Source organism: Trachypithecus francoisi, unplaced genomic scaffold (assembly GCF_009764315.1).
Source record: "Trachypithecus francoisi isolate TF-2019V2 unplaced genomic scaffold, Tfra_2.0 Lachesis_group9, whole genome shotgun sequence".
NCBI classification, from domain to species: Eukaryota; Metazoa; Chordata; class Mammalia; order Primates; family Cercopithecidae; genus Trachypithecus; species Trachypithecus francoisi.
In genome coordinates, this window is record NW_022681474.1 from 4,200,149 (window position 1) to 4,344,327 (window position 144,179).

The 144,179-nt window shown below is 44.8% G+C and overlaps 1 protein-coding gene across 1 annotated transcript; it reads left to right on the plus strand.

Annotated features, from left to right (window-relative positions):
• Positions 1 to 5,885: 5,885 nt before the first annotated feature.
• On the plus strand, positions 5,886 to 109,421 carry CCDC3 (coiled-coil domain containing 3). The gene is made up of 3 exons (XM_033208978.1): positions 5,886 to 6,449; positions 9,125 to 9,299; positions 107,403 to 109,421. Exons 1-3 carry the CDS (start codon positions 6,076 to 6,078, stop codon positions 107,664 to 107,666), a joined length of 813 nt encoding a protein of 270 aa, XP_033064869.1. The 5' UTR covers positions 5,886 to 6,075; the 3' UTR covers positions 107,667 to 109,421.
• Positions 109,422 to 144,179: the final 34,758 nt, after the last annotated feature.

Here is a 144,179-nt window from a genome sequence, read left to right on the forward strand (position 1 = left end):
AAGAAATTTCAAGACTACCTAAATATATTTATCAGCAGACTCCAGGCAGAATCGAAGTGGGCAGAATACAATACTAGTTTTGACAAAATGTATTGTTTTGATGCATTTGAGAGTACAAATTTAATATACTTCTAGAGGTGACTCTAACAGCTTACTTGATTGGTTGACTAAAATTTGAAGGAATTCAGTGGTGGCCTCTATTCAGTGAGGTTGAGATGCCAGGGCTTTCCTGAAACAATGTAGAGGAGGGAACCCAAAGGCTTAGGGAATTAGGAAGGTTGAACTGAATGCTCGATGTGTGACCTGCACAGCCACCTGCCAACTACATTCCGCAAGATGACCCAGAGGTATCTCCTTCATGATGGTAATGAGAAATATTAATTATCATTACTTATTTAATTAATTATTAATAATTATAATTATTATTAATAATCCATTATTATTAATGAAGGGAGTATTGCATCCTTGAACATCTCTGCGTTTCTCCTCTCTCTAGAAAAGTTATTACTCTAGTACAGAATGATGGCATTAGGAAAGATTCCCAGATTTCAAAGGAATGATGGAATTCTGAAGTAGCAGGGATCAAGCGGCAGCACTTAGCTGCCAAAGGGAAGGTAAGTACCTCTACCATAAAGGTTAGGAGGGGCATACAAATAATCAGAAAGTTTTGATTGGCAGAGATCTTTGACAGTGGATAGTTGATCATGATGTCTCTTGAAAGTAAATATGTGGGCAGCCTGCTAGTGCAGTGCTTGATCTATGTAACGGCAAAAACTCTGGGAGCTGAAAACCTGACTTGAATTCCCACCGAGAGGAACTGAAGCCCCTTACCCAGCTTTTAGACATAAATAAATGTATAGACACAGAGCCTTTTGACTGAAAGGTAAGCCAGGTGCCCTTGAGGAAGGACCCTGCACAACTGCCACATGCACACACCATAAATCCTCCTCTAAGACTTCTCCAAAGGGACCAAAGTTAACAACTGACAAGTCCCCACATTTTCTGACCCATGAGTGATGGCTTTTATTGTTGGAAGAGCTAAACAGAAGCTCCTAGAACTTTCATTTCTACCAAGAGAATAAATCAGAAGCAATATTGCATCCCCAAGGGGATTGCAAAAATCCATGCTGTCATCAAAGACTTGAAAGAAGTGGCGATAGTTATCACATCTCCACTGAATTCATCAGCTGGTCTGTGCAAAACTCACATGGGTCTTCAAGAATGAGTGAGGACTACTATGAACCTATTGAGGTGGTAACTAAAATTCCAGCTGCTGTCCTAGATGTAGTATCTTTCCTGGGGCAAATTGATATGTCTTCCGGCATTTACTTTGTAGCTGCTGACCTGCCTTTTTCTCCTCACTGATTTGCAAGGATTGCTAGCAACAGTTTGCATTTACCTGTCCGGGCTAACAGTATACTTTCAGTTTTGCCTCAGGCTGTGTCAGTTCTCCTGCTCTCTATCACATTTATTCTGCAGAGATTTTGATTGTCTTGACATTCCACAAAACATCACATTGGATTACCTCATGGATGACATTATGATGAATGGATCTGATGTTCACAAAACACCATATACTTTAGAGGCCTTGGTAAGATATAAGGTGGGAGATAGGCCCCACAAAAATTCAGGGGCCTGCCACCTCAGCGTAGTTTCTGGGGGCTCAATTGTCACTCCTCCAAGGCAAAAGGAAAGTTGCTGGTCCTTGGATGACCTACAATGGGAAAAGAGGAAAAATGTTTGTTCAGCCTTTTTGTATTTAGGAGGGAACATATGCCACATTTAAATGTGCTTTTTAGATTCATCTATAGAGTTATCTGTAAGGCTGTCAGTTTCAAGTGGTATTGAGCAAGTTCTGAGAAGTCTCTGCAGCAAGTTCAGGTTGTGTACAAGCCATTGTATCACTTGAGCCTTATTATCTTGAAGGTCCAATGATAAAGTATTTATGAGAAATGGAAATGTTGTATGGAGTCTTTAGCAAGCACCAAAAGGAAAATTACAGCACCAAACTCTAGGGTTTTAGTGCACATCTATGCCTTATTCTGGATATGGCTGTTTGCCTTTTGAAAAATAGCATCTCCCTTGCTATTAGGCCTTGGAAGAGATTGAATGCTTAACCATGGTATGCTGGGTGATTATGTAATATGAACTTCTCATCATGAACTGGGTGTTGCATGACCTTCCTAGACATGAGGCCATGTGTGCACAGCAGCAATCTACCATCAAATGGAAATGGTATCCAAGAGAGTGGGGTTGGGCAGGTCCAGATGGTACAAGCAAGTTGCATGGGCAAGTGGCTTAGATTCCTTTGACTCTGAAGGTATGTTGCCTCTTCCATTCATATGGTTTATAGCCTCTTGAAGATACTCCAGTTGAATGAGGAAGAAATAACAAGACTGGTTTACAGCTTTTTCTGTATTATACACAAATATTACTCAGTTTCACTCAGGGGTGATCCTGAAGGACACTGGTGAAGAAAATTTCTCCCAGTGGATATAACTTTGAGCAGCAGATTTCATTGTATGCTATGTCTAGACTGAGAGATGGCTGGTAGTACACATGGACACTGATTCGTGGGCAATTGCTAGTGGTTTGGTGGGTGGTTAGGGACTTGAAAGAAATAGGATCAGAAGATTGATGACAAGGACATCTTGGGAAGAGGTGAATGAATGGACATCTCATAATGGTTACCCACTGTGAAGGTATTTATGACCCATGTGAATGACAACCAACGTGCATTCACCGGAGGGGAAGTTCTTAGTGATTAGGTGGGAAATTGACGTACTCAGTGGATGTCTGTCAGTCTCTTTTCTTGCCCACTCTAGTGCTTACTCAATGAGCCCATAAACAGAGTGGCCATAGTGGTAGAAACAGAGGGTATTCATTGCCTCAACAATGTGGACTTCCTCTTACCACAGCTGGCCTGGCTGACACTACTGCTGAGAGCCTAATATGTCAACAATAGAGGCCAGCATGGATCCCCAATATGGACCATTCACCTGGGGAACTAGTCAGCCACCTGGTGGCAGGTTGATTCCATTGGACCTTTTCCATCTTGGGGTGGGGGGTGGGGGTCAGAGATTTGTCCTCACTGAAATAGACACATTCTGGACATGGATATGCCTTCCTTGCAATAATGCTTCTGCCAGTAGCACCATCTATGGACTCACTGGGCACCTTATCCACTATCATGGAATTTCCCATAATGATGTTTCTGATCAATGATTCCCATAGCATTGCTTCTTTCACAGTAGTGAAGTGCAGCAGTGGTCTCAAGGCCATAGAATTAACTGGTTTTACCACATGTCCCATCACCTGGAAGAAATTGGACAAATTCTGAAAGGTGTAACAGCTTAGTGAAGACTTAATTATAGCGTCAGTTGGGAGTCACCACACTGAAATGATGGAGTCCATCTCAAAGTATACTTACTGTGAGTGCTTTGAAACAGAACATATGTGGTACTATCCACTCCACAGCCAGGACACACGGGTCTTAGAATCAAGAGATGGAAGTGGCTCATGTCACTATTAAACCCAATAATTCACTCATAGAAGGTTTGTTTCCCCTCCTGGCTACCTTGAGCTCAGCTTGTTTGGAAGTCTTAGTCCCCAGAGGGGAACTGCTCACTAGGGTATGCTGCAGTGGCTCGATCAGGAAGAGAAACCCAATCAGCGAGGCACTCTGCCAGATCTTACAGAGGAGAAAAGCATGACCCATGTGTCTGCTGAATCCATGAGGACGATTTCTTGCAGGTACTCACTTCTGCAAAATACATTCTGGGAAGTACTGGAAGAGTTTTGATTCTGTCAAGTTTATACAAGAAGAGAAAAAACAGCCATGTTTGCTGATTTTTATTTATTTGCTCACCTATGTGGAAAGAAAAGACAGGGCCTTACAGTCTTTTAGGGGTAGACAAATCTTTTCCAGGTCTTCAAGGCACTTGAAGATGCAATTAATAATAAAAACTTTCTTACTATCTTATCTACATAAGTTACAGTATAGGACTAAAATAGAGCAGGGATTCTGGGTGATACAAAATTAATGTTAGGTCAGTTGCACACTCTTTGAGCCATGGTTGGTGATTCTGCTAAGGTTTTTATCTTGATTTGCTCTGTGTATATTCTGGTTAAAGGGCCAACCTGTGTCTTTAGAGCATTTGCTATATTTGGCCCTATTCTAGTGTTAAGTACATGGACTCTGGAGTCCAAATGCTGGGGGCTTAATCCTGGCTTGGTCATCTTGTAGCTTTGTGATCTTTGGTGTCAATTAACCTCCCTGTGCCTGTTTCTTTATCTGTAAAATGAGGATAATAGTTATATCTACTTCAGAATGTTGTTTGGATAATTAATTAAAATGACATATGTACAGTCCTTACAACGGTACTTGGCCCATGGTCAACAATGACTAAAGTTTAGCAATTCTTATTATAACTTGGCAATGTGTGCTGTGAGTCTGCCTGTCCAGAATATAAACCATTTGGGATCCCTGCTCTCTTTCTCTAGCAAACCTGCAGAACACCTGCTAAACAGCTCATATAGACTGAACAGTGTCTCCCCTCCCACCTCCAAATTCATATGTTGAAGTGCTAACTCCCTAATGTGACTGTATTTGGAAATAGGGTCTTCAGGCAGGTAATTAAATGAGGACATAAGGGTAGGGTGATAACCCGATAGGACTGGTGACCTTGTTAGAAGAGGAGACCAGGGCTCACTCTTTCTCCATCACACACAGAGAGAAGGCCACGTGAGGACACAGTGAGAAGGTGGCCGTCTGTAAGCCAGGAAGAGAGGCCTCACCAGTAACCAACCCTGGCACTTTAATCTTGGACTTCCTGCCTCCAGAACTCTGAGAAATTAAGGTCTGTTATTTAAGCCACCAGTCTAGAGTATTTTATTATGGCAGCCCTGGGAGACTAATAGCATTATGAAATTGCATAATTTAAATATTCAGGCTGGATGTGGTGGCTCACGCCTGAAATCTCAGCACTTTGGCAGGATCGATTGAGCCCAGAAGTTTTGAGACCAGCCTGAGCAACATAGCCTGTCTCTACTGAAGAAAAAAAAAAATCATCTGGGGTGGTAGTGTGCCTGTATTCCCTGCTACTTGGGAGACTGACCTGGGAGGATCCCCTGAGCCGAGGGGAGGTCTAGGCTGCAGTGAGCCCTGATCAAGTCACTACTCCAGCCTGGGTGACAGACGGAGACTTTGTCTCAAGAAAAAACAACAAAACAAAACAAGAAACCTGTTGCATTTAGGGATAAAGATGCAACTGTGGAGTTTAAGTATCCTCAAAATCACTCACTGATGTGAAAAGGTGTTTGAAATTTACTTCTGAATGTATTTCTCGGGTGTACAGTGTTGAGAAAATGGAAGCAGGGATTATGGAAACCATCTAGTTTTAAGAAAATCAGGGCCAAATGATTGCTTTTTGGAATCTTTTATCAAAGCTTTTCTAAGATGCTTCTAATAAGCAAATCTGAGAGAGCACGAGATCTAAAAAAGCTTTAAAGCCCACACTGAATTTCCTAGTTAATCTCTGGGTAGATAAAGTCAGATTTGGTTTCTATGTATTTTCACTCTGAAATGCAGAGAAAATGTAAAAACTTAGTCAGTAATCGCGCAAATTAAGAGTCATTCTTTTATGAATGCCTTGCGTTTACAAACAGGCTTTACGCCTGGCAAACTCGGACCCCTTCCATAGTGGGGCGCCAGGAGAGGGGTGGGCCGCTGTCCCCAAGCCAGGGCTAGCTGGATCCCGGCGTCCCCGCTTTCTCCGAGTCCCTGGTCCCCGCCCCAGCCAGTGCCGGGACCCGCCCGAGTCCCCGCCCCTCCCCCGCCCACGCCCCAGCTGCAGGGGGCCGGGCGGGAGGCGGGCGCCCGGCGCGTCCTGTCCCCGGGACCCTTTTAAAGCGTGGCGCGCCGGGGCCGGGCATGCGGAGCCTCGCGGCGGAGACAGCGGCGCGCCCAGCTCCCGGGAGCGGCCCGAGCAGCCGAGCGCCTAGGGCTGCCCTTCCCGGGCCGGCGGGCTCCCCGGGCTCCCCGCCGCCGCCCCGTGCGCCCCGTGCGGGCCCGGCATGCTGCGCCAGCTGCTGCTCGCCGCGCTCTGCCTGGCGGGTCCCCCAGCGCCCGCGCGCGCCTGCCAGCTGCCCTCCGAGTGGAGGCCCCTGAGCGAGGGCTGCCGCGCCGAGCTGGCCGAGACCATTGTGTACGCCAGGGTGCTGGCGCTGCACCCCGAGGCGCCCGGCCTCTACAACCACCTGCCCTGGCAGTACCACGCCGGCCAGGGGGGCCTCTTCTACTCGGCCGAGGTCGAGATGCTGTGCGACCAGGCGTGGGGCAGCATGCTGGAGGTGCCCGCCGGCTCCAGGCTCAACCTCACCGGCCTGGGCTACTTCTCGTGCCACTCCCACACCGTGGTCCAGGACTACTCCTATTTCTTCTTCCTCAGGTGAGCCCGGCGGCGCCGCCACCTCTCTCTCTCTTTGCGCCACCTCCCGAGGTCGCTGTGACCTGGAGCCAGGCCGGTAACTCCCAGGGCAACCTATCGGTGCCAAATGAGAATGCCCCTGGGGCGCTTACCCCTTGCCTCCTTGGATCTCTCTTGCTCCGTCTGACGTCTCTACAGACACCCTGGCTACCCCTGGTAAAGGCGGTTTAAAAGACAGGGAGGCTTTCTGTGCCTTGTACACAGAAGAGCATTGCGGGCAAAAGCTCAAAGCGCTCTCCAACAGTCCCTTTGACTCGGGTCTTTAAACTGGCCTCAATGGGAGTAGATTGGGACGGTGAGAAGAACAATCTTTGAAATCAGTCTGTGGCTGGCATTTTGGCTCTGCCTTTCCTAATCGTGATTCTGAGCCCATTTCTTGACAGCTTCTCAAGAACTTCCAGAGCCTCACCTGTGTAAAGTGAGCGGCAGGGCTGGTTGAGCGAAAAACGTAACTCATGCAAAGCACCTGGTACAGGTTAGAGGTTGACCAGCTGTCCACGCTCCCCTCTTCCCCACTTGCTCAAATGCCAAGATGTAAATGATGGGGAATGTAGCCCAGGACTGCTTCATTATCTCACATCAGCTGCCAGGTTATTTGACATAGCAAAGGTTTATTGGGGGTAGGGGGTTCTGCTGCAGGTAAAATCCTGGGTAGCAATGCTTTGAGAGGTGGAGAGGTCAACCAGGCAGGAGATCCTCTCTGATTCTAGACCACTGGAATCCTCTGAAGTTCCGTGAACACTGGCCTGTGGTCAAGATGGAATGCATCTGCCTAAGAACTCAGTCAATTCTCATTGACTAGTGAATTCTTCTGAAATTTGAATAGCGAGCACCAGGTAGAACCCTAAATTCTTTGATTGGCTTCAATTGGATTTGGAGAGTGATATAAAACACCTGAGAAAAACATCAAAATGGAATCTAACCTATCAATCAAGATAGAGAATTAATCCACTGTTGTGGTGATCAATAGTAGTTCCAGTCTGGGAAGTAGCACTAAGGATATTTGGAATGAGGCTTATGTGGATCTGCGGATTCACTTTTAGCTCGCATTTCTCTGAGAAAGAAAACAGGTCTACAAAGTGGTGTTTGTAAGTGCATAGCAACACATGTTTTCCATATTGAAGCCAGAATATCTAAGTTTAAAAAACATGTCTTGCTTTGTGTTGGCTTGAGTGGGTTCAGCTAGATTAAGTTTTTTTTCTCTCTCTATATGTTTCCAGAGAAGTGTAGTTTCTAAATAAAGCTAGTGGGGCTGAGAGAGTGCCCTTCTCGATACAGAGAAACTTAGGGTTTCATGTTTTTAATTAGGAAAAATACTGAGATACCATCTATAAAACTATTCAAAACCAGAACTTTTTTCTCCAAAGAAAAAGGAGCCCAAGTATTTGAGCAGGCTTTTTAAAGAAATTTTTATCATGAAATACAGTTCGTCCAGTGGTTCCGTGGTGCTCAGCCAATTCTCATCTCTTTTACTCTACCATGTTTACAAAAGTTAGGAAAGAAATACAAAGTCAGACAGTAGTCTGACATTCTCATTTCACAGGGCTGTCTTGCCTTGGAGTGTGTTAACAACTACATACAAATCATTCCTCCTCTGTTATTCTGGGCCCTACTGAGATGAGACTGGATCTCTGGTCACTGTCAGGGGTGAGGGTGGCAGTGGAGACTTGCTGGTGAGCCATACATGTTGTTTTTTTTTAGACTGGAGTGTAACTTTCATCTCTTTCTTTTTGTGACTTTTTAAAGAATCATTCTAATTGATTTATGCTAGGCCTTTAAATATGTTCACTAATATGTATACTGCATTTACTTTGTACCAAGTGCTTCGTTTACTTAGTTTTTGGTGCAATGCTTATGACATCACCAAAAAAGTAGATACTATATATATATATATATTCCTTTTTTTTTTTGAGATGGCATCTCACTCTTGTCGCCCAGGCTGGAGTGCAATGGTGCAATCTCTGCTCACTGCAACCTCCGCCTCCCAGGTTCAAGTGATTCTCCTGCCTCAGCCTCCTGAGTAACTGGGATTACAACAGTGTGCGACCATGCCCAGCTAATTTTTGTATTTTTAGTAGAGACGGGGTTTCACCATGTTGGCCAGGCTTGTCTCGAACTCCTGACCTCAGGTGATCCACCCGCCTTGGCCTCCCAAAGTGCTGGGGTTACAGGCGTGAGCCACCGCACCCAGCCAGTACTATATTCTTTTTGCAGATTAGAATACTGAGGCTTAGAGGAGTTAAGACATTTGTTTCATGTCATATAGAAGATAAATAGCAAAGACAGAACATAGGTCATTACAGCTGGCCTTTTTTTCACCAGGAAATAAGGAACCCTCTTTGAGAAGGAAGACCCCTTGGGGGACTTGGAAGACAACACAAATAGACAAACAGGCACCACACACATACTTTTCTCCATACTTTGCTCACACTCATCTTTTTGAAAACCTTAAGGATAGACTGATGTAGTGTGAGACAAAGAAATAATTAGAAGTAGTAACTCCTCTAATGAGAGCCACGCCAGACATTGATGTGAAACTGACAAGCCCATCACAGTTGTCTGTGACTCTTGATTGAAGTTGGTACACCCTTGACTGTCGAGTCTACGTCTGCCTTTTTTTCTCTCTTCTCCATTAGGATGGATGAAAATTATAACCTCTTGCCTCACGGAGTCAATTTCCAAGATGCCATCTTCCCGGACACTCAAGAGAACAGAAGGATGTTTTCTAGCCTTTTCCAGTTTTCAAACTGTTCCCAAGGGCAGCAGCTGGCGACTTTCTCCAGTGACTGGGAAATCCAGGAAGACAATAGGGTAAGAATCAGCTAAATCCTGTGCCACAGCAAAACAATAGTGTAGCTACACCTTGTGTGAATTTTGTGACCAAAGGAGTCAAGAATACTCTTCCAAAAGCCCAGACCGGAAAGCATTATTGCATACCCTCTCTCTCTCCTACTATCCCTCCTTGCCTCCCAGCTGTTAAAAAAGACCATTCATAAACTTTGGATCCCTGAAGCTTTACTGTTGGATGAGGAGTTCTTCCCAAAGTATGAGAACAGGATGAGATGAAGATTGGCATGCTGAGCCTTAGTCTCCTCTTCTGCAGACCAGGGACAATCGTAGCGTCTATATCAGGCTTGTCCAACCTGCAGGCCAGGACAGTTTGAATGTGATTGGAACATTACGAGATTTTTTTGCAATTTTGTTTTTGCTTATCAGCTATCGTTAGTGTTAGTGTATTCTGTGTGTGACCCAAGACAATTCTTCCAATGGGACCCAGGGAAGCCAAAAGATTGGACACCCCGATCTATGTCAGAGGGGCTAATGCAATATAGTTTAAATGTGTAAAAACTATAATTATGTAAATCCGTTAGCGTAATGCTCCAAAGAGTAAGTGCTCAGTGCATGTGAGCTGTTACGACTGTTCCTGACTGTATGATTGTTATTGACAGCGTAGGGCTCTAAGGAATTGTCTTAGAGGAAAGGAAAAGTGCTGAGGGAAATGAAATGAAATTGCTACCACTCCTGTGATTCTTAACTGTAGTTGGTAAGACATAGAGGTGCAGGATGGCCAAGGTGGTTGCAAAATGCAAGGGTCGGGATCTTAAGGGTTGGAATCATTTTGGGAATGAAAATATAAGAGAGTCTTCTGATCTGGGCCAAATGCCAGGGTTGGAGGAAAATTTTGATGATCATCACTCTTCCAAAGCAATGGCATTGCCACAACCAAGTTGGGGTGATAGTGGGGGGCAGGCCAGTCTAGGCCTCTGGGACAGTGACCCATCTCTTCCAGTCCTCCCGATGGAAGACATTTTTAGGGCAATGTGACACACTGCTGGAGAGAGTTCTGATGTGGGTATCACATGGAATAAGGACTTTTTTTTTTTTTTTGCATTAATGAACCCATTTGCACATGTTAAGAAACTCCCTTCTTTCTACGCATCAAGAAAAGTTTGAGGGAAGCATCTTTCTCTTGTCTGATGGGATGGCTTAGCGTAGCTGCCTTGCTCTTCCCAATCCCTAGTGTCCTTTTTATTTTGTTTTCCTTCCAACTTTTATTTTAGGTTCAGGGGCTATGTGTGTAGGTTTGTGATGTGGGTAAATCACGTGCCGCTGGGATTTGAGATACCAATCGTTTCATCACTCAGGTAGTGAGCACAGTACCTGAGAGGTCGTTTTCCATCCTCACCCTCCTGCCACCCTCCACCCTGCCTTCTTTGTGTCCATGTGTGCTCAATGTTTAGCTCCCGTTGTAAGTGAGAACATGCAGTATTTGGGTTTCTGTTCCTGCATTAATTTGCTTCGGATAATGGCCTCCAGCTGCATCCATGTCTACAAAGGACAGGACTGAAACTCCCCTTCAAAGGGAGATTCAAAGGGAGCTTTGCCCAGGGCTCCCTGGACCCTGGAGGCCTTCTTCATGCTCGTGCACAGAAGCTGTTCCTGTGAAGGGAAGGTACGTCCAACTACGGGAAATGATTTATTCTTCTTTGACATATGCCTGTAATCCCAGCACTTTGGGAGGCCGAGGTAGGGGGATCACCTGAGGTTAGGAGTTCGAGCCCAGCCTGGCCAATATGACAAAACCTCGTCTCTACTAAAAATACAAAAATGAGCCAGGTAAGGTGGTGCGTGCCTCTAATCCCAGCTACTCGGGATGCTGAGGCAGAAAAATTGCTTGAACCCGGGATGCGGAGGTTGCAGTGAGCCAAGATCACACCATTGCGCTCCAGCCTGGGTGACAGAGCGAGACTCCGTCTCAAGCAAACAAACAAACATTCCTCAGCTCTACAGTAGTCTAGACTTTTCTAACCCCTCCCTGATAGTTTGCCAGAACTTTCTGAACACTTGTCAAGTATTTCGCCCCCAGTGTGGCTCCAAGCACCTGTTTTTATTCTTCCTTTTCCCCTTCTTAATCTTTACTGTTGTCTACTCCATATTGAGTTGGACCCAGCAAGTCTAAGCCTGAGTATCCCAAGCCTGAGTCATACTTAATTTTTTCCAAGTGAAGGCTTTTTAGGCTTGGCCCTTTTGTTCTCCATCTTGTGGGAGCTTTGCTTATATGACTGTATAATAGATTGATGTCAACAGATTAGATATTATTCTGAAAATACTCGAATAGGTTAGCCCTTAAAATCTTAAGCTACATAACTTTTTAGCACTATGGTCACATAATCTAGCTACTAACATTTTTCTGGAATCAGATTTTTCCATCCTTTGGGAAAAACAAAGAACAATAGGACCGTGGAGAATTGTTTCAGTGTGAAGGCAGATCCATTTCTGTTGATCAGATGTAGATCTTGGGGGAGAATTCCTTTCCCCTTTCCCTTGAATCACCCTGGCCTCTTAGATAACAAAGTGTGGGAGCGTTCCAGGCTGGGAGGAAAAGTGGAAACTTGAGGCGAGGAAGATAATTATTTCACTTTGCTGAACGCTGTGGAGCAGAATTTAGTTCAACCTGGGGGACCCTGCACGTTTCCAGACCTTTGCTTGTGCCATTTTTATTCCCTATCCACTTTGAAAGGGATCACATCAAAGCTACATAAAATTAGCCTATTATGGGCTGATTGCAGTGGCTCACGCCTGTGATCCCAGCACATTGGGAGACTGAGGCGAGCCCATCACCTGAGGTCAGGAGTTCGAGACCAGCCTGGCTGACATGGTGAAACTCCGTCTCTACTAAAAATACAAAAATTAGCTGAGGATGGTGGTACGTGCCTGTAATCCCAGCTACTTGGGATGCTGAGGCAGGAGAATCGTTTGATCTTGGGAGGCAGAAGTTGCAGTGAGCCAAGATCGTGCCAGTACACTCCAGTCTGGGCAGCAGACCAAGACTGTCTCAAAACAAAGCAAAACAAGAAAAATTAACCCGTTAGTTTAAAATTTGAAATTAAAATTAAATTGACTTTTTAAAGTTTTGTGATGCTCCCTAAAATATTTTTACATACCCTGGAGTAATTAAAATAGTTGTGAGTTACTGACTACTACTTGCGCCTTCCTCTTTTTTTTTTCTTTTGAGATGAAGTCTCACTCTGTAGCCCAGGCTGGAGTGCAGTGGTGTGATCTTGGCTCACAGCAACCCCCATCTCCCGGGTTCAAGCGATTCTCCTGCCTCAGCCTCCTAGGTAGCTGGGATTATAGGTGTGTGCCATCACGCCCAGCTAATTTTTGTATTTTTAGCAGAGAGGGGTTTTCCCCATGTTGGCCAGGCTGGTCTTGAACTCCTGACTTCAGGTGATGCACCTGCCTTGGCCTCCCACAGTGCTGGGGTTACAGGTGTGAGCCACTGGGCCCGGCCCACTTGCTTCTTTTTTCTTTAAAAAAAAAAAAAAAAAAGAAAAGCTTTAAGTGTTTCTTTTTCTGTGGGAAGGTAAGCATCAAATTATCCTACCCAGGATATGTCAGAGGCAATCAACATTGTTTCTTAACCTTAGGAGGGGTCAGAATTGCTGTTATGATCACCCTTTTATTCCAGTAAGAATAGATGTTAGACTTTTGTTAATCAGAACACACTAACGTTCTGCATATTCTAAGAGCGGTTATGAAGGGCCTGGGACTTTGCTTAGGAGACTTTCTTTTTTTTTTTTTTTTTTGAGACAGAGTCTCGCTCTGTCGCCCAGGCTGGAGTGCAGTGGCTGGGTCTCAGCTCACTGCAAGCTCCGCCTCCCGGGTTTACGCCATTCTCCTGCCTCAGCCTCCCAAGTAGCTGGGACTACAGGTACCCGCCACCTCGCCTGGCTAGTTTTTTTGTATTTTTTAGTAGAGATGGGGTTTCACCATGTTAGCCAGGATGGTCTTGATCTCCTGACCTCGTGATCCGCCCGTCTCGGCCTCCCAAAGTGCTGGGATTACAGGCTTGAGCCACCACGCCCGGCCTGAGACTTTCTTGTATTATGTGCTGAGTCTTCCATTACAGATCCTGTAGGCATCCCATGTTCTCCTGGACTTTCTAGGTGCTGGTTTTTTGTTTGGTTTTTGTTTTTGTTTTGTTTTTTGAGACGGAGTCTCCCTCTGTTGCCCAGGTTGGAGTGCAGTGGTGCAGTCTCAGCTCCCTGCAACCTCTGTCTCCCGGGTTCAAGCGATTCTCCTACCTCAGCCTCCCAAGTAGCTGGGATTACAGGCACCCACCACTGTGCCCAGCTAATTTTTATATTTTTTGTAGAGATGGGGTTTCACCATGTTGGCCAGGCTGGTCTCGATCTCCCAGCCTCAGGTGATCCTCCTGCCTTGGCCTCCTAAAGTTCTGGGATTACAGGCATGAGCCACCACACCCCGCCTCTAGATGCTGTTGATACTGCTGTTCTTTAAGCTTCCGTTCAGCTTGGACAGTGGATCCGGACTGTAGTTATGAAGGGCACGTTTCATTCTCTTCCCTGATAGTTCTCGCTTTCTCTCTGTTGGAGGATCTGGGACTCTAGAGTCCATTTGGAGAGTAGGAGATGGAAGGGGAGGAAAAGCTTATGGAGGGAAACTTTTGCAAAGCGTGTGCAGAGAGACATTCAACTCAGTCCTTGGGAGCAAAGTCCTCCCACACTCTGGTTCCTTTCCAGCACCTCTCCATCTTCAAATATCCCACCCACGCATTAGTAAATAGCAACAGGATCTTTCTTTCAAAAGCTGCCAAGATGTCAGCAGTGTTAGTACGTGTTCACCGCCTCTGGTTCAGTGTCATGGTGTTAATGGGACTTGGGGGGATATCTTTGGCACATTGGAACATCCGCCAGATTTACTGGCAGAGTTCTCTCCACACCAGCCAAGGACATTTCTCCTTCCTCATTTCTCTCTTGCTGGACAAGTGCAACAGTCAAAACAGAATTTGGATATTTTTCCCTCTCTGCTGGTATTGTCCCCTAGGACCAAGACCCAGACTGACCCATACTTATATCAATCTGTCATAAAATGTCATGGGATTGAAAGAAAATCTGCGGAGGTCTTGCTATCATTTTCTTCTTTCTTCTTTTGGAGTTGGGAAGGATGATAGGGGTGTTACCCTTCTCTAAGCTGCCTTAGAAGGACTGTCAACTTGTAATCAGAAGATCTCAATCGGCTCTGCCATTTCTGGAGGAATGACCATGGGCAGATCCCCTAACTTCCCACAACTTCAGTTTTCCCTTCTATAAGATAGAGCCTGGAACAGATAAACTGTCTCAGGGTGTTCTAAGGACCTAATTCGAACATACTTTTGAAAACACTTTTCTAGGCCGGGCGCGGTGGCTCAAGCCTGTAATCCCAGCACTTTGGGAGGCCGAGACGGGCGGATCACGAGGTCAGGAGATCGAGACCATCCTGGCTAACACAGTGAAACCCTGTCTCTACTAAAAAATACAAAAAACTAGCCGGGCGTGGTGGTGGGCGCCTGTAGTCCCAGCTACTCGGGAGGCTGAGGCAGGAGAATGGCGTGAACCCGGGAGGCGGAGCTTGCAGTGAGCTGAGATCCGGCCACTGCACTCCAGCCTGGGCGACAGAGCGAGACTCCGTCTCAAAAAAAAAAAAAAAAAAAAAAAAAAGAAAACACTTTTCTAGAGTGATGCAAGGGCTTGTTACTGGAAGTTGATTATTCTCAAGTATTGCTTTAAAAACCACATTAAAAAAAATTTTGAAGAGCTGCCTGCTCCTGTCCAGGGGGTCCTGAAACATCCCATGGAGGAGTGGCAACATCAGTAGTGACGGGTCTGTGCTGGATATGGGAACAGATGGGAGGGAAGCTATCTTGCGTACTTTTTTCATTCAACAGAATTGATTGGGTTCTGCGCAAGGATGACATTTAAAAATATAGTGTATTGAATTGTTAACAGATAACACACTCATGTGGGTTCTCTACTACCTCTGACACCCATCCACACAGTCCCCACACACCCTCCAAATAAGTAGCCACTGTTATTAGTTTCTTGTATAAACAGTCAGTGGTGTTTTCAAAATTATTATTTCGGCTGGGCGCGGTGGCTCAAGCCTGTAATCCCAGCACTTTGGGAGGCCGAGATGGGCCTCACGAGGTTAGGAGATCGAGACCATCCTGGCTAACCTGGTGAAACCCCGTCTCTACTAAAAAATACAAAAAAACTCCAGCTACTGGGGAGGCTGAGGCAGGAGAATGGCATAAACCCGGGAGGCGGAGCTTGCAGTGAGCCAAGATCTGGCCACTGCACTCCAGCCTGGGCGACGAGTGAGACTCCGTCTCGAAAAACAAAAATTAAAATTAAAAAAAATAAAAAAAATAAAAATTATTATTTCAATCAGTCCTAGGGAACAGGTGGTGTTTGGTTGCATGAATACATTCTTTAGTGGTGATTTCTGAGATTTTGGTGCACCCATCACCTGAGCAGTGTACACTGTACCCAGTGTGTGGTCTTTTATCCCTCACCCTCTCCTACCCTTTCCACTGAGTCCCCAGAGTCCTTTCTTATTCTCATGCCTTTGCGTCCCCATAGCTTAGATCCCATTTATGAGTGAGGATATAAAATGTTTGATTTTCCATTCCTGAGTTACTTCACTTAGAATAATGGTCTCCAATTCCATCCAGATCTCCACAAATGCCATTATTTCATTCCTTTTTATGGCTGAGTAGTATTCCATGACATATATAAACTACATTTTCTTTATCTCAATGGAGTTGTTTGCTTGTTTTGTTTTTTCTTTTGAGACAGAGTTTGGTCTGCTGCCCAGGCTGCAGTGCAGTGGCACAATCTCAGCTCACCGCAACCTCTGCCTCCCTGGTTCAAGCGATTCTCGTGCCTCAGCCCCCTGAGTAGCTGGGACTACAGGCGCCCGCCACCACGGCCAGCTGATTTTTGTATTTTTAGTAGAGATGGAGTTTCACGTGTTGGCCAGGCTGGTCTCAAACTCCTGACCTCAAGTCATCTACCCACCTCAGCCTCCCAAATTGCTGGGATTATAGGTGTGAGCCACGGCACCTGGTCCTTAATGGAGGTTTGTTTTTTTTTTTAAATCCAAATATGTGTTATTACCATCGTCTGTGACACAGATGGTAGCACACTGTGTACACTTCACTACACCTTACTTCATTCGTGAGTAGATCTGGGAGATCTTTCCATATGCATGGCCTGAGGGCTAGACTGGGTGAGAAAAAAAGATAAGAAAGAGACAGAAACCAAGGCCTTTGTAATAAGGGATTTCTCCTGGAGTTTTTCCTGTACAGCTCCCTGATTCAGCCCCCTTTGGGTCAGATCCCCCATTGCTTCTAATTGTGTAGTGTTCAGAGTTCAGGCAGGTAGGGTTTTGGGTTTTTTTTTTTTTAACTATATGCAGAGATTTCAGTTAAAATCAGTGGGAATCATAGAGTATGGTCGGCTTGCTTCATCTTGACTGGCGCTGGAGTTGACATTTCTGTCTATCTGACTGGCTCCATTAAGAATGTGTGTTCAAAGCCAGGACTGGTGGCTCAAGCCTGTAATCTCAGCAGTTTTGGAGGGTGAGGCGGGCAGATCACTTGGGGTCAGGAGTTTGAGACCAGGCTGGCCAACATGGTGATACAACATAGTGAAACCCCGTCTCTACTAAACATACAAAAATTAGCCAGGCATGGTGGCATGTGCTTGTAATCCCAGCTACTTGGGAGGCTGAGACAGGAGGATCGCTTGAACCTGGGAGGCAGAGGTTGCAGTGATTTGAGATCATACCACTGCTCTCCAGTCTGGGCAACAGAGCAAGACTGCCTCTCAAAGAAAAAAAAAAAGAAAAGAAAACACAACAAAAAAACATATGTTCAAGCTTTGATGGAATATATAGCATGGAGGGAAAAAAATGAACAGTATTTATTTTTTGGTGATCAAAAGCAAATAGGAATGGGACAGGATCTATAGTTTCTAAAGCGAGATTTGAACCCCAAATAGACTAAAAAAAGAATCAGATAGAACTCATTTCATTCACATTTTTCAGAAAGGGTTCTAAAACAATTTAAAGGTATCCCCACAAGTGTGCTGAGATCCTCAAGTTTAACAGATCATTTGGTCAAAAACAAAGATACTCTTTCCTTAGAGATCTCTGTTTCTTGATTCTTCTTTGATACTGCACCCAAACTCAAAAGTGGTGGTATCTTAAAAATTTGTTATGATATAGAATCTGAAACCTTATCAATGAACTTTCTGTATTCCTACCTGAAAATACTTTGGCTTATCTTGTACTTTGAATGGATTTCTTACTCATGCGTGATTTCATAACATGATGCACTGACCGTTTGGAAAATAGTAGTTTTACTGCATATGCAGACCTTCCAAATGTGGTGAGATTTAATTATACAATATAAAAATCATATTTGTTAATATCACTATTGATCTGATGGGGGAAAGACTAAGTATTGGGAAACTGTCAAACTCATAGTGGCAACTTTCCTAAAATTCTAATTTTTGCTTGAGAGCTCACACTCAGTCACTGGCAACCAATACTCTCTGCTGTTTTCTTTCAAGTGACAAGCTTACTTTATTCACCTTCAAGAAAATGTCTATCAAATACCCAAATCTGAATAAATATGGTTGGCCCTTTATTTCATTGTTTCAAGTAAAAATAGTGTTTCATGAAGAAAGCCACTAGATCAGCTCAGAACTCGAAACAACCGTCATACTTTGCTATGTGGAGGGTCTTTGTGTGTATACTTCATTTCTTCACACTTGTGTGTATTAACAATGTGTACGCAAGGGTCAGGATTTAATAATTTTTACTGCTTCAGTGAAGACATTGTTAAACTGGCATTTTTTTTTTTTTTTTCTGCTTGCACATGGCACTGAAGAATACAATGACTACTAGAATCATCTGATCCCACTGTCTTGATTTGCGCTACGAGGCCGGCAGTTTAACTTACCTTGCTGTTGCACCAGCAGTGCAAATGACAAACAGTGAAAAAGACAAATAACATCTTGGTAGTATTCTGAAAATAGTTTTAATCTGATGGACTGCCTAAAAGGGTGCTGGGGCCAGGTGCAGTGGCTCATGCCTGTAATCCCAACAGTTAGGGAGACCGAGGTGGGCCGATCACTTGAGATCAGGAGTTTGAGAGCAGCCTGGCCAACATGGTGAAACACTGTCTCTACCTAAAATGCAAAAATTAGCCAGGTGTGGTGGCACGTGCCTGTAATCCCAGCTACTCGGGAGGCTGAGGCAGGAGAGTCGCTTGAACCCAGGAGGCAGAGGTTGCAGTGAGCTGAGATCGTGCCATTGCACTCCAGCCTGGGTAGCAGAGTGAGACTTTGTCTAAATAAGTAAGTAAAATGAATGAATGAATGGGTCCTGGGGCCCCTTAGGATTCTGCAGACTTTGGGAACTGCTGCTCTGGACTAAGTCAGTGATGGACAATGGTAGAAGAAAGGTATTGACTGAGCCGAGGGCTTAAGGAATGGGGGATTTAATGGTCTGAGTGCAGGGAGGTATGTGACCTCAGTAGTATGCAGCCCAGAATTTCAGGAGACCTTGAGTGAACATTGAGCTTGGAATGATTTCAGGAGCTTGGCTTCTAGCCCTGCTGAATAATGGGCAGCTGCATGGGCAGGGTTCGGCCAGATTGTAGGTGGCTGTGAGAACCTTTGTAAAGATTCCAGGGCTGAGACTCAGGAGACCCTGGATCGAGTGGGCTTTGGAGGGTGACTAAGCATATACTGTTTTCAGAAAGCTTTTGAGTTACTCAGAATCGCGCTCTTCCCTGCTTTCTACGTGAAGGGTGTTAATGTACTCTGATTGTCATTACTCGGCCACTTGATTGGCCAAATAGAGCCAAAGCTGTGAAGTAGGTAGGATAGTGGTCTTTTTAATTTATTCATTTGTATCTTCATTCTACATATATTTACTAAACACCTATGGTGTGTCACTGGGAATACAAAAGGGAACAGGAGAAAAGAGCTCCAGGCCCTCCTTGAACCTACATGGTAGTGGGATGAGGGAGAGACAGTCACTACATCAGTGAATGTATCAGTCCATAGGAAAAATATCAGATAATGATAGGTGTTTGACCAATAATTAAAAGAGGGTAGGCCGGCGTGGTGGCTCACGCCTGTAATTATGGCACTTTGGGAGGCTGAGGTGGGCAGCTCACTTGAGGTCAGGAGTTCAAGTCCAGCCTGGCCAACATGGTGAAACTTGGTCTCTACCAAAAATACGAAAGTTAGCCAGGAGTAGTGGCACATACCTATAATCCCAGCTACTCAGGAGGTGGAGACAGGAGAACTGGGTAAACCTGGGAGGCAGGCAGAGATTGTAGTGAGCTGAGATTGCACCACTGCACTCCAGCCTGGGTGACAAGAGTGAGACTCTGTCTCAAAAAAAAAAAAAAAAAAAAAAAAAAGGTAATATGATAGGAACTGGAAGCCACTTTAGGTTGAAGAGATGACTTTTAAACTGAAATCTGAAGGACACAGAACCAGCCATACAAAGATCAGGCAGAAAAGCATGCCAAGCAGACCAAGAAGCCATTGCAGCTGGACCCAAGGTGAAAACAGTTTGGCCTTCTTGAGGGGTGGAAAAATAGGAATGAGCACTGGTGGTTGGGAGAGAATGCGACAAGCTGGGTTTGGAGAGGTGAGTGTGGGCTGGATCATGTGGACATTTCTAAGCAAGTGGGGGAAGATGAGATTGTTGTGCTTTGGGGAGCCATTGAACGGAGTAGTGAGATCTGATGAGCCTTTCAGAAAAGGAACACTCTGGCAGCTGAATGAACCACAGATTGCTGAGGGGCAAAGGCGGAAGCAGGCAGAGCAATTGGGGAAATGACTGGAACTGTCTAGGCAAGACCAGAGGCTGGGACTAGTGGGTAGCAGTGGCTCTGGGAAGAAATGGCTGGATCTGGGATATGTCTGGAAGGGGTGCTCTCCTGTGTTCTTCCAATTCGTCCTTGATCACAGACCACTGCTGTCCCTACTTTTAAAGACATTTGCTCTGTGTCATCTTCCTCCAGCACGTCGACCACCCCCAGGTATTGGCCAATGTCATGCTTTGTGCTGCAAAATATTACACTTCCTTTGGGCATATTTGTACCTGAATTAATTAATAACATACCTAGTTGAAAATAGTTTTAAGGCAGAAATTTGCATCTTGATAGATGCAAGAAAGGTCCTTGATAGGTTTTAAAATAGAGTTCTGGGTTCTAACTGGGTGTCACTTGACTATTCTGAACTTAGTTTATCTGTAAAATTGGTCCTAATATACCTACTCTGGTTTATCCATAGCCCTGTAATAATAAAAAAACAAGGTAACGTACTAATAAGGACAGAGTATTGGTTATGTGTGAGGCGTTATGTTACAGCTCTCATATCCCCGCATATCCCATAAGATCTCGAGGCAGACAGGCGTTTATTCCATCCACAAGGAAAATCCTTCCTACATGCTTAGCACTGTGTCATGGGTTATGGAGAATGTTGTGGAAGAATTAGACCTGGTCTCTGAAGTCCAGTGACAAGATACAATTAACCCACATGAAAGATGGGTACTCCTGCTGGGCCACAGGAAATGCGAGGAGTTGGTGGAGGGGAGAGATGATGAATTTAGACAGGGGAGGGATGTGTGCAGGCGCTGGGGTGAGCCAGCACACAGCAGAGGACAGAGCTGCATACCAGGGAATGGAGGGCAGATGAGGGTGCACAGGTCAGTGGATCCACACTGGGAGTTCCTGCCTTGTTTTTGAGTGTAGGCAGCTCATACTCGAAGAGATTGCCCTCCAGCAAGGAGGGGTCAGGATTTGTAACTATACTGTGTACGGTATTTCTTTCTCTTTTTTTTTTTTTTTTTGCCATCAAATGAAAGTTTTGTTGAAACACAGTTATTACTCTTAAACAGGGACAGATGCTATATTATTGTTACATTTTTAGTTTCCTGTGGTACAGGGATTACTTTTTTAAAAAATTCTTTTTATTTTGTAATAATCTCAAATTCACAGGCAGTTGCAAAGAAATGTACAGACAGATCCCAGGCACCCCTCACCCCTTGTCCCCTACTGTTAATATGTTGTTTAACTGTAGTGCAGTATCAAAACCAGACAATGACATTGATGAAATCTGCAGAGTTTATTCAGATGTTAGTATTAAATCGCTACACAGACACTCATTTGTGTACATGTGTAAAACTCTGTGCAAGTTTATTATGTGTATCTTACTGTAAAATGTACAAAAGTAATTACTTTTAATGGCAAAAGCCACAATTACCTTTTGCACCAACCGAATAGTTACACAGGCAGTCATTTATGTATATGTGTAAAACTCAATGCGATTTTATCACGTGTATCTTCCTGTAATCCCCACCACAATTAAAATGCAGAACTGTCCCATCACCAAGTGGCTTCTTCCTGCTACCCCTTTTCAGCCACCCTTCCCCTCACCCATCCCTAAACTCTGGCAACCCTTTATCTTTTCTCCATATCTATAATTTTATTTTGGGTGTTATGTACACACAGTCATACTATATGTGCCTTTGGAGATTGTCTTTTTTCAATCAACATAATTTCCTTGAGGTTAATCCAAGTTACTGGATTCCCTTTCATTGCTGGGTCATATTCCATGGTGTAGATGCACCGCTGATTGCTTTATGAGTCACTCACTGAAAGACATTACGGTAACTTCCAGTTTTTAGCTATTATGAATAAAGTTGTGGTGAACATTGACATACAGATTGTTGTGTGGGCATGAGTTTTCACTTGTTTGTGATAAATGCCCAAGAGTCCCATTGCTGGGTTGCATGGTAAGTCCATTTTTAGTTTTCAAAGAAACTCCGAAATTTATTTTCCAAAGGTCCTGTACCATTTACATTTCTACCAGCCGTGGATAAAGGATCCAGTTCCCTGCCTCATTGCCAGCATTCGGTGTAATTACTATTTCTTATTCTAGCTGTTTTGATAGGTGCATAGTGCTATCTCATTCTGGTTTTAAGGTTTTGCTTTTGAAAAAATTCAGGTATGATTTATATGCCACAAACTCACCTTGGATGAGAGTAGATTTCATATTATTTGTTCTTTACCATAATTTAAAAAAAAACTATAGCTCTGAAAATTTTGGGGTAGAGTAAAAAAACTGTAGCCACAAATAGCTTAAACAGTTGAGTCTCTAACTGTACAATTAACTGGTTTTCAGTATATCCACATAGATGTGTAACCGTCACCACTTTTAATTTCAGAACATTTTATAACCCCCGAAAGAAACCCCAGATCCATTTTACTGATCAATCTCAATTCTTTGCTTCTTCCAACCGTCCGCAATTGCTAGTCTCTTTCTGTCTCTATGACTTTGCCTACTCTGGACATCTCATATACATAAAATCTTACACTATTGTGTAAGATTTGTCTGTCTCAGGCTAGTCTCACTTAGCATAATGTTTTCAAGCGTCATTCATACTGTAGTATGAATCAGTACTTTGTTCTTTTTATGGCTGAATAATATTGCATGGTATGGTGCGACCACATTTTGTTTATTCATTCAGCAGCTGGGCATTTGGTTTGTTTCCACTCTTGCCTGTTATAAATAATGCTGGTATGAACAGGTTTTTGTATGGATGTAAGCTTTCATTTTTCATGGGTGTATAACTAGGAGTGGAATTGCTGGGTCAGATGGTAACTATGTTTAGCCTTTGCAGGAGCAGCCAGATTGTTTTCCAAAGCAGCTGCACCATTTTACATGCCCACCAGCAGTGTATGAGGGTTGCAATTTCTTCACTAGTAGTTGTTACTGTCTACATTAATGATTTTAGTCATCCTAGTGGAGTCAAGTAGTATCACATTGTGGTTTTGATTGGCATTTCCCTGACAACTAATGATGTTGAGCGTCTTTACGGTGCTTATTGGGCATTTGTATAGTGTCCTCTTGAGAGAAATGTCTATTTAAGTCCTTTGCCCATTTTTTAACGAGGTTATCTTTTTATTGTTGAGTTGTAATAGTTCCCTATTTATTATAGATACTAAACCCTTATCACATGTATGATTTGTACACATTTTCTCCCATTCTTTGTGCTGTATTTTCACTGTGGGTTTGTGAGTTTTTTTTTTTTTTTTTTTTTTTTTTGTGACAGAGTCTCGCTCTGTCACCGAGGCTAGAGTGCAGTGGTGCGATCTTGGCTCACTGCAGCCTCCGCCTCCCGGGGTCAAGTGATTCTCCCACCTCAGTCTCCCAAGTAGCTGAGATTACAGGCATGCACCACCATGCCCAGCTAATTTTTGTGTTTTTAGTAGAGACAAGGTTTCACCGTGTTGGCCAGGCTGGTCTCCAACTCCTGACCTCAAGTGATCTGCCCACCTCAGCCTCCCAAAGTGCTGGGATTACAGCATGAGCCACTGCACCCAGCCTCAGTGTGGTTTTAATTTGCATTTCCCACATGGCTAAAATGATGTCAATCATCTTTTCATCTGCACATTTACCATCTCTCTGGCCTCTTTGGTAAAATGTTCATATCTTTTGCCCAATTTTTTTTTTGTCATTTCTTTTTATTAGAGTTATGACTATAAACATTCCCTTTATAGTATGTTAAATGTTTTCAAAGTCTTTTTTTTTTTTTTTTTTTTTTTTTTGAGACAGGGTTTCACACCCAAAAGCCAGGTGGGAGTGCAGTGGTGCACTCTTGGCTCACTACAACCTCTACTTCTCAGGCTCAAATGATCCTGCCTCAGCCTCCTGAGTAACTAGGGCTACAGATGCACGTCACCACCCTGCTAACTTTTGTATGTTTAGTAGAGATGAGGTTTCACCATGTTGTCCAGGCTGTTCTCGAACTTCTAACCTCAAGTGATCTGCTTGCCTCAGCTTCCCAAAAGTTTTAGGATTACAGGCATGAGCCACCACTCCCTGCCATTTTCAAGCTCTTCTTTGCATCAGTGTTAAGATGGATTAGAGACACAACTGTTAAGCAACTCATGGCTATACATTCTTTTTAATTCTACCCCAAAACTTTTAGAGCGATATATATGTATATTAGTGTGATATTATTATATATTAATATATATATTAGTGTGAGAGAGAGATATATATATCACACTAATTTATTTATTTATTTTTTGAGACAGCAGTCACCGAGGGTGGAGTGCAGTGGCACAATCTTGGCTCACTGAAACCTCCACCTTCTGGGTTCAAGCAATTCTTGTGCCTCAGCCTGCTGAGTAGCTGGGATTACAGGCACCCACCACCATGCCCAGCTAACTTTTGTATTTTTAGTGGAGACGGGTTTCATGATGTTGGCCAGGCTGGTCTCAAACTCCTGACCTCAAGTGATCCACCCACCTCGGCCACCCAAAGTATGGTGATTACAGGTGTGAGCCATTGTGCCCCACCTAGAGGTATAGAATTTTTTTTTTTTTGAGATAGAAATCTCGCTCTGTCACCCACGCTGGAGTGCAATGGCGTGATCTTGGCTTACTGCAACCTCCGCCTCCTGGGTTCAAGCGATTCTCCTGCCTCAGCCTCCTAAGTAGCTGGGATTACAGGCTCATGCCGCCACGTCCAGCTAATTTTTGTATTTTTAGTAGAGATGGGATTTCAACATGTTGATCAGGCTGGTCTCGAACTCCTGATCTCGTGATCCACTCGCCTTGGCCTCCCAAAGTGTTGGGATTACTGGCATGAGCCACTGCACCTGACCGATTTTTTTTTTTTTAATTATGGTTAAAAACACGTAATATGAAACCTACTCTTAACAAAATCTACAGTATTGTTAACTGTGTGTACACTGTGGTATTGAGATTTCTAGAACTTTTTCATCTTGCATGACTGAAACTCTATTCTGTTTCCCTTTCCCCAACTGAGTCCTCACCTCTCCAGCCCCTGGCAAGCACCATTCTGTCTGTTTCTGCGAGTTTCACTGCTTGAGATCCCTTATGTAAGTGGAATCATGCAGTATGTGTCTATGACTGGCTCATTTCACTTAGCTTAATGTCTTCAGGGGTCCTCCATGTTGTAGCATGTGACCATGGCTGTCAATTTTGATTGGTGGTAGCTCACTTCTTCTTTTTTGTTTGTTTTTTTGTTTTTTTATTTAGATGGAGTCTCGCTCTGTTGCTAGGCTGGAGTGCAGTGGCACGATCTCGGCTCACTGCAACCTCCACCTCCTGAGTTCTCCTGCCTCAGCCTCCTGTGTAACTGGGACAACAGGCACGTGCTATACCACGCCCGGCTAATTTTTGTATTTTTAGTAGAGACAGGGTTTCACCATGTTGGCCAAGATGGTCTTGATCTCTTGACCTTGTGATCTGCCTACCTCAGCCTCCCAAAATGCTGGGATTACAGGCGTGAGCCACCATGCCTGGCCACTCACTTCTCATTTTTAACTCATGGATAATCATGTGATATCACCACAACTCATTTTCTCCATCATAAGTCATAGGGGATGGAATTTGGCAGTAACTAAAGTCAGAGCTCTGTAAATAACTGGGACTCTTCCCATGGACTGCTTCATAGATGCCCTCAGTAATAGCATCTGTGCCGATAAGTCAGAAGTCAGCAGGAGAAAGTTCTTACCCTGCCTGGTTGAAGAGGCTTCACTGGCCTCATTTCTTCCTGAATTTTATCACTTTTCTTGTATAATTAAGTTTATTCTTCAATCCCCCAAGCCTTTCCAGAGAGCCTCAGTACATGATATGCTCAGGTGGATCCGAAAGGATCCTGGACTGAGCACCGTGGCTCGTGCCTGTAATCTCAGCACTTTCGGAGGCTGAGGCAGGCAGATCCCCTGAGGTCAGGAGTTCTGAGACCAGCCTGGCCAACGTGGTGAAACCCTGTCTCTACTGAAAATACAAAAATTAGCTGGGTGTGGTGGCACGTGCCTGTAATTCCACCTACTTGGGAGGCTGAGGCAGGAGAATCACCTGAACCTGGGAGGCGGCAGTTGCCGTGAACCAAGATCCCGCCACCGCACTGCAGTCTGGCCAACTGTGAGAATACATTTAAAAAAAAAAAAAAATCCTGGGCCAGATGCAGTGGCTCACACTTGTAATCCTGGCACTTTGGGAGGCCGAAGCAGGAGGATGGCTTGAGGCCAGGAGGTCAAGACCAGCCTGGGCAACATAGCAAAGCCCTATCTTTTTTTTTTTTTTTTTAAGTCTGATCTTCCATAAAGGGTCTCCTCTCCTGCAAAGAGAGACTCCTCAAGCCAGCCTTCCTCTGGCCTCATGAGGTAGCCGATGCTAGGGTCGTTATTATAGAAATATGCCACGGTACTAGAAGCAAAGCTTGAGAGACAGCATTCTAGAGTCTTGCAGTCTCGGAGATGGAAGATTCTGAGTTCTGTTCCCAAAGTCCCCTGCAGCTGTTTGCTCCGTTGAACCTCTCTCAGTGTCTTGTCCCCATGCAGACGTGGGGTCTGAATATGTCGACTGTCTTTATAGGGTCTATGCACAGAAGAATGACAGGCTCATAGGTATCTGGCCATAAAGCTGTGGTTTTAAGTATGAAATGATCATTTATCTCCCCTCTGTCTTGGAAGCAGAAAGATTGCTACTATCTGAGCTCCCTGGGTGGACATCTTAGCTCATGCAGACTTCTCCGGGGAAGAGGACAGTATCTTTGCTTACCTCCTTTCTTCCCCCACCCCCTCCTCCCTGTCTGCCCTGTGTTTCTGCCTCGTCCCATCCATCACTGACACCAGCAGATTCAGCTTTCCCCTTTCTCAGCTTGCACGGAGGTTTTATAGATCCGTGGGGACATTTCTGGGGACTGATGGCTGCAGTTAGAATAAGCGCAGCCTGTGAATCTTGGGCTGGAGAAGATTTCCTCCTGTCTTCCCCATGCTGTTTTGGCTCTCACTGGACAGACCCTCAGGGACGCTGTCAAGCTTCAGTTCCCCTGGCTGGTTCTCATCTTTCTTGTAGTTAAATCAGCTGTGACACCTGGCAGAGCCATGCTTCCCCCAGGGGTCTAAGCAAACCCAGATGCTTTTGGCAGTTTCCAGGGACTCGGGGCCCCAGAGATCACCCGATGCACTTGAGGCCAGTCTGTTTGCTTTGCAGATACATAGGATGAAGAATGTCAGGACTGAAAGGGACCCGGGAGGTTGTCTAGTCCAACCCCTTCATGTAACATCACAAAAGAATCAAGGAAAATTAGGACATACCCATAGCTACAACTATTGGCACATAGCCTAGTGATGCTGTTTTGACCTTAAATTCAATAATCATCATTTCAATGATTAAACTATTAAGGCTATCAGTAGAAACTAGCATAGGGCTTCAAAAATGCACAGCCCTGTGCACTTTGCCACAGATTTGTAGTAAAGCAAAACTGTCCTACTGAAGGTCAGCTGAAGTGAAGAAATCGATCCATATCATTAACCAGAAAGCAACTGAGGCAGGTGTCTCAGTCAATAGCGGTTCACTTAGCCAAAGTTTGAGGATGCACCAGGGAAAACACAAGTCACCAGAGCATGTGTGTTTGACCTGTGCTTTTCCAAAGAGGGTTTTGGGGGCCAGGTGTGGTGACTCATGCTTGTAATTTTAGCACTTTGGGAAGCCAAGGTAGGAGGATCACTTGAGCCCAGGAGTTCGAGACCAGCATGGGAAACACAGCAAGACCCTGTGTCTACTAAAAATATAAAAATTAGCCAGGCCTGGTGGTGTGTGCCTGTGGTCCCAGACACTTTGGAGGCTGAGGCGGGAGGATCGCTTGAGCCAAGGAGGTCGAGGCTGCAGTATGCTGTGATCATGCCACTGTACTCCAGCCTGGGCAACAGAGTGACACATTGTCTCAAAAACAAAAAGAGAGGGTTTGGGGAACTTCTGTATTTGAAAGGGAAAGAACAAGCAGGAGGGGAAAAAAAGAAAGGATAGACAGCGAGCACTTACTGATTAACACTCAGTAAATCTACATCCTTCATGTGAAAAGTCAGTGATGCATTTGTCTGAGTGTAGGCGGAAGGATGATTTGCGGTCTTGCCCTTGTCCTGTTCCTGTGAAGATAAGTTGGTAATTGACATTGTCAGGGTGAGATTCAACAGAACTCAGTTTTAGGGCTAGTTTATAGAGAAGGATATGTATCTGGAAAGAGTTAGGGACTCACGAGGAATCTCTTTGTGAGCAATTTGTGAGGAGGCCATCGGGGGAGATATGTGACCTTCTGTCATTGTGGGAGCCTGGCTTATGGATGAGGCGATGACACAAGGTTGTGAAACGACAACTCTCATTTGGGAACAAAAGGAAGGCAGTGTTGCGTGACTCAGTTCCCAAGATGACCTTTCCCTTTGGCATAAGGAGTGTGGGGTCCGGAGATTCTATTTACTTTCACAAAACAGCATGCACATGAAAAAATGAAGGAAGAACGTTCTTACATGGTACCAGATAGTAACTTGTTAGGTCCTTTTAAATTACTTACCTGCTCTAAGGAAAGGGTCCTCTTTCCATTTCCTTATTCTGAGGCTGGAGGGAAGCGTGGACTCCCCAGTTTTCAGGGAGATGGTGGTCATCGTGTCTGGAGACTAGGCTGGCTCCCTGGGTGCGGTCCAACTTGCTTTCTGACTGCCGTCCTCTCTGGGTCTCCCTGCAGACCCCTGTTTGGCCTCCTGCCTTTCTGCTTTCTCTGGCCTTCTCTCTCTGTCTTTCTCTCTGGGTCCATTCTCCAGGCCCCACAGATTTCTTCTGCTTCCTGAATACTCCCCTGACCATGTCACGTAACCCCAAGGTTCTGCTAGACAGTCAAAGCTGATTCCATCGGATAATTCGAGTTAAAGTGTGAAAGGAGAGTAGTAGCATATTCATTCTCTCTCCATGAACATTGACATTTGAAAGCTTTCACCTCTTCACCTGAAAATGTGATTGGAACAGGCACTTCAAGAGTGTGGAAAATATGGCCAGGCATGGTGGCCCATGCCTGTAGTCCCAGCACTTTGGGAGGCCGAGGGGTGTGGATCACCTGAGGTTAGGAGTTTAAGACCAGCCTGACCAACATGGTGAAACCTCCTCTCTACTAAATGCAAAAAATTAGCCAGATGTGGTGGCATGTGCCTGTAGTCCCAGCTACTTGGGAGGCTGAGGCAGGAGAATCGCTTGAACCCAGGAGGTGGAGGTTGTGGTGAGCCAAGATTGTGCCACTGCACTCCAGCCTGGATGACAGAGCAAGATTCCGTCTCAAAAAAAAGAGTGTGGAAAATAGCGTTTCTTTCCCAAGTGATAAATTCCTTATTCTGAGGCTGGAGAGAAGGGTGGACTCCCCAGTTTTCAGGGAGATGGTGGTCATCGTGTCTGGAGACTCGGTTGGCTCCCTGGGTGTGGTCCAACTTTCTTTCTGACTGCCGTCCTCTCTCAGAACGTGGTCCCTTAAACCACGTCGTTGACACCATCTGTACGCCATCCATGCGCAAGCCCGGGCCTGAGTTCCGGTCCTTTCTCCTGTTGTTCTGGAGGAAGATTCGACCTATGCGGATCCCAGGGATGTCTTTTATGAGTATCTATCTGAAACCGCTAATGAACTTGAAATCTTACCTTTTAAATGCAATTCTTTTCACAAGCAAGAGGAACTTGATATGCATCTGTTAATGATAAAACATTAACATGGTTGATGAAGTTGGCAATAAATCTTTCCTATGGTTTGAAAAACTGCTTATAAAGTCTATTGGAAAGGTCCTGTGAGGCTTGGATTTTGTGTTATAAGAAGCAGTAATTGAAACACTCCGTGAGGTTATTTCTTTAGCCCCTCCCGACTCCACGTTGCAAATATGTTTCTCTCATGCCTGGGGTTTGTGCTTCTGGAGAGATCTGTCCAAGGAAATTGACTTTAGATGCCACAGTTGTTAACTTTGCAATCAGCTACTGTTAATAGCTTTATGGGGTCGGGGATTTGCTCTCTTCTTTTGAGAAGTTTATAGACAGTGGTGTCCACAGGCACTTAGGGACACCAAGAGAAAATTTAGAGGGCACTACTTACTATCTTAAAGACATGACACTTTCTTTTCTTTTCATTCATTGGTTTCTTTTCATTTGTTTCCTTCCTTCCTTTTCTTTTCTTTCCTTTATTTAGTTTCTTTCTTTCTAACAAGGTCTCGCTCTGTTGCCCAGGCTGGAATGCAGTGGCATGATTTCAGCTCACTGCAACCTCCGCCTACTAGGTTCAAGTGATTCTCCTGCCTCAGCCTCCCAAGTAGCTGGGGTTACAGGTGCTCGCCACCACGCCCAGCTTATTTTTCTGTTTTTTGGTAGAGATGGGGTTTCACCATGTTGGTGAGGTTGGTCTCAAACTCCTGACCTCAAGTGATCTGCCCACCTTGGCCTCCCAAAGTGCTGGGATTACAGGCATGAGCCACTGTACTTGGCCTGACAAACACTTTCGAGCCGGGGACACCATTCTGAGCTTTGGACTGGGGAGCCCACTGCTCCTGTCAATACCATAATCTAGTGCTATTGTTTGGTTTATAAAAGATAGATTTAAATTTACAATGACACACAAAACACCTGGAGTTCATAGTTTAGGGTTCACTCTTGGTGTTGTACATTCGATGGGTTTAGACAAATGTGTAATGACAGGTACCCACACTGGAGTATCAGACAGAGTCACATCACTGCCCCAAGAATCCCCTGTGCTTCGCGGATTTATTCCTCTCCCCAAGTCTTACTGGATTTTCAATGAGAATTAAATGATTCTGCATATTGGACAGGGCCTATTTAGAGGCCTGCACATCTGTTTTTATCCATTTGTGTCACGATTCCGTGTGTGAAAGTAGGTTCATGGATCAGATAAGTCAATTCTCTAAGCTACCTTCCCTTGCTGCTGTGGATTCTTACCTGGATGATTCAGCTTTGTGTGATGGAGGTCTCTGCTGGAGAACTCCTGGCCACCCAGCTCCTCAGCTCTCTGCCTACACCCCCAACACACACCTTTCTTCATTGTACCAGATGCTCTTAGAAATTAGGGACCGTTTCATCTTCATCTTTGTAGCCTGGGGCCTAAAGCACAGTCGTAATTGCTCAGTAGATGCTCTGAGTGTGAGTGAATGAATGAATGAATGAACACTCAACCACCAGGCCCTAAAATGCTTTTGTTTACTCAGCTACATGCTCATTTCCTGACCGCAGGTTGCCCTTCCTTGCTGCCCAAGCCCAGATCTCTGTCCACCCATCTTAGGGGAAAGAGGGCCAAGGCTGGGTCTCCAGAGACACACAGAGGTTGTGTCTCAGCCCCGCCTGGGCTTGTCATTCTGGGAAGAGCGAGCAGGGCTGTGAGCTGGTAGAGATGGCATCACTCCAATGTGTGGGTCTGATCTGGAGAGACACGGGGCTTAGAGGCAAATAGCAGAAAGCCCACCTCTGCAGGGATTTGCATCTCCTGCCTTTAAGAGAGTACAATGCAGTATAGAACAGTGTGTCTTGGAGCTAGGGTCTTGGCTGGGTTGTGTCCTGAATTGGCAGCCTGGCTCATTTCAACTCAATGAAACCAGGGGAGATGAAATTTTACACCTGCGATTTGGGATTGGGATCACTCTGTCACCCTTGCTGACATGGTTCAAGGACAGTCGGAGTGAGATGCTTTGAGACCTTTCTGTGAAAGTTGCCGATTATTTGAACACTCTGTGCCTCTGTCTGTCAAACGCCAGGGCTACCTCTTCGTGCGACACAGGGTGCTTGGCAACAGAAAAATGACTGTTAGCCCGACTGGCCCACCTAATTCTCAGCAGGTGGGCCACTTTCTGTCCAGAGTCCCTGCTGCAGCCTCGGCCACCTGCACAAAGGAAGGCTTGCAAGTCCTGGAAGCGGAGCAGGGGTGGTTCGGCATTGATCTGCCCATCCTTCCTCTCACTGATAAACAGCCAGGGGTAAGGTGAGTTGGTGGATTTGTTTCCTCTAAAGAGGCTGCTGAAACTTGTCATGTTCTGATTCCTTTCTAAGGTGGAATGAATGGCCACCAGGTGGAGTTAGGGCTGAGCAGAACTCTGGAAGGTTCCTGCCTATTCAAAACTCCAAATGAACCTTGGTTTGTTTCCATGGGAGGGCAGTGGGGATGCCTGGGTGGAGGGAGGAGTGAGCACCTTTCTCGCTAAGTGTTGTGAAATGGGCAGAGGCGTCGGAGCCCTACGCAGAGGGCATTTGTTAGAGCAAGGAGCCGGGTGAGGGGCTTGGGAAGAGGTTGTAAAGGAGGATCTGAGCCCACAACACTAATTTAAACCTAGGATGGAACGAGCCAGAAAACCCCACCTAGTGACCAGAGCAGCGTGAGTGAGGCATGGACGAGACTCCTGGCTTTGCCAGCTGTTTTGGCTCTGGAAGTTTCCTAACCTCAGTGCTTCCGAGTCTTCATTTGTCACGTGACATATGAGGTGGGCATAACCATACCTACCTCAAAGGAATTAGGAATGTGTATGTGTAGAAAACACCAGACACTGTTCAGTCTCTAATGCATAGTGGGTTCTCAAAAAATATTAGTACCTTTCAATGATGAAACGGGAGGAATATATCACTGGGGAGACTGTGCTGCCATGAAATCCAAAGGCGATCCCAATCTGGTGATGAAACCTTTGTCTGAGGCTGGGATTGAAGAATTTGGCAGTGCATGTGCTCTAAGAAGACCCAAGGAAGAATGAATGATCTGGGGGTGTCATGTGGGCCAGGGAGGCTACAGCCCAGCCTGGGTCTTCCTGGCTGTGGGCTCAGCCCTTGGCCCCATGGTGACTCAGAACTTGAACTCAATCAGTCCTGTGTCCCACACCTCCGCTTCCCAGCACCTCATATTCCACACTACCCCACACATCCCCTGCCTTCAGAAGGCTGTCAGAAGGCTGAGTTTAGGTGGACAGAATAGCCACATGTATGATTTCAAAACCCCATATAATTGAGATCACTTAAATATCACAATCAACCCGCAGTCAGCCCGTCTTCTGCTCATGGAGATAACAACTGTGAAAACAGCGTGAGAGCAAAACAGGACAGGGATAAGGTCAGCCCCTGCCAGCAGGACAGCGGAAACCTCTGGCCTGCACCGGGCTGCCCCGTGCCTATGCTCTGTTGATGATGACTTGGCCAGGTCAGAAAGCGGCCCCCTCCCAGATGGAAACTCCAGACAGGAAGTTCGCACATCTGGCTCTGTCTTCTGCCTGTGATGAGTTTTTCTCACTGTACCCAACAGGCCTTTCCTATCCAGAAAATTTCATTACGTTGCCTAGGTTATTGCAGATTTTGGAATGCTGGGTCCATCACCCCATATTTCCCACCATGAAAGGGGCTGTAGACTGTGACCTTTGACCTTTCTGGAACCTCTGGGCCTTTCTGGAACGCTACCTGGTTCTCGGAGTGCTTATACTTCTCTTGCTGTTGGATCTTCACAACCAGAGGTGCCATTCTCCCTATTTGATGGATGAGAATAGGGAAGTCAGTGACCCCGTCAAGGTCAGAGATTGTGATGAGAAAAAAATTCCAGGTTTCCTAATGCCTGCTCAAATGATTTTTTTTTTTTAAAAAACCACATCACACTACTTGTGTGGCAAGAAAATCCGGGGTCATGCAGGAGACCGTAGGGATATAAAACCTGGGTCAGGTTTACCTGGAAGCCCAAGTCCAGTAGAAGATGGGTAACAAGTGCAGTGAGTGAAAGGAAAACTTACACCTTATCACGGACAGGGTCGTGCGGGGAACCCACCCAGTAATCACTGCGTGTGATGTTTTGGGGGAGACTTCCACATTGGAAGAACATGGTTGACTTCCCTTACACTTTCCTGAACAGACAGGCAAGGATCAGTGGCATTCCCCAAAGGAGCTCCTTCAGGAATTCAGGGATGAGGTCATCTGTTGCCTGACTCTCGACCCGTTTCCGTTGCTCAGACCTTCCCCCATTGCTTAGCCTCCTCCCCTTCCATTCAGCTGTGATTTAACTGGTAGGCTCCCCTGCTGTCTTTGGGCCCAGAACCTGGGACACGTGGCTGGGTGCAGTGCCTTTTGCTATGCTGTAGTATTTCGTTCTTGCATCCTTTAGAGAACGTCTCATTGCGACTCCTTTCCCCTGTAATCCATGCCAGGCTGGAAACTGAGGCAGAAGCCCAAGGATGTGCCTGGGGCTATGGCAGGGATGAGGGACAGGCAGTTGTCTCCAGGTGGCTTTGGAAGTTGAGGGTGAGGGGAAGAGGAAGCTGGAGACTGCTTGGTTGTAAATGTTGTAGTGAAAACAAATGAAGAAACCCACAGGAACCAGTGAGGTTGGAGAGCGGGGTTGAGTTTGAGGTCGTGGGTGGCTGTGTGAGTTTGGTTGGATTATGTGTGGCGTGAGGTGGTGGTTTGATAGTGACTTACTGTCCTGCAGGCAGCGGCGTGCGAGGTGGAGAGAAGTCCAGGCTCCCAGCACGGGAGGTGATGGTTGAAGCATTGGGGGAGGCAGGAGATAGCATTGGGGAGCATTGGGGGAGGCAGGAGATAGCAGAGGGTAAAGACAAAAACTTCAGGCTGGGCACAATGGCTCACGCCTGTAATCACAGCACTTCGGGAGGCCGAGGCAGGCAGATCACGAGGTCAGGAGTTCGGGACCAGCCTGGCCAACATAGTGAAACCCTGTCTCTACTAAAAATACAGAAAAATTAGCCGGGCCTGGTGGCGGGCACCTGTAATTCCAGCTACTTGGGAGGCTGAGGCAAGGAGAATCACTTGAACGTGGGAGGCGGAGGTTGCAGTGAGCTGAGATGCACCACTGCGCTCCAGCCTGGGCAACAGCACGAGACTCTGCCTCGAAAACAAACAAAAAACTTTGGGGTTTGGGCACAGGTGGGAGCAGAAGAGGGAACACAGCCCAGCAGACAGCGAAGGCGCTGTCACAGCACAGGCGGGAGAACAGGGGTTGTGGCATGGCGGGTCCCAGGCACAGAGACTGCTGGGGACAACAGGGCAGCAGTGCCTGGAGCTGACATTCAGGATGCCAGGAGGACGCCGGATCTGGCAAGGAGGCCATTTAGGACCTAGAGCGCGGGTTCCTCCTTTTCCGCATCTCCATCTGCAGTAGGCTACAGTGAGAAGCTATGCTCTGAGTAGGAGATCTAAGGATCTCTTAGACCAACTTCTGGCCAATCTGCAGGACCTGTTAAGGCAAGCACATGTCCTCATTCCTTTCAGAAAGGATAGAAGCCACATGCATGTTCTGCCCAGGCATTGGTTCAGCTGCCCACGATGGCCCCTTTCCTGCTCACTCCAGCTACTCAGGGTTAATACTCGTGGTGTAAATGCAGCGCGTGAGTCCCTGGGGACAGGGAGGGAGGCAGCACTCTGTGGACACTGGGCAGCTTGGGGGTCTGATTCACATGAACAGTAAAAGGCTTTTCTTCCCTTCAAAGTTCTGTGACTCTGTAGACCTTTATAGTTAAGGCTTGACGTTTCATCTGTAAGTAGATAGATTCCAGATTTAAAAAACGAACGCTGAGAAGTGGAAGGGTTTAATGATAGGCTGGACTTTGCAAAGTGCTGTATAGTTGCTTAGTTATTCGTTTGCAGACTGACTATTATTTATTTTTTTTTTGAGACAGAGTCTTGCTCTGTTGCCCAGGCTGGAATGCAGTGATGCGATCTCAGCTCACTGCAAACTCCACCACCCAGGTTCAAGCGATTCTCCTGCCTCACTCAACCTCCTGAGTAGCTGGGATGACAGGCGTGTGCCACCATGCCCAGCTAATTTTTGTATTTTTGGTAAAGACGGGGTTTCACCATGTTGGCCAGGTTAGTCTTGAACTCCTGGCCTCAGGTGATCTCCTCGCCTCGGCCTCCCAAAGTGGTGGGATTATAGGTGTAAGCCACCACACCCGGCCCAGACTGACTTTGAATTTATTTAATTAAGTAGACATTGTATATGTTTACTGTGTACAGTATGATTTTTAATATATGTATATGTTGTAGAATGACTGCATCAAGCTAATTAACATATATACTACCTCACAAAGTTATTTTTTTGTGGTGAGAACCTTCAGATCTACTCTTTGCTGAAAATTCAGCAATTTTCAAATATATACTACAGATGTACCTTAACTTACCATGGGTCATATACCAATAAACCCACCAGAAGTTGAAAACGCATTTACTACCCCAGGGAACCCATTGTAAAGTTGAACTATTGTATACGGAACCACCATAATATTGTTATTAACTGTAGTTGCCATGATATGCAGTAGATTTTGTAAACTCGTTCCTCCGGTGTAACTGAAACTTTGTGTCTGTGACCAACATCTCCCCTAGCCCCTCATCCTTCAGCCTTTGTCAGGAAAAACTGTGATTCACCCCTTCCTGTAACTTTTACCACCTTGGAGACCACCATTGATGAAAAAACCCTAAAAACCTATACATTAGAAAAAATACTGCCAAAATATATCAAGAAACTAATTTAACTTGAGATAAAGCATTGCAGGCTATCCTGTTTTAAATTAAAATGACTTCATTAAATAGACATACATTGAGTCCTTTTGAAGTATTATATTTTATTTTTGTCTTATTCTTTGTTTCTATGAGTTTGACTTTTTTATATTCCACATACACTGAGATCATGTGGTAATTTGCTTTTCTGTGACTGATTTAGTTCACTTAACATAATTTCCTTCAGGTTCATCCATGTGGTCACAAATAACAGGATTTCCTCTTTTTTTTAAAGGCTGAATAGTATCCTACCATATATATTATATATAAAAACACTTTCTTTATCCATTCATTTGTCAATAAACACTTGGGTTGGCTTCTTTGACATACCATTATCATATCCTTTGGATATGTACCCAGGAGTGGGTTTACTACTGGGTACATAAGCTTCTAAATCTTATGTACTAAGTTACCTTGGGTAATTCTATTTTTAATTTGTGTGTGTGTGTTGTTTTATATTTACCATAATTGAACATACTTTCCAATCTATTTTTAATTTTCTGAGGAAACTCTATGCTGTTTTCTATAGTGGCTGTACTAATTTACATTCCCACCAACTGTACAAAGGTTCTGTTTTCTCCACATCCTCATCATCATTTATTGCTTGTCTCTTTTATAATAGCCATTCTAACAGGTATGAGGTGACAGTTCATTGTGGTTTTAATCTGCTTTTCCCTGATGATTCATAATGTTGAGCATTTTCTTATTTCCCTTTGGGCGATTTGTATGTAATCTTTAGATAAATGTCTATTCGGGTCCTTTGCCCATTTTTTAATTGACTTGTTTTCATGCTATTGAGTAGTTTGAGTTCCCTATATGTTTTGGATATTAACTTCTTATCAGATGTATAGTTAGTCTTTTATAGGAGATTTTAATCTGTTTACACTCAAGGTAATTACTGATAGGTAAGGATGTATTATTGCCATTTTGTTAATTGTTTTTTGGTTGTTCCTTTGTTCCTTTCTTCCTCTCTTGCTGTCTTTATAATTAGATGATTTTCTCTCATGGTTTGCTTTGATTCCTTACTTTCTATCTTTTGTGTATCTACCGTAGATTTTTGCTTTGTGATTACCTTGAGGCTTACATAAAAGATATTGTAATGGGCTATTTTAAACTGTAAATAACTTAACCTTGATTGCATGATAATATTCTATATACCTTTAATCCACCTCCCCATTTTGTGTTTTTGATGTCACAGTTTACATCTTGTATATCCCTTAAAAAATTATAGCTATTATTTTAAATAGTTTTGTCTTTTAACCTTCATACTAAAGATAAATGTTACTTACATACCACCATTATAATATTAGACTGTTCTGAATTTGACTACTTACTTTTACAAATGAGTTTTATACTCTCATATATTTTCCTGTTACCCATTAGCATCTTCTTTCAGCTTGAAGAACTCACTTTAACCTTTCTTGTAAGACAGGTCTGTTGGTGATGAACTTACTAAACTTTTGTTTGTTTGGAAAAGTCTTTCTCTCCATTTCTAAAGTACAGCCTTGTTAGGTACAGTGTTCTTGGCTGACATGTTTTTTCCTGCAATACTTTGAATATATCATCCCACTCTTTCACGGCTTAGAAGGTTTCTTTTTTTTTTTTTTTTTGAGGCGGAGTCTCGCTCTGTCGCCCGGACTGGAGTGCAGTGGCCGGATCTCAGCTCACTGCAAGCTCTGCCTCCCGGGTTTACGCCATTCTCCTGCCTCAGCCTCCCGAGTAGCTGGGACTACAGGCGCCCGCCACCTCGCCCGGCTAGTTTTTGTATTTTTAGTAGAGATGGGGTTTCACCGTGTTAGCCAGGATGGTCTCGATCTCCTGACCTCGTGATCCGCCCGTCTCGGCCTCCCAAAGTGCTGGGATTACAGGCTTGAGCCACCGCGCCCGGCAGAAGGTTTCTACTGAGAAATCTGCCACTAGCCTTGTTGGAAGTCCTTTGTATGTTGTTTTCCTGTTTTCTCTTGTTGCTTTTAGGATCCTGTGTGTGTGTGTGTGTGTGTGCGCGCGCATATATGTGTATGTGTGTGTGTGTGCGCGCGCATATATGTGTATATATGTATGTGTGTGTGTATATACATATATATACAAATATATGCTCTTTCACCCAGGCTGGAGTACAGTGGTATGATCTTGGCTCACTGCAACCTCTGCCTCCCAGGTTCAAGTGATTCTCCTACCTCAGTCTCTTGAGTATCCGGGATTACAGGCATGCACCACCACACCCAGCTAAGTTTTGTAATTTTAGTAGAGACAGGGTTTCACCATGTTGGTCAGGCTGGTCTTGAACTCCTGACCTTGTGATTCGCCTGCCTCAGCCTCCCAAAGTGCTGGGATTATAGGCGTGAGCCACCACAACCGGCCTATCTTTATATTTGACAGTGTGATTATAATATGTCTTGGGATAGTCTTGTTTGGATTGAATCTAATTGGAGAACTTTGATTTTCTTTTACATGGATATTGGTGTTTTTCCCTGGAATAGGCATGTTTTCTGCTATTGTTTAAGCTTGCCTACCCCTTCGCCCCCTCTTCTTTTTCCTTAATTCCTATAACTCAAATATTTTTGTTCTTTTGATGTTGTCCCATAAATCCTGAAGCTTTCTTCATCCCTTTTCACTTTTTTCCTTTCTTTGCTGGCTGCATATTTTCAAATAACCTGTCTTTCAGTTCACAGATTTTTTCTCCTTGATCAACTTTGCTGTTGACATTTTCTATCGAATTTTGTATTAATTGTATTTTTCAGCTCCAGAATTTGATTTTTAAAAAATGATCTTAATATCTATTACATTTCTAATTTTGATGATTTATTATTTTCCTGACTCATTGGGATATTTCTCTGTATTTTTTGAAGTTCATTGAATGTAAAATAATTATTTTGAATTCTTTGTCAGGCAGTTCACATATCTTGATTTCTTCGTGGTTAGTTACTGGGAGATTATACCACCACCCAAAGAATATGATATATTCTTTATTTCTTCGTTACTTTATGCTGATGTCTGTTCATTTAGTGCAGAAGTCGCCTCTTGGAGCTGCTGTAGGCTCATTTCACTATAGGAAGACCTCTGCTATTTAGTGAATGGCATAAAAGTCAACACATTGCGTATGGAAGCAGCCTTTAAAAAGGCAAAACTTCTTTGTGGGAGAAGGTGGAGAAGGGGCATGGTTTCACAGGTGCCTCACCCTGGGTAAATCACTTAGCTTGTTCCACTCCTTAGAAAGCTGGAGGAAGCCCAGAAGATGAAGGGACTCCAGCAAAAGAGATCCAGAAGATGATACAGGCTGTTACACTGGATAGTTCCTTTAAAATAGCTGGGTTTCCGTTTCCACACCCTGCCTTCCTCCCAGGTTCGTTGAGGAGACCCAAAGAGATAACATATGGGAAAGTGCTTTGAACGCTGTCAGGTGTTATACAAAGTAGGGTATGGTTAAATCTCTCTATTTTAGAACACGTTGGAATTTGAAGGAGCCTAGTAAATATTGGTTTTCTCACCCACTTTCTGACTTAACTGATTCAAAGATTTCCTTTCTTAACTGATGAAGATAATACAATGTGGCTTGCATCTGTGGGCAAGAGGGATGATTCCCAACCTCAGGGTTAGATGGACTTAGGAGGCACAGGTCACTTTGGAAAACCATAGCCCATGTCTGGAGGGTCTGATGCTCTAAAATTTTCTGCTTTGATAAGAAGCAGATGTGACCAGGAACTCCCTGTGGCCAGCTGGCTCCCAAGAGGAAAAGGGGAGAGCTAGGCATGCTTTGTTCCTGTTTGCAAATGCAGCAATCAGAATTCCTGCCTGTTCCCAGAGGGGTGTGAGGGTCTGGGGAGAAGCCAGGAGCATGCTTGTAATGCAAGACTCATTATACAAAAACTAGCAGGCTGCGGAAAGGAGATTCCTCCTATAGATAGTAGTGTAAATGGGCTCTGCTGAATTCAAAGCCCACAGTCCCTCAGTTTCTAGTTTCTCGACCTTACTCATATGGTAATATGAGTAAGGCTGGTAATTGAGTAAGGTCGAGAAACTAGAAACTGAGGCTGTGGGCTTTGACTTCAGCACAGCCTATTTACACTACTGCCAGGGGTTTATTGTCCACAGACGGTGATAGAGTGAGGCCCAGCCTTGGAAACATCTCGGGAAAGGCTTGCAAAGGGAAGCTAAGAAAATGCATGGGATGGAGGATTCACTCTGTGCTGGAGATACTTAATGATTTGTGGTCATCAAAAATGAACTTCTTATTCACTTTCCTAAGACTCAATGATTTATCATCTAATGTGAACTGTGTTCTGAATCTTATTCTCTGCATACTTTGGTGCAGATGCTTTCTCCACATGCCATTTACAATGTGTGTATGTCATGAAGCCTTCTCTTTAGGGCTGAGCCAAGTTGGCATTCTGTCTTGCATGATGTCTCCTTATAGAAAGAAAATTCCAAACTGCTGGCATCCTGAAGTTAATGGTTCATGATTACATGAGAAAAGAAGTGTTAAAAATTAATAACAAGTTGTTTATACTTTGAATGTCATGGCTAATCATTTGGTTTTTAAAGATGCACTATTATAGTCAAAAATTAGTGTGTAAGAAAAAAAGATATATTTGCCTTTCTGTGTGTCTCATGACACTGTGAGTGACATCTCTCTTACACTGAAAATCTAACGATCATCGGGAGTAGGAATCAGAAATTTATATTGAACTCTAGTTGGTGAACTGAACCATAATTTTAGTCACGGTGTATATATGTGACTATGACAGTATATGTACATATCATTTATAAAATGTGTTTGGAAGTCCTTTGGGAGGGAGGAGGGAGAAGACTTTCCCTCTGACTTCCAAGGTTTAGTAACTGGGTCTATGAAATAAACTGACAACAGGCAGATTAACAGGAGAAAAGGTACACAAATTTATTAAGTGCACAGGGACATCATAGGAAAAAAAGGAATACCGCTTAAAACAGTGAGATTTAGAAGGTTTATGTACCCTCTTTTTGGGGAAAGCAGGGGGGGGATGTAGGCAATTTAGGGGAAAGAAAATGATGTTGGGGAAAAGATGAACAGACCCTTAGAATAAGTGAGAGCTTGTGACAAACCTGGGGTGTGATGTCACCTCCAGTCTCCTCTCCTGTGATAAGAGTTAATTTTCCTTGGTTGATGAAACTCCCAGGGGTGGGGGTACTGATGACAACTGAGCTCCTTTTGGAGGTTCTGTCTTTAGGCAGATAAAGGGAATCCAGAGAAAGCCACTCTCTGCATGTGCTGTTTTTCAAGTTCCTCCAGCTCAAAGTAGTCTATATACCAAAGCAGTGTATTTTGGGGTGGCATGTCCTAAACTCCTATACACTCCTTTTAATTGTGTATAAACTTTAGTCCCTAATGTCTGCATGTTCTTAATACATTTACCAGTGGTGTGACTGTAGGTGTCATTTGCCCTCTTTGTCTCTTTCTTCATCTGCAAAGTAGTCTCACTTGTATTACTAAGGATGCCTTCCACGACAAGTAAGAGAAAACTGGACTCAACGAATTTCAAACAGTGAGGAAATGTATTATCACATGAGGCAAGAAAGCGGAGGTGATCGTAGCTCCAGGCACAGGATAATCAGGGATCTGGGTCCCCCCTTGGTGATTCTCTTGGCTCGGCATTCCATTTTTGTGATACCATGGCTCTAAGGCTAGATTCCTTCATGGTTGCAAAAAGGCTGCAGCAGTTCCAGGCATCAACTCCAGACCCAACAAGATCTGAAAGAGGGAGAGATTATTTTGGTGTGGTTTTTATAAACAACAGAAAACGTCATTCTCTCTTTTTGTTTTTTCACTCTTATTGTCCAGGCTGGAGTGCAATGGGCGATCTCAGCTCACTGCAACCTCTGCCTCCTGGGTTCAAGCGATTCTCCCACCTCAGCCTCCTGAGTAGCTTGGATTACAGGCATGCACCACCATGCCCCGCTAATTTTGTATTTTTAATAGAGACAGGGTTTCTCCATGTTGGTCAGGCTGGTCTCAAACTCCCAACCTCAAGTGATCTGCTTGCCTCGCCCTCCCAAAGTGTTGGAATTACAGGCATGAGCCCCTACGCCCGGCCAGAAAATGTCATTCTCATGAGCCAGCTTCTTCCTCTCCACAATCAGCAAGGTTTACCTCACATGTCATTGGCCAGAGTTGTATCACTGACTTGTACGTTATAGGCCTGCTTAATTAGCTTAGACCAATGACTCGCCTCCTGGGACATCCTGCCCTGAAGTAACAGCCACGTGAAAGATGGTGCAACTTGAAGAAAACTGGAGTTCAGGCCAGGCTTGGTGGCTCACGCCTGTAATCCCAGCACTCTGGGAGGCTGAGCTGGGTGGATCACTTTCAGATCAGGAGTTCAAGACCAGCCAGGACAACATGGTGAAACCCCATCTCTACTAAAAACACAAAAAGTTCTCTGGGCATGGGTGGTGCATGCCTGTATTCCCAGTTACGTCGGAGGCTGAGGCAGAGGATCAATTGAACCCAGGAGGCGGAGGTTGCAGTGAGCCGAGATCATGCCATTGCACTCCAGCCTGGGTGACAGAGTGAGGCCCTATCTCAAAAAAAAACAAAACAAAAAAAACAACTCAGAAAACAGAACTGGAGTTCAATAGGAAGGAAGGCAGGATTTAGGCACCCTACATACTAACCCTATATGATTATTGTGAGGAATAGATGATAGAACATATGATTTAATGAGTTAGTGTATATGAAACTCTTTAGAAAGTGCTTAAGACATGGGAATTGCTATGTATGTATTTGCTGTTGTTACTGGGATTAGCATGTGGATTTGATAAGTCTCAGTGCCATACCAATGAAAAGGATCACTATGAATGGCACTGTTTAATTAGAGAGAGAGGAAGAGAGATGGATCTTAAAGGTCAACAAGGTAGAGGTCTCAGAAGCAAAGAGGAGATGGAGTGAGTAGTTGGCCTATGTTTGGTCATAGTCTGTATTTTGAGAAGAGGTAAAGCAGCCTTCTAAATAAAGAAAAAATGCGATTGCCTAACGTGTTAATGAAACCCAGTCTCAATTGCCTCCTCTTTCCCACAGCTATTTTCTTTCGCTACTTGAAAGTGGTGTTTAACTGCAGACGTATTTTTAAAACAGCCAAGGTCTCTTAACCAAATAAAAAGCACAGATCTCATTACTTTTGATGAGGGAAGAATGGAGGTGGAAAATAGTGTATATAAGTATGTAAATTTAAATCTTTTTATGAAAACACACACATAAAGCTTGGAAGAAACCATATAAAAGCTCTATCAATCCTAGCCAAAAAGAAGGAAAAGAAGAAAATTGGCTTCCTAAGCTTTTAGCTATAACTAAAAATAACCTTCCTGGTCTATGTTTGATGCATTACTGGGGAAAAACTTTACTGTTGTGTATTCTGAATGATTTTTGAGTGTTTTTCACACTTAAAAATCCCTATAATATTTGATGTCATTTTATACCATTTAGGACTTAGCTTTTTGTTCTGACCCCTTGATGTGTCATTTTAAATGTAACAGTGTCAGTTGTAAGCAGCTCGAAATGTAAAAGCCTATTTTATTTTTTTTAATTTTTGCTTTTTGAGACAGAGTCTCACTCTGTCGCCAGGCTGGAGTGCAGTGGTGCGATCTTGGCTTACTGCAACCTCCAGCTTCAAGCGATTCTCCTGCCTCAGTCTCCTGAGTAGCTGGAAGCATAGGCGCCCGCTACCACGCCCGGCTGATTTTTGTATATTTAGTAGAGACGAGGTTTCACCATGTTGGCCAAGATGGTCTCGATCTCTTGACCTCGTGATCTGCCTGCCTCGGCCTCCCAAAGTGCTAGGATTACAGGCATGAGCCACTGTGCCTGGCCAGAAGTCCAATTTAAAATGGCACTTCATTAATGCATCAAGTTTTATTCTTGCAGCCTTGAGGAGACTTGGGAGGTTTACTGATCGTTACATATTTTTCTCGAATGCAAAGCAGATTACTTTCAGGGAGGGTGTCTATGTGACAGGAGAATTTGTCATATCAAATCCTTCAATTTCGGAGAAGCCGAAGAAGGCCTGGAGGAATTTGGGAGCTCTTATACTGCATGAAGATAGCAGTTTCTGTTTTCATTCTTCTTGGCCTTTTATCAAATTTATTTTCAATCTTCTCAGAGAGCAACGTTCCATTATTTACAATCAATCAGTCTCATAAAATGAAATGTTTGCCCATCTGTCTGGCTTGGCACTTAGCATATACGGGTCCAAGTAATCCTTTATTCCTTATCAGAGGTTTACATTTCCTCCTATACATGCCCTTCAGAAACAGGTCAGAGAGGGTATTTTCCATATTTATGGAATATTTTAAGTTCAGCCTGCAGCTGGCTACTTGGAAGCTTCATGAGGGGTTGATCAGCAGGAACCAAGGGCTGAAACGGAAATTGTGCTGATTTCATCTAATTACTTAGGGGTGGGAGACCCTCTCTGTTCCCACCATGAAATGCACTTGAGCTCCATTAACTTCTTCATGCAAAGCCTTCCTTTGAAAGTCAATTTAACAGACTGTACCAGCTGTGCTGATTTGCTTCAAGCTTAAGAGAAAAAACTTCCACAGGGAGCTAGGTGGCTTCATGCAGTGGTCCCAGAGCCTCCAGGAAAAGTTGTTTATGCCAAAGTCCTTTGCAAAGGCTCACAATGACCATGTCTATAAATAGATTTGCGACATAGACTGTGGCTAGGACAACTTAAGACCAATGGAAGCTTTCTCCCTCCACCCCACATGCTATTTGGATCCCATTATTATTTGGCTTTAAAGGAGATGTTGGTTTTCAGCAATGAGTTGACCCACCTGCCTTTTTCTTTCCTGTCACATTCTTGGCAAGAGTGGATTTAGTAGGTAGCGGCCACTTGGCAGGCTCTTGGGAAGCTAGATTTTCACAGTAATGCTGTGATGTGCATACTGTTCTGATTCTCATCTCACAGATGAGGAAACAGACTTGGTGGGCTGAAGTCACTTGCTCAAGCCACTGAACTTGGCAGAGTCTGGGCTGGGACTTAGGCCTGTGGAATTCCCAGCCCGTGCTCAGGCAGCACCGCACAGAGATGTTTCTGGAAGGTGGTGCTCCCTGACGACACCTCGGAGGCCATCCAAGTTGCAAAGGGAAAGGCGTATGTCTTGGTCTCTTCCCTGTTGTTGGTACTGGTCTTCTACCTCTTGCCCACTTTATCTCCCACGGAGAGACCCTATTCTAGGAATCCCAACCCAGACTGCAGAGAGGAAGAAAGCTTCAGGGTCACCACAACATCCCTATGTTTGTGCAGAATGCTTTATATTCTACGGGACACTTCCCCACATGTTACCCTGCTTGGTTCGGTCGGGATAATGCCCATTCTGGGTGTCAGAGCAGAATCCCCAGCATGTGACCTGGCAGGCGGAGCTCAGGCAGCCGAGCGATTCTGAAGCTGTGTTGACTTGTCCCAACCTTTGGCTCTAAGGGAGGGTCCTGCAGCCTTGAGCTCTCTGGCCATCTTCCACGTTTCTCGCCTCTCCCGACTGCACCCTGCCCCACCTCATGTTTTGTTTCTGCGTCATTTGTCACTGTGGTGGGAAAGCTTCTAGAGCCCAGTACAAAAGTACTGGAGGCACGTCCAGCATCGTGGGCTTCAGTCTGTTTACCCAACACTGCTCAGTGCTGGAATGTCACCTTATAAATCTCCCTGCCTGGCAGCTGCTTTCTGTGGCCAACAGGCAGATAAGCCTTGAACCCAGGGTTGGGGAATTTCCATCCTCGGGAGCACCAGGGCTCAGACCATCTCTCTCCCGCCTCTGTCTTTCCCTGTCCTGGCTTCTCTCCCAAACACACATGACACACTCAAAGACGATGGAATAATGACTCCAGAGTTTTGTAAAGCCGCAGGATAAAAACACAAAGGATACTCAAAAGTCTGTCTATGCTTTTCATTGCTTTTGCTTTCAAGGACAGTACAGTTATGCTGAGAAAACCTCTTTTTTTTTGTGTGTGTGAAATGGAGTCTCACTCTGTGGCCCAGGCTGGAGTGCAGTGGCGCGATCTTGGCTCACCGCGACCTCTGTCTCCCAAGTTCAGGTGATTCTCCTGCTTCGGCCTCCCAAGTAGCTGGGATTACAGGCACGCGGCACCACGCCTGGCCAATTTTCGTATTTTTAGTAGAGACGGGGTTTCACCATGTTGGCCAGGCTGGTCTTGAATTCTTGACCTCAAATTATCCGCCTGCTTCAGCCTCCCAAAGTGCTGGGATTACAGGTGTGAGCCACCGTGCCTGGCCAGGAAACCCTTTACAAAGGAGAGAAAATTGTTATTTTCCTTGGGCTTCACTTGTGAGTGTTCTGGGTGCCCTGGGACGCAATGGTAAGTGCTGGGCTGGGAAGAGGCCTCTGGCTTTGACCAGTCGTGAGATCCAGGCCCCACTACTTACCTTCCCTGGGCCTCTGATTGTTCGGCTGTACACGAAAGAATTTGGAGGGAATGGTTTGTAAGGCCCCTTCCAGCTCTGACGGTCCTGGCAGAGGAGATGCTGTGTCTGTAACTATGGTTTCCCACACTGCTCCTTAGCTCACCCTGACCCCGACTACACAAATAGAGGAGCATTTGGATAATTAGTGTTTGTTGGGTATCTATTAGCCAGGCACGGTGCTGAGGAATCATGAAGTATATTTCTAAACTTTTTAACTCGTAGGTTGGGCATGGCGCCTCATGCCTGTAATCTTAGCACTTTGGGAGGCCGAGGCAGGTGGATCACCTGAGGCCAGGAGTTCAGGACCAGCCTGGCCAACATGTTGAAATCTCATCTCTACTAAAAATACAAAAATTAGCTGGGCATGGTGGTGGGCCCCTATAATCCCAGCTACTTGGGAGGCTGAGGCAGGAGAATCACTTGAACCCAGGAGGCAGAGGTTGCAGTGAGCTGAGATCGCACCACTACACTCCCGCCTGGGGGACAGAGTGAGGCACCATCTCCAGAAAACAGAAAAAACACTGTAGCTTGTGAAATGATGAAGATGGGTGAGTTGGGAGTGGAGGCCATCACTGGTCTGCAGTGGACTGGGGCAGTGGTAGGAATCTGCTGACGTGGGCCCAGTATTTAATCCTTCATTCCCCCTATGTGGCGACACCTGCTATTTTTGTCAGTCTCTGGCTTTTGGCAATGGCGGACCTTGACTGTTCTTTGGTTACCCATTCCCACTAGGTTGAGCACATCCCCAGGACCTAGGACTGGCCAGTTAGAACTGCTCCTCTCCCCTGGCCACGGTGAGTGGTCAAGGAACAGGTGGGGACTTAAGCCAGGCAGTGAGACCTTTGCTGGAACTATAGGGAAAGAGGCGTGCTGTTCCTATGGGGGTTGGCAGGCTGGAGGGGTGCAGGATGAACCTGCCGAGGATGAGGCTGATGTCAGTTGGGGGAAGCAGAGATGAGAGGAGAGGAGAGGGGCTTCAGTGGCCACATGGTCTCTCCTGCCCCCCAGCTCTGGCAGAATTGGGTCTGGTCCTGTCAGCTATGTAGAACAATAGATCTCTTTTTATCTATGGAAGTTTTGAGCTGAGTTTCTGCCCGTACAATTGAGTCAAGACCAGTTCTGCTCTTCAGGCGCTACTGCTGTTTGCCACATCGTCTGGGCTGCTCTTAACCCTATGGGGTGAATCAGGGAGGATGTGTTTGGCTTCAAGATGGTACCCAAAGCAGCTTAAGCAGGAGGGGTTTTATCATCTGCTGTAATAGGAAGCCCAGGTGGCATGGGTCTGGGATTAGTCATTTGGTATTATCAGTGGCTCAGGTTGTGTGGTTTTTGACACCTGCAGCTGCTGGCTTGGCTTTTAGGTCTGTGCCCTCATGGTGTGAGGTTTAAGTTCTAGAAATTGCCACCTCGCGGCCGGGAACGGTGGCTCAAGCCTGTAATCCCAGCACTTTGGGAGGCCGAGACGGGCAGATCACGAGGTCAGGAGATGGAGACCATCCTGGCTAACACAGCAAAACCCAGTCTCTACTAAAAAATACAAAAAAACTAGCCGGGCGAGGTGGCGGGCGCCTGTAGTCCCAGCTACTCGGGAGGCTGAGGCAGGAGAATGGCATAAACCCGGGAGGCGGAGCTTGCAGTGAGCTGAGATCCGGCCACTGCACTCCAGCCTGGGCGACAGAGCGAGACTCTGTCAAAAAAAGAAATTGCCACCTCACTCAACTGCTTTATCCCAAATGGAAGTTTCTCCCTAAACTTCTTCGTCGTCTTGGGTTGTTGGGTTTCTTTTTTGTTTGTTTACTTTTATATTCGCTTCTTGCTAATTTGTAGCTTCTTGCGTTGCTATAAAGAAATACCTGAGACTGGGTAATTTATAAAGAAAAGAGGTTTAGGCCAGGCACAGTGGTTCAAGCCCATAATCCCAGCACTTTGGGAGGCTGAGGTAGGTGGATCACCTGAGGTCAGGAGTTGGAGATGAGCCTGGCCAACATGGTGAAACCCTGTCTCTACTAAAAATACAAAAATTAGCCAGACGTGGTGGTGTATGTCTGTAGTTCCAGCTACTTGGGAAGCTGAGGCAGGAAAATCACTTGAACCCAGGAGGCAGAGGTTACAGTGAGCCAAGATCATGCCACTGCACTCCAGCCTGGGCAACAGAGCGAGGCTCATTCTGAAAAAAAAAAAATTAACAAAAAAGAAAAGAAAAAGAGGTTTGTTTAATTGGCTCACAGTTCAACAAACTATTCAGTAAGTATGGTGCTGGCATCCGCTTGGCTTCTGGGGAGGTCTCAGGAAGCTTACAACCATGGCAGAAGGTAAAGGGGTGCAGGATCATCCTATGGCCAGAGCAGGAACGAGGGAGGTAGGAGGGAGGTGCCACACACTTAATCAGATCTCGAGAGAACTCTCTCACTATCATGAGGATGGCACCCAAGGGGATGGTGCTAAACCATTTGTGAAAAATCCAACCCCGTGATCCTATCACCTCCCATCCAGTCTCACCTCCAAAACTGGGGATTACAGTTGCACATGAGATGTGAGCAGGAACACAGATCCAAACTATATCATCCGCTTTCTTTGTTTCGTTTTGTTCTTTAGCAACCTTTAGCAGACTTTTCTGTTTCTGTTACAGAAAAACAGACATGAGTTACGGTTGGTCAAGACAGATTTCGTTCAGTATTACTGCAGGACGGGAGAGGCTTCAGGATAGAGCTAAGCTCAGCCCCGACCCCTGTACAGGTGACTGGGTGTCTTAAAAGGAGGAAGAGGGGGAACCTGCAGGGACCTGAGTTAGGAAGTGGAAATTTACAAAGTTACACAAAGTGGCCAGGGGGCTGGTCAGTGTGCTTAGGCCATCTGGGCCTGCTAACCGACCCTTCGGAGGTTAGGCTCCCACCCTTCCGTGGAGACTCAGAGACAGAGCCCTTGCTCTTTCTGATGATTAATTTCCAAGGAAGTTTTCAGGTCTTTGAAAAAGACACTCCTAAATGGTAAAAGATACATATACATCTCAAAGGGACAGAGAAAGGATTTATAGGAGCTTTGTTTAAAAAAAAATGCTCTGTGAAAAGGGAGGTCGGGTGCCTGTTGGGTTGTTGGTTAGAACAAATGGTAAATTCTGTTGGCAGCCTCAAGTTTTTTCAGACTGGAACTTAAGGGAGGTTGGATCATTCCAGGGACATGACCTGAGGCTGCAAGGAGAGTGTGTTCAAGTCTCTGTGTGTGAGTTTGGTGGGGGCAGGGTGGAGGCAGTAGGTGACATCCTTTGTGCTACAAGTTGTAGCTGTTCTAAGCCAAGGCTGAGACCTAGCTAAGAAGAGGGCTCAGGGGAGCTTGACTAAAGTTTGATCTAGAAGAACGTCTTTGTGATTCTCTTGGCCAGATTACATTACCTGCCTGGGATAAACTTAGCCAACAGAAGCTCCAGGCAAAAGAAACGCAATTTCCCTAATTATCATATAGTCTAGACTCATTAAGCTTCATCCCCTGGAGAAGGGGAAGGCCTCTTTTGGTACAATACCATGAGGCGGGTGAACAAAATCCAGGTTCCATGGGTAGGAGGAAGGGGGCAGGGAGTAGCCATTAGGTCTACGGCTGGGTCTCTGTGTCCGCAGCCATGATGGCGAGAGGACTCTGACCTTGGTCCCCACCATTTTTCCTACTCCATAGGAATGCTAGGTAGAGGAAGACTGTTCTGAAGAGTGTAATTAGCCTAGTTTCCTCAGGGACAGTCCAGCCTACTTTGAAAGGCATAGAATGGTGGGATAAGAAACTGCATTTCTTCTTGTGCTGGGGCAGGGTTGATGGTTTGGCAAGACTGCAACCCAGTGGTCACAAGTCACTGAAACAAGAATGAAGTGGGTGGGTGCAGTGACTCATGCCTGTAATCCCAGCATTTTGGGAGGCCGAGGTGGGAGGATCACCTGAGCCAGGAGTTCAAGACCAGCCTGGGCAACATAACAAGAGCTTATCTATTTAAAAAAAAAACAAAATTAGCTGGGGCTGGGCACTGTGGCTCACGTCTGTAATGCCAGCACTTTGGGAGGCTGAGGTGGGCAGGTCATTTGAGGTCAGGCGTTTGAGACCAGCCTGGCCAGCATAGTGAAACCCCGTCTCTACGAAAAATATAAAAATTAGCCAGGTGGGTGGCACACACTTGTAATCCCAGTTACTTCGGGGGCTGAGGTTGCAGTGAGCCGAGATTGCACCACTGCACTCCAGCTTGGGTGACAGAGTGAGACTTTGTCTCAAAATAAATAAATAAAAATTCAACAACAACAACAACAAAACACAAACATTAGCTGGGCATGGTGGCACACACCTGTAGTACCAGCCACTTGGGAGGTCGAGGTGGGAGGATCACTGGAGCACAGGAGGTTGAGGCTGCAGTGAGCTGTGATTTTGCCACTACACTTCAGCCTGAGTGACTCAGCAAGACCCTGTCTCTCAAAGAAAAAAAAAAGTATGATGAAGTTACTGATCCTGGGCTTGGCTACAAACTAGATGATCCCTGGGGCTCAGTTGGAATTTGCCTCCCTCTCCTCTATCCCAACACCCTGCCCTGTAATAACGGTGGGCAGGCCTGGAAATGAATTTGTCTAAGAAAGGTTGTATTTTCACACAGGAACGAGACTCTGAAGTGTTGGAGTAGGATCAGGAGTGGAATCCTAATTGGAGAGTGAGTAGAGTTTTCTTAAGCAAAAGACTACAGGTTGCCCAACTTAGATATGTCCTTGAAAAGTTAATTACACTATGTTTCATTTGCCTCAGGGGAGCTTGCTATTTAAAGGGATCTTTACTTCTTTAAGGAAAGGGAAGTAAACAATTTCGTGTGATTCATAACTTCATTGGGTATACCAAGGAATCGAAATGCCAGACACATCTGAACAATGAGATTGTTCTAAGCATTTTAAAAATAAATGATTATTCATCACAAAAAACTTGAACAGTTTGCTCTTGTGGGTGGTGTGTGATGATGGTGTGAAGTGCTAGGCTGTGAATGACAACTGGTAATGTCTAGGTGGGACAGTCCACATTCTAAAAATGGAGATGCAGATGGTGATGGGTATTTGCAAGGCTATTATGGCAGTCCTGTGGGTTTCACAACTATCGTGACTGTCTGAGTTCCTTATGTTTTCATGGAGAAGTCATTTTGAATGATTGGATTCTAACTGGGCTTATTTTATATAATATGTATTATATCCCATTTGCCATAGTTTGGTTTGTCCTCTCCAAATCACAGGTTGAAATTTGATCCCCAGTGTTGGAGGTGCAGCCTAATGGGAGGTGTTTGGGTCATGGGGGTGGATCCCTTGCGAATGGCTTGGTGCCATCTTCGTGGGAATGAATGAGTTCTCACTCTATCAGTGCTCATGAAAGCTGGTTATTAAAAAGAACCTGCTGCCTCCCTTCTCTCTTGCTTCCTCTCTCACCATGTGATGCCAGCTCCCCTTCACTTTCCACCATGAGTGGAAGCTTCCTGAGGCCCTACGAGAAGTAGATGCTGGTGCCATGCTTCTTGTACAGCCTGCAGAATTGTGAGCCAAATAAACCTCTTTTCTTTCTAAATCACCCAGCCTCAGATGTTCCTTTATAGTAACACAAATGGACAAAGACGCAATTTCATAATCCACATCATGGAAAGAAAATTCAGGATCATTCAAAGTCAAAACTGTTTGGAGTGAATGTCTTTTATGAACACTGTGTTGGGATTTAATATATCCAAACCAGTAATTTGGGCTAGGTCAGACAATGGGCATTCTGGGTAAACTACTAGAGTATTATTTTCTGAGCAACCTGTAGACATTGCATAGCATGACTCCTCCACACTAGATCAGAGGCCAGCAAACTAGAGCCCATGGCTACATCTGATCAGCTAGTTAAATCTGGCCTGGTACCTGTTTTCGTGTGGCCTCTGAGTTAAGTGGGCTTTCGTTTTAATAGTTACAATGAATATTTTGTGCATTAAAATGTATGAAATTCAAATTAGTGGCTTTAAATAAGGTGGTGTTGGATCACAGCCATGCTCAGTTGTTTAGCAATTGTCCTTGTCTGTGGCTGCCTTTTTGCTATAGAGTCATGGTTGAGTAGTTGCAACAGAGATGGGATGGCCCACAAAGCTGAAATATTTATTATCCGACCTTTACTGAAAAAGTTTGCCAGTGCCTGTTCTAGATACTTCCAAAGACTTATGTTGTTCTCTTCCTCTCCCTACACAGGTTTTTTTCTCTTGTGATCAAGGCTTTTGAGCATTCTCTGGGGCCGAGTGCCTCGAGGCGCCCTGTGGCTCTTCCGAAGTCACAGGTCCTCAGGGTACAGCTGAGCAAGCTGTCCTCCCAGCTGGTGGCCCCCTAGCAAGGCAGCAGTAAGACTCAGCAGAGTTTTCTCTGCCCATGTTTAAACAGTGTGTGCCTGAGTAGTAGGCTAATAACTTCTCCGTGGCATGCCTGTACAAACACAACAACGGATCTTCTGTTTTCCTTTTGCCTCTAATCATACTTGTATTCTGTGTATGTTTTAACCAATTTAATTTCCTCAGTATATCCCTACAGATGTAGTATTGGAGATATAAAGAGATGAGCTAATGGAGGGGGAGGGGGTCTAATAGGGTTTGGCTGTGTCCCTACTGAAATCTCATCTTGAATTCCCAGGTGTTGTGGGAGGGACCTGGTGGGAAGTGATTGAATCATGGGGGCAGGTCTTTCCTGTGCTGGTCTCATGATAGTGAATAAGTCTCATGAGATCTGATGGTTTTAAAAATGGGAGTTTCCCTGCACAAGCGCTCTTTGTCTGCTGCCATCCTTGTAAGACATGACTTGCTCCTCCCTTGCCTTCCACCATGATTGTGAGGCCTCCCCAGCTGTGTGGAACTGTAAGTCCATTAAATGTTTTTTTTTCTTTTTCTGTGTACATTACCCAGTCTCAGGTATGTCTTCATCAGCAGTGTGAAAACAGACTAATACAGGGTCCAACAGGACTGAGTGGATTACCCCTCCCTTCTTTCCTTCTTTCCTTCTTTTGATATTTTCTGAATACGATCAACTGTAGCCCTCAAGGAGCTCAAAATCTGAAGGAGGGTAGAGAGTAAAACATCTAACCAGATGAATTACAAGATGATGGTAGAAATAAAACCATGGATGTGCACATGGTACAGTGGTAATCTGGATGAGAACTTCATTTACTCAGCAGAGGTCGAGGTTAAGGGCATCTCGTGAGGGAAGGCTTGGAGGTCACACCTGGCCTGGGGCTTAAAGGAGGATGGTGACAAATTGCTGGGCTCCCAAAATGACTGGAATCTCAGGCAGAGAACACTGAATGTGCAGTATCACCACGTCATAAAATAGCCACATGCACCTGGAGAATTCGGATTCGTTCACTAATGCCAAAGGATGAAGTTCAAAATGGGGCAAGGAGGAGGAAGGTGCCACTGGAAAGTAAGAGGGGAACTCAGCTATGAAGAGACTTCAAGGGCTAGTCTGGGAGTTATTCTAGATGGGATGCCATCAAAACATTTCAAGCTGGAGAGAAATATATTCTGGGTGCTATTTGTAACAAGTTCTCTCAGTCTGAGTAGATTCATTTGTACCTCATTGAAACATGATTTCTTTGTTGGGTTCAATACAGGGTCCATGATTGTAAAATATTATTTTTGAGTTTGGGGATTGTCCTAATTCATTCTATCATCAACTTATAATGATTCATTGAGCTAATATTTATTGAGGGCCTACTTTGTACCGGGAACTATCCTAAGCACTGAGGGTGGAGCAGTGAACAAACAAAACCTTCTCCCTGCTGAGCTCGCATTCTGTCTGGTGCCTGCTAGATAATATGTTTGTGGTCTGGAGAGAACCATAGAACCTGTTTCCTGGTCTCACCTGATTTGGGCACAATCGGTTTGGCTGTGTTCTCTAGGTGGCTACAAGAAGTCATTTCTCTTCTGCACCTTCATTTCCTTATCTGTCCAAAAGGTATACTCGTGGCCATCTTTGATGAAGATACCAGAAGGTTGAACCAGACATGGTACAGATAGGGACTGAGTTTCTTGGAAGGTGAATGCACAAGAGACACAAAAAGAGGAGTTCTCACAAGAACACCAGCTATCCGTCTCCACTGTATATTAAATCAGTGACTTCCCGATGCTCTGGGCTGTAGCACACACAAAGAACAACTTTTTTTTTTTTTTAGATGAAGTCTCATTCTGTCGCCCAGGCTGGAGTATTGTGGTGTGATCTCAGCTCACTGCAATCCCTGCCTCCCGGGTTCAAGTGATTCTCCTGCCTCACCCTCCCGAGTAACTGGGACTACAGGCACGTGTCACCACATCCAGCTAATTTTTTGTATGTAAGTTAGAGACAGGGTTTCACCGTATTAGCCAGGATGGTCTCCATCTCCTGATCTCGTGATCCATCTGCCTCAGCCTCCCAAAGTGCTGGGATTACAGGCGTGAGCCGCAGAGTGTCACAAAATTGCATAAATGATGCCTGATATTTCCTATCCACCCTGCCTTATTTACAAATGCTGGTAGAGACCTCCTGGATGGATTTCACAGCCCACTGCTACTGGATCGTGCTCTGTAGATTAGGAGCCATTGCATTAGGTCAAACATTCCTTAAATGGGTTTTAAACTTTTTTTTTTGAGACGGTTTCACTTTGTCACCCAGGCTGGAGTGCGGTGGTGCAATCACAGCTCTCTCTAGCCTTGGCCTACTGCTTCAGCCTCCCGAGTAGCTGGGACTACAGGTACACACCACCACGCCTGGCTAACTGAAAAAAAATTATTTTTGTAGAGATGAGAGTCTCTCTCTGTTGCCCAAGTGTTCCTTCCAAAGTGCTTGAATGACATGAGCCACTGTGCCTGGCCTAACCTTTTTATTTCTCACAGTGCTCACTGAATACTTGCTGATTGATTGCCTCAGCTCCTGCTTGGCCTTTTCTAACTCAAGCTACCTTGCACAGAGTCAGCCAGAGATAGCTCAACCTTGGTTTTATCAAGGAAGACTAGTCAGACATACCCTACTGCAGACTCAGCCCCCTTCAAGGAGACCCAGGCTGATCTGTCATGATTACTCCAGTTGGGCATTAAATGGAGTCAGGTGTGGTGGGGGAGCAGCCATCCCTCAGGTCCCCCATACCTTCCTCACAGAGTCTGTCAGTGCTGAATATGTGATCGTGTCACGACCCCTTTCCCTAGAGAAGCCCACAGGTCTGAGCTTGTGTGGTATGTGGGTGCTTCTAAGGGTTTCTGACATGGGCAAGGAGGCAGCAACTTTAGAAATGTTTGCCTTTGCCCTCTCTGTTCTAATGGTATACAGGAGATTAAGTCAAAGTCCAGGATAAGGATAAAAAAATAACCAAGTGCAAGGTTTTTGGGGTCACCAACCCCAACATATGAAAGCATTTCGTGTTGTTTCAGTAGAGAACAATTTGCCTCGCTTTGCTGTTTGCATCTGAACTGATCTGTCTCACTGGCTAGAATCTGATGGGGCGGTGGATGAATTCTTTTCTTCAGATTCTTGCTTTTTTATCCCAACGGGGTGGTGCCTGTATTTTCAATTGAAACAAACCCCTGGGAAGAGCATCCTGGTGACCATTTAGGTTGAATCTCTTTCTCTTAAAACTGCTTTCCGGAGGGTGCTTTGGAGAGTTTTCTGTTAGCTTGAACTCTTATACCTGAGGCCTTATTGGTCTTATGTAGTTATTCATGCATTCAATAATTAAGCTCCAACTGGCAGAGGAAGGCCTTGGGTTAGTCAGGGCACAGATAACAGCTTCTATAGGAGATGGGACAAGAAAAGGACCCATGTGGTCTGGATTGGGCAAGGAAAGCTTTTAGAAGGAGATGGGGTTGGCCCCTTTGTCTTAGAGAAAGTATCAGAAAAGAGAACAGTAGATGTAGGAAAGGGAAGGGGAGGTTGGGGGCATGGCCAGAGTGAAGGCATGGAGAAGAGACAGCAGAGATGAGCACAGGAGGCAATGAGGGGCTTGGACGTGACAGGTGGCCCCAACTAGGAGAGAACACAGGTGTGTGTACTCAAGGAGCACACAGATATGAATACCACATAGCTCCTAATCTGTTCTCCCTGCTGCTTTGAGGTGTATATCTCTGGGTCTATACACGGTCACCAAATATACATTAGATGAGATGACCTCAGCCTAATTTCACCACCTAATTTCTTGACAGTCTCTGCACCCATTACCATTTGCTTCCTTAGAAGTCATGATTGCACTTTGCTCTGGGCAGACAACCCAGATATACTGGTATTAAGACTGGAATAGTCGTTTGCTTCAGGATCTGATAGGATCTCCTGAAAAGAGCCAGGCCAGGCTATTACTTACATTGATTTAGGCAAGTGAGGCTGTGATTATAAATGGTTTCTCGGTGAGCAAGCTAGGCAGTCATATATCTTGTTGGGGAAAGTAGTGTGTATTCTTTAGGATTCAGTTCAGCTTCAGTATTGGAAAACCCAAATAATACTGGCTCAGGTAGATGTTTATTTCTCTTGTGTGAAGTCCAGGCTGGAACAGAACTCCACAGTGTCGGATCCCTCCATCTGGTTGCTCCACTGAGCATAGCCTCCGTGGCTAAGTTCAATTCCTGGTCCAAGATGGCAGCTCCAGCCATCATGTCTGCATGCCAGCCAGCAGGAAGGAAAACAGAGTAAGAGAAGGACATGCCTTTTCCCTTTATGAAGCACTTCACTGAAGCTGTGCACACCACTTCTGCTTATATCCCATAGCCGAAACTTACCCATGTGGCCACACCTGGTTCAAGGCAGGCTGGGATATGTGGCCTTTATTCTGGGCAGCCATGTGCCCAGTTACAGAGTTCTCTTAGCAGCTGTTTACTAATGAGGAAACAAGGGGAACACTGGCAGTGGTGTCCGGCTCTTCTCCTATTTAGCTAACCAGCAGTCTTTGCTCCCTGGAGCCCCCAAAATGTTGATGTTGCAGTTCCTTCATGGCCCAGTTACTGAGGACATTATGTAGGTATCCCCATAATGTCATGAGATAAAAGAATTGCCTTAAAAATGAGGACTTAAATTTTGACCCCTTTTGGTCTTCAGTTGGTCACCAAATGTTGTGCTTTTAGTAATTTAAGGTGTTGGACCAGGGGTCTAAAGAAGGGCAAACCCTATTTGACAGTGACTCTCACATTAGAGTTGAAGAAAGAGATCAACTTTCTCAACTCTAGGAAAAGTCCCAAAGGTAGAGAAAACATATGGGGTTCTGGAGCTAAAGGTTGCCCCTCCCCTGTGTGTGTGCACATTGTCTGCCTGCGTTGAGCCACATCAAATTCTTCACCATGACATCACACATGCCTGAGAGAAAGGCCCTGGTCTCCTCCATATCCTAAGAGTCAGTTTAGTATATGGGCTGTATTAGTCTGTTCTCATGCTGCTAATAAAGACATACCTAAGACTGGGTCATTTATAAAGGAAAGAGGTTTAATGGACTCACAGTTCCACGTGCCTGGGGAGGCCTCACAATTATGGTGGAAGACAAAGGAAGAGCAAAGGCACGTCTTATGTGGCGGCAGGCAAGAGAGTGTGTGCAGGGGAACTGCCCTTTATAAAACCATCAGATCTCGTGGGACTTACTATAACAAGAACTGCATGGAAAAAACCTGACCCCATGATTCAATTAGCTCCCACAACACATGGGGATTATTACAATTCAAGGTAAGATTTGGGTGGGGACATAGAGTCAAACTGTATCACGGACCAAGAGCTGGGCTCTGGAGTCAGGCTGCATGTGTTCACAGATGGGATCTTCCAATTTCACTTTACAGGTGAGACATCTTGGGTCTGTCTTCTGAGCCTGTTTCCCCCATCTATGAGCTGGGGGACGATGCTAATAAGAGCAGGCACAGCACAGGATTGTCAGGAAGCTGTGCTTAGCACAATGCCTGACCCCTTGGTAGGGACTGTAAAGGAAGAAAATCCGTTAACTCATCTCTTGATACAAGAGGTACTTAATTATCAACGTATGAGCTACTGCTAAGCCCAACTCTTAGCAATGTATTCTACTCAGTCAGGTGCTGAGTATCTCCTGTTTGTCCAGCTCCTGCTGCCTGGCACAAAATAATTAGAAGATCTAGATTCCTGTCTACAGGGAGTATATAATCTACTTGAAAATACAAAACACCATGGGTAAGATAGGGTGGCCTGTAGCTGAGGTGATAAAGTCGTTATCAGTGCCTCATGTATTTTTAGCACCCAACACTCTGGCACATGGTGGAAGCTCATGAAATATTTGTTGTAGAGAAGTGAACAAGCCAGATGTGGTGACCCACGCCTGTAATCTCAGCACTTTGGGAGGCCAAGGCAGGCAGATCACTGGAGGTCAGGAGTTCAAGACCAGCCTGGCCAACATGGTGAAACCATGTCTCTACTGAAAATACAAAAATTAGCCAGGCGTGGTGCCAGGCACCTGTAATCTCAGCTACTCGGGAGGCTGAGGCAGGAGAATCACTTGAACCTGGGAGGCAGAGGTTGCAGTGAGCCAAGATCATGCTGCCACACTCCAGCCTGGGCTACCAAGCGAGACCCTGTCTCAAAAAGTGAGCAAAAGATGAGAATGGGAATGTTACATTGCTTTGAAGCTACATCAGGCACTCCAAAAAACTAAGGAGACAGAGCTGTGGGTGGCAGAATTTTTGGCTGACCGAAAATAAACTGTGGAGATAGAAAAAAAACAAAAAACCAGCAATAAGACAGCTTTTCTGTTTCTGCTTGGTTTTTTATTTCTTTTTGGCTTCCCTTATGCTAGTGGTGGAGGGGGGCTGAATGTAGTGACAGGATCTTTAGGAAAGTATAATTTTCCTAAATTATAGGATGAGATGGTACAAATTGATCCATCCCCAAATAAGACAATAATTCCCAAATAGGGGGGAAAATGCATGTTGATTAAAAAATGCATGTTGATTAAAGGAGGGAAAACGCAGAAGACAGAATGAAGAAAGAACACCTTTTCCTGGTACAATAGCAAATGGAGTTTTTGAGTCTTGGGGCATTGTGAAATATAATACCTGTGAAAAACTATAGAGAAATTAAATTTAACAGAATGTGAGCAAAGAACAATTCATGAATCGGGCACCACTCAGAAACAGAAGAGGTTCAGAGTACTCTGCTTAGTAGTGTGAACCATGAGCTGCTATAGGCTGAACAGGAAGCAAAGTAGAGAAATGACCTGATTAGCCACAGTTGGGCATGATTGGATCAGTTGGCTGGCTGTGATTTGCTGTGACCTGGCTATTTGTTACCAAAAAAAAAAAACTCCTAAGTTAGTTTTCAGTTTGTTTACATACTAAGTTAAGGTACCGTTTGTTACGTAGAAACTCACAGTACAGAGACAGCCTCAAGCGAATGGCCTCTGCTACTTGAACAATTTCCCCCTTTTGGTCAATGCTATTCCCTGTCACTATCATAGTGGACTTGTTTGGTTTCAGTATGGAATTCACGAGCCATGACATCAAGTGAGTTGAATGACTTGTTATGTTCCCTTTGTGGTTTTGCTGCTATAAATGGAGTGAGGCCATTTGAGGCAGAATGGGTGGCTGCATTTAAGACTCTTGAGAGAATACAGTGCCCTGGAGATACTACTATGATGACTTATCAGGAGGATAGTACTAACAGACCGAAATATGCTCCTTAACCAATGTACCCATGAACCAAACCAATTAGAACCAACCAAACCAAAGAATTAGCCAGAAGAATCTACTTGTTTAAACCAAGTTGCCTGTGTGTTATCTAAGTGCAGCAGAAGGCGACAGCTATCACACACACACTGCCCCCCATTCAGCCAACAGATAGTCAAAGGCAACCTTGTTAAATAACTTGAACATAGTTATAGAACAACCTTAGTTCTTTTTACTAGAAAGGATTCCATTTTCTTAATTGAAGGGCAAAGACAACATGAAGCACAGGAGATTATCTTGATAAAATAGTCTTTATTTCCTAAACCAATTACTTAAAAGATAAAGAAAAAACTTTTGCCCGATCTTATTAAGAGCAGAGCAGAACTCCAAGAAAACCTTGCTGTTTTAACACAGATTACCACATTCTAGTTTTGTATCAGCGTACTTTTGATATTCATGTTAGAATTTAAAAACAACTTAATTCCTTTCAAATATTAGGAACTTGATCACACATATAATTCCTTTCCCATGATTCTACTTTTACAAGCGTCTTATAATTTTCTTATATCCATTCATGGTTTTTTTCCCCGTATACTTTTTTCTCACTGTGGAACAATGTCAAAAATTACTCTCTTTTTGCCTTAACAAAACACATTCTCATACCTCATAGATTTTCTTTAAAAAAAAATGCATCTTACCCTTCTTTGTATGCTTGCATATACAGTTGTTTCCCTTATTATTTCTGGTAATTTTATATACTAATTAGAATTCTTACCCTAAGTCACCTTAATTTCCAGTGAAAGGAAGCAAGCAGTTGTGAACCCTGTTACACCAGCTGTCTGTAGATGGACAAATTGGTGAATCATAATTTCTAGAAGCATGCGCTTCCTCATAGAGTAATTTTTTTCATTGTGACACAGAACATGTTTACTAACAGATCCAGCTATCTTTAGTGTCTAATAAAAAGCTGTAGAGAAGGAAAACTTGTATCTCTATCCTTATTAGAATTTTTGGCTAGGCCTGAGAATGAAATAGTCGTTTGTACACATTTTCCTCAGCCTCAACGTCCATCCTTGGTAAGAATATTAAAACCTTCTAATATAAGGAAGACCCCTTTCATGTGGGAATATTTCTCCTACATCTATTTAATTCATTGTTTTTAACAATTATACTTGGATTGCTCATGAAAATGAGACATTAAATATGTCACCTTATTTTTCTTGCTAACAAATTTTGTACTACAGAGGTAATATGAGCTTATTTTACTAGTAAACATAAGTAGGAAAAGTTATGTGTCTGTATTATATTTCTAAACCAGAAAGTATCTGAGACAGATTTCAATCCAGTTAGAGGTTTATTTTGCCAAAGTTAAGAACCATGGCCCATGATATGGCCCCAGGAAGTCCTGAGAACATGTGCCCAAAGTGGGTGGTTTACAGTTTGGTTTATACATTTTAGGAGACAGACATTGCAGGCAAAGACATAAATCAATACATGAAGTGAAGACATTCATTCGGCCCAGGAAGGCAGGACATTTCAAAGCAGGGCCTTCCAGGTCAGAGGCAGATTCAAAAATTTCCTGATTGGCAGTTGGTTGAAAGAGTTAAGCTCTGCCTGAAGAATTGAATTCAGCATTAAAAAATGCTTGTGTTTAGAGAAGGGGGTTGTGGAAGCCAAGGTTCTTGTCATGTAGGTGAAGCCTCCAGGTAGCAGGCGTCAGAGAGAATAGATGGTGAATATCTTATTGGACCTTAAAGGTATCAGACTCTAGTAAGGGAAGGAGATTCTCTATAGAACACAAGTTTCCCCCATAAGAGAGCTTTGTAGGGCCATTTTGGAATATGTCAAATAAATATATTTTGGGGTAAAATAATTTCCTCCAGGGCCTGTTATCTGTCATGTGGTACTATACTGGAGTCACTTTGTTAGCAGTAAGATACCACTGCTTTGTCAGTCTTAAGATCCCTGTTTTAATGTTAACACTGGTCAGTTGTATGTAAACTCTTGAGGGAGGAGGGTAAAACCCCTCCATTCCCATTGAAGCAGCACCATTGTCTAGGGTAAATACCCAAGATTCGTCTTCTCATGCCAAGGAAATCAAGGATGTGGACACATAAGAAGTGAGCTTAAGAGTGGAGGTTTAATAGAGAGAAAGAGAAAAACTCTCTTCCTGCAGAGAGGGTCTTCTCGTCTGTGGCGAAATGCATAGGGTTTTATAGACAAGCTTCGGGAGGCAGTGTCTGATTTACACAGGGCCCAGAAGATTGGTTGAACCAGGTGTGCCATTTACATAGTACATGAAGAGGCTGGCCATCCCACGTGAATCTGTTATGCAGATGGGGTCTCTACCTGGCCGGCGCCATGTTGCCTGCTTCATTACTGTACATGTGGTTGACAGAATAAAAGGGAAGCTAGGGCATCCATGTTGAACATGCCTAACCCCCAGGTAGCCTCTTCCTATTGGCACAGCTGCTGGCATTTACCCGTGCAAGCTTCCAGCTTGCTTTTCTATGTCTGCAGCTTCATTTTTCAGGCTGCTCTTTGTTAGAAAATAAATGATTTGGGGGCTACTTTTTATTAAAAGGGAAACTTTGCGGAGGACTCTTACCCTCACCAACTGCCTCAATTTCTTTTTAGCTCCTGTATCGGTACCAGATACAAAACCCACAAAATTTACTACGTTACAGAATAGCTGAATTCTAATTATGTTTCTGGCAGATGGAAGAAGTTAAGATTACTTGCTCTGGTAGCAAAGCTTTTTACTAATATTTGTGGAAAAGACAAGAATTTTCATTTGCCCAAATGTCTTTCTTCTGATGAGTCATCTCCTTTAAATTTCCATTTCAAAGGGCTAGCTATAAGGTTCTAGAGAAAACAGGATAGAAAATGGACATCTCAAAGGCATAGAGCATAGACTTCTGGCTTAATTACTATCCTTTACCTAAACAAAGAAGGGTATAGGTAAAGGCCCATTTAAGAAGATGGTCAGGAAAACCACCTTCAACAAAAGTAAGGCTTTTGAAGTAGATGATTCAGTGCCGTCTCCATTCTTGAGTTACTTAGTCCTCCTTCTCTTCCTGGTGCAGAGAGGAAGGCACCCGTACAAATGGAGATCTCCTTCCTTAATAGATGGGATTTTCTGTTACAAAGGGGTCTGAAAATAACCAGCTAGAAATAACCCTTATGCCAAAGAGGCATATTTTGGAGACTAACTTGGCTAGATCAGTTGTTTCCCAACCCAGTTTGTTTTTATACTAAGTTATGTAGGAACTCAACCTCAGACTCACGGGCTCTTGTAATTTAGTATGTCTTAGCTTCCCTTCAGCGTCTGGTGCAGTCATCTTAATCTTTTCTAGGTCACAGACTCCTTGGAGAGTCTGCTGATGAATGCAGACTCCCAGATAAATGCATTAATATACATGCAGCATTTGTATTCAGTGCCAAGATGTGCACACAGAGCCCTCCGAAGCCCACATGTTACCAGAAAGGGGTCCTGATCCAGACCCCAAGAGAGGGTTCTTAGATCTTCTGCAAGAAAGAATTCAAGGCAAGGCCATAGAGTAAAGTGAAAGAAAGTAAAGCAATACAAGAATGGCTAGTTCATTGGCAGAGCAGCCCTGGGGACAGCTGGTTGCCCATTTTTATGGTTACTTCTTGATAATATGCTAAACAAGGGGTGGATTACTTATGCCTCCCCTTTTTAGACTATATACGGTAACGTCCTGATGTGGCCTTGGCATTTGTAAACTGTCATGGCGCTGGTGGGAGTGTAGCAGTGGGGACCACCGGAGGTCACTCGCATCGCCATGTTGGTTTTGGCCAGCTTCTTTACCGCAAAAGTCTTTATGACATGTATTTTGGGCTGACCTAGCTCATCTTGTGACTCAGAATGCCTGAACTGTCTGGGAATGCAACCCAGTAGGTCTTAGCCTTATTTTACCCAGCCTCTACACAAAATGGAGTCACTCTGGTTCATACACGTCTGACACACCCACAGAATAGCACAAGTTCAAAGATCAGCAATTCCTACTCGGGGATCTAAATTCAGTGCCTCCCTTTCCTGTCCCTGGACTGTTGTCCCTGGACAGTGCTGGGTAAACCTTGTCAAGTCCACAGATCCCCTTCGCAGCATCTTGTCAGGCTCTTCCCTGTTGATCAGTTTTCTTCTGCAGAACTTGGAACACCGAGGGTTAGGCTATAGGCTCTTTCTGACTTAATTCTGCCTCATTTAAATTTATGCGTAGAAGGCAAGGGAGAGGGGGAAATTGCCCATCTCTTATGTACAATTGACTTATTGCTTAGCTGCTTCCATACCACCAGTATAGGAAGTAAATATTATTCTGGAAGGTAAGGCTCTACAAGGTTGTGATTGGACAGTCATGGAACTAATTAGTGGTTAAGATTCAAACGTGGGTATCTGACCCCAGATCCTATGTTATTTCTACTATACTTCAGACCTCCCTAATTTTATTCCTTTGACTAGGGAACCACCCTAACCCTTAAAGTGACTTCTGCAGACATCTAAGCTCATCCACTACTAATATAACTCTCAAGAGGCCATAGACTTTGAGGTTCTTGCTGATCTTTTCATTGTATTCTCTTGTGCACCAGTAATATACACTTGAAATGCAGCCACCATGCCCACATTTCACTTCCCAACTATAAAATCACATTCCCAGGAGAAACAGTAAACTGGGGTTTGGTTCAGGAAAAAAAAAAACACACACACACACACACACACAATAATTTCAATGATTCTTTTTCCAGATGCCTTATTTTTCTTTTGGGGTTGTTGCTTCTGTAACTAAAATAGTCCAGTATATTTTAAGCTGTTTTCTTTTCTATGTAAAAACATCCACCAATGGGGTTCTGCACTTTATCAGAAAAAAAAAAAACAGTATGTTTTTTAGACATTTAGGTCAGATATGTTAACACAGAAGTTGAATTAGAATGGGTTAAGGTCCTAGAATGGGCATTTAATCCATCTTGACCAGGTCAGTCCGATTTTTAAAGGCCTCCGACCTTTGAACTATTCCCACACCTAACAATCTTGAAATTCAGAACATTCTTAGAATTAGCCAAGTGAATTAGCAAAATGGTTGAAATTTGTATTAAATCATTGGCTGTAAGAAGGTTTTGCTGTTGTTGTTGTTACTCTTACTCTTAAACTGATTGACCAGGCCTTGATTTCATCACCCTTTTAGGTAATTACTATGATTTGATCAGAATCTGTCATGTCAGGCAATAATTTTTCTACATAATCCCCATGTGAGGTTGGCCTTCCCAGGGTATCTCATCTGGACAGAATTGATCCACTCTTACCATTTGTTAAATACTACTAATTTTTTTTTTTTTTTGAGACAGCATCTAGCTCTGTCACCCAGAGCAGAGTGCAGTGGCACAGTCATCCTGCCTCAGCCTCCCAAGTAGCTGGGACTACAGGTGCATGCCACTATGCCTAATTTTTATATTTTCAGTAGAGATGGGGTTGCACCATGTTGCCCAGGCTGGTCTCAAACTCTGGAGATCTGTCTGCCTTGTCTTCCCAAAGTGCTGGGATTACAGGTGCAAGCCACTGCACCCAGCCTCTACTAACATTTATTATAAAATATAAAGATTTCTTCTCGTGCAGCTTAAAAGCTTCAGGTTGGATGGATTGGACAGAAGTTGGAACACAGAGGTAGGTATTTACCTTACTCAGAAGGACACCTTGTCCACTGGCCTGGAAACACTAAAGTAGGAAGCAAGGTCATTGATAAGGGCAAATACAGAAGTGATAGGAAAGCGTTCAAGGCTAAAAGTCACTGTTGTAAGGACTGGGAAAGAGAACTGACCTGAGGCACATAAAGGCTGGGCAGAATTGAGGTTGGAGATGCTGAATTTGTAGTGGATGCAGCCAGCCTGTCAGAGACAGTAGAGCTAGAGTTAGAGCTGGGGTTGGCATATTTATTGGGTGTGTTTATTTAAAAGATAAGGCGGCAAGGGGATTGAGGCTATGGACCAGAATGCAGGTGAAATTATGGTTCCTTGATTCATTCACCCATGATACAAATATCTATTAAGCAGGCATTATATAGGAGACAGTGTGACTGGATAGGGAAGGAGGCCCAAGACAGGAGTAAACAGGTACTTTTGGAGGGAAAAAGAGAGGGTGGGAGGAGTTCAAGGAACCAAAGAAGTAAAGGCATGAGCAATCAGGAAGGGTAGTAATGGAAGCCTGTGTGCCAAGCACTAGTCTGTATTTTGCACATTAACTCAATTGACTCTCTGTGATAGGACTACTTTTATTCATATCTTATAAGCATGGAATGATTGAATAACTTGTCTAAGGTCTCTTAGCAGGTACATGGCAAAGCTGGGATTCGAACCCAGGCATCAAAGCCAAAGTTTTTCATGCTACACTGCACTGCCTCTAGAAGGTTGTGGTCCAAAGGGCATGCAGAAGTTTAAAGGTGGAATAGTTCCAGCTGATGACATAGCAGTGGGGATAGCCACAGGAGAAAGCTAAAGCCAAGTGTGGCAGCCAGTGCCAGCTGCATTATCCATGTGGTTAATGATGTCATTGCTACAATGACAAGAGGACTGGGGGCTAAAAGGATTGAACATGTGGGCTGGTGATCAGAAAGCCAGCAGTGACCGAATGAAGAGGTCTAGATGGTGGTGCAATTAGGTGGCTTGATTTCAAAAACTGAAGCGTTCCTCTCTGTGGATGGAAGTTGGTTTGGAACATTGCTCAGGGAGGAAAATGCTAACCCCTCCTTCCAACCCTAAAGGCTGGGGGCCAAGGAAGTTGTGTCTTTGGGAAGGAGCCAGGTTTCAATGAAGCAGGCAGATGGAGAGAATTCCATGTGGGTTGAAGATGTTTGGGGGACTTCTTTTCCATACTGCAGAGTTCCAGGGATTTCGGAGGGAGGGGAATTTGGAGGATGCTGGGTTGAAGGCGTAAGAATGAACACAGAAAATTGGACAAGGGCCAAGGATGGAAGACCAAAGGGACCAACATCTTGGGTGATGACTGAGACACAGGGAGACTGCCTCCGAGTTTCCATGCGGTGCCAAATAGTGGCTTAATGATGGCAGACATTGGAAAAGTACTCTTGTAAGGGGACCGTGGTGGCCTTCCATCTGAGCCAGGACAATGAACATGTTTTCCACAAGACATCAGCTTTCTCTTAGCCAGGCCAACAAGCTATGATGAGCTTATTCTGAGTCACACACACTGTCCCTATGCAACTAAACTTTTCTGTGCCATAGAGCTCTTTGATAGTCTGAGGAAGCTTATGGGCTGTTTTTCAGAATATTTTTCAATCCCAGCACTTCAGGAGACTGAGATGGGAGGATGGATTGAGCCCAGGAGGTCGAGGCTGCAATGAGCTATGATCACGCCCCCATGCTCTAGCTTGGGTAACAGAGTGAGACCCTGTCTCACCAAAAAAAAGCAAAAAAACACAATATATTGAGATAGAATGTGACATGATGATATCTGATGTCTTCTGGTGACAACATCTCAGTACTTTGGTGGTTTGATAGCCACACACCTACTAAAAGGAAATGCTCTAAGTTGGAGATGAGAGACCACCAGTTTCCAGTGCAGCCTGTAAGGGGCTTAGAAGTCACAACTTTGTCCTAACAATAAATAGGCTGAGCAAGCTGAGAAATCAGCTCCTCTTAGATCAATCAAGCAGGAGGATACAGGGTCATAACTTCCCTGAGCAGAAACGCCTGTGGGAACCAGTATCAGGGTAGGAAAGGCAGAACTGTGGGAGGCTCAGAGTGAATGAGTCTGAGGGTAAAAAAAAACCCAAAAAACGTCCAAGCCATTGGCCAGCCCCCAGACTTAGGCTTTTGTGAGTTTTACCTCCAGAAGCTCTACCAGGTCTTACAAGTGAATGTCACAAACAGGTCCCCTTGTGCTGCCAGGAGGAGGGAAACGGAACCATTTTGACACATGCCCTAGCTTTCTGAGTTTTATTTCTTTAGTTCGTTGAGACAGGATCTCACTAGGTCACCCAGGCTGGAGTGCAGTAGTTATTCACAGGTGCAATCACAGCTCACTGTGGCCTCAAACTCCTGGGCTCATGCCATCCTACCTCAGCCTCCTGAGTAGCTGGGACTACAGGTATGCGTCACCATATCTGACTAATAGTTTTAAAAATTTTTTTGTACAGATGAGGGCCTCAGTATGTTGCCCAGGTTAGTTTCAAACTCTGCCTAAAGAGATTCTCCCAAAGCACTGGGATTACAGTCATGAGCCTCTGTGCGCCTGGTCTTAGAAGACCTTAGGAGAAACTGTTTAACCAGAATCTAACCTGCTGGAGTTAAATGCCAAAAACCTATACCTAGGCATATCATGTTCAAACTTCAGAAAATCAAAGATAAAATCTTGAAAGTGGCCAGGCACAGTGGCTCAACACCCTGTAATCCCAGCACTTTGGGAGGCTGAAGTGGGACAGGGAGGTTGAGGCTGCAGTGAGCCATAATCACACCCACTGCACTCCAACCTGGGCAACAGAGCGAGATCCTGTCTCAAAAAAAAAAAAAAAAAAAAAAATTCTTGAAAGAAAACAGCTTACATATAGAGGCAAAAATATAAGAAGTGTATCCGACTCCTCAGACACCAAGCAAGAAGAGAGGAGAGGAAAATATTTAAAGTGCTGAGAGAAAAAAACAACCCTACAGTTCTGTACGCTGTGAAATTATCCTTCAAAAATGAAGGAGAGATAAACAAAAACCGAGGTTACCATCGGCCCGTAAACCTGCATTGCAAGAAATGTTTAAAGTTGTTCAGAGAGGGGAAAATTATACAGGTCAGAAACTTGGATCTGCATACAAAAATGGGCATCTGAGAATGAGTAACTCAAGACAAGTTTGTTCACAAGAATAGCGACAATGTAGATGCTTATGAAATGGATCACAGCAATGATACAAGGGACAGCAGGGGAATTAGAATGTCTTCTTATTACAAGGTACTTGTACCACCTGTGAAGCAGTAGAGTGTTATTTGAAAGCGTACTTGGATTGGTTGTATGTGTATACTGCAAACTCTAGGACAACCAATAAAAAAGAGTTGACGTATAATTGACATGCTAAGAAATAGAAAATGAAATCATATAAAGTGTTCAATTAAATTAAAACCACAGAAGGAAGTAAATAATAGGAACAGAGAACAGGGGTAATGAATAGAAAACAGTAACCGATATGAAATACTAATCCAACTATACCAATAGTCACTTTGAAATTTCAGTCATCTACCTCCACCAATTAAAAGACAGATTGCCAAAATGGATCAAAAAACAAGGCCAAGCATAGTGGCTCATGCCTGTAGTCCCAGTTACTTGGGAGGCCGAGACAGGGGAATCGTTTGGACCCAGGAGATGGAGGTGGCAGTGAGCTGAAATTGTGCCACTGCAGTCCAGCCTGGGTGAAGCAAAACTCTGTCTCAAACAAGACCCAAATATATGTTGTCTATAAAAAGCTCACTTTAAATACAAAGACACAGGCCAGGCATGGTGGCTCACACTTATAATCCCAACACTTTGGGAGGCTGATGTGGAAGGATTGCTTGAGACCAGCAAGGGCCACATAGCAAGACCCTGTCTCTTAAAGAAAAAAGCCAGGTGTGGTGGTGCACATCTGTAGTCCCAGCTACTCAGGAGGACTGCTTGAGCTAGGCGTTTGTCACATAATGGTACAGTGAGCCATGACTGCACCAATGCACTCCAGTGTGGGTAACATAATAAAATGAGACTGGGCAGGGTGGCTGATGCCTGTAATCCCAACACTTTGGGAGGCTGAGGTGGGAAGATTGAGCCTAGGAGTTTGACACCAGCCTGGGCAACAGAGCAAGGCCCTGTCTCAAATAGATAAAGGGATGCACAAAACTATACCATGTCAATACCAATCAAAAGAAAGCAGGAGTAGCTATATTAATTTTAGGTAGAGCAGACTTCAGAGCAAGAAAAGGTATCAGATATGAAGAGCAGCATTACATAATAATGCGGTTACTACTCCAAGAAGGCGTAATGATTCTTAATGTTATGTGCCTATCAACAGATCATCAAAATACGAGGCAAAAACTGACAACTGCAAGGAAAAAGAGATGCGTTTACTGTCATAGTTGGAGACATCAAAACCTCTCTATCAGTAATTCACAGATCCAGTAGGCAGAAAATCAGTCAGACATACTTGAACCCAAAAGCACCATCAGTCAATTGGATATAGTTGCCACCTACATACTCCTTCATCCACCAACAACAGGCTACATATTCTTCTCAAGCTCACATGTAGCATTTACCAAGATAGATCACATTCTGGGTCATAAAACATATCTTAACAAATCAAAATAGAGATCACGTAATATCTGCTCTCAGACGACAATGGAATTAAACTAGAAATCAATAACAGATATATCTGAAAAGTCCCAAATACTTGGAGACTGTACAAGACATTTCTAAATAATACATAGGTCAAGGAAAAAAATGAAAAATTTCAAAACATTTTCAGTTAAAGGAAAATGAAGATATAACTTATGAATTTGTGGGATGTGAAAATAATAAAACTTAACAGAAAAGGTATAGCATGAAAGGCATATATTAGGAAGGAAGAAAGATCTAATATCAGTGGCCTGAACTTCCACTTTTGGAAACTAACAAAAAGAGCAAATTAAATTCAAAGTAAGCAAAAGAAAAGCAATAATAAAAATTAGAGCAGAAATCAATGAAACTGAAAACAGAAAATAAAAAAGCTGGTTCTTTGAAAAGATCAATAAAATCAGCCTCTATCCAGGTTAATTGTAGAAAAAAAGACATGTTATTTACTATCAAATAACATGAAAGAGGGGCCATCATTACAGATCCCGTGGACATTGAAAGGATAATAAAAGAATATTACGGCTGGGCACGGTGGCTCACGCCTGTAATCCCAGCACTTTGGGAGGATGAGTTGGGTGGATCACTTGAGGCTGGGAGTTTGAGACCAGCCTGGCTAACGTGATGAAACCCCGTCTCTATTAAAAATACAAAATATTAGCCTGACATGGTCGTGCATGTCTGTAGTCCAGCTGCTTTGGTGGTTGAGGCACAAGAATCTCTTGAACCCAGAAGGCAGAGATTGCAGTGAGCCGAAATCATGCCACTGCACTCTGGGCAACAGAGCAAGATTCTATCTCAAAAAAGAAAAGAAAAGGAATATTATGAACAACTCTATGCCCACAAATCTCATAACCTCAACGAAATGGACCAATTCTTTAAAAGGCACAATTTGTTAAAACTCATGTAAAAAGAAAGAGAATCTGAATAGACCTATATCTATTAAAGACATTGAAACAATAATTAAAACCTTCCAGACTCAAAGCCCCAGACCCAGATAGATTCACTAGTAAATGCTACTGAACATGCAAGAAAGAAATTGTACCAGTTCCCTACAATTCCTAGAAGGTAGAAGTAGAGGGAATATCTCCTAACTCATTCTACAAGCCAGCACTCCCCTAATACCTAAACCAGACAAAGACATTACAAGAAAACAATAGACTCGTATCTCATGAACCTAGATGAAAAAAAATCAACATGATGCTGTTTGCAAATCAAATCCACAGTACATAAAAAGAATGGTGCATCATGGCCAAGTGATATTTAAACTGGGTATGCAAAGCTGGTTCAACATTCAAAAATCAATTAGTGTAATCCATCATGATAAGCTACAGAAGAAAAATCACATGATCATATCAACAGATGCAGAAAAAGCATTCAGCAAAATCTAACACCTGTTCATAATGAGAAAACTCTCAGCAAACTCTGAGGGGAACTGTCTCAACTTAATAAAGAACACCTACAAAAAAACCCTAAAGCTAACATTATAATTAATAGTGAGAAGCCCAAAGCTTTCCCACTAAGATCAGGAACAAGGCAAGGATGTCTCTGTCAGAATTGCTTTTCAACATCATATTGGAAGTTCTATTGTAGCTAATACAAGACAAAGAAATCAAAGGAATACAGATTGAGGAGGAAGACATAAAACTTTGTAGATAACATGGTTGTTATCACCCAAATAGCAAAAGGACTCCTGACACTAATAAGCAATTGTAGCAAGATTACATGCATACGCAGGTAACAGACGAAAGTCAATTGCTTTCCTGTGGGTGGTCCCCAACTTAGGATGGTTCAACTTTATGATGTTGAAACAATACACATTCAACAGAAACCGTACTCCAATATTCAATAAATTATGTGAGATAGTCTATACTTTTTAATAAAATAGGCTTTATGTTAGATGATCTTGTCCAATTGCAGACCAGTGTAAGTGTTCTGAACACGTTTAAGGTCAGCTAAGCTATGATGCTATGTTAGGAATATTAAATGCATTTTTTACTTATGTCCTGATAAAACCATCATAAACTGTAACTCCATCATAGGTCAAGAAACATTACTAGCAAGGAACAATTTGAATTTGAAGTTAAAAACACATTATTTATACTAACACCTCCCCAGAATGAAATATTTAAGAATAATCTAACAATATTTACAGGATCTCCATGAGGAAAACCACAACACTCTGAAGAAAGATTTTAAAGAACTAAATGAATGGAGATACGGCCTGTGTTTCTGGATAGGAAGACGCAATAGTGTCAGGACATCCATAGTAGGGGAGGTTGCACATATATGGGAATAGGAGGTACATAAGAAATCTGTATTTTCCATTCAGTTTTGCTGTGAACCTAAAACAGTTTATATAGATAGAAAGATAGATAGATAGTATTTTCCCACCCAAATCCACAAATCCTCTGAATTTTACTTACAGGTCCTTTGGGTAGTAGAGACCTCAGATTCAGAACCCGTGCATGGAAGAAACACACAAGACGTAATTCTTGAAATGTGGACAGTTTAGAATCTCTGGCTATCCTGGCTGTATCTACCACAGTTCTGTTACAGAAAACAGTAATGAGTCTGCGTATTTTCAGCAGAAAATATTAGAGAAGTTTGGTCAAACTTGTCAGAAGGGCAAGAGGAAAAAAACTTTAAGTGACCTGCAGGAATGACTCTCAGAACACCACTGATTCACAGCCCTTTAGGTGAGCCACGGCCTCTGCCAAAAGCAGCTATAGAAAAACCCAATGCTTCTACAACAGAGGGGCAATAGCTGGTGCAGCAGAAAGCTGGTCTCCACTTGCACCTTTCAGATCTTCAGCATCTGATGGATGGACTCTAAATTCATTCAGAAGGGTCAACACAAGGAAGTCTGGGAAATGTAGTTTTTAGCTTTCCAGTCTCTGTTGTAGAGGAAGTAACCCCAGAAGCAGGTTGAGTCCCATTCCCTCCCATCTGCTGTACATTGTAAATAGTTGATTAGAAAGTAAAACAGTTTATTGCTGTATTTTGAGTGGACACCATTCCTGAAGTCTTGTGAATACAGTAAACTTGTCAGAGTTTTTTTTTTTTTTCCCCCTTTGACAGGGTCTCACTCTGTGGCCCAGGCTGGAGTGCAGTGGCATGATCTCGGCTCACTGTAACCTCTGCCTCCTGGGTTCAAGTGATTCTCCTGCTTTAGCTTCCCAGGTAGCTGGGATTACAGACAAAGGCCACCATGTCCAGCTAATTTTTGTATTTTTAGTAGACACAGGGTTTCGCCACGTTGGCCAGGCTGGTCTCAAAGTCCTGACCTCAGGTGATCCTCCCGTCTCGGCCTCCCAAAGTGCTGGGATTACAGTTGTGAGCCACCACAGCCGGCCAAGTAAATTTGTGACCATCACTGTGAAAAGTGAGATTTGGACCAGAGCCTGGGACAGACATCTCCCAAACCCCTCCTGTGCTCTATGCTCCAGGTACCCTAGCCTAGAACGGGGCTTCTTGACCTCAGCACCATTGACGTTTGGGAATGGGCGATTCTTTGTCGTAGGAGACTGTCCTATGCATTGTGGGATGTTTAGTAGCATCCTTGGTCTCTGCCCACTGACCCAGTAGCATAGCTCCCCAAGTCATCACAACCAAAGGTATTTCCAAACACTGCCACCTGTCCCCAAGGCAATGGAATTGCCACTGGTTGAGAATCAGTGCTCTAGAATGTAGTATCCGCTGTTAACCCAATGGAAGCAGCCACTATTTGCTAGCATAGTTGTTAGTTGCACAAAGACAACTATTGTGCCCCATATGTTTCAAAATGACATCCCATATTCTTAAGTCATGTAAACCTCTTACTAATAACATGGAGAAACATTTGTAAATCAAGGGAAACTCTCATTCCAAGCATGGGAAAAGAATGGTTTCCATTGTGCAGAATATGAGTCAACAGAAATTAGGTGACACTGCCCCTCAAAATAATACCTGATTATATTCATCACTATTAAATGTCTGCTAAATGCTTTTCTGACACATGTTTTTAAGGGCACAATGCAAGTCAGTGACCTGTTATCACAAAATAGAAATGTAAAAATATTACATCATTTCCTAGAGAAACTGTACAATTTCTTGTCCTGCACAGCTTTTTATAAAGATTAGAAACCTATTTGATGAAAATAATTTGGCTGAAATTGTGCCTAGACCATGAGCTGGAGAACATTGGGATCTTCTGCTTCAACCCTGCAATTATGGAAAACAGAGGAAACCCCCAACCAGCATCTCCCATTATCATATATAGATGCATGAACTGCAATGTTATTTTAAAATACAACTATCATTTTTCTGTTTGCAGACTTTTTCTTGATGTTGTTTACTTTCATCTACTCATAAAAAAAAGAAATTTCAATGGCCAGATCAAAAACAGCAAATTTTTTCCAGTTCTAACTCTTCTCGGATTGTGCCTTCTGTTATATTAATAGTACCTTATCCCACTCGCACTTCGATTTCTTAGCTTGCTTTGGTACAGCATCTTACCATTTTCAAACACCTCTCATTTCCATTTGTTTGGTCATCCACCCCACCTAGTGCATTAAACTGGCATCATAGCTCCCCTTTTAAATAGTCTCAAGAAGTAAAGGTGACCAGCTTAGAATCAAGTGGTATTGAATTGTCTTCAATGGGCTTGGCTTTGGGGCATGTTGGACCTGCTGGACCTGTGGGGAAGGGCCTGGGGAAGCAGGGAGGGTGAGGGGTGACTGGAGAGGCCAGTGGCATGTGGTAGAGAGTGAGAAAGAAAATCTGTGGCAGAGAGGGGGCAGAGTGAGCTCCATTTCCTGTGGACTCTAACCCGTATCTGGGTTTGCGGGGTGTCGTCTATCAAAAGGAGGAGTTGCGCTGCACAGGGTGAGTGATAGAGCCATTGAGGCAGAGGTCGCCATCTCGCTAAGTGCTCACAAGCTGCTTCTGTGAAAGGCCCTCATCAGAGTCCCTGCAGCCTCTGAGAGAATGCAGCCCTGGCACCTTGTTTTGGTGACTTAAAGAGAAGGCAGAGATTCTAACATGACAGGGCACAAAAATAGGGGAAGGCAGGACGGTCTATTCTGAAATTTTTTTTTTTTTTGAGATGGAATCTCACTCTGTCATGCAGACTGGAATGCAGTGGCACGATCTCGGCTCACTGCAACCTCCGCCCCCTGGGTTCAAGCAATTCTCCTGCCTTAGCCTCCCGAGTAGCTGGGATTACAGATGCCCGCCATCACACCCAGCTAATTTTTGTATTTTTAGTAGAGGAGGGGTTTCACCGTCTTGGTCAGGATGGTCTCGATCTCCTGACCTCGTGATCCACCCGCCTCAGCCTCCCAAAGTGCTGGGATTACAGGCGTGAGCCACCTGCTGAACTTTCAATTCATCCCTTCAGTCTGGTGGGCCCAGTTGCCCAGATCCTTACCTCTAGTTGAAGTCAACCAGGTGCCTCCAAAGCTGGCCCTTTCCTCCCCTGGAAAGACACCTTTCCAGACAGAGCAACAGATACCTTTAACGATGGTGATCCTGTGACGGAGACCTGAGTGTCTTTGGAGAGATGCTGGAACAGGAGAATGATGCTTTACAATCGCTGCTCCAGGGATGGAACTGTGGTCCGAGAACAGACACTTCACACTCCACTGTATCCCACCAGGGGCTTCTGTGTGCAAAATCACTTCCTGCAGGGAGGCAATGTGGGCAGGCTGGGAGGTCAGTTGACTTGGATGAATGTTACAACTCAGCTGATAGTATTAAATATACACGTCTAACAGGAGTCCCAGAAGAAGGTTACTGAGATGATCAAACCTCTCTTGTTGAAGAGACAACTCTGGTGGCTCAGTGCAGCCCTGCCAAGAGACAAGAAAATGGATCACTGATCATGAGCTGGTATTGGTTCACTTCTCCAACTGCTGATGGATTCTATTGAGGGTGTTAAGTATTATAATTCCTAAAAAGGCTGGAGGGAAATTTAACAGAAAACTACTGGGAAAAAGAAATCATCCCACGCTTTCTCTTTCCTTTTGTTGTATTGTTTATTGTATTTCTTCTCTCTTGTGCCTGGGACTTTTTGAACCCTTTCTTCCCAAGATACTGGCTTTCCAAGCTTAAGAAAGAATGAAGTTTGAATGTGGTGGGGGTGAGAGTTGGAGGGAAACGGTTCCCTGTAGTACTGGCTGACTAACCTCAGATGCCTTCAGCCACAGTTGGTATAATCACCTCCTCTAAACTCTGGGCCTGTCTACATTAAGTTTTATGTGAACAGCATTGCTTTGCCATTTCCTTGGCTGTGTTGTAACACGCTGAGGCCCTGGGTGTGCACACCTGCATTCCCTGACAACTCCCATATGCCCCAGCATGCCTTGAGGTTAGAAGAAAATTGGATAATTGCTTATGACTTGGCAATGTTCATCTGTTACCCAGGGGGCCTCTGAAGTCCTTGTCCATTGCAATTCCGTTTCTGGACTGTGTATGTAGTTTGAGATTGATAGAATTTATACATCTTGTTAGGACTTTTCAAATGTAGACTGAATTTCACTTTGAATTGAAACAAGTTCTGCCCCAGATGATTCTAATGCGATTCGCAGACTTCTCATAGGGTTCAAATTAACCCCAATAGGTCCAGTGTATTTGTTGGGAAATGAGATGCAATCCGTTTGGAGTGTTTTGGGACAGAGTGTGTATTAGATAATTCACTCCTCAGCATCTACATTATTGCTTTTTATTTTCACGTTGGTCATAATCATTTCGAGAAGAGACGCTTAGTCAAAAGAATTTTTTTTTTTTTTTGCCATTTGTGGCATAAATGACCCAGTTTCTCATAAGAAATCAGTGGCTTTAAGTAAACAACAAAAAATATTATAAAAGAGACACTGGAGCTTTAACAATCAGTGTAATATATGGACCTTATATGAATCATGATGTGAACAAACTATAAAAAAGAAATCTGAGGCAGTTGTACTGAGTATTAGCTAGTATTGAGCAATTATTAATTTTAAGTGAGGTAATGGTATTATGGTTATGCTTTTAAAAATGTTAGCTAGAGAGATGCATGCTAAAGTATTTACAGGTGGTATCTGACATTTCCTTAAAAATGCTATAGCAAAAAATAGTTGGGGAAGGGCCAGCAGACAGATGAAATGAGAGGCAAAAATGCTAGGAATTCTTGTAGTAATGGCTTGATGAGTGGTTCACTACACTCATCTCTCAACTTTTATGTGTGTTTGGAAATTTCCATTTTAAAAATAATTTCTTTCTGCGGGGGGAGATGGAAAACAGGAGCTGGTAAATATCAGGATCTTGGGACCTCTTTCTTGGTTGCTAATATACTACTCTAAAAGTGTTAACATCCCCTTTTTTTTTTTGCAAGATAGAAATCGTTTGAGTAATAACTATATATTATTCATCTTTCTAATGCCCACAGTGCTAAATGCTCTGAGTTTATGTATTTCTGCTTTTAGGGGTATACACATTTATGATTATAATGTCTTCATGAGTTGACCTCCAATGAAATATCCTGTTTTCTCTAGTAATACTTAATGTTGTTCTGAAGTCTACTTTGCTTGATATCAATATAGCCGTACAAGCTTTCTTATGCTTAGTGTTTGCATGATATACCTATATAACTTTTTCTATCCTTTTGCTTTCAACCTATTTGTGCCTGTATATGTAAATGGCATGTTGTTGAGTCTTGCTTTAATCTCTGTACACTTATTAGTGTTTAGTCCATTTATATTTAGTTTAGTCCACCACCTTAATATTTTGTATTTGTCCCATCTCTTATTTGACCTTTTTTCCTGCCCAGTAGAACAACAGGATACACAGCAAGGAAAGCAGGCCCTCTCCATATGGACAGATATAGAAATCTAGGAAATGCCATTCTTTGTGCTCCCTGGGGCAGAAATCTAATACATCATAAATAATAAGGCACCCTAGAGTGGGCGCTATGCCAGCCCTGTTTGTCTCTGGCCCTCATAGCTAAGGTCCCTATTGTCTGCCATTCTTTTTTTGTTTTTTTTTTTTTGAGACGGAGTCTCGCTCTGTCACCTGGGCTGGAGTGCAGTGGCCGGATCTCAGCTCACTGCAAGCTCTGCTCCCCGGGTTTATGCCATTCTCCTGCCTCAGCCTCCCGAGTAGCTGGGACTACAGGCACCCGCCACCTCGCCCGGCTAGTTTTTTGTATTTTTTTAGTAGAGACGGGGTTTCACCGTGTTAGCCAGGATGGTCTCGATCTCCTGACCTCGTGATCCGCCCATCTCGGCCTCCCAAAGTGCTGGGATTATAGGCTTGAGCCACCGCGCCCGGCTGCCTGCCATTCTTAAGTTCAGCTCAACCACAGTTCTTGGCCTGTATGAGATATATATAATTGGGTCATGTCAGTTTCTTAAGCTGAGTTGATGATCACAAGCAGGTACATACAACTCAGTCCATGGAGTAGAGAGCAGCTTTTTATCACCAAATCCCAGCTGTCTTCACACTCTACTTGTGTCCTCCAGCATCCTCCATGGATCCTTTGGTTTCTGCTCCCGACTATCCACTTGTTTTCACTCTTCCCAGTATTCTAGTCCCGACCCAGGACTGAGCACTGTCCTGCACTCCTGCCAGCTGGGTCAGCAGACAGCCAGCAGTCCCTCTGCTCCTACCCAGCCTCTCCTCTTGGGCATAGCATCTCAAGTACCCAACTGCCCCTACAGATTCTGCCTTTGTGGCCCAATAAAGCCTCCCAGGGCTTGTGGCAAACCCCAGCTTTTGCTCTGCCTGTTCTTTTCTGCCTCATACATAAAGTTTGAGCTATAATAATCCTGGTTAGATCATCCCTTAAGCACAGGGTTCAGCGTTGGGTATCACAGTAGGATGAACTGGAGAATTTTGTGAGATGTGAAGTTAGATGTTTTGGGTAAAATGTAATGTGAGAAGTGATCCAGGGATGACTACATGGGGACAGAGGACTTAGAGAAGACACAATGGCTGTGTGCACAACTTTGACATGCCATCTTGGAAATGAGATGGATTTATTCTGTGTGACTCCAGAGGCAAGAGTTAAAACCATGTATGTTATATTTTAAGATACACAGAGGGTTTATCTTTGGAATAGACAGTTGTGCATTTTTTTAAAAGTGGCTTGGATGCTAGGCAGGGTCAGAGTGTCTCGCCACAGGGGCATTCAGGCAGACTGGCCACTTGTTGGGAGTTGCGGAGGGTTTGCCTTCACTGGGGGAGAAGTTCCTTAGAGGGCCTCGAAATATGCAACTCAAGAGATGTCAGTTTTGAAATTATTGGCCCACAAAGGACTTTAAAGAGGGAAAGGAGATCCTGATTTTTTTTTTTTTTTGACTAAGTTTGGTTACCTATTGAATATAAGCCAAAGAGGCCAAGAGTAAAGCCCAGTCTGAGGACCTTAACAGCTCTCCCACTGGCTGGATTTCTCAGCACCCCTCCTTCATATTCCTGTCTGCAGACCCCACTCCCCACGTGCTTACTTCCTGAGGGAGGCCCACCAGTCTGACCCACAGGTTTTGCTCCCCAATTGGGCTCTCCTTGAATTGACCATGTGCTTCATTCAGAACACCTCTGCCTCTGAAATGTGCCTTTACCCTGTAGGGTATTGGTGGCCCCCCTCTCCTTCCACACACAGAGCTTCTGGAACTGGAGGTTAAATGCACTGTCTCCACCTGTTCCCCACGGGTTGCTCGCCACTGCCACATCCATTTCACTTCACACAGCTGTAAGTCTTCATAGAAAATCTCTAACTGCTCTTACTTTATTTTCTTCCATTCTTTTTTCACTGTCTCTCAAACTCAGGAGGCCCAAGTTGACCACATATTTGGAGAGTCTCACAAGCATTTATGTACACACAGAACATGACACAAGAAAAGGAGTCACTCACGGCTGTGTCACCCTGAATGTGCCTGATCTCGTCCGATCTTGGAAGCTAGGCAGGGTCAGGCCTGGTGACTACCTGGATGGGAGAAGAGGAGGAGTTGCCTCACAGATGCTCTAGTTGGAAAGCCCATGTTCCCCAAATGACATTCAGAGGAAGAAGTCGTGGATTTTGAGAGATTCGTAGACAGTGGATTAGGAACTAGAAAATGGATGTTAACCGGGGGCCTCATGTAGAGATCGCACCTGGCTGTTCCACTTCGGCTATTCTCAGAATCATTAGAGTTTAGATATTCTTAGGCTGAGTGAAACGTGACATATTGGCTTCCATGGCAACACAGTTATAAATTGTTTTGGCAACGAATATTTGCTTCAGAAAGCATTCTAGGATTTCTCCTTCAACCCACAAGCACACAATTTCCTAAAACATAATGAGCCATTTCTGCTCAAAAGCGGTTACAACCTACCAGTGCCGTGCTCTCCATCTTCAACCACACTGTGTACAGCAAAGGGCCTTATGCAGACGGCCTCGACATACGCAGCTCAAGAAGTTTCAGTGGTTTAGAGACAGAGTTGCCACTATAGAATGTCCAGCTCTTAGTCTTTACAGACTTCAGGGAAATTGGGAAGGGTCCCCCCAAACTCAGCTTCCTTTAGAAGGTTGCATAAACTATTTTAATGATACTAGGTGCTTAAAGCAGAAACTGAGGCCATGGCAATTCTATAGCATTTGAAGCCAGTCTCCTTTAAGGTACAAAACTGGGCTCACAAATTCACACCAAACTTCGTGTTTCATTCATCCACCAAAGGGGAAGTTCCATTCACTCCTGGCTTCATTGCAAAGTGTGGCCATTTTCTGAGTGGGTGGAGGCGCAGGGTTGGAGTGCCAAGTTCAGATGTCCTTATCGATATTTGCAAAGATACACATGATAGAGGACGTTGTCTGAAACCTTTATGCTCAGAATAGCATTATTGACTTGCGAAGTGTAGGTGATTAAAATGTACTGAGTCCCTGCCCAGTTCCAGGTATGGAGATAGGGTAGGGAGGGACACAGACCAGAGTCAAACACAGATGCTGCCTTCACGGAGCTCATTCTGGTGCATGGAGGACAAAAAAAGGATATAAATGACTGTGACACATATGCCAAAGGAAAACCCATCGAGGTATCATATCACAAAATGTCACATCATTGCTTCCATTCTAACTGCTGCAGGATTAATGCAAAAAGGGAGGTTCCAAGAGCCACAGGAGGCCAGAGGTGGGGGGTTCCAGGCCGTCAGGGGATCCAGGAGTGGCTTTTGAAGGTAGCATCAGATTGGCCATGCAAGGGTGCTACGTGAACTGGTGAGGAGGGCATGCCAGGAGGAAGCAGCAGCAATAAAGACTCAGAAGTAATGTTTGCGGTATGTTCAGGGAATAACGAGTATTTCAGGGTGGCTGTAAATCAGGTATTTGTGAAAACATAATGACCGTCTATCTCATGGCGACCTCCAGTTGCCTTTGAAGTTTCTGAGCGTAGACATGACATGCTCCAAGTGTACTGACCTGTGTTCCCCAAACAGGTGAACAGCACCCAGAGATTCCTTTCCCTTCTAGAAGATTAAACTTACCGATGGTGGGTCCATGGGGAGTCTCTGGAAGCCCAACTGGTTTTGTCTACCCAGTTTCTTTCCTGTGTTGTGAGGCTTTCTAAGCATCCAGATGGTCTTCTTCCCCCAAATGACTTTTAAAAATAAGTGATGTATTCCAATTCATCAAAGGATTGCCTTCTATCTCACTCACAAAGGGAGAGGGAAGGAAAGGATGTTATAGTTTATATACTGAACATTTGGCAAGCGTCAGAACAAGAGTATGTTTTCCTGAGTCTGAAAGGCCCCGGGCTCCTCTTCTAGGCTATAAATTGGCATTTGGGGAAGCATCTCTTTCTGCACATCCCATACTATCAGATGCAACATCTAAGTGGGCATTTTCTGCCAGACTCAGTCAAAGGAAAGAGGTGAGAAATTGATGTTCGTTAGGTTCCAAAAACAGCCAGATTCCTATAGTGTACCATATCCGGGAATAACATAAGCATCCTGGGTTCCTGCAGTGCGGGAAGGGGTCCAGGAAGGGGAAGAGCATGTTGCAGAAAGAAGGGCTGGGAAGGAAGGGAGTGAGGAAGGATGGGGAGGTTGTCGTCTAGAATAGAATGTGACAGCTAATGTCCAAGATGGCTTTCCAGGTGCTGGGACCTTATAAGCCTCTTCTTAAATTCTTACAGCCACCCTAACAGCAGTGGCCCCATTTTGTGGAGGACAGAATAGGTTTCTGGGGGTTGGGTCAACTGCCGAGGGAGGTGCTGGGCCAACTCTAACTCATGCATGTGGTTCCAAAGCATCTTCTGACACAGATGGGAGGGTGGGACACAGGGCCTGGGCTAGGAGGAGTTTTTGGGAACTGGCACAGATGGGAGCTCCCACCCCGGTCTGCAGAAGCCCATCCGAGTGCGGGTGACTCGGGAGCCTGTGCTCCATGGGCAGGTTACGCTGTAGACTGGATTCACAAACACAGCACTCATGTAAGAGAGCAAAGAACCATCTGGAGAAGTGGAAGCCAGTCTGTAAAGGCAGAAGCTGAACAGATGATAAGAGGAATTAGAGTCAGAGATAAACCTTGGACTATACATGGTGGTAATGTTTGTATAATGTGAATGTCCTTAATGCTACTGAATTGTACACTTAGAAATAGTTAAGATAGGGTCAGGCACAATGGCTCATGACTGTAATCCCAGCACTCTGGAAGGCTGAGGTAGGAGAGTTAAGAACAGGAGTTCAAGACCAGCCCAGGCAACATGGCAAGACCCATCTCTACATAAAATTAGCTAGGCATGGTGGTCCGCACCTGTAGTCCCAGCTACTCGGAAGGCTGAGGCAGGAGGATCACTTGAACCCAGAAGTTTCAAGACTATAGTGAGCCACGATTGGGCCATTGCACTCCAGCTGGGTGACAGAGTTAGACCCTATCTAAAAAAAAAAAAAGGCTACAATAAGTTTTATGGTCTAAACTACAATGCAAAAAAAAAATTGTTGTGCAAAATAAATAGTTCTAGAGATTGGTTGCACAACAATGGAATTGTACTTAACACTACTGAAGTGTACACTTAAAATGGTTAACATGGTAAATTTTATGTTATGTATATTTTGCTACCATTTTTAAGAAATCCTTTGAAAAAGTTGAAAAAGATAAGGCCTGGCTTTTCCACTGGTCAGAGAAGTCTGACAGTGAGACAGAGCTTCCAGGTTGAAGTTCATCAGAGGGCACCATTGGGACGAGTTGGGGAGGCAGTTGGCTGCTGAAGTTGCACAGGCCGGCTCTGGGCCCCGGGCTGACCTTCCCCACAGACGTACACAGCCAGCCTTGGGGACAGATGACAGCACAGAGGATAAAGTTTACAAGTCAAAAGGTTGCCTTCTTGCAGACTAGAATGGAATTTGATGTTCATTAACTGTGAGTTTTTAAAAGCTCGGACTGACGTCCTTCCTCAATTGCCTCCGTAACTCATTTTAAATTGAATACCCAGACTGCTCGCAAAAGAGGGATTATGGAAGAAGATGAGAAGGCAGTCAGCTGGAAAGGTTGTTTTATATTTTGGTAACTAAAACCACGATGTCCCAGTCAAATATCATAATATGTAGCTTGCCCATGTTTTTCTTGAGAGTAGTTGGAAGGTAGTTGTTCTGCAAAGAGAATGTTCTCATATGCTGCTGAGGGTTAGGGGGAGCCAAGGCTGCTGAAGCCTGCCCTCCTCCCTGAGCCCCTGGTTTGCAAAATAAATCTTCTTATTTGAAGACCTCAAGTTTTCCTAGAGGTAGTCAGTCTACCATGGAGGTTATGAGCATGGGAGTGCTACCTTTTGAGACAGACCTTCTGATTTCCAATTCAAGCTCCATCACTTACCATGGGGACTTAGGCAAGTGACGTCAGTGCTCTGAGCTTCACTTTTATAATCCACGAAACAGGGAGAATGGTACAACCTCCCGTATGGGTGGAATGTCAGAATCTAATAAGGTATGTGTTCAAAACTTCTAACACAGTGCCTGGTATTAGTAACATTTTAAAGTTTTTAAAACTTTTAGAGTTTGCCATTAAAAGTAATGGCAAAAACCACGATTACTTTTTTTTTTTTTTTGAGACGGAGTCTCGCTCTGTCGCCCAGGCTGGAGTGCAGTGGCCGGATCTCAGCTCACTGCAAGCTCCGCCTCCCAGGTTTTTGCCATTCTCCTGCCTCAGCCTCCCAAGTAGCTGGGACTACAGGCGCCCGCCACCACGCCCGGCTAGCTTTTTGTATTTTTTTTTTTTAGTAGAGACGGGGTTTCACTGTGTTAGCCAGGATGGTCTCGATCTCCTGACCTCGTGATCCACCCGTCTCAGCCTCCCAAAGTGCTGAGATTACAGGCTTGAGCCACCGCACCCGGCCCACGATTACTTTTGAGCCAACCTAATACAGAGTAAATTCTCAAAGAATGGTTTCTCCCGTACCAGAATGTAGTGAAGATAAAGTCCTCAGTCAAGGAAACTTTCTGTCCTGGGTAAATAACTGCTCCCTGCCACAGCCATGAACCAGCCCTGAACTGTCCACATTTGATGTCCAAAGCCTTAGTGATATGGTTTGGCTGTGTCCCCACCCAAAGCTCATCTCAAATTGTAGCTACCATCATTCCCATGAGTTGTGGGAGATAATTGAATCATGGGGCGGTTTCCCCCATACTGTTCTCCTGGTAGTGAATAAGTCTCATGAGATCCAATGGCTTTATAAGGTGTTTCCCCTTTGATTTGGCTCTCATTCTGTCTTGTCTGCCACCACGTAAGACGTGCCTTTCACCTTCCACCATGACTGTGAGGCCTCCCCAGTCACGTGGAACTGAGAGTCCGTTAAACCTCTTTTTCTTTATAAACTACCCAGTTTCAGGTATGTCTTTATCCACAGCATGAAAACAGACCAATGCACTTAGCATGTTTAGCAGCTTCTCCTTTTTTATGGGACACAACCTTCTGCTGAGAACCCTTCTGGGCCCACTAGATGGATTTTGAGACTGGTGGCTGGGAAGCGTCAATGCCACTCATGATCAGGCTCCAAGTCCCTGGTCAAACCCCCTCTCTCTTTTCTGAGCATAGCTTTTCTTACCTAAAATGGCAACTGCCAAGTTTTGTGATCCCTGCAGGGCAAGGATTTAGTCATAGCACATCTCCCTGGGAGCTGCGTGCCATCTCGGGCTAACGCCCAGCCCGCCACCCACGCCGGGCACTCTGTGGGGCTACAAGTCTGGCTGAGCATGGACGGAGCTGCAAGGTGCAAAGGCATCAAGGCGACTGCAAGAGGAATATAGCCCAGGAGCCAATCATCCCTTCAAAGAGCGTGACTCTTAAAATAGTACTCATTTTTTTTTCTTTATTTTATTTCAGATAGAGTCTCACTCTGTCACCCAGGCTGAAAGTGCAGTGGCATGATCTCAGCTCACTGCAAACCCTGCCTCCCTGGTTCAAGAAATCCTCCTGCCTCAGCCTCCCAAGTAGCCAGGACTACAGGCACAAAACACCATACCCAGCTGATTTCTGTATTTTTAGTAAAGACAGGGTTTCACCACGTTGGCCAGGCTGGTTGCAAACTCCCGACATCAAGTGATCCACCTGCCTCAGCCTCCCAAAGTGCTGGGATTACAGGCCTGAGCCACTGCGCCTGGTTAATAGTACTCATTTCTAGTTACATAAGCAAAGCATGTACAAATACATGATCTGTGTAAAAATGTAAGCATTGCAAGTAAAAACACAGCTTCCTTTTCACTCTAACAGTAAAGACCCCTCCAGCCTAGGCCTTTACACACATATACATAGACCCTTAAAAAATAATTATGTGGGCATTTTAAAAACTGTATGGTATCAGACTATAGGAATAGTGCTAGAACTTGGTGTCTTTTTTTTTTTTTTTTTTTTGAGATGGGTCTTGCTCTGTCGCCCAGGCTGGAGTGCAGTGGCACGACCTCAGCTCACTGCAAGCTCTGCCTCCCGGGTTCACGCCATTCTCCTGCCTCAGTCTCCCAAGTAGGTGGGACTACAGGCGCCCGCCACCACACCCGGCTAACTTTTTGTATTTTTTAGTAGAGAAGGGGTTTCACCGTGTTAGCCAGGATGGTCTCGATCTCCTGACCTCATGATCTGCCTGCCTCGGCCTCCCAAAGTGCTGGGATTACAGGCTTGAGCCACAGTGTTCGGCCAACTTGGTGTCTTTTTTTTCTACTCGATAATATATGTTGGAAGCCTTCCCCCTTCCATCTTTTTAATCGCACATAGTGTTACATAGGGTAGATGGGCTGCAGTTTATGTAACTGTACTCTTATGAATGGGCCTTAAAGTCATTCCTACTTTTTCAGTGATCATCCTGTTATGAACATCTGTGCATATTTTTCTAGATAGGTAATGAGAAGAAGGGAAAATGCAACTTTTATAGGTTAAATCCAGAATGAAGCATAAAATTTTATGGCTTTGTTCTCTGATTAGGAATTAGAGAAGGAATCAAGAGTGTCTTTAAGGAAAAATAATGGGCATAGAAACTGATCAGAGAACTAAAGTATAACTTTGCAATAAGCCTAATAAAGTTTGTAGTGTTTGATCCATTCAAAGCATGTGTGGAACTGCAAAGCTTTCATACTATATTTGAAGATCTTTATAGAATCCTTCTGTATTTAAAAAATGTTGGCCAAGAAATTTTTGAAAAAAGAATATCCTATCACATCATGTATTGTAAAACTAATTTAACAAAAGTCATGGCATTGGAGTACTTATTAACCCATTGCTAAACAGGACAAGGTGGGTCCGATCAGACCTTAGCATACATAAGAATCCTAATAATACAGGTGGGTAGGGAAGGGAGCCGTATTTAATAAAATATGGGAGAATAATTGATTTGTTACTTGGAAAAGCTTTATACACTCCCTTCATACCATATACCCAACTAGATCCTAGATAAACTCAGAAATTTGAAACATGAAACCTTCAGTCAGTATGACGTTTTTAAAAAACAATTTGGCAACGTAAAGCCATAATTCAAAGAAGTGTTCGTAAGTTCTAGTAATTTCACTTTTGAGTGTCAATCCTAAAGAAGTAATCCTGATCAAGAAAAACATGGCACGTCAAATCCTTTAGAAAAGTACAAACTTCAGTAACAGCCCACAGACTCAACAAAAGGACTGTGGTAACGTAAAGAGTCATCTGAAATCATTACAGCCATTAGAATAATGAAACTTGGGTTGCAATGTTTTTATACCATGTACATTTTAGAAAGCAAAATTCACACTACAAGACACTGTGTTTCAAGAAATAGGATGTCAGCAAGATGACACAAGAGGACTCTTCACCACTCATCTCCCATGCAGAAAATCAGTTTGCACAACTATCCCTACATGAAAACACCTTCCCAAGAGCTAGAGAAACCAGGTGAGAGATTACAGCATCTGAGTGTGGCATGGAAATAAGGACATTTCCACCATCACCTCTTCCCCAACCTCAAGCAGCACAGTATGGAGAGAGATCCTCTCCACTTGGGGGAAGGTAAGGGAAGTGAGCTCTGGACTTTGCCCCAGACCTACACTGGGCCTGTCCCAGAAAAAACCAGTGCCATGCAAGGGCCTCACAGCCCCAGACTCCAGACTGGTACCCTTGCACTGGGCATAAAGGCCTGCTCTGGCACCTGACCTGCCCAATGGACTTGGTCTCTGGGCCCAACCCAGTAGCCCCAAGCTCTGGACTGCTTCCAGCACTTAGATGGCTTTCATAGCTCCAGACTTCAGGTCCACCCCAGCACCAGACAGGCCCCTGTAGTCTTACTCAGCAAGCCAGCAGCCATAGACCCAGCCTCCAGGCCAGCCTTGTGCTAGGCCAGTCTTCATGGCCCCAGACTTCAGGCTTACTTCAGGTTCCAGACCAGATCTGAGCCAGGTTGGTCCACTTAGCTCCAGGATTTGAGCCCACCATAGTACCAGGTTGGCACCCCTGGTCCCAGGTTGGCAGTTTATTTTTTTTTTTTTGAGATGGAGTCTCTCTCACGAAGGCTGGAGTGCAGTGGCACAATCTCAGCTCACCGCAACTTCTGCCACCCAGGTTCGAGCGATTCTCCTGCCTCAGGTTGGTCCACATGGCTCTAGGCTTTGAGTCTACCATGGTACCAGCTTGGCACCCCTGGCCCCAGCCTGGCAATTTTTTTTTTTTTTAAGATGGAGTCTCTCTCTGTCACCCAGGCTGGTGTGCAGTGGCATGATCTCAGCTCACGGCAACCTCCGCCTCCCAGTTTCAAGCGATTCTCCCGCCTCAGTCTCCTGAGTAGCTGGGATTACAGGCATGCGCCAACATGCCCAGCTAATTTTTTGTATTTGTAGTAGAGATGGGGTTTCACCATGTTGGCCAGGCTGGTCTCGGTCGCCTGACCTCGTGATCTGCCCACCTTGGCCTCCCAAAGTGCTGGGCTTTCAAGCGTGAGCCACTGCGCCTGGCCCAGGTTGGCATCTTAAGACAGTCTCCAAGCCTGCCCAGTGCCAGGGCAGCCCCTGCAGTGCTATTCTCCAGCAGACCAGGGGTTTAGGCCTGTCCCAGGACACTCGAGTGCTAGGCCTGTCCTTGAGGACCCAGGCTCCAGGACCACCCACTGTGAACCCAGGTTCCAAACCAGCCCCCATGGTTCTAGGTACCAGTTCAGCACTCATGGACCCAGGTTCCATACCTCCCCCAGGTCCACCCAGCAGACCCTGGTGCCAGATCAGCACCCATGGTCCCAAGAGCAAGGGATGCCTTCATGGACTGAGGCTCCAATCCTGTCCCAGGGCGTGGCCAGCCGCTACAGATCCAGGGTCAAAGTCCCTTACAATACCTTGTCAGTTTCTGTGGACCTAGGCTTCAGGCTGGCTTCCACAGTCCCAATTAACAGGTTCACCTTAGTGGATCTAGGCACCAGGCCAGCCTACCCAAAGACTCCAGTAGCAAACCCACCCATGACCACACAAAGACAGCCTGCCCAGAATCTCTGCACAGGCTATTGGTGAAGGGCTTTCTGAAACAAAGACTGAAATAAATCTCTACTTCCTCAAATGTGCAAACACCAACTTATACCCACAAGAACAATCATGGAAAAATGACTTCACCAAAGGAACAAAATAAAGCAACAGTAACTGACTCAAAAGATACGGAGATTTATGAGCTACCTGACAAAGAATTCAAAATAATTGTTTCAAGGAAGGTCAGTGACCCCACCCCACCCTGCAAAATACAGAAAAACAACTGAACAAATCAGGAAAATAAATGACCCAAACAAGACATTTAATGAATGGACCACTAGACATACATAGAACATTCCATCCAACAGCAGCAAAATGCACATTCTTCTCAGGTGCACACAGAGAATTCTCCAGGATAGATAATAAATTTAAAAATTCTGAAATCCTACCGAGTATCCTTTTCAACCACAATCGTTTGAAACCAGAAATCAACAACAGGAAGAATTCTGGGAAATCCCCAAATATGTAGAAATTAAGCAACATGTTCCTAAACACCAATGGGTCAAAGAAAAAAATTAAAATATGTTTAAAGTATCATGAGACAAATGAAAATGGAAACACAACATACCAAAACTTATGGGATGCAGCAAAAGCAGTTCTAAGAGGGAAGTTTATAGCAATGAATGCCTGCATCAAAAAAGTAAACACCTAATGTTGTCTCAAGGAACTACAAAAAGAAGAACAAACTAAGCCCAAAGTTAGAAGGAAGGAAATAATAATAAATGAGAGTAGAAAAATAATACAGAAGATCAACAAAATAAAGAGTTGGTTTTTTGAAAAGGCAAAATTGACAAACCTTTAGCTAGACTAAGTAAAAAACAAAGACGACTCAGGCCAGCTGTGGTGGCTCATGCACACCTGTAATCCCAGCACTTTGGGAGGGCAAGGTGGATGGATCACTTGAGGCCAGGAGTTTGAAACCAGCCTGGTCCACATGGCAAAACCCCAGCTCTACAAAATACAAAAAATTAGCCAGGCATGGTGGTGTATGCCTGTAGTCCCAACTGCTTGGGAGGCTGAGGCAGGAGAATCACTTAACTCAGGAGGCAGAGGTTGCAGTGAGCCAAGGTCACGCCACTGCACTTCAGCCTGGGTGACAGAGCAAGACTGTCTCAAAGGCAAAACAAAAACAACAACAACAAAAAAATTCAGATAAAATCAGAAATGAAAGAGGAGAAATTACACTGATACCACAGAAATACAAATGACTAAAAAAGACTACCACAGACAATCATATGCCAATAATTTAGATAACCTACAAGAAATGGATAAATTCCTAGACACATACAACCTACCATGATTAAATCATGAATAAACAGAAAATTTGAACAGAACAATAATGAGTAAGAGGATTGAACTGGTAGTAAAAAGTCTCTCATCAAAGAAAATCCCAGGATCTGATGGCTTTGCTACTAAATTCTACCAAACATTTAAAGAAGTATACTGATTCTTCTCAAGTTCTTCCAAAACACTGAAGAAGGAATACTTCCAAACTCACTGTACGTGGCATCACTCTGGTACTAAATGCAGACCAAAACACTATAAAAAGCCTGTTACAAGCCAAAAATCTCTGATGAACATAGATGCAAAAGTTCTCAAGAAAATACTAGTAAACTGAATCCAACAGCACATTAAAAGGATCATTTGCCATGATCAAATGACATTTATCCCAGGGATACAAGCATAGTTCAACATACACTAATCTATAAATGAGATACATCACATTAATGGAATGAAGGACAAAAACCTTCTTATTTCAATAGATGCAGAGAAACCATTTGACAAAATTCGATTTCCTTTAATGATAAACTTTCAACAAATTCGGTATAGAAAGAATGTGTCTCAACACAATAAAGGCCACGTAAGACAGACCCACAGCTAACATCATACTCAATAGTGAATGGTTGAAAGCTTTTCTTCTAAGATCAGGAATAAGACAAAGATGTTCACTCTTACCACTTCTGTTCAACATAGTACTGGAAGTCCTATCCAGAGCAGCTAGGCAAGAGAAGGAAATAAAGGGCATCCAAATTGGAAAGGAAGAAGTCAAATTGTCCCTGTTTGTAATGGCATGCTCTTACACACAAAGAGAACCCAAAGAGTCCACCCAAAACTGTTAGAGCTAATAAATTCAGTAAAGTCTGAGGATACAAAATCAACACACAAAAATCAGTAGTATTTATATGTACTAACAATGAATTATCTGGAAAAGAAATCAATAAAACAATCCTATTTACAATAGTTACAAAATAATAACACACTCAGGAATAAACTTAACCAAAATGGTGAAACCTCTGTACATTGAAAACTATAAGACATTGATGGAAAAAACTGAAGATACAAATAAATGGGAAGATATCCCCTGCTCATAGATTAGAAGAATATTATTAAAGTGTCTATACTACCAGAGTGATCTACAGATTCAATACAATCCCCATCAAAATCTCAATGGAATTTTTCACAGAAATAGAATCATAAAATTCATATGGAGCCACAAAAGGCCTTGAATAGCCAGGCAATCTTGAGGGGGGAAAAAAAAGAAGCATTGTACTATCTGATTTCAAAATATACTATACAGCAATAGTAATCAAAGTGGGATGGCACTGGCCTAAAAACAGAAATCTACCAATGGAACAGAATCGAGTGCCAAGAAATAAATCCATGTGTACGGTCAACGGTTTTTCAACAGAGATGCCAAGACAGGCAACGGGCAAAGGGCGGTCTCTTCAGTAAATGGTGCTGGAAAAACTGAGTATCCACGTGCAGAGAATGAAATTAGGCCCTCATCTCACACCATATACAAAAATCAACTCAATGTTTAAAGACTTAAACGTAGACCTGAAACTGTAAACCTACCAGAAAAACACACAGGGGCAGAGCTTCATGACACTGGTCTGGGCAATCATTTTTTGGGTATGGCCACAAAAGCATAAGCGACTAAAGGGAAAAGATGCAAATGGGATCACATCAAAGTAAAAAGCTCCTGTCCAGCAGAGGAAATGATCAACAGATGGAAGAAAATACTTACACACCACACATCTGATAAGGGGTTAATAACCAAAAGAAACCAAACACCCAACAGCAAGAAAGCGAATAACCCGATTAAAAAATGGGCAAAGGACCTAAATAGACCTCTAAAAAGACGACATACAAATGACCAACAGGTATATTTAGACATGTTCAACACCACTAATCAGGGACATGCAAATTAAAATGAATATGAGATATCATCTCACAACCGTTAGAATGGCTATTATCAAAAAGACAAAAGATAAGTGTTGGTGAGGATGTGGAGTAAAGGGAACCCCTGTGCACTTGGTGGGAATGTAAATTAGTAATTATGGAAAACTGTATGGAGGTTCCTCAAAAAATTAAGAACAGAACTACTATATGATCCAGCAGTCTCACTACTGGGTATACATCCAAAGTCAGTATGTCAAAGAGATATCTACACTCCCATGTTCACTGAAGCATTATTTACAATAGTTGAGACAGGGAGTCAAACTAAGTGTCTGTCAATGAAGGAATCGATAAAGAACATGATGTGTATATACTCAATGGAATACTATGCACTCTGAGATCCGGCCACTGCACTCGCGCCTGGGCGACAGAGCAAGACTCCGTCTCCAAAAAAAAAAAAAAAAAAAAAAAAAAAGAAAATGTTACAAGGACATCATGGTGGCTACAGTTAATAATGATACAATGTGTATTTGAAAATTGTTAAAAGTAGATTTTAAGTGTTCTCACCACACACACACACACACACACAAAAAACCGGTAAGGTAATACATCTGTTAATTAGCCAGTTCAGTGTATACATATTTCAGATCATGTTGTACACATTCAATATATATATAAATTTTGTCAATTTAAATATTTTTAAAATGTTAAATATAGTGTTTATAACGAGGTTTAAGAAATCATGCCAGTAAAATAGAAATGCAAGTTTTGAGTGATGAGATTACAGGTGAGTTTTTTCTCATTAGTTTATAATTTTCAAAAAACCATTAGCATATATTAGTTTTAGAATGTGTTATTTCAGTCAGCAGTGACTCTGTTGAGTACTTACTGTGTGTCAGGCACGGTATTAGACACTAGGGCTATGGCAGTAAAAATGAGAGATTTTTAGTCTAGTGGAAGAAAGAACAAATTAGCCATTAATAAGGAAACCCAACAATGTCATAAGCCACTGAAGAGAAGCAGGGTTGTGAAACGGCCTCACTAGGAGAGGCGACTTATGGGGTGACAAGGGAACATATCTGCGGAGGTGACACAGGAACCAGGATGAGAATGAACCTGCCTTGCAGAGTCATGGAATGGCCTTCCAGAAAGACGGAACAGCAAACTGTTGAAGAAATCGCTGAGAATAATTGTGGTCATTTATAGAATGGAACAGTAATTCAGACATATTTAAAATTTTCACAGATAATATTCATGTCACAGGGGCTGGCTGCAACTATGCACTAGGGAGGATTCTGTAATATGCTGCCTTCCACATATAAATTTTGCCCTTGGCCAGGCTCTGCAGCTCACACCCATAACCCCAGCACTTTGGGAGGCCAAGGTGGGTGGATCACTGGAGGTCAGGAGTTTGAGACCAGCTTGGCCAACATGGTGAAACCTCGCCTCTACTAAAAATACAATAATTAGGGTGCCTGTAGTCCCAGCTACTCAGGAGGCTGAGGCAGGAGAATCGCTTGAACCTGGGAGGTGGAGGTTGCAGTGAGCCAAGATCACGCCACTATATTTTAGACTGGGCAACAGAGCAAGACTCTATGTCAAAAAAAAATTTTTTTTTTTGCTCTATTATTATATTGCAAGTTATTGAAACTTGCAAGTTTGCAAGGACTTGTGCCAGAAACCAAGCCAGGAAGGACAATCCTTGAATTGACAGAAACACATATCATTGTGCTTGTCATCTGTTGTGTATAGGTTTTCCAATAATATTTTTACCAAATAAAATATTAACTGAGAATTTATTTGGGGACATATGGTTATTGACTGAGTCTGGCAATATGTAGCAACAACTGCAGTCAACATTGAATGGCTTTAAGGCATACCAAATACACCATACTTTTTCTCCTTATCAGTATATCTGCTTTAAAAAGGAAAACAGCTACATAGCCAGCAAGCGGCACAACCACATTTGAAGCAAGGTCTTACTAAATTGCACCCACGGCTCTTTCCAATCCAAGGAGAGTCAGCTCTAGGGCCACCTGTCTTGGTTCAGTAGCAGAAAAAAGCCTGTGTCTGGGTTTGATAAATTCTCCCAAATAAACAGACTCTTAGCTGAAGCAGGCCCTGGATGTGGCTGTGTGGACAAGTCATCAGTCTCTGAGAAGTAAACACGAACACGATCACAGCTCATAAATTCCCATCGCATTCCCCAGGAGGGCAGATGGCCAGGAGCCCTTGGGGTTTTCAGCCAGTACTGAGGATACCAGGCACATGCCCCAGCCCTCAGGAAGAAGGTGGAGCCTGGCCTTTCACTGCCTTTTTCAGTTGAACAGCTGGAGACTGGCCCCTAATTACCCAATAGCCTAGACCCTGAAAAGTACCCTATGGAAACCAGCACTAGATTAGAGATGGGTCAGGCAGACAGCACCAGTGGGTAGGGAGCAGGACAGCTTTGGCTCTGGGTCAGTGCCTGTCTAGGATCCCCCTCCCTGGGGGACCTGATACCCTGCACTGTTAGTCCATGGTTCAACTTCAGCCTTCCACTCTCCACAGCCTCAGTCCGCGGTTCAGCCTTCCACTCTCCACAGCCTCAGTCCGTGGTTCAGCCTTCCACTCTCCACAGCCTCAGTCTGTGGTTCAGCCTTCCACTCTCCACAGCCTCAGTCCGTGGTTCAGCCTTCCACTCTCCACAGCCTCAGTCCGCGGTTCAGCCTTCCACTCTCCACAGCCTCATTGCTTTGCCCTGATGTCGGAAGGGAGAGCCTGACTTCAGAGCCCTTCCAGGACCAAGCACAGGGGTCCACAGAGCAAGGGGTACGCTTTGACTGGACCAATGACCTATTCTTCCCTTGGGCAATAGCAAATACCCAAGACATTGAACTTAGAGCACTGATGAGGGGCTCAGTGTACCTCAGCCAGGGTTGGCACACCCACACTCCGTGGTCGGGGCAGGAAAAAGCATGGCCCCCAGGCACCCCACTGGCAGCCACCGGCCAACTGCTGGGGATGGTGAGGAGAAAACAACATCATCAGGTCCTTTTGCCCTTCCTCCCCTGTAGCCTGGGATGCTACGGAAGCTAAGCACACATCAGAGGGCCGATGGTCACCTCTTTATCTTTACAGAAACCTGAGATTCCAGAGACCATGAATGGCACTCTTCCTTCCCAAGGGAATGCCTGCATCAGCCAGGCTGTAGTGCCCTCATAGCCCTCCTGCTATTTTCATGGGAAAGAATTAACTGGCCGTGACTGGCTAAGGACTGAGGTGCCCCCAAGGAGGCTTTGACTACACAAGCAGAGGCATCCAAGGTTGGAAGATGTCTTTCAGATGCTGTAACTCACAGGACCATGAGTGTCCAAGGACACCAGGTAGATGGAGCCTTGCACCTAGACCAGTGCCCTGTCCACTGTGATGTGGATTTTCTGGGAACCTAAAAAAAAAGGTAGAACATCTTCCTTCCCACTTCACCTGGACGCCTTCTCTGCACTCACCATGGACAGTGGTCAGCATTAAGAAATCACAGTTCTGGCCGGGCGTAGTGGCTCACACCTGTAATCCCAGCACTTTGGGAAGCCACGGCAGACAGATCACGAGGTCGGGAGTTTGAGACCAGCCTGGCCAACATAGTGAAATGCCATCTCTACTAAAAATACAAAAATTAGCCGAGTGTGGTGGCGGGCTCCTGTAGTCCCAGCTACTTGGGAGGCTGAGGCAGGAGAATTGCTTGAACCTGGGAGCTGAGATCGCACCACTGCACTCCAGTCTGGGCAAGACTGAAACTCCGCCTCTAAAACAAAAACAAAAAAATCACAGTTCTTAGCCAAGGGTGATTTCAGCACCCTTCTAGCCCTTAGTAGTTCTAGAAAAAGGATTGAGAGTTGAAATCAGTATTCCATGACCTAGTGTTTCCCAGGCTTCTTTGTATTACAGACAAGAGAAAATGTTTGCAAAACTCCCTGGGAGAAACACAGGAGGCTGCTCATAAGTGAGCAGCCTAGACACTCACTCTTGTTGTCTATTCTTGCTGTGTGTTGGAGATCTCCACCAGAGGCCGATGAGATTTGGGGTAAAACAAAGAGAGGTTTAATGCTGGACCAATGTGCACAGCTGATCCTAAGCATTACATTAGAGAGGAAGCCATAATATGCAGCATTCCCGAACCTTTTTTAACTAGAACCACCCTTTTGGTCCCCATGTAAACATCTCATGAAATGAGTGTCCTGGAGACTCCACTTTGGGAAACCTTTGTAGTAGATTTATCTCAAGACATGGCTTTATGATCTCTGTAGTGGAACTTAGCTAATAAACCCCCCTTTCCTCTGGTGGCAGGCAATTCACCCAAGACAGCTCAGTGTTTCCTGGTTTTAATCATGGGCCATCAACAGGACTTAACCCCTGGCCATTTAAGATTTTGTCGCCCCCCCCCCCTTCCCACATCCAGCTGCTACTGCAATCCAACTCTCAGCAGGGCTGGCCCTGCCCCCAGCTTCTGAAATGTGATCCCTTCTGCATTTACCCAGGTTTTCCATCATCTAGCATCTCCCCTCCCGAGATGGATTTTCTTTTCTCATCTGTGTCATGTCCCGCAATTCTTAAGGGATTTCGTATGGGGATGTACAAAATAACCCAGTCAGCAGGGGATGGGCAGGTGGGGGCAGGCAGAAAAGAAAGTAAGGAAAATACACCAAGTTTAGGGCTCCTTGAATCCAGCTCCCAGATCTTACCAGAACAAATGGTCAAAACTAACTTTCTTCTTTTTTTCTTTGAGACAGTCTTGCTCTGTCACCCAGGCTGGAGTGCAGTGGTATGATCTCGGCTCACTGCAAACTCCTCCTCCCGAGTCAAGTGATTCTCCTGCCTCAGCCTCCTGAATAGCTGGGAGTACAGGTGCCCACCACCATACCTGGCTAATTTTTATATTTTTAGTAGAGATGGGGTTTTGCCCTTGTTGGCCAGGCTGGTCTCAAACTCCTGACCTCAAGTGATCCTCCTGCCTCAGCCTCCCAAAGTGCTGGGATTACAGGTGTGAACCACTGCACCCAGCAAAACTAACTTTATTCCTGGGAAATGGAGCTTCACAGGGATGATGGTGAATCCAGCCCCAGCATTAAAAGGTAGCTCCAGCTTCTTCACTGGTTGTCCATTTTTGAGTCACTGAAAATGACTTGCTTCTATTTCAACCTGCATCCCTTCATCCATTTATTAAAAGTGCTTACTGCATGCTAAGTGTAGATGCAAGAATGAAAAGATGGAGCCGTTGTGTTCAAGGGACTCAGTCTGGGAGAGAGTCAGGCTAGCCAACAGTTAGAGCCCTATGCGATAAACTTGACAATGGAACCAGGAAAAGATGACAGGTCTCTTCCTTATAGGAAGACTTCAGAAGGAACCAGGAAGGCATCACAGAGGAGGTGACTCTCGAACCAAGACTTGGAGAAGAAGAATGTCATCATTTGGTTAAGGTGTGAGCAGTGGATGAGCAGAGATTAGTGGAAGGAATTAGATGCAAAAAATCATAAGACACTCAAGAGGACCTAGTATGGTGAGAGAGCAGTTCCAGCAGCAAAGGTCAAGCTCAGGCGAACAACAATCACAAAAGCTTCGTGTGTTCTTCACCCTACACCAGGTGCCACATTAGATGCTTTACCCTTATCATCTGATTTCATCTTCAGAGCAGTTCTAGGGAAGAGGCATTATTAGGCCCATTGTACACATGAGGTGACTTGAGCCAAGACAGGTTCTTTGACTTAAGGGAGACCTCACTGCCCGATGGTGGGGTTGAGTGGGCTCCCTGAACCATGGATTCTAACAGGTATCTGGGTACGTGGAGAGTGGGATCCTTTAAGGCAGAATTCAGTCCCAGAGTTGCCTAACTCCAAAACCCCTTCCTACCAGGGGAGCTGCCTGGCTGCCTCCTACCCGAGCAGCATCAGGAAACGGACGCAAGAGAGGCTGCTGTGGCCCAACCCAGCTAGGCCGGGTGCTGCCTCATGGAAAGAGAATTCCTGCCCCAACCTCTTCCCTGATCCATCTCCACCCTCCTCTTCATTTGCCTCCCCTCCAGCCACAGCCTGGGCATGAGCGTTCCCTTGGTTTGGGCTCTTGGCATTGGGGAGGCAGCTCTTTTGACTTTGGGTGGAGCAGAGAATGAGCTGCCAAGCCACATGCAGCCAGAGGCATCTCAGGTTGTCCCTCCAGACAGTCCTCGGAAGAACTGCCCTGCTGCCACTTCCCAGCCTTGGGGGTTGTCTCAGCAGCTCTGGGCATCCTTCAGCCTGGTCCTGTCAAGTCATTCAGGAAACTGTTCCACGTGGACGTGGCTCTCCACCCACCTCCTCACAGATCTCTGTCTCTAAAGGGTTTTACAGGATGGAGGAACAAAGCTGCATTTCCAACCTGTTTATGGAAAAGGCCAAAAGACACTGTGGAGGACGTGGGTGGAGGCCCAGTGGCTTCCCACCAAGCTCCCCAGAGTCCCTGAATCATGCAGATGATGAAGGAATCTTGGCCTGTGCCCTCCACTGGGTCAGAAAACACAGCGCCATGTAAACTTTTCAGAATTAACCAACCAACTGCAGGACCAGAGCAATCCCCTACAGACCCTTCTCCACACTGAGTTGATGTTCCCAAGCAGGGCACGGGGCAGGCTCTAGGCACATCTGTCCCATGTCAAGGGATGCATTTTAGAAACAGTTGGTCAGTCGTGTTGGGAAGAGCTGGTTTGTTCATTTCCACCTGGAGCCAGTTGCAAACATTGGCTGCAGTACATTGAGATGGAGTCAATGGGACCTTTGACAAGGATCATGGAGACCTTGAACCATGACCTGGCAGCCAAAGCCATCATCACAAACCAGCGTCTGAACGTGGTGGGAAAGGGGTGAGATGTGGGCAGTGAGGTTCTTGGGAGTCTCTAGCACCTGGTGTTTTTTTCAGTACCTTTGTCCTTCGTCCATTCTTTGCCTATAGACCAGCTGCCCCCCAAACCCATCCAATTCCCACCTCCGTTTGCCTTGAGCCCCTCTTGAGATTAAGATTCAGCATCTCTTCCTTGTAAAGGGCCAGATTTTAGGTTTTGTGGAATCAGCTATTGCAGCTACTCAATTCTGCCATTGTAGCACAACAGCTGCCACAAACAAAACAAACTGATGAGTATAGCTATGTTCTAATAAAACTTTATTCACAAAAACAGGCAGGGGGCCCAGATGTGGCCCATAGGCCAGCGTTTCCTGATCACTGCTCTGGGTTTTCTTTTTTCTTCCTTCTCATTTTTGAATCCCGAGAACAGGAACAAAGTGTTAAAAAGGCAAGCTATTTGTCTGTGTTGTTGCTTTTGGACTGTTCTTCCCTTATATTTTTACATTTCAGGAAGTACACTTTGTCTTGTCTTTATAGGTGGTTATTTAAATTAAAAGCAGCTGTGAAAGGCAAGAATCCTCTTGGTGACTCTTTGGTCTGTCTGGTGCCATGAGATAGTTTTTTAAAAAACGTACTGTCTTTTTGTTTAGCTTCATACAAACTTGCTATATTGTAGAATAACTGGGGAAGACTTTCTGCATCATACAGCACCAGGCACAGAATAAATGCTTCTTGCCAGAATGAATGAATACATGGAAGCCAAACCGTTTGGAAATGACAGAGGTGATTCTAGATGGTATCATGGATATAATTCCTTAACTGCTCAAGATGTTGATTGTGAAACTTTGTCACACCTGAGCTTCCCGGGGAAACCAGAAAACTTATACAAAGACTTCAGATAGAGACCCGGGTGAAGAGCTCTCCGCGGATTTGTCCCGTAACTGGAGACAGGTGACCAAAAAAGGCCGTGTTAAGGCCACTCAGTCTCATGGATGCATAAGCACCTATCTTGCCATCCCTCCCCGTTGGCCTGTGGTCCTAAGGATAGAGGGGGATTAATAACTAGTGAGCCTGAGTCAGTCTTTTTTTTTTTTTTTTTTTTAAGACTGGGTTTTGCTCTGTAACTTAGGCTGGAGTGTAGTGGTGCAATCATGGCTCATAGCAGCCTTGACCTCCCAGGCTCAAGTGATCCTTTAGCTTCAGCCTCCCAAGTAGCTGGGACCACAGGTGAGTACCACTATGCTGGGCCATTTTTTATTTTTATTTTTTAGAGATGGGAGTCTCCCTGTGTTTCCCAGGCTGGTCTCAAACTCCTGGGCTCAAGCAGTCCTCCCACCTCAGCCTCCCAAAGCGCTGGGATTACAGGCATGAGCTGCCGCGCCCGGCCTAGTGAACCAGTCTTGCCTAGTGATTTAGTTCTCGTGGCCAGGTGAAACCACCAGATGCTCCCTCCAGCTCCCATGAGATACTCATGGGAAGTGTACAGACCAATGACTGGAAAACATGATAAAATGAAAAGGGAAAAAAAAATTCGAACAGAAAACCGAATAACAGCAGGACTCCAGTTTTCTTTGAAAGTTACCTGTTTACACCCATAGAAACAATACTAGGAAGAAATAGATTACAGTGTCCACAGTGATGATCTCTGTACCATAGAATCATTGATTTTGATTTTCCTTTTGTTACTCTCATATTTTTAAAAAATGTTTTTCTACAATCAGTGTGTGCTTTGATGGTTTAAAAAGTGTTATTTTAGACAGATAAGGAAGAATGGATATCCCAGCCTAACTTTTGTCTTTTTGAAAATAAGAGAGCAGGCTCACAGGGCAATCTTCCCATCTGTCCTGAGGCAGGCATCCTGTTGGCCACATGGAAACTTCCAGAGAAAAGCTCTGGACAGGCGAATGCCGAAGGTACCCAAGCACCTGGGAGGTGCTGAGTGCTGCAGCCCTGAGCGGGGCCTGCCTGTGAGGAGTCTGTTGCTTCCGGCTGCCCTGTAGGACTTTCTCTTTGGTTCTTCTTCAAAGAAAATATGGCAGTACCTGTTTCAGCTTGGCCTGGCCGTTCCCTGCTCTTCTCAGTTTACCAAAAAATACCACAAAGTAAAATGAGCAAATAGCATGTCTGGACCTTTTTTTCTTTTTAAATCAGTTTTAAAAGGAGATGGATTTCATTCGGAAAGCATTCCAAAGGAAGGAGCGTTTCTTAAAGAAACACACATTTTGGAAAGCACAGCTCTCCTCTAGAAATTCTTGCTTTCTTAAACACAGGATTTTCTTTTGAGGCGATAGTTGGGATGCTAGAGGGCTCCACCAGCTTCATCCGCTCCATGGCTTGGTTTGCGTTAGCCTCAATTCACATGACACCGGCTCCCTCTACTCAGAGGCATGGCCCACTTTGCTGCAGAGATACAGACCTGCCTGCTGTCCTGGGTCATGGCTGTGCTATGTCAGTCATGTCGGATACCTTACTAGAGTCCTTTGATGTCTTTTGCTCCTACTCAAACCCTACCCATGTTAGAGGCCATGAGGACCAAAGAATGGCGTGTTCACCAAGGAACTCCACTCATCCCATCTGCTCTTTGCACATTCACCTTTGCTTGGGAATTTATCATTCCCATCTCAGTGATCCTCTCCCTCCAGATACACACACAGATGCATGTGAAGGTGTCCCTCTGTTCCATCTTGGTTTTTACAGCCTGGGTCAAGGTCATCCCTTCGTCTGGGCTCTAAGTCTTGCTGGAGGTGAAATTCATCCTCTTGCTCCCCTGGAGAACAGCTGTGTCCATAGTCGAGGGCTGACTATGAAGAATGTTGTGTCTTAGAACTCTTAACACGTGATCACTCAAGTCCCAGCATCCCCCTCTATTTTTCATGATTTTTATTTTATCTTTTTTTTATTTTTATTTATTTATTTTTTTTTGAGACGGAGTCTCGCTCTGTCGCCGGGGCTGGAGTGCAGTGGCCGGATCTCAGCTCATTGCAAGCTCCGCCTCCCGGATTCACGCCATTCTCCTGCCTCAGCCTCCTGAGTAGCTGGGACTACAGGCGCCCGCCACCTCGCCCGGCTAGTTTTTTGTATTTTTTAGTAGAGACGGGGTTTCACCATGTTAGCCAGGATGGTCTCGATCTCCTGACCTCATGATCCGCCCGTCTTGGCCTCCCAAAGTGCTGGGATTACAGGCTTGAGCCACCGCGCCCGGCCTTTTTCATGATTTTTAAATGCAGCTTCGGAAGACCGTCATCGAGCCTGCCTTCAACTCCTCTTTGATGTTATGTTACAGCCACTATTGGGTTCTATTCTTTGAAAATTTGAGCAGGCAACCTTCCAAAACCCCAATACTCTTGCTCTCATGGACTTTGTCTGGACTTTTTTGTCTTGTTCTTGGTTGAAGAATCTACTATAACTTGTAGAAAACTCATGACTTAATGAGGGAGTGTCAATATACAGTGCTCAGCCTGGTACTTAGCCATATTAAAGCCTAAGTTATATAGCTAATATCTATCCACAAGACAATAGAAATACTGTCAGTTCTCCCAGGAATTTCTCATGCCCACCTTCCATCTTTTTGGGGGTGGGGGGGGGGGGTCTCATTTTGGCCAGAAGAGGGCAGTGTTGCACATACGGTCTCCCCTGTAACAGCGGCTTCCCCGGGAGCCCAGAGTTTCTTATTAAATGACAGGTATTACTGGAACATTCCACTTGGCACCTTTTTCTTAGCTGTAGGCCTAAAATGGCCAGGGCAACAAGGATGCAAAAATCAATGTGAACTAGGCCTTCAGGAGCTTGTGACTTGTGAATGTCAAGGCCCTTGAGTCACATTCTCCTAGTGCCACCAGGTGCTTGGTGTGTGGGTGTGAATAGCTACAGCGTGCCTTACAGACTGGAGAGGGGGACACATTACATACACATGGAAACCCGGTGGAAAGCATCGTGAGAGGGGACCACAGAGGGCTTCCAAGATGGCCAGGCGGAGCTGGGGAGAACAGCGCTCCAGACAGAAGGAAGAGCCTCTGGGATGAGAAAGCACTGATGTGTTGGAGGAAGAGCTGGGTGGGACCCAGCGTGTCTTGGGTATAAAATGTGGGAATAGAAGGAAGAACAGTAAGACTGGAGTTGTTGGCCGGGTCCAATCACAAAAGGTAAAGGCTTTAGATTTGACTCTATCCTATCATCACAGCTAACAGTTAGTGAATGTTTACTGTGCACCAGGGCATGGTTCTAAACATTTTTCAAGTTAACTCATGAAATGCAACAACCATGATCATCCCATTGTGAGTGGCCAGGTTCCCTGAGATGGAGGCTTTGGAATAAGAGGTGCAGGTGGGCCGGGTGCAGTGGCTCACGCCTGTAATCTCAGCACTTTGGGAGGCTGAGGCAGGCAGATCACGAGGTTAGGAGATCGAGACCATCCTGGCCAACATGGTGAAACCCCGTCTCTACCAAAAATACTAAAAAATGAGCCGGGCCTGATGGCTTATGCCTATAGTCCCAGCTACTACTTGGGTACTTGGGAGGCTGAGGCAGGAGAATTGCTTGAACCCGTGAAGTGGAGGTTGCAATGAGCCAAGATCGCACCACTGCACTCCAGCCTGGTGACAGAGCAAGACTCTGTCTCAAAAAAAAAAAAAAAGTATAGGTGGTGTTTTCAAGAATGCTCCTGGGATTAATACCTGGGGAGGAAAAGAGCAAGAACAGGTAGAGGCAGACATCGACCTGTGATCCAGTCTCAACAAAGGCTGTAGCCTACCCCAGGACACGTAGCAGTGGGGACTGCCCTTCAGAGATCTTCCAAGTTGGGATGAGGGGTCTTGGTCTTCATACACTGGTATCAACCAGTCATTGGACACAGGTGCTCCAAAGAAGGGGGCGTGACCTTGGGCCCCTTGGACAAGGATGCAAAAATCAATGTGAACTAGGCCTTCAGGAGCTTGTGACTTGTGAATGTCAAGTCTTGTGAATGTCTCTTAGGCTAGGGTCAGTTTCCGGAGAGAGACTCAGCTTAGGGCTATCAGTCTGCAGCACTCCAAGAAGCTGGGGAAATCAATCCTTTAGTACTGAAGTGGGTTCTGGCTAATGCAGCCCAGAGTCCACTACTGTGAGCCTAGGAAGCTTGCCCAAGGTCTCAGGTCACTCGTCAGTGCAAGAGGCAGGACTGGAAACCAAAGCAGCCTGGCCTCAGGGTCTGAGCTCTTCACCAATCACCACCATACTGCAGTGTAGATAGTGGGGCTCGATGGAGATTATTTAATTTATTTATTTATTTGAGACAGAGTCTCTGTCACCCAGGCTGGAGTGCAGTGGTGCAATCTCGGTTCACTGTAAGCTCTGCCTCCCGGGTTCACGCCATTCTGCTGCCTCAGTCTCCCAAGTAGCTGGGACTACAGGCATCTGCCACCACACCCAGCTGTTTTTTGTTTTTTGGTGGTTTTTTTTGGTATTTTTAGTAGAGACAGGGTTTCACCATGTTAGCCAGGATAGTCTTGATCTCCCGACCTCATGATCTGCCCACCTCAGCCTCCTAAAGTGCTGGGATTACAGGTGTGGGCCACCGCACCCGGCCCGACTTGATGGAGATTTCTAAGCAAGAGGAAAGTTGAGGCTCAAGTCTGTCTTTGGGAATGTAGCTTTTGATGAGGTAAAATGGGTGGGAGGAGAAGGACTGGAGATGAGAATACCTCTTTTTATAAATAGGTTCACACACATATAAAGGAAATGCCAGCCTTATTACTGTATTAACCCGTTCTCACACTGCTAATAAAGACCTACCTGAGACTGGGTAACTTCTAAAGGTTTAATGGACTCACAGTTCCACACGCCTAGGGAGGTCTCACAATCATGGTGGAAGGTGAATAGGCTCAAAGTCATGTCTGACATGATGGCAGCCAATAGAGCGTTCAGGGGAACTGCCCTTTCTAAAACCATCCGATCTCGTGAGACTTATTCACTGTCACGAGAACAGCACAGGAAAAACCCACTTTCACGATTTCATTACTTCCCACTGGGTCCCTCCCATGACACATGGAGATTATAAGAGCTACAATTCAGGATGAGATTTGGGTGGGGACACAGCCAAACCTATGAAATACAAAATTCAAAACGTAAAAAAGTGAAAATGAATCTTCTTACTCCTGTCCTCTGTGCTCCCTGGATACGGCCATCCTTACCCGTTTCTTGCACATGCTTCCAGAGCTAGCGTATGCGTATTTAAACAGACACAGACGGGTGCCATATTTCACACTCTTGGTATCACACTATACACACTGTTCTGCACAGCTTTTCAATATGAACACCACTTAGACATTGCGACACCACCATTCACACGGAGCTGTCTTGTTCCTTTAAAAACGGCAGACCTTTGCATTGTATAGATTCACTATAATTTAATGAACCAGACCTCTCTTGATGGATATTTTTGTTCCCAATCTTTTAGTAATGCCATAATGTTTGCACATGTGGCAACTTGCACATATGAGAGTATTTATATGAGAGAGTCCCAGAATTACCAGATCAGAGGGTACATGCAGTTATTTTGACAGAGCCAAATTGGTCTTTATAGAAGTCAACACTCTCCTCCCAGTATGATAGCACCTGTTTTCCCAAATCCTGACTCTGAAATTTTGCCAATATGTGAGAAGTAGTAATTCACTGTGGCTTTCATTTTTTTTAATGTTATTATGAGTGGGGCTAAGCATCTTTTAATACGTTTAAGAGATGTTGACGTTTTCTTTCCTGCGAACTATCCACCTTCTGTGTGCTGGCCAGCCCACCTGAAGGGAGCAAACAGAATCCCTTTTGTTGAAGGGAACCCCTCCCTTCAGTCGGACAGGCCAGCATTGATCAGAGCCTTTGTGGATTAGGTCACCTGATTCCCCCCCATCCCCGGGACTGTCCACCTTCTCTGTGCATTTCTGGTTTTGGTCTTTTACCAAAGCGGGGCTCTTTCCTTTTTGCTATGCATGACAAAAATTCAGAATATCCTTTGAAAACGACATCTTCCAAGGAAGCCAAGTATGGAAAGCAAAATGGAGGCTCTATATTTGAGGCTAGGGCGGGATTCACAGGGTGGAAGGCAGGGAATGTCACCGTCAAGGACATCCGGGGGTTTATCCCCATCCTGGGGCGGGGAATCGGGGTCTGTGTTGCTGTCAGCACTTGGAGAAGCTTCTGGGACTCCCCTGCCCCCAGCACAATTTCTGGGACTCACCTCCTCTCCCTGCCTGCTGTCTCTGCCTCCAGCTCATGTGCTCCTCGGTGCAGAAGGCCCTGTTTGAGGAGGAGGACCACGTCAAGAAACTGCAGCAGAAAGTGGCCACCCTGGAGAAGCGCAACCGGCAGCTCCGGGAGCGGGTGAAAAAGGTCAAGAGGTCCTTGCGGCAGGCACGTAAGAAGGGCCGCCACCTGGAGCTGGCGAACCAGAAACTCAGTGAGAAGCTGGCGGCGGGCGCGCTGCCGCACATCAACGCCCGGGGGCCCGTGCGCGCCCCCTACCTGCGCGGGTGACGGGCCCGGGGCTGCCGGGTGTGCAGGGCCAATCCTGGCGGTCATTGAGAATGAGTGAGGTTTTGTACATGCAGCTGTTTCCAACGTTGTAGGAGTTTTTGTTTTTAATCACGCATTTGGTAGAGTCTAAATGGATAAAATGCAAGGCTTGCTTTCCCCTTGGGTGCTGCCCCTTCCTGGCCTGATCCCAGACACAGTGCCTGGCAGTCCAGAAGCAGCGGGATCCCTGAGTGCTGTGCGCTCGCCTGCAGAGCGGCCTAGAAAGAACCCTGGCTGGGGAGAGAACACTTTAGAATCAACGTGCTTAGCCTTTCTTTCAGAAGAAAATCAGGGTGGTTCTGAGCTCCCCAGTCCAGGACAACCACTAGTCCTGATGAGTGAGCTGACGCTAGTGCTCGAACCTGCTGGCACCTTACTGTACATCTTTGGAAGGGGATGGTGGCCTTGCACCCGAGATGCCTGAAAATCAGCACGTGCAGGGCCTCCCTATCCAGCCAGCATTTGCCTTCCAGCGGAGGCAGGTGAAGACTTAATAAGCTCATCACAGGAGAGGGAATTGAATTAGGAGCAGGGCAGCAGGTAATTCAACAAGATAAATGATACCTGATTTCCAACACCAGCTAGGACAAGTTGAAGATGATACCCATGGGTCGTGTTAACACGGGGGCAACTGCCTTGATCGGCCTGCCATGGGTCATCAAACTGCTTCCTAAATTGAAAGAACCTGAGCAATCTCTCAGCCACTGCTATCGTCTAACTTCTTGTTTGCTCAGTAATTGTTTTCTAATGTCTCTGAATTCAAAGTGAGGTGCCCTAAGACGCTGTGAACTTCTGCAAAGACACCTCCTTGCCTCTTGGGATCGGGTGACGTGACCTCACTCCCAGCCAGGCTCCCAAAGGGCTCCTTCCAGCCATTCCAATCTCTTCTTTATACAAACACTTTCCCCCAACAAATCTTGTTTGTTCCGATAGGAATACTTGTACATCAGGGCACTTCTCCTTATGCCCGTTCCTTACACCACCACCAAAGCACTTCTCTGCCTTTCCAGAAAGAACACTTTTAAGACAGTACTATAAGTAAACATGAGAGTATTCACTATACTTATTGCTCAGGCACATTTGAGCAGGTCCCAGTTGTGTGATTAAGAAGTCAACTGAGTGGCCTTTTCTGGGTTATCTTCTGATCATGGCCTTTCCACCCAACAAGGGCCCTTCCCTGCTGTTCCACTGATAAAGGCTCCTGGCCCTTCATCAGGACCAGAGACCACCCAGAGACCACCCAGACACTGCAGGGCCTGGTGATGCTGTCCTCTGCACCAGAAATGACAGGCACTGTCAGATTTCCACTCTTCCGCCTGTAGGAAAGCTGGGTGCTTTTTGTTCTGACAGCCAGTCTGGCGAGATGAGTCTTATGCCACTTGAGTCTTGGTGGCAGGCTGCTATCCAAGGGGGAGAAGTCTCTGCTCTGCTCTGGACTGGACAGAAGAGAGACTTTTACCCCAGGGCACTCACACAGCCAAGCTTCTGCCACCACTTCATTAGCTGTATTCTCCATAGCGTGGTGTAATAGCAGGTGCGTCTTCTAGTGTATTCCTACTGGGGACATTTCCTCAAAGCAGTTTTGCTCCCCTGCAAGGGAATGGTCAGCCTAAGGGTGATGTACAGCCCGTGCTTGGAGAACCGTGGAAGCTGCACCCCTACAGGTGCATTCTGTTCTGCTTTTGCAATAAATACAAGCGGCGATTTCAACCACAACAGTGAGATGATGAGTGTTTCTTTTGGGTCAGGGAGATTTCAGGATTTCCAGCTTTGGCCTGGAAAAGTGATTTAGATCCTCTGGGGAAATGCCTGTTAGTAACACCTGGGGCATTGAGGAGCCTGAATTCAAGCCTGCTCTGCTGTCCCTGTCTGGATGTGGCCTCACCCCATCTCACCCTGAGGTTTCCGTTTCTCAACACACCTGCAGAAAAGCAGTGTTCTCCTGCCTGGCTCCTCACAAGGGACAAGCAGCGACATTAATCGATGTCTTCAGAAAAGCACACTGAGATCTGCTCCCAAAGGGGACTCCCCAGACCCCTGTTATCTGCTGCACTGTCATCTGCTGCCCTTGTCATCTGTTAATTGTAGGAATATATTATGCTTCACACTCTAATAATTACTCAGACCTTGACTCACTGTAGCCAGCCTGTCCGGACACTATCTCTGAGATCCAGGCCATTATTTACTTTCCCTTTGTGGTACGAGGAGCCCAGGAGACTTCTAAACTCACATAACAAGAGCCAGGTAGAGTCTAGAATCTTCAAACTGCAGTTTCCGGAAATCAAAATAGCAGCATGTGGGCCATAGCTAGCATGGGTTTAAATTCTTGACCAACAGGAGTTTGAGACCAGCCTGGCCAACATGGTGAAACCCTGTCTCTGTTAAAAATACAGAAATTAACAGGGCATGGTGGTAGGTAGTCCCAGCTACTCAGGAGGCCAAGGCAGAAGAATCACTTGAATCTGGGAGGCAGAGGTTGCAGTGAGCCGAGATTGTACCACTGCACTCCAGCCTGGGCAACAGAGTGAGACTCCATCTCAAAACAAAACAAAACAAACAAGAAATTCTTGACCTAAGCCATGGCCAAAACCCCCAGAAAGTCCATTTATTTAACCACAAAGGCAACATAGGCAAACATCAGATGTAGGGCAACTTAGGTTGAAGTCATAGCCTTACCAGAACTCATAGAAAAATCTCAGTAACTCATTGGAAATGAGGGGGACCTCAAAAATCTTAATAGATACATTCAGTCCAATTCCCCTCAACTCATAAACCCTACTGGGCTTTCCTGCTAGCAGAAACAGCAGCTCCCTCCCTGTCTGATGAAGCTGTCCTTACCTTGCTTAAGGACTGCACATGGCCTTTCCTGAGATACTTACTGTGTGTAAAGAGCCCAATTGTCTTCACGCTGCACTCTCGGGACCAGCTACATGATTTGCAGGACCCCAGTGCAAAATGACAATTCAGAGCCTGTTATTAAAAAAATTGAGAATTTCAAGGAAGCAGCAGCAAAGCATTAAACCAAGTGTGGGACCCTCTGAAGCACAATGCTCCGTGTGACTGCATGGTCAAAGGCCCGTGAAACTGGCCCTGCCCATGATACCATTCCATCTTTACCTCTAGATATATAATCAGATTAATCGGACAAAGGGAAATTCACCAAGTCACACTCAGAAAACTGCTTACACACCAAAGTAATTTCTAGATTTTGCTAATTTATAGTGGTTAAAGCCTAAGGGTTATACGGTGGGAATGGATACTTAGTGTCTTTCCTACATTAGCAAAGGGGTGTGCAGTCCCTAAATTTAGAGTGTGCAGAATTTATTTGTATGGGTGTGTTTGATAGTGTCAGGATTCAATGTACTAGCTCACTCAGGCAGCTGGAGGTGGTTCTTCCTCAGTTACTTGAACTATGGACTCAATGGTAACCTATGCTGAATGAAAATGAGATGCCAGAAGTTGCTAGGTATAATTTAGACAAAACAATCCAAAGGATTAGGGAGACAGGAAGGTTCAAGTTGCAACTCAGTCAGCTAGTTCCTAACTTGACACCTGAGAAGACCTGGAACACATTCACTTTAGAAAGTATCATGTGTTGGCATCCTTGAAAAGCACAGAGACAGTCATACTTGGAAGCTTAGAGATGAATGTGGGAGATGCTGCCATTAACTTGGATCCCTGAGCTCAGTGTGGATTATGGGGTCCTAGGGTACAAACACCATGTAGCCATGCTCAACTTCCAGAGACAAAGTGGATGTGGTCATTGGAATAGGAAGCAGGGCCAAGGAAGTCATCTACATGGTTGATCATAGAGTTCCTAGGACTGAAAAACAGATGGACCTCCTAGGAAACGCTGGACGGATTTGTATACCAGAAAGAAAGACAGAAGAAAGAAGAGAGAGAGAGAGAGCAAAAGAGAGTGAGCAAATGAGGGAGGGAAATAAAGAAGAAAAGAAGGAAGAGAAAGAAAGGAAAGGAAAGGAAGAAGGAAAGGAAGATGAAAGAAAGAAGGAAGGAAGGAGAGAGAAAGAGAGAAAGAAGGAAGAAAGAAAATAAAGAGAAGAGAGAAAGAAGGAAAGAAGAAAGGAAAGGAAAAGAAAGGAAAGGAAAGGAAAGAAGGAAGGAAAGAAAGAAAGGCAGGAAGGAAAGAAAGGCAAGAAAAGGACAGAAGGTAAGGAAGGAGGGAAAATGAAGGAAGGAAGGAAAGGAAGGAAGGAAGGAGGGAGGGAGGGAGGGAGGAGGGAGGGAGGGAAGGAAGGAAGGAAAGAAGGAAGGAAGGGAGGGAGGGAGGGTGGGAAAGAAGGAGGGAGATCTAGGCCAGGCATGGTGGCTCACGCCTGTAATCCCAGCACTTTGGGAAGCTGAAGCAGTTAGATCATCTGAGGTCAGGAGTTTGAGACCAGCCTGGCCAACATGGTGAAACTCCATCTCTACTAAAAAAAAGTACAAAAAATTATCCAGGCGTGGTGGTGGGTGCCCGCAATCCCAGCTACTTGGGAGGCTGAGAAAAGAGAATCACTTGAACCTGGGAGGCAGAGGTTGCAGTGAGCCAAGATTGCGCCACTGCACTCCTGCCTGGGTGACAAAGCAAGACTCTCAAAAAAAGAGAAATCTAGATCTGGCAGACAGAAGCCTGACTTGAGCCTACATGTATGGGAAAGTCATGGCCCTTCAACCAGTTCCAAGACCTAAGAGTTCATAGAGCCCCTTGATCAAAGGGAGGTCAGGAACCCTTGAAGAAAGGCATTGTGGTAACATTACAGGATGCTATAGATCTTCCTATACTTACTAGAAAGGGAGCTTCAGATGCTCACCAGTGTAACTGTGCACCACAGCAAAGGAAATCCTAAAACCTTTGAGAGATTATTGATATTGGTGCTGAGCTCTTACTGAGACAACAGTTAGAGGGGATGATTATGGGGGTCAGAGAGTAAATGGTGCTCAGGCACAAATCCACCTCACATTAAGCCTCACGAGTCTGTAAACCCATTCTGTGGCTCTTTTCCCCAGCTCCAGAGTAAGTAGTCAGAATAGACATTCTTGGCATTGGGCAGATGCCCACACTGGCTCTCTGAACCATGGGGTTAAGGTTATTGTGTCAGGGAAGGTCAAGAGAAAACCCTGGAACTTCAATTTGTTAGTAATGCTAAAGTAGATGAAGAGTAAATAAAATATAAACCAGGAGAATAATATTTTACCAAATGGAGAATAGTAGCAAAAAGATAGAAATTATAAAAAGGAATCCAGTGGAAAATCTGGAGTTGAAAAGTACAAATAACTGAAAAATTCACTCAAGGGGTTCAACAGCAGATTCAAACAAGCAGAATAATCAGTGAACTTATAGATTAACAAGGCTGAGAAAGATAAATAAAAAGGAATGAAGAAAAATGAACAGAGCCTAAGAGATGTATAGGGTGCTATCAAGTGGACCAACATACACATATTGAGAGTCCCAGAAGGAGAGTAGAAAAAGAAAGGGACAGAGAGTAGATTAGGAATTCCCAGGTGCTGGACATGAATGGGAGTGGGTATAGGGTCTCTTTTGGAGTGATAAAATGTTCTAGAATTAGATAGCAGTAGTATTTTACAACACTGTGAATATACTGAAAACCACTTAATTATACACCTAAAAACGGTTAAAATGGTGAATTTTTAATGCAAATTTTATCTTAATAAAATGAAATTGTTGTCTCAGTTCTTCCTGCCTTCCCTTCATCAGTATAAACCCTCACTGGATGCAACTTACCCAGCACCAATGTCTTTACTTGTACCATTTCCTTTACCTTTTGCCTTGGCCTCTCTTTGTCCACCTCTAGCTGAGAAAATCCTACTTAAGTTTAAAAATCTTGCCCAGATGCTACCATGGTTCTCATTCCTCAAAGCAATTTTTGTAATTCTTTAAAATATTTTTTTTTTTTTTTTTTGAGCCGGAGTCTCGCTCTGCCGCCCAGGCTGGAGTGCAGTGGCCGGATCTCAGCTCACTGCAAGCTCTGCCTCCTGGGTTTACGCCATTCTCCTGCCTCAGCCTCCCACGTAGCTGGGACTACAGGCGCCTGCCACCTCGCCCGGCTAGTTTTTTGTATTTTTAGTAGAGACGGGGTTTCCCCGTGTTAGCCAGGATGGTCTCGATCTCCTGACCTCGTGATCCGCCCGTCTCGGCCTCCCAAAGTGCTGGGATTACAGGCGTGAGCCACCGCGCCAGGCCAATTCTTTAAAATATTATAGTTTAGAAGTGGATAGCTATTGAGAAGATGGGGGCTATCCAGTCTAAGCCCAACTGGAAAGTTTTGGTAAGTATCAATTTGTTAAATTGCGATTTAAAAAAACACACACTATAAAACTACCATCTTAACCATTTTGAAGAGTGCAGTTCAATAGTGTTAAACATATTGATACCATTGTGCAACAACTGAGTATCACTGAAACCTTGATTGGTGAAGTCTTCCCTAACCCCCTAATTGGAATCAATGACTCCTCCCTCTGTAATTCTATAGCATTTGGGGCACGCTTCTGTTCTAGACCACATTTCTTTCCAGTTAGCTCATGTCTGTTCCTCTCACTAATTTTTGAGCTCCGTGAGGACAGGGCTTGTGGCTGACTCACTTCTGATCTTCATGGCCTGCACACTGTGACACAAACTAAATGCTCATCGAGGAAAGAATGAAGGGCTGAAGATGGTAGCATCAGGTACTGAGACTGCCAGCATCGTAAGAACGGGAGGTGTGGAGAGAAGGGGACAAAGAAGGACTCTTCACCACTCAGGTTTCCTCCTCTTCCCCTGCATCCTGGCCTCACATCTTGCCTCAGCCCTGGCCAAAAGCAGGGGCCATGACAATCACTCCTTGGGTTCTAGGGTCTCGTCAGTGTCTGGCCTCAAGAAAACTCCTACACCAGAATAGTTTCATGGCTAACTCCTCTAGCTGTTGAACTGCTATGATTCAAAACTGTTTGTTCTATATCTAAAGATTTTTTTAGCTTCCAATTCTTTCTGGCTTCCAACTCTCCTGGACTATAGGATCATGTAAAACATTCTCCAATAGCAGCATTGGCTCCCCACCTTGAATGACTGACTATATAATAAGATGGCTACATGGCAAACTCACTTCTTGGTGTCCCAGTAAGTGTCTCTCCAGGGAGGGAGAAACACTTTTCTTTTTTCTTTATTTTAGAGAGCCCCTTGCTTTTCTCCCCCCTTTGCCCTCCTACTGCCACTCCCTGGGTGTCTCCAGATCATATTGGCTTTGGCCCTAGAGGCTGCACATAGTGAAGGGGTAAAACTATAATTAGCTTGTCTGCAGCTTTCTTCCGCTTTTGCTAAGGGCTCAGAAAGGAGGCTGAAAAAGAGAACTAAAGTGAAACATTTTTGTTATCTGTTTTTTCCAATTAATCCTGCTTCCCTTGAAAGATCACAAGTTGGCTGCATTATTCTGCCCCTACGAGATGAATCTCCAGTTGCCAGATGCTTGGGCATGAACTAAATGGCCTGGCATTTCATTTCTTCCTGTCCAATAAAATGAGAATATTTAAACCAGACACAGAAGTATCCTTTTATTAAAAACATGTCTTTATTGTGTAGCTGGGTATGCTGGGAGTAGACTTCAATATTTCTGGACCTTTAGATGCTGGAAACAGGGACAAAACTGCCGCTATAAAAGTGCCAGACAATTACATAATGTGACTCTAAACTAATGGTTCTCAACCCTGGCTGCCCAACAGGAACAACTGGGAGCTGTAAATGAAAGGGTACCTGCCAGCTTCCCCCTTCCTACCTGAATGGGCCTCCAGCATAGACATTAAAAACAAAATGAAGCAAAGCACTACAAAACAAACTGCCTTCTGCATAAAGATACTATGCAGCCAGGATTGAAAAATCACTGCTCTAAGGGTAAAAGAGGTTCTTTCCCTTTGGAATAAACACTTTATTCTGGGAAAAATTATTTGGGGAGTCCCCTTGATAAGAAGATACAAGTTAAGACCCTTGGAGTAGCTCTGAATATCAGTAAACTGATACAAACCCTCTAGACTGACATGTTAATGATCTATTGCTGTTTATCAAGTTACTACAAACTTAGTGGCTCAAACCAACACACATTTATTATCTCACAGTTTCTATGGTTCAGGAATCTAGGCATGGCATAGCTGGGTTCTCTGCATCAGGGTCTGTCATGAGCCTGCAATCAAGATATCAGGCCGGGGTAGGGTCTTATCTGAAGGCTCGACTGAGAAGGATCCATTTCTATGCTCACATGATGGTTGGCAGGATTTGGTTTCTTTCAGGTTGTTGAACGAAGCCCTCAATTCCTCCCTGGCTGCTGGCTGCCTTCAGTTCCTTGCTAAGTGGGCCTCCCCAGCATGGCTGCTTGCTTCATCAAAGTGTGCAGAATAAAAGGGCAAAAGAGAAAGTCTACAACAAGATGTAAGTCACAATCTTAGGTAACCTCATTGAGGAAGTGACGTGCCGTCACTTTTGCAATATTCTGCTGACCAGAAGCAAGTCACAGGTCCCATGCATGCCCAATGGGCAGGAAAGTCACAGGGACATGAATACCAGGAGCTGAGGACCTAGGGGAGCTGGCTTAGTTGGCCTGCCACACCTGGGCTTTCATAATTCAACTTAACCTTATAAAAGCACAGCCTATGGTGAGGCAAGTACATACCCACAAACATAGTTTTATCAGTCTCCACTATTTCTATTCCACCACCACTAGGGGCTTGGTATTTTTATGAGGGGCAATTGGCAACCCCCAAGGTATCTGGGAATCACAGAAGCACTGGTAAGTCATCCACAGTCTCCCTGATGTAGTCCAACATCCAACAAGAGTGTATAAGACTCAATTAAAGCACAGAGAAATCCAGGATAAAAAGGAATTCTAAGGGCTCTGCAGGCCAACTCCAATCCAAACTCAAATCCCTTCTTTAAATAGCCCTCTGTTTTAGTTAGTTCAGGCTGCCTATAACCATAGACTGGGTGGCTTAAATAACTAATACTGATTTCTCTTAGTTCTGGAGCCTAGAAGTCCAAGATTTGGTTTGCAGATGGCATCTTCTCATTGTGTCTTCACATGACAGAGAGCAGAGAGAGAAGAACCAGTTTCTTTCTTTTTTTCTTTTTTTTTTTTTTTTTTTGAGCAGAGTCTCGCTCTGTTGCCAGGCTGGAGTGCAGTGGTGTAATCTCGGCTCACTGCAACCTCTGCCTCCTGGGTTCAAGCAATTCTCCTGCCTCAGCCTCTCGAGTAGCTGGGACTACAGGCACCCACCACCAAGCCCAGCTAATTTTTTTGTATTTTTAGTAGAGATGGGGTTTCATCGTGTTGGCCAGGATGGTCTTGATCTCTTGACCTCATGATCTGCCCACCTTGGCCTCCCAAAGTGCTGGGAATACAGGCGTGAGCCACTGTGCCCGGCCTCCTGTCTCCTCTGCTAAGGGAACTAACCCCAACGTGAGGCTCCACTCTCATGACTCAATTGCCTCCCTAATTACCTTCAATACCATCACATTGCAGGGTAGAGCTTCAACATGAGTATTTTAGGGGGACACAAATAGGCAGGTCCTAGCACCCTCTCTGCTGGCTACCTGGGCTCACTGGGGAAATTTACAGTGACATGTTTCATAAGGAGAAGGGCCATTGCTGTGAGAGGCTAAAGGACAGTGCTGACTTTAATTCTTCTGCCTCAGAAGTGCTTTCGCTGTGATGCCTAGAAATGACTTAGCTTCTCTGCACTCGTTTCCCCATGAGTAAATTTAAAATCAATCAATCAATCAATCCGTCCATCCATCCGTCCGTTCACCTACCCACCCACCCATCCATCTTCACATCTATCTTGCTTTCCAATATGGCCCCTAAAAATAGGTGGAGGGCACCCATTTTTTCATACTTACTCAAGTGCGTGGATCTCTTCCAAGGGATAGCTTTGCCTAAATGCCCCACTGTTGTTTGTGGCCTGTGTTTAAAACCAGTTTTCTTTATAAGTTTGATTTTGCTTTGGGTTCCCCAAGGTCATTACTTTAGTTGGAGTTAACAACGCAGACCAGAGTGTTTAGTTTGGAAGAGGCAGGCTGCCGCAGATCTCTGGGTTACCCAGCCCGAGGCCACGTGGAAAGTTTTTCTAAGCATCAGCTGGAAGGAGGGGCTGGCCTGGCCTCCCGGCGTCCATCCAGGTAGCCCTGTCTGTGTCCCCGAGGCACAGACCTTTCAGATCCACCCAGCCTGCCTGATGCCAAGAACTATTCACCGGGGGGACTTCAGAGAGGAAAGCAACACATCATGTTGAGAGAAATGATTTTTGTTTCCACAACTTATTCTTGTTTTGACCATGAGCATCAGTGATGATGAGTAGAATATGTGTCCTGGCATCACTGTAGAATTTCCATCCCACCCTGAACCCCAGCAAGCAAGGGCCTGGGCTCCCGCAGTCCTTCTTCACCTCCACACTGTGGCCGATGGCCCCCCTGGCACGGAGCAGGGACCCAGATTGGGGTGGGGAACATGAAGAGTGGGAAAGCTTCCGGCTCAGGAGGCCTATGAAAGAACGGTAGGATTCTCCTACAGTGCTCACTCGCATCGCACAGAACCTGTTTCTGCTTTTAAAATCCTGTCGGTTGTGGCTGCACTTTTTCAACCCATGCCATCGGTCTCTTTTTCGTTTTCCTTTTATAGTGGGACTTTCAAGGATTGGATGGTGGTGGGAAAAGGGAACATTATCAGCCACAAATCAGGGCACCCAGAAAGTAACCAGACAGCATTTCACAAAGAACTGTTCTACATCTCTGAGGAAGGGACCCGATCCTCAACTCATCCTGACCGTGTTGGTGTCAGATACCAAATGCCAACAAGCCTGAGTGATGTGTCATACACATCGTTTTCCAGCTCTTAAATAATCAAATACCATTGAGGTTTTGGGCTTGGGGAGCCACTAGTTCCTGTTTTCTGTTTCCTTGGGTTGCAAACATTTAACCCCTCCCTTTTCTCCCAAAATACTGTGATTGATACAAGCAGATCCTTCTAGCATGTTATCACACTATTTAGTGAGGGAGAGACAGGTGTTTCCCTCACTAAGAGGCATATACAATGTTTCAGAAGAGACACAAATTCTAGCATCTCCCTGCATTCATCACGATTTCTCTTAACTCATGAACTCTGCCCTCTTCTCCAGTAATGGAAATCGTGTAGGGTTTTCCTTTGCCTTCATGCCTTCCTATTGGGTAATTCACATGCATAAATTAGTACTCTTCAGCATAGAAAGAGGCTCTTATTTCAAGATAACAAATGTCTGAATCCTCCCCTCCCCACCCCTCCCTTTGACAGGATCTCACTGTGTTGTGCAGGCTGGAGTGCAGTGGCACGATCTCAGCTCACTGCAGCCTCGACCTCCCGAGTTCAAGTGATTCTCCCACATCTTCCACATGAGTGACTGGGACCACAGCAATGGGCCACCAGGCCCAGCTAATTTTTTTACTTTTTTGTACAGATGGGGTCTCACTTTGTTGCCCCGGCTGATTTTGAACTCCTGGGTTCAAGTGGCCCTCCTGCCTTGGCCTCCCAAGTGCTGGGATTACAGGTGTGAGCCACCATGCCCAGCCCTACTTCCTTATCTGGACCTACTGAATCCTCTCTTCCTATCTCTGAACAGATTTGGACGATAAACCTTGCTGAGAAGCTGAGACCTGGGTGATGTTTCTGGCTTCCTCTTTGGAGGACAGCTAGTGCTTAGCTTCTCATTCCAGTCTCTCTCACAGTGGTTCATGCCTGTAATCCCAGCACTTTGGGAGGCCTAAGCTGGTGAATCACTTGAGGTCAGGAGTTTCAGACTAGCCTGGCCAACATGGAGAAACCCCCTCTGTACTAAAAATACAAAAACTAGCTGGGTGTGGTAAAGCACGCCTGCAATCCCAGCTACCCAGGAGGCTGAGACATGAGAATCGCCTGAACCCAGGAGGCGGAGGTTGCAGTGAGCCGAGATTGTGCCACTGCACTCCAGCCTGGGCAATAGAGACTCTGTCTCAAAAAAGAAAAAAAAAGAAAAAAGAAGTTGGATACAGGCTGCATTCCCAGATCTCTCCAGTGTGTTGGGTTGGAACATAAAAATAGCCTTCTCCCCTCCAGGGGACAGATCCCAATTAGAAATCTCAAATTCTTTCTCAATTTCATTTTCCATGGAAGACTAGATTTAAAACCAGGCAACTGGCAAAGAGCCACACAGTTTTCCAGCTTGCCGGCCATGACATCTCATGAGAACAATTCAAAACACTTACAAAAATCTTTCGTTTCAGGAGCTTAGCAGGAGGCTGGAGTGGATCCATCCATCTCTGGCCCATGATCCTGCTAACAAGCTTGCATATGCCGTGGTGCTCAGTGATGAATGCAAATGGCGCCCAGTGCCTGGCAGGGCTTGGAGATTTGCCATGTTGTTCGTCTCCACATGCCCCGATAATTGTTCCCTGTGCCATCTTTAAAAACCCATTTCTGGCCTTGGGCTAAGGGACTGGTGATCTGGAATAAGGCTGCTTCAGCCCATGCTTGGAGCTTCAATTAATGCACTCTGAACCATGATATCTCAGATATAGCTCATTAAGTTCTTCAACAGATATTTATTGAGCACCTAGGGTGTGGCAGGCACTATGGTAGCTCTGGCTCACAAGGATTGCCACAACAGGCACATTTCCTTCCAACATAGAGTCAAACTCTCTCTCCAAAGGTGGAGAGAGACAATGAACTTGAACTAGTCATTATCATTACAAATGACTGCTTTCAATGAAACCAACATTGTGCTGGGTGAGGAAATGCCACTATGGGAGTGGAAGCTAAGGGAGAAGACCCATTTTAGATAGGATGGTCAAGAAGGTGCTTCTTAGAAGGTAGTCTTTTTGTTTGTTTGTTTGTTTGTTTGTTTGTTTGCCTTCTGAGAAGGAGTCTCACTCTGTTGCCAGGCTGGAGTGGGACGGCGCAATCTCAGCTCACTGCAACCTCCGCCTCCCAGGTTCAAGTGATCCTCCTGCCTCAGCCTCCTGAGTAGCTATGACTACAGGCATGCACCACCACACCTGACTGATTTTTGATTTTTCTTCTTTGTTTTTTTTTTTTTTGAGATGGAGTCTCGCTTTGTTGCCTAGGCTGAAGTGCAGTAGCACCATCTCGGCTCACTGTAACCTCTGCCTTCTGATTTCAAGCAATTCTCCTGCCTCAGCCTCCTGAGTAGCTGGGATTACAGGCACCCACCACCACACTTGGCTAATTTTTGTATTTTTAGTAGAGACAGGGTTTCACCATGTTGGCCAGGCTGGTCTCAAACTCCTGACCTTGTGATCTGCCCACCTCGGCCTCCCAAAGTGCTGGGATTACAGGCGTGAGCCATTGTGCCCAGTCAATTTTTTGTATTTTTAGTAGAGATGGGGTTTCACATGTTGGCCAGAATGGTCTCAATCTCTTGACCTCAAGTGATCTGCCCGCCTTGGCCTCCCAAAGTGCTGGGATTACAGACGAGCCACTGTGCCCAGCCAGAAGGTAGTCTTTAAAATGAGAAGGACTGGCCAGGAGTGGTGGCTCATACCTGTAATCCCAGCACTTTGAGAGGCCAAGGTGGGCAGATTGCTTGAGCCCAAGAGGTCAGGACCAGCCTGGACAACATAGCAAGACTCTGTTAATTCAAAAAACACAAAAATTAGCCAGGCATGGTGGCATGCACCATGCGACTTGGTCCCAGCTACTTGGGAGGCTGAGGCGGGGGAATCACTTGAGTCCAGAAGGTCAAGCCTGCAGTGAGTTGTGATTGCACCATTGCACTCGAGCCTGGGTGACAGAGCTAGACCTTGTCTCCTTATAAGGAGCCTGCAAATATATATATATGATCCCTCAGGAAAGAGACTACTCATTGGAGTGCAGTGACTGGCTATCGTGTCTCGTGTCTACTGAGAACCATGAGAACCACCTCTGTGCTCACCTCACTTTCCTGCCCCCACACTTGAGCTCCCACCCCTGTACGCATCTAGGGAGAATAAAATATTCTTTAGAAGGTGACAGGAGGAAGTGGTGGTTCTTGCAGTGAATGCAAGGAGAGGTAACAACAAAATGCTGTACGTTGCTCTAGGCATTTCCTTGCATCTCTAGCCTTGAACTTGCCCCTGAGCTCCAGATTCATATCCAGTTGCAGACCTGCCATCTCCACGCGGTTGTCTAACAGGCGTGTCTAATTTAGCTAGTCAAAACCAGAGCTCCGGGCTTCCTGCTCCACACTTCCTTCCCTCGGCAGAGGGCACCAACATCTACCCGGTTGTAGAAGTTAAAACCACTCAGAGCCATTATTGAGTCTTTTCTTTCTTATTCCCCTCCCTCAATACAGCAGCATGCCCAGCTGACCCAATCGCCAGCGTGTATCCAGAGTCCACGTGCTTTGCTCCTTCTCTACGACCACCAGCCTGGCCCAAGCCCTAGTGCCTGCGCTACTGTCATGACATCCTACAAGTTGGCTGGCTTCCATCGTTGTCCCCACCATGAAGAATTTTCCACAACATAGCCTTTGATCCATGCTCACCACGAACCCACTTCGAACTATTCTTCCTGTTCCTTAACCCTCGGCCTCGCTCACTCCTCTCCAGTCATACTGGGCTTTCTATTCCTTGACTGCCCAAGCTCATTCCAGCCTTTGCACTTCTTATTCCTTCTGCCTGGAGACCCATTCCTTCAGATCCTTGCATGATCTCCTCCTCCTTCCTTAAAACTTGGTTCAGGCACCCCCTCAAGGTTCAGGAAGCCTTTCCCTGTGCATTCTCTCCAATATATTCCCTAGGTAATAACATGGCTTTGTTTAATTTCATTCATAGAATGTATTTCTACCTGCAATTGTGATTTTACTTGTCTGTGGTGGTCTTTCCTCTTTTTTAGAAAATTAGCTCCATGGAATACTATGCAGCCATAAAAGGAACAATATCATGTCCTTTGCAGGAACACGGGTACAGCTGGAGGCCATGATCTTTAGCAAACTAACACAGAAACAGAAAACCCAGTACTGCTTGTTCTCACTTATAAGTAGAAGCTAAATAATGAAAACACATGGATACACGAGGTGAACAACAGAGACAGGGGCCTACCAAAGGGTGGAGGTGGGAGGAAGGAGAGAAATACAAAAAATAACTATTCGGTACAAGGCTTAGTACCCGGGTGATGAAATAATATGTTCAACAAACCCTTGTGACAGAGTTTACCAATACAACAAACCTACACACGTACCCCTGAACCTAAAATAAAAGGTTGTTTTTATTTTTATTTTTTAAAAAAGCTAATAAATCCCTTATTTAGAAAAAAGAAAATTAGCTCCTTGGGCACAGAGTCCTTGTCAGTTTTATGCATACACACACATAGGATGTGTGTGTGTGTGTGTGTGTGTGTCTGTGTGTGTGTATGTGTTTTAATAGAGACAGGGTCTCACTTTGTTGCCCAGGCTGGTCTCGAACTCCTGGACTCAAGCAATCCCCCTACCTTGGTCTCCTGTCCCTTTCTGTGTGGTTTCCTGCTCTACTTCCCAGAATGGTGCATCTGTCCTGCCTACCAACAACAGTGCCTGACTCACAGTATGTGTTCTTTATATGCTTGTCGGATGAATGCACAAATGAATAAAATATAGTATGAAATACTTTCATAACAGTCTTAAAATATATATTGAGAAAACACTACTACCATTTAAGAGATGAAAAACTGAAGGCTGAGAGACCCAGAGAGATTAATAACTTGATCAAAAGCACATAAATAATATGTGGTGGAGCTGGAATTCAATTCAGACACAAATGTTCTAACTCTAGTTCCTATCTTTCTTTTTGGTTACAACTACTTTTTAAAAATTTTTCAATCATCTTTGGGTCATAAATTATGTACAGTAAAATATACCCATTTTAACTCTATAGCTCAATAAGTTTTGACAAATATATACACCCATGTGACTACCTCCAAGACATAAAAGGAGATACAGAATATTTCCATCACTCCCAAAACTTTCCTTGTTCCCCTTTGCATTCAATCTCTGTCATCCTTGGCACTGGGCAACTCCTGATCTCTTTCTGCTGGTGCTGGTATTTTTTGTGTATTACCTAAACTATTTTTCACCCCTAAGGCATATGGCCTCTCTAAGCTTTTGGCTTCTCATTTGTAACATACAGGTGATAATATCTTCCTCGTAGTTATACATTAGGATAGTTGATGTCTCTAAAGTGCTTAGAATGGTATTCACCATTGTATGAGTCTACTTGAGCTGCTATTACAAAATACCACAGACTGGGTGGCTTAAACAACAGAAATTCATTTTCTCACAGTCCTGGAGCCTGGAAGTCCAGATCAACGTGCTGGAAGATTCGAATTCTGGTGAGGGCTCTCTTCCTGGCTTGTAGACAGCCACCTTCTCCTTATGCATCCACGTGGCATTTCCCTCTGCCTGGGCAGAGAGAGCAAGCTCTCTGGTATCTTCTCCTCTTAGAACGACACCAATGCCATTATATTAGCATCTACCTTTATATCTCGTTTGACTCTAATTACCTGCCATATCATCACGTTGCGGGTAGGGCTTCAAAATACAAATTTTGGGAGTACACAGTTCAGTTCATTCAGCTATTGTCATCACAAGGTCATGCAACTAGTAAATTACAGAGCTGAGACTTGCCCCCAGGGCCTTGAGGGTTTGCTCATTCCATTACCCAAAGCTTCCTCCCTGTTTACCAAAGCCATCAGAATGATGGACAGAGTGATATGCGAAGATGTGAGATCTTTTTTTGCAGAAGTGGTGACTTTCCAAGTAGACCTGCACTGTAGTTGTCTCATCTCGGTCCTAGAAAGGTTGGCTAGAACAATAGAAAGGGCCAGGCTTTCGGGTCAGACAGCCCTGGAATGGATCTGTGAAATGGGACTAAAAGCATCAGGGTCCATGAGGTCATGAATGGTAAGAACATCCCACATGCTTGATCATTAGTGGGTGATCGGCCCATGGTGTCTGGCATTGATTTCATACGGGGACCCTCCCAGTAAGGGTCTTCAGGTCACTTGAGCCTCATTTGCTGATTCCAAACTCATCGATCTCCTTCACTCCTCTTCATCCTCTCTACAAGCTATCATTTCTGCACGACAATTCCAATGAACCTAGATGGACAGAAGTTTCTAACTTATAGGCCTTCGCCCAAGAATCAAAAGCAATATGTTTTTCTTTTGTTTGTTTTGTTTTGAGATAGGGTCTCTGTCATTCAGGATGGGGTATCAGTGGTACAATCATAGTTCACTGCAGCCTAGACCTCCCAGGTTCAAGTGATCCTCCTGCCTCAGCCTCTCAAGTAGCTGGGACTATGGGCACGCAACATCACACCTGGCTATTTTTTTTTTTTTTTGGTAGAGACAGGGTCTCACTATATTGCCCAGACTGGTCTAGAACTCCTGGACGCAAAGCAATCCTACCTTGACCTTCTAAAGTGCTGGGGTTACAGGCATGAGCCATCACACCCAGCTAGCAATGTCTTTTATTAATTTAATTATCCCTAAAAGCAAAGACAATATAGCAGAAGTGGAAAGAGCATATCCCTAAAAACCCATTTCTTCTCCCAGGAGATGTGTTTTCCTCAGTAGAACTGAGCTTGACATCCCAGGGAAAACCACATCTTAAAAAGGAATTGTAGGGAGCTGTATTTGTCTCTTTTCTTGCTGCTGATAAAGATATACCTGAGACTGGGAAGAAAAAGAGGTTTAATTGGACTTACAGTTCCACGTGGCTGGGGACACCTCAGAATCATACTGGGAGGTGAAAAGCACTTCTTACACGGTGGCGGCCAGAGAAAAATGAGGAAGATACAAAAGCACAAACCCCTGATAAAACCATCAGATCTCGTGAGACTTATTCACTACCACAAGAACAGTATGGGGGAACCACCCCCATGATTCAAATTATCTCTCACCAGGTCACTACCACAACATGTGGGAATTATGGGAGTACAGTTCAAGATGAGATCTGGGTGGGAACACAGAGCCAAACCATATCAGGAGCAATTGGAATAGAGCTTAGATTTTAACTATTTAATTTAAAAATGCAATGTCTTATGAATAGCCAACCTCAAGGCATTTAGAGAACAAAATGGTGCCCTTTCCAAACAAAAATACTTCTCCAGACATCAGAGAGCTTTTGGGAGACATTTGGTCCTTTTCAAACTAGAACTAAACTAAATGTTTAAAATCTTAATTTAGGGCAGCTGGTCTTATTTGATACTGCCAAGTTGTTCTTTCCTTAAAAGGGTACTGTGAGTGAAGAAACTGAAGGCTGGCATAAGGTCAGCATGGTTTAAATCCAATGCTATTAAAAAGATGTTCAGCATCACTGACAAGGTGCACTCTGACTGGCTAACAACAATCAAATGAATACAGTACTATACATAATGGCTTTGACCCATGTGGAGGGGGCCCCCCCAGTGTGAGGCCCTGGGTTATAATTTAGTCTGCACCAGGTTCTGGGATTTCTTTTTTTCTCCTTTATTATCCTATTGAATCTTCACAACTGGCCTGGAGCAAATATTTTACAATAAAAATGGAGCCCCATTTTACAGATGAGGAAAATAAAGGTCAGAAAGGCTAACTTCCTCCTCATTCATATAACTAGTAAGTGATAGAGTTAGGTTTGTGAAACTTGGACTGTCTGCTTCCAAAGCCATCAAGCTAATTGCAGAGTAGAATATTAATAACAGCAACTATTTGGGGAGCTGTCTCTAGGGGCTGAGGCACTGCAGGATACACTTTAGGTGGGTAGAGAGTTCACATGGTGTTGGAAGATTGTAGAGATGAAGCACTTTGGAAAATGGGTAGGAACTGGAATATGCCACTGAGTGGATCTACTGGGAAGGCTTCACTTCTTAAATGATTTTTCTCTTGGACACTGAGTAAAGTCATATTTAGCACATTACTATAAAATCCATCTCACTCCCTACAATGAAATTTCATTTAATTATCCATACCCTTTAGTAGTAGCCACTACGGAACAGGTGGAAACATGGAAAAATCCACATAGAGCTCACTTAGGGGGTGAAAAGAAATAAATTACATTGAGTGTGCCACATGTGAGAAATAGATACCTGCCAGGCTGATAGAAACAAGCTAAATATATATAGAGCAGTGAAGGAACTCAGTGAAGATTCTTTGGTTCCAAATGTTAGAAAACCTAATTCAAACTACTTTAAACTATAAAGGAGACTTTAATTCAAATTAAGTTTTTAATTACTAATGCAGTCCCATCTCCCCATTGGAACCAGGGACAGGGAATGCCATCCTATCAAAGGGTGTGTTAGCACCTAGCTGGCAGTAAAGTGGGATCCCGGAGGGATGGGAGAGCCCACAGACTCCAGGAGCACAGCTGTGAGGCCACTTGGGAAAGGCTGAAACTAACCTATGCATCTTCACCATATGCGTGGGAAAGAAAGGAGCCTCAGAGAGAAGAAAGGCTGATGATTGAGTTCGACATGTAGCCAGGACTTGCTTTTACCCAAACTTCATTCTCCACTTGAGAATATAAAATAATGAAATCAATTTAGATATGAAAAAACTAGTCTGACTCCATTATAAGCAACTGTAGAAGTTAACACGAACCCCACACAGTCCACAGAGGCTCCCATACTCCTCAGCTAATAGTTCTCAAGAAGGTCCAACAAAATCGATCCCTGCCGTCAGAGCCTGTCAGGGCTACACTGAGCTGAGTATCAAGGATGGAAAATGGTTGCTTCTCAGGGTAAGCACTACTGAGGGGCAAGAATGCTGCTAGTGTTGTAAAGAACAGTGAGGAGGCTATCCTGAGACCATTTAGTTTCCATCTTTGATAATCCTAGCCTTTCTTAGCATTATGTAAAAATACAGAGGAGACAAAACTTCACTTGAATGTCTGTAGATTCAAACAATGGCCGGTTGTTGCCTCTTGTCTTTCAGTTGTTTTGTACTTTGACTCAAAATCAACTGCCAGGGAGAGGTGTTCTCTCTGCCTCTGGTGACTCTAAGGCCAAGGCACCCTTTGCATTTTGGGAGGAAATGTGCAGTTTCCTTTTTTTCCCATGTACCCGCTATTTTTCACCCCCATCTTGTTGCAGCTGACTCTGCTACCACCTCTGGCTCCCAAGAAACAAACAAACAAACAAGCAAGCAAACAAAAATCCCCTATCAATTTATAGAGTGCCATGCAATTCTGCCTCTTACAGAGCTTGGTGGAAGGCATGATTTTCCTTGGATCCAAGGAATGCATACTTGGGGCTCCAGAGTTGAGTTCTGTCAGGGTTTCTTCAAACTGATTTCGAGGCAAATGCTATAGGTTTATGGTCAAAAGCTAATTTCTCTTCCTCCCAGGTTGCTACTCCTTGTCCCTTTACCATAGCAAAAGTAAAGAGGGGTAATACTGTACATTGCTGGCTGATGTCAACTTCTAACCCATCCAGAACAATATATGGGCTCCCTCTCATGCATTGTTCAGAGGCAGGGCCCCTGTTTCTACATCTTTGAGGAGCAGCAAATTGTAGTAGAAACATACACACACACACACTTACCAGGAGAACTAGATGTTAGTTCTGATTTCTTTGGAAACTTTACCTGGGATCTTGGACAAGTCACTTTATCTCTTTGAGCCTTAGTTTCCACATCTTGAAATGAATGGTTTGAAGTAGAAAACTCATAAGATCTTTTCCAGATTGAGGAATGTTAGATTGATGTAAATTTCCATGAGAGATTGGATTGAATTCTCTAACTCCCTAGACGATTGGGAAAGAAATTACTTTTAGAACCAGAGAGAGATAGTAGGTAGTTGTTAAAAAAAAAACTTCTAAACACTGGCCGGGCACAGTGACTCACACCTGTCATCCCAGCACTTTGGGAAGCCAAGGCAGGCAGCTCTCTTGAGGTCAGGAGTTCAAGACCAGCCTGGGCAACATGGTGAAACCTTGGCTCTACTAAAATTACAAAAATTAGCTGGGCGTGGTAGCACGCACCTGTAATCCCAGCTACTCAAAAGGCAGGGGCAGGAGAATCGCTTGAACCCAGGAGGCGGAGGCTGCAGTTGTAACCGGTAGAAGGTGTCCAGGTACTCGGCATCTTTGACAAAAAATTGGACAAAACACACATGGATTTATTGAGAATTAAAGTACATTCCATAGAACGGGTGTGGCCCAAGTATAGGGGCTCCAGAGCCCTGGTTACAGATCTTGTTGGAGTTTCAACACTCTAGAGGCTTCCCACTGGTTACCTGGCATATAACCAAGAAAGAAGTGAAGTTACAGACTCATTTACTCAGAATGCACCCTATTGTAAATGGAGAGGATGTTACTGGTGTGTGTGGTCTGTGTAAATGGAGAGGATGTTACTTGGTGTGTGTGGTCTGTGTAAATGGAGAGGATGTTACTTGGTGTGTGTGGTCTGTGTAAATGAGAGGATGTTACTTGGTGTGTGTGGTCTGTGTAAATGGAGAGGATGTTACTTGGTGTGTGGTCTGTGTAAATGGAGAGGATGTTACTTGGTGTGTGTGGTCTGTGTAAATGGAGAGGATGTTACTTGGTGTGTGTGGTCTGTGTAAATGGAGAGGATGTTACTTGGTGTGTGTGGTCTGTGTAAATGGAGAGGATGTTACTTGGTGTGTGTGGTCTGTGTAAATGGAGAGGATGTTACTTGGTGTGTGTGGTCTGTGTAAATGGAGAGGATGTTACTTGGTGTGTGTGGTCTGTGTAAATGGAGAGGATGTTACTTGGTGTGTGTGGTCTGTGTAAATGGAGAGGATGAAGTGAAGTTACAAAGCCATTCACATTCCTGTTGTTGCTGAAGTGCTTTCATTTTGATTTTGTTCTAGGAAGTCAGCATGGGTTAGCTGCCCTTAAGTTCCCTGCCTGCAGGCCTTATTCTCCTGCCTCACAATGAGCCACGATCAGACTACTGCACTCCAGCCTGGGTGAACCAGCAAAACTTTGTCTCCAAATAAATAAATATGGCCAGGCACGGTGGCTCACGCCTGTAATCCCAGCACTTTGGGAGGCTGAGGTGGGTGGATCACCTGAGGTCAGGATTTCAAGACCAGTCTGGCCAACATGGCGAAACCCCGTCTCTACTAAAAATATTACAAAAATTAGCCAAGCGTGGTGATGCACGCTTGTAATCCCAGTTACTTGGGAGGCTGAGGCAGGAGAATTGCTTGAACTTGGGAGGTGGAGGTTACAGTGAGCTGAGATTGCGCCACTGCATTCCACTCTGGGCAACAGAGTGAGACTACATCTCAAAACAAACAAAACCCAAAAAGCAAAAAATAAAGAAAAACTAAAAAAAAAACCTACCACAAAAATACAGAATCCCAGAATTTGTCCTTCCACCCGACTCTAAGACAGTAGTGACAACTGTGAGCCTAAACGTTTTGTTTGGTCTCAGACGCCTGGTCCCCACTGGGGAGTGCTGGAACCAGCTCGTACTGGCTTGGGAAAGTTGATCGTGTGTATCTCATCCCATTCTCCACTCAGTGACTTCGTGGGAGAGCTTGAAATGAGTTGAAGTGGGAGCATTTATGCCACAAAGACCAGCCAATGCTACAAATCAGGGCTTACTGTTCCCCACGGAGAGCTGCTTCGCCAGCAAAGCACAGCTCCCAATCCATGATTCGCGGTGATGGGGAACTGTATGAGTCCAGCTGGCCACGGGGTGCCCAGAGAGCTGGTTAGACACTACTTCTGGTTGTGTCTGGGAGGATGTTCCTGGAAGAGACTTGCCTTTGGCTTGGTGGACTCATAAAGCAGATCTCCAGCGTGGCTGGGCATCACCCAATCCACGGAGGGCCTGAACAGAACAAAAAGGCAGAGGAAGAAGGAATCTGCTCTCTACCTGGCTGCTGAAGCTGGAGGGTGGATCATCTCCTTCCCTCGGTGCTCCTCGTTCTCAGACTTTCAGACCTGGATTTGAATCTATACCACTAGGTCTCCAGCTCTCAGGCCTCTGAGCTATGCCACTGACTTTCCTGGCTCTCCACTTGCAGAAGGCAGATTGTGGGCCCTCTTAGCTTTCATAATTGCATGGGTCAATACTTCACAGTAAAGCTCTACATATTATATACACATAGAAATACATATAAATAGGCCAGGCATGGTAGCTCATGCCTGGAATCTCAACATGTTGGGAGGGCAAGGCAGGAGGATGGCTTGAGCTCAGGAGTTTGAGACCAGCCTGGACAACACAGGGAGACCTCCGTCTCTACAAAAAAATAGAAAAATTAGCTGGGCATGATGGCACATGCCTGTGGTCCCAGCTACTCAGGAGTCTGAAGTGGGAGACTCACTTGAGCCTGGGAGGTCGAGGTTGCAGTGAGCTGTGATGGTGCCACTACACTCCAGCCTGGGCAACAGAATGAGACCCTGTCTCAAAAAAAAAAAAAAAAAAAAAAATCAATATAAATGCATGTGTATATGTGCACATATATACGTGTGTGTGAATATATATAAAATAGATGCTATTGGTTCTGTTTCTCTGGAGAACCCTAATATGTTCATAAAAACCACAATACCACTTAGTCATCTATATCTCCTAATGGAACTCATACGATAAAGTTAAGAAAAATAAGAATCCGCCTATTTGTAAGTCTCTTTCTACCAAACATAATTTAAATAAAACCCAAAACAAAAAATCAAGGGGGAAAAAAAGGCAAATAATAACCTAAGTTCATGGCCTAATTCTGAGTCAACTCATGTTTCTCCAAAACTCTGGCCAACAGCTGTTTTTGCCTGGGATCACTTCTCCATAAATAAGGCTTCACCTTAGACCCAAGTCACTGCCTCAGGCTGACTAGAGCTTCACTGGACACAAGTTCCATTGGATTCCCGTTGCCTCTCCCTCTAATTGCAACATTTAGACTGAGAATCATGGCTGTCTTCCACCACAAAGCTTATCTGATGCTTCGTTCTCTGGGTAAACAGATTTCCAGCTGAGGCTGCCAGCAGCTCTGAGCACCAGCCTAGTTCTACAGAAAAATTAAGAGTTTGCGGTTCTTTCTCCATGTTCTCAGCTCCAGGCTGGCCATGAACTACCTCTACTCCCCACAGCCCACCAGGCTCCCCACCACTGCTGCCATGCGCCTGGCCTTGCCGACCCACCTTCCCTGCTAAGCTCTGTGCCCACCTTGCACCTGGCTGCCCTGTTTGGAGCCAGGGCACTGTTGCTGCCCATCCTCTGAATGGCCTCTGGGCTCCTGTCAGACCCTGCATCCCTCAAATTGCTCAAGTGGGAAAGCCTTGATTCCCAAGTTGAGTTACTGTAACCAGTGGCAGATTTGGGGGGAAAGGATTAGCATCAAAAAATGTTGGGGGGCGCTCTTCCTGACCCAGAATTTGCCAGTTAAAGGTCAAATCTGAAAAAAAAAAATACTCTGCTAAGTACCCCTCATACTAAAGAGAGAAATCCACAGTTGAGTCGCATGAACTGGGGTCAGGCACTGCTGCACGGTTATCGAGGAAGTGCTTCCTCCTGAGCAGATGACCGACAGGCAGGTGCCCAAACTGGAACCCAACTGAGAAACAGAAATGTTGGTCTCCCTCTCTTGCTCCTCAGCCTTTCCCACTTGGCCTCTGCAAAAGGAGAAGGGAAGGCACCCCTCTCTTCAACTCTGCAGTCTGCCACTGTCAACACTGCTGACCATGGAGTTGACCACAACTACCATTTTCTCCCTTTTCATGTCTCTTCTGATGTAAAAAAAAATGGAGAGGAGCCAGATGTGGTGGCTCACACCTGCAATCCCGGCACTTTGGGAGACTGAGGTGGGCGGATTATGAGGTCAGGGGATCTTGACCAGCCTGGCCAACATGGTGAAACTCCATATCTACTAAAAATACAGAAATTAGCTGGACGTGGTGGTGCACGCCTGTAATCCCAGCTACTCGGGAGGCTGAGGCAGGAGAATCACTTGAATCCAGGAGGCACAGGTTGCAGTGAGCCAAGATCGCGCCACTGTATTCCAACCTGGCGACAGAGCGAGACTCCATCTCAAAAACAAAACAAAACAAAAGGATTGAGGGGAAGGTGGAGGAATGGTACTTTGTATCAAAGCCTCAGCATTGGGGGCTTTGCTTAGCAACACTTTATAGAAGGTCAGGTACTTACTTAGAGCCCTTTAACTCTGGACATCAGTTGAAATTGTGGGAGACCAGGACTATTCCACAAACACCTTGTATCCACAGTAACCTGAGGCCATTGGTGGACTGAATTATGGTTTTGTTGGTTTGTTTGTTTTTTGAGACAGAGTTTGATTCTTGTCGCCCAAACTGGAGTGCAATGGCTCAATCTCATCTCACTGCAACCTGCCTCCTGGGTTCAAGCGATTCTCCTGTCTCAGCCTCCCAAATAGCTGGGATTACAGGCATGCACCACCACATCCAGTTAATTTTTGTATTTTTAGTAGAGAGAGGGTTTTACCATGTTGGCCAGGCTGGTCTCGAACTCCTGACCTCAGGTGATCCGCCCGCCTCCGCCTCCCAAAGTACTGGGATTACAGGTGTGAGCCACCGCGCCTGGCCAAGCTGGGATACTTCTAAGAGTGGAAAGGAGGCATCATCATCCAATTATGCTGAGACTGTAGTGATGAAGAGGACCGTCCCAGGCAAACCAAGACATAAGGCTGTTCTACCTCCTACATCTCGAGCTACGGTGCAGTCACCTGCATGTTACGGGAGCCATTGTCACCACCACAGTGCCTTAGCAGCTCTAAGGCCCCTTACTACAGAAGCAGGACTGGTGTCTGGCAATATCATGTCATGTTCAGAATCGCCCCCTTGGGTGTTGTGGCAATGTCCAATTGCTAAAAACTTTCTAGATGTTTACCTTCGATTTCCGTGTTTGTCTCTTGGCACAGACCACACTCTGAGCAGCACGGAAGGCTGCCCATGTCGTAGATTTGAGGAGATTTTTATGTCAAAGAGAGACAAAATCTCCCCTTAGTGGAGATTGTAACTGGGAGAAGAGCCACATGAGCAGAGATCTGCCCTGGGCTCCTGGGAGGGAAGCAACCAGAAAGAGACAGAAGGTCATTTTCAGAATAAGAGAAGAAGAACGAATGGTCACCGGTGCAAAACCAGAGCTGACGCTTACTGAAATGAGATATGCAGTGGGCATGGACGTAACAAATGGAAACCAGCCGGGTGTGGTGGCTCACGCCTGTAATCCCAGCACTTTGGGAGGCTGAGGTAGGTGGATCACTTGAGGTCAGGAGTCCGAGACCAGCCTGGTCAACACGGTGAAGCCCCGTCTCTACTAAAAATACAAAAATTAGTTGGATGTGGTGGCAGGTACCTATAATCCCAGCTACTAGAGAGACTGAGGCATGAGAGTAGTTTGAACCTGGGAGTCAGAGGTTACAGTGAGCTGAGATCACACCACTGCGCTCCAGCATGGGCAACAGAGCGAGACTTCATCTCAAAACAAACAAACAAATGGAAACTGCTCAGACATGAAAGGGAGAAAGCTCTGTACTGGGAGCGTGCTATTTGGCAGATGTGGGATCTGTAGAGGTTTGCGCTTCTCAACACGCCCTTCACTGCCCCAAGGGGACTGCCTTCACGCAGGGTTACTCACTCTATAAAATGGTTCCCTTAGAGATGTGTGTCTCCTACTGCACATTTTTAAAATGTGGCTTTATTCATGGAAGAATGGATCTATAATTTGAATACCTTGAAGTCCCCCAGAGATGTTCTTTAATGGAAATAACATACGCTTCTCTTCCACGAATCTCCCAGAATGGAAAATTCTGTGAAAGTCCATGAATTGCACCCACTTTCCTAAGAATTCCCAGAAGAGGACTGTGCTCTGCCTGCAGCCCTCCCCTGCAGCTCCACCTGGGGTGCTCGGTGATGCTCTTACAGGTGGCTCTGGCTCTCTGGTGCATGTCACCCCCTGCTGTCACCCAGGCCCTCTCCTTTGTCACACAGGGAGGGTGTGAGGCAAGATGATGTTCTACTCCTTTACTTCCTGTCTCCGCCATGTCCCTTCCTCGCTCCGTCCTGCCCCGTCCATCCCATGGGCACAGTGATCCCCGACATCATGCAGCATAAAGAAAGTCTTGGAAACCGAGGGGCTGGGTCCTGAGAGGTGGTCCTGCCTTAGGTCCAGCCATGGCCCTTCCAGGGTACAGCCAGGCATGGGTGGCCCAGACTCAGACATAAGAATGAAGGCCGACTAGACCCAGGATCAGCCAGGAAGGTGCAAGGGTGTAAAGGAAGGAGAAAGAAAACAAGGAAGCAATGGTTCCCTGGAGCCCATGTAAGTGGACACTGCGCATTCTGGAAGGCTGTATGGTGGGGATGTAATGAAGTGTCCTGCGCTGTCCTCTGAGCTCTGAGAGCCCCCAACCAGCCCTTCCTCTTCCTCACAGGAGCTCAGCTGTTCGGTCACAGCAACCAGCCCAAACTGTAGTGAGCCCTAAAACAGCAACGTTCTGTCCTTCCCCCATTTATTTTATAAGATGAGGGACACCGCTAGCAATGAGCCAGGCACCCGAGAGAGGTGACAGATGATGCAGACACGGGTGCCTCTCAGTAAACCAGCTCCAACTCTCCACGTCTCTTCCCTTTCCATTGGTGATGATACATGGGCATGAGAGGTGGCCCTAGGGACGTGAGAACTGCTCAAAAGAGAGAACAGAGACATCCTGGCCAGATGTAGCACTGAAACAGGAATCCCATTCGCTGCACTCATTTCCTTCCCAGGTGGCTGAATTACCTCACCGGATTCTGGTTTCTGTCTCATATCCTCAATGGTCTTTAGCATGTGTGAGCATTTATAGGTGGTTCCTGGGCCTGGGTGAGGTACATCTGAGCTGCCTGAGCTGAGACACCATGGGTTGATGGGTTGTGGTGGTTCTTGCCTTTCTTGTCTACTAGCATGTGCAGTTGGGTATGCAAAATGTAGAGTGTCTCCTTGGCAAGCTCCACCAGTGGTTCTCAACCATGGCGGTACCTTGAAGCTCCCTGGGTGATTTTAACAGAAGATGGGCCAGTCTCATTCACTAACCTCTCTTCCTTCTTCCTGTCTCATCTTCCAAGTTCAAAACCCAAATATCAGGAAAATAAAAACAAGATTCCTCCATGCTCACCATGCAACCAAAGGACTAAGGTCACAAAACACAGTGGGCTAGAATTTGCCTCCAGAACATCCTTGGATTTTCCGTGGTTCCTACTTTATAAGATGAATGCTTCACCTGGGAGCTCTGAGAAAATGTACCTTGGCTATATGTTTCTCTCTTCCTTCCCTTCTTCTCTCCCTTCTTTCTTTTTAAAATTAAGGTAGAGTTGACAAATACAAATTGTATATATTAAAAATTAGCTCGGCATGGTGGCATGTGCCTGTAGTCCCAGCTACTTGGGAGGCTGATGCAGGAGAATTGCTTGAACCTGGGAGGCGGAGGTTGCAGTGAGCTGAGATAGTGCCATTGCACTCCAGCCTGGCGACAGGTGAGACTCCATCTCACACAAAAAAAAAAAAAAAGTATATATTTACAGTGACCCTAGCTACCTCTAAAGACCTGCTATCCCAAAGGAGCATCAGCAACCGAGAAGCAGATAAGATCAGATATAGGAAAAGGAGAGAAAACTTAGGGGAGAAAATGAGAGAGTTAGGATGAAGTCAGTCTACTTCCCTGATCATCTCCAAATGTTGTCCCCAGGCAACTCGGCTGATGAGCTACAGAAAAGACTGTTAGCACCCAACAGACCTTATTGCCTTTTCCCATTTATTTTATTTATTGATTTATTTTTGAGACAAAGTCTCACTCTGTGGCCCAGGCTGAAGTGCAGTGGCATGATCTCAGCTCACTGCAACCTCGGCCTCCTGGATTCAAGCAATTCTCCCTTCTCAGACTCCTGAATAGCTGGGACTACAGGTACATGCCACCACACCCGGCTAATTTTTGTATTTTTAGTAGAGATGGAGTTTCACTATGTTGACCAGGCTGGTCTCAAACTTCTGACCTCGAGTGATCTGCCCACCTCGGCCTCCCAAAGAGCTGAGAATACAGGCATGAACCACTACACCCAGCCCCTTCTTTCATGTACTTTTACAACCCCTTAAATTTCAGCTCTCTAGCTGTAGATTACAATTGCCAGCCTTTCTTGTACCTAGGAGTGACTGCACGCTAAGTTCTGTCCAATGGGATGAGTGCAAGTGATGCCTGTGTTTCTGGCAGGATGCTTAAATGGGAGCTGTTTGTCTGTCACTTATTTTCCCTTCTCACTGGCTGGAGGTGATGGTGTTGAGCTCTTCTTGAACATGCAGGTAGAGAGGGCATCATTATCGGGACGGCGGAACAACACAATAGGAAGAACCTAGGTCCTCAGAAGACTTCCTAAAAGGGAGCTGTCCTATCTTTCTGGACTCCTTTCAGCAGTTGGATTTTCCTATAAAAGAAGAATAAACTTTTACCTTATTCAAGACACTGTTATTTTCATTTCTAGGAAGAAAAAAGCAGCCAAGTCAATGTCCTAACAACCACCAGCACTGAAAACAGTTGTGTGGGCTGAGCACAGTGACTCACACTTATAATCCCAGCACTTTGGGAAGCCAAGGTGGGAGGATCGCTTGAGCTAAGGAGTTGGAGGCTGTCGTGAGCTATGATCGCACCACTGCACTCCAGCCTGGATGACAGAGCAAGACCCTGTCTCAAATAAATAAATTAGTTGCTATGGTTTAGATCTGTGTCTCTACCCAAATCTCATGTCAAATTATAATCCCCGATGCTGGAGATGGGGCCTGGTGGGAGGTGAGTGGATCATGGTGGGGGGGCGGTTCTCATGAATGGTTTAGCACCATCCCCTTGGTGCCATTCTCATAATAGTGAGTGCTCATGAGATCTGGTTGTTTAAAAGTTTGTAGCACCTGCCTGCTCTCTCTCTCTCTTTTTCCTGCTCTTGCCCTGTAAAATGCCTGCTCCCACTTTGCCTTCCGCCATGATTGTAAGTTTCCTGAGGCCTCCCCAGAAGCAGATGCTGCCACACTTCCTGTATAGCCTGCAGAACTGCGAGCCAATGAAACTTCTTTTCATGTAAGTTACCCAGTCTCAGATATTTCTTTATAGCAGTACGAGAATGGACTAATACATTCATTAAATAAAATGAAAAGGCAAAACACTGAGAAATATTAAAAATCTGACAGTGGGGACTGGACGAGGTGACTCACGCCTGTAATCCCAGCACTTTGGGAGGCGGAGGCAGGCGGATCACCTGAGGTCAGGAATTTGAGACCAGCCTGGGCAACACAGTGAAAACCCGTTTCCACTAAAAATACAAAATTAGCTGGGCATGGTGGCACATGCCTGTAGTCCCAGCTACTCAGGAGACTAAGGCAGGGAGGCGGAAGTTGCGGTGAGCCAAGATGGCGCCACTGTACTCCAGCTTGGACAACAAGAGTGAAACTCCATCTCAAAAAAAAAGAAAGAAAGAAAGAAAGAAAGAAAGAAAGAAAAATCCTGACAGTGGGAATGATATTTTGTCCTTGGTTCTGGGGGATTTTGCTATCCATAGGCCCATGGAAGGCAGGATTTGACTAAGGGAAGTCTGCAGCCAGCAACTAGGTAGGCCTGTCATGGGATAAGCTGAGTAAGTGGTTATCAGGCCTAGCTGTGCCAGCAAAACACATTCTGGCAGTAAGAACACTCTTCTTTGTTGAGAGTTCAATCTTTCCCACTTGGCCTCTGCAAAGGGAGAAGGGAAGGCATCCCTCTTCACTCCTGTAAACAGCCTGCCACTGTAAACACTGCTGACCACAGAGTTGACCACAACTACCATTTTCTCCCTTTTCATGTCTCTTCTGATGGTAACAAGACTGAGGTGAAGGTGAGAGACAGACTGGCAAAGAGAGCTCCTGTGCTAAGCTCCTAAATTTCTTCTCTCCTCTTTCCCTTCTCTCCAGAAAGACCAGATAGACTCCTGCTCCATATCCAAATTCACTACTTAGGAGAGATTAAAATTTATCCTAGCCCTCTGACACTTTATTTCATATAAATTGGTTCTTGCAGCTAACGGCTTATTCAGACATATGTTTAAATAAGATTACTTCATATTTGTGTTTTTTATCAGGTAGGATAGAACATCTGCTTATCTCCTTTTCTATGATGTTAGCAGCCATTGATGATTATTGCTCAGGTCCCTTAATTAGGGCTTCAAATATTAATATGCTAATTCTACTAGAATAGTTCTATAAAGAAGCACCTCCAACTCCATAAATTATTTATCTACCTTGAGGTAATTTAGCTTCCAAGTCCTTTGACAAAACCCAAGTAGTTATCGATAACTTCTATGAGGAGACATTTGGGCTCATTTAGTACAATTCCTATGTACAAGACACTATGTTTTTTCATACTCAGAAACAGCATTTAGATACCATAGTCTCAGCACTGGTGGTGTTCACTGCTACTGGCTATATTATTGTTTATAGACTTTGTCTGAAGAAAGAGTAGGAAATACACAAATTTTTGAAAATGACATGCATCTTAAATTTGCATTAATACTTCCAGTTCAAATTCAAACCATCTTTTACTTAACCTCTTTGATTCTTTCTCAGCTAGTAAAAATCCCAGTTCCCAATGACACAAGAATTTGCTTTCCCCCACAGTACATATGTAACAGTCTCTGATATCAACACTATCATCAAAAATATGATCGTTGAGAAATGTTTAAGATTTATTTTGCAGTATTTTTTGTCTTCATGGTATATCCCAATAGGGACAACAGTCAACTGTTTACAGTACCTTGGAATAGAATAATTCCTCTTTGTGTTTTTATACCACCAATTCATTTGTAGGTTTTTTGTTTTCAGGTTTTGAGAGATGGCTTTAAAATTTTTAAATCTGGTTTTTATAATTATGTCAAATCTATAAAATTAGATATATTCAGAGAAGTCCAGCTTTTGTTCATGACTTTTCCCCTCCTTTCCTCCTTCCTCTGTAGGTTAACTTTTCTGTTGCTTCTGGTTTATCTTTGCTTTTTTGTAATGTAAGACAGCATGTATTTGTATTCTCTTCCTCCAAAATGTACATACACTTGTAACCACCTTACTTTTTAACTTAACTATATATCCTGGAGGTCACTCCACAAAAATGTGGATATTCCTTGTTCTTTTTTTGTTTTATCAGTGCAAAATACTCTGAACCAAAATGTATTCAACCAGTCTTCTATCTAGATGGGCATTTGGGTTATTTCCAGTCTTTTTTTTTTTTTTTTTGAGATGGAGTCTTGCTCTCCTGCCCAGGCTGGAGTACAGTGGTGCGATATTGGCTCACTGCAAGCTCCGCCTCCCAGGTTCACACCATTCTCCTGCCTTAGCCTCCCAAGTAGCTGGGACTACAGGCGCCTGCCACCAGGCCCAGCTATTTTTTTGTATTTCTTAGTGGAGAAGGGGTTTCACTGTGTTAGCCAGGATGGTCTCGATCTCCTGATCTCAAGATCCACCTGCTTTGGCCTCCCAAAGTGCTGGGATTACAGGTGTGAGCCACTGTGCCCAGCCTGTTTTTTCCAATCTTTCAACAAACAGTGCTGCCTTATGCAAAAGTCCTGGTATGAACTTTGTTTGGGAGGTGGAATTGCCGGGTTAAGGGCAGTCTACCTGTACTCTTGCTAGATATTGCCAAATTCTGCTCCATAGCAACTCTGCATTTTGGATTCCTACTAGCCATAAATCAGAGTGGCTTTTTCTTTTTTCTTTTTTCTTTTCTTTCTTTCTTTTTTTTTTTTTTTTTTTTTGAGATAGAGTCTTGCTCTATTGCCTAGGCTGGAGTGCAATGGCGCGAACTTGGTTCACTGCAACCTCCACCTGCCGGGTTCAAGTGATTCTCCTGCCTCAGCCTCCCGAGTAGCTGAGATTATAGGCACCCAACACCATGCCCGGCTAATTTTTGTATTTTTAGTAGAGCTGGGGTTCACCATGTTGGCCAGGCTGGTCTGGAACTCCTGACCTCAGGCGATCCACCCACCTCGGTCTCCCAAAGCGCTGGGATTATACGCATGAGCCACTATGCCTGGCCTCTGTTTTCTTTTTATAGAAGCTTTACATAGATACTGTCTTCCTGTTTTGTTCATTTTGTGTGTTTCTACAGACAAGGATACCTTTCAGGTATGTCCGATGAAGAGCAACCTCTCCTGTAGGTGCAATGTGGTACCATTTCGTTAATAAATGAAAGCTTTAGGGCAGAGGTATGTCTTTTGATCGTATAACAACCTCTTGCTTCTTTCCTTTTACCATTACCCTGTAATGAGCCATCTGCAGAAAGTACAATAAGGATTGCTGTCTTCCAGGGCACTGGGCTGGGTGTTCAGAAAGTTTCCAGAATCCAATAGAACGAAGTAGACTGGCTAGAGAAAGCAGGCCTAGGGCATTTAAAAGTATCTGAGCTGGCTGGGCACTGTGACTCATATCTGTAATCCTAGCACTTTGGGGGGCTGAGCTGGGTAGATCACGAGGTCAGGAGTTTGAGACCAGCCTGACCAACATGGTGAAACCCTGCCTCTACTAAAAATAGAAAAATTAGCCAGGCGTAGTGGCATGCGCCTGTAATCTCAGCTACTCAGGAGGCTGAGGCAGGAGATTCACTTGAACCCGAGAGGCGGAGGTTGCAGTGAGCCGAGATGATGCCATTGCACTCCAGCCTGGGTAACAGAGCAAGACTCTGTCTCAATAAATGAATGAATGAATCTGAGCCAGGACAAGGACCGGAGCACAGGACTCCATGCATAATCCAAGCCGAATTTCCCTTCTTCTCCATGCCCCTTTGACTCTCAGAGAAATGGAGGAATCTCTACACTTCATATTAAAATTGTAACTCTGGATCAGAGAAACAAAGTGGTTCCAGAGAAGGTGAAATGGGGCCAAGCAAAAGTCATACACACAAGATCATAATAAACCTAGAGTCTGTACAATTGTACCCACGTTAAACATAGACCATATTTTTGTGTTCAGGGAAGAGATAAAAAGAAATAGAGGGAAATGTATAACAGCAGACACTTATATTAGAATATCTGGAATATACAAAGAACGCTGAAAAACCAGTAAGAAAAATACAGTAAAAAAAAAATCAGCAAAAACTTGAACAAGTACTTTACACAAGAAAAAATTCAAATGAGCCAAACAACATAAGGGAAGGTGCTCAACCTCATTAGAAACCAGGAAAATGCAGCTGGGTGCGGTGGCTCACGCCTGTAATCCCAGCACTTTGGGAAGCTGAGGCGGGCAGATCACCTGAGGTCAGGAGTTCAAAACCAGCCTGGCCAACATGGTGAAACCCCTGTCTCTACTAAAAAAACAAAAATTAGCTGGGTGTGGTAACGCACGCCTGTAATCCCAGCTAGTCGGGAGACTGAGGCAGGAGAATCGCCTGAACCTGGGAGGCGGAGGTTGCAGTGATCCGAGATTGTGCCACTGTACCCTGGCCTAGGAGACAGAGGGAGACTCCATCTCAATTAAAAAAAAAAAAAAAGGAAAATGCAACTTAAAGCCATAATCATATCTAAGTATACAGCCATTGGTCTGGCTCAAGTTTGAAACTCTAGCAATATCATGGGTGTAATAGGAATAACAGGAGTAGTAAGAATTCTCAAACAAAACCAGGACTCTATGTAAATTGGTACCAACACTTTGGAAAATTCTTTGACATTATCAACTAAAATTGAACATGGCATACCATATGACCTAACAATTTCACTTCTGGGCTATATTCTCTCCTTTAAAAATGTGAGCACACATGTACCAGTATACATGGAAGAGAATATTCAGAGTCAAAAACTGGAAACAAACCAAATGCCCATTTACTGTAGAATGGATAAATATATTATTGTATATTCAGTGGCATGCTGGCAGATGTTTAACAACAGGGAGAAAAAGCCCTGATTTGTAGCATTTGCTAATTTCCATGATGCAAATACACTCATCATGGCCAATTTCAAGCTGCCAACATGACATTAACTAGCTTACAAAATTTGTGAACATTTGACAATAAATGCTCATGAGTCTGTATAAGCTGCCTCCAGCACATCCCTGAGGATATTTTTGTGTTGTAATACTGTGTGGCAATACAAATGAATGCGCTAGGCCAGGCGCAGCCCCTCATACCTATAATCCCAGCACTTTGAGAGACCAAGGCAAGCAGATCGCTTGAGCCCAAGAGTTCAAGACCAACCTGGGCAACATGGCAAAATCCCACCTCTACAAAAGATACAAAAACATTAGCTGTACGTGGTGGCATGTGCCTGTAGTCCCAGCTATTTGGGAGGCTGAGGCAGGAGGATTGCTTGAACTGAGGAGGCCGAGGCCGCAGTGAGCCATGATTGTGTCACTGAACTCCAGCCTGGGCAACAGAGTGAGACCCTGTCTCAAAAAAGAAAGAAATAATAATGAACTCTAGCTAGATGCAACAGTGTGGATACATCTTACAAATATAATGTTGAACAAAATAAAACACAAAACAGGCTCATGCCTATAATCTCAGCACGTTGGAAGGCCGAGGTGGGTACATTGCTTGAACTCAGGAGTTTGAAACTAGTCTGGGCAACATGGTGAAACTCCATCTCCACTAAAAATAAAAAACTAGCCAGATGTGGTGGTGTGTGCCTATAGTCCCAGCTTCTGGGGAGGCTGAGGTGGGAGGATGGCCTGAGCCCAGGAGGAAGAGGTTGCAGTGAGCCAAGGTCATACCACTGTACTCTAACCTGGGTGACAGAGTGAGATCCTATCTCAAAAAAGGAAAAAAAATCACCAAAAAGAATACTTACAGTGTGATTTCTTTTTTTTTGTTTTGTTTTTTTTGTTTTTTTGAGATAGAGTTTCACTCTTGTTGCCCAGGCTGGAGTGCAATGGCACAATCTCGGCTCACTGCGACCTCCACCTGCCGGGTGCAAGCGATTCTCCTGACTCAGCCTCCCGAGTAGCTGGGATTACAGGCATCCATCACCACACTCAGTTAATTTTTCTGTTTTTAGTAGCGATGGGATTTCACTATGTTGACCAGGCCGTTCTTGAACTCCTGCCCTCAGGTGATCCACCTGCCTCGGCCTCCTGAAGTGCTGGGATTACAGGTGTGAGCCACCACACCTGGCCGATTTCATTTGTATAAAGTTCAAGACAGGCAAAATTAAATCAGAACATTTAGGGATGCATACTTACAGGATAAAAAAGAAAAAAAAGTATAAAAAGAATAGCAGAAAAGTGACAAAAGTGGTTAACAGGGAAGAAGATTATAAGGGGCATGCAGTGGACTACTGGGGTGCAGGTAATGTTCTGTTTCTTGACTTTGATGGAGTAACATGGGTGTTCTTTTTTACATATTTGTGAGACCTCACATATAGACTGCATGCATCTTTTCGTGTGTAGTTAAAATCCATGGTGTCCTGAATCCTGCTCTTCCTGGCTCATACCAACTTGTGAGAATCAACCATGCACATTTCTTCCCAACTCTGCATTTAGTGACGCTACTTTGGTCACTTGAAATCAGCCACAG

Coding starts and splice junctions, on each gene's coding strand:
- CCDC3 (XM_033208978.1), top strand. CDS start 6,076: ATGCTGCGCCAGCTGCTGCTCGCCGCGCTCTGCCTGGCGGGTCCCCCA. Junction 6,450..9,124: donor TCCTATTTCTTCTTCCTCAG/GTGAGCCCGGCG, acceptor CTTCTCCATTAG/GATGGATGAAAATTATAACC. Junction 9,300..107,402: donor AAATCCAGGAAGACAATAGG/GTAAGAATCAGC, acceptor CTCTGCCTCCAG/CTCATGTGCTCCTCGGTGCA.